This window comes from Canis lupus, chromosome 6 (genome assembly GCF_011100685.1).
Source record: "Canis lupus familiaris isolate Mischka breed German Shepherd chromosome 6, alternate assembly UU_Cfam_GSD_1.0, whole genome shotgun sequence".
In the NCBI taxonomy this organism is placed as follows: Eukaryota; Metazoa; Chordata; class Mammalia; order Carnivora; family Canidae; genus Canis; species Canis lupus.
This window is the reverse complement of record NC_049227.1, coordinates 26,237,948-26,382,126: the sequence shown is the minus strand read 5'-3', so window position 1 is coordinate 26,382,126 and position 144,179 is coordinate 26,237,948. Positions and strand designations below refer to the sequence as shown.

The 144,179-nt window shown below is 46.9% G+C and overlaps 2 protein-coding genes across 3 annotated transcripts; both read right to left on the bottom strand.

Moving 5' to 3' along the window:
- Positions 1-39,995: 39,995 nt before the first annotated feature.
- On the bottom strand, positions 39,996-60,377 carry CLEC19A (C-type lectin domain containing 19A). The gene is made up of 5 exons (XM_038540248.1): positions 60,228-60,377; positions 50,738-50,903; positions 44,421-44,514; positions 41,532-41,664; positions 39,996-40,308 (listed from the first exon to the last, which is right to left on the bottom strand). Exons 1-5 carry the CDS (start codon positions 60,313-60,315, stop codon positions 40,229-40,231), a joined length of 561 nt encoding a protein of 186 aa, XP_038396176.1. The 5' UTR covers positions 60,316-60,377; the 3' UTR covers positions 39,996-40,228.
- A 6,598-nt stretch (positions 60,378-66,975) lies between these two features.
- On the bottom strand, positions 66,976-142,468 carry SYT17 (synaptotagmin 17). Of its 2 annotated transcripts, none has more exons than XM_038540247.1 (8): positions 142,309-142,468; positions 138,635-138,652; positions 137,823-137,971; positions 131,300-131,448; positions 127,565-128,184; positions 97,602-97,722; positions 95,883-96,038; positions 66,976-68,338 (listed from the first exon to the last, which is right to left on the bottom strand). In XM_038540247.1, exons 1-8 carry the CDS (start codon positions 142,321-142,323, stop codon positions 68,142-68,144), a joined length of 1,425 nt encoding a protein of 474 aa, XP_038396175.1. In that variant the 5' UTR covers positions 142,324-142,468; the 3' UTR covers positions 66,976-68,141. The 2 variants fall into 2 exon arrangements, with proteins under 2 accessions (XP_038396175.1, XP_038396174.1); XM_038540246.1 differs by lacking the exon at positions 142,309-142,468 and adding an exon at positions 138,836-139,121 and having other exon boundaries at positions 138,635-138,657.
- Positions 142,469-144,179: the final 1,711 nt, after the last annotated feature.

Genomic DNA, 144,179 nt, shown 5'->3' with positions numbered 1-144,179 from the left:
CAAAGTGAGTGATTAACCTAGTTAATGTCACGCTGCCACTGATAATGGATTTGCTGTAAATTGCGGATTTATCGTCCTACAGTCTGCATGCTTAATCAATTGGCTGTGTGCCTATTTAATAAATGTAATAATGGCCCAGTGAGTAGAAGGATGTTCACGTACTGGAACTATCCTGACGTTTGCCCCTATTACACTCTGTTTTAATTTGGAGTGGGGAAGTAAGCTCTTGCTCGGTGCAACTATTTGTTTCAAATAAAAACATTTAGACAAAAATAAAAAAATAAAAAAAAATGTAATGTTGATGACAAAATATTAATTAGAAGACTACACTTGGCCATTTAAAAGGAATCTCTGTGAGGATTGAGTTCAAGAAGTGAGGAATTAAAAAAAAAAAAAGAAGTGAGGAATTAGGGGCATCTGGGTGGCTCAGTGGCTGAGCGTCTGACTTTGGCTCAGGTCGTGATCCTGGGGTCCTGGGATCGAGTCCCGCATCGGGCTCCCTGAGACTGCTTCTCCCTCTGCCTATTCTTTCCCTTCTCTGTCTCTCATGAATAAATGAATTTTTAAAAATCTTAAAAAAAAAGTGAGGAATTAGACATAGTATCACCTTTATCGTATAATCAAAGACATTGGAGTTCAGAGGGAAGGCAGGTACTTGTCCAAGGTCAAAGAGACAGATGAGGTTTTAGAATCTTAGCCTCTTTAGATTAGAAAGGTCTTCTTCAAATGATAATCTTTTTCATCTCTCTGCATTTGGGTAGGACCATAGGTAGCCTGACTTCTAGAGAAAATCTAGCTTTGGAGGTGTATGTGGTGGTCATGGGAACATGGTTATTAACTTGGGTTTTTTGTTTTGTTTTGTTTTGTTTTGTTGTTTTATTTACTTATTTTTTTTTAAATTTTATTTATTCATGATAAGCACACAGTGAGAGAGAGAGAGAGAGAGGCAGAGACATAGGCAGAGGGAGAAGCAGGCTCCATGCACCGGGAGCCCGATGTGGGATTCGATCCCGGGTCTCCAGGATCGCGCCCTGGGCCAAAGGCAGGTGCCAAACCGCTGCGCCACCCAGGGATCCCCTGTTTTAATGTAGGCTTAACTCAGGGCTTGAACTCAGGACCCTCAGATCAAGACCTGAGCTGAGACCAAGAGTCCAGGGCTTAGCTGATTAAGCCACCCAGGGACCCCTTCACTCGGTTTTCTAATTACACAAGGAAGCATCCTCTTCATTCTTGCTTGTATGCACAAGGCTATGCTGGAGAAGACCACGTTTGCTCTTCTGTCTAAGTCCTGAATTTCACCCACTGCCCAGCCTTCCTTATGTGCTTTCGGCCCAATGGCACATGAGGGGCGTCTGCTGGGGGCTTCTGGGAAAGGGTCTTTGCTTTCCAAAGATCTACACAAAGAAGAAAAAGTCTCCTGTTCCTCCCCACACTCCCCACCCCCCGAACATGCTCCTGCCTGCCCACGATGCTTGGAACTGAAGCACCCGTCTTGTGACAACACAGGTCAATCAGAGGAGGAGACGCAGGTGGCAGAGCAGGAAGACAGAAGGACTGGATGATTTTGTTGAGCCACGGAACTGACTGGCCCTGGATGCTCTCTGCTGCTCAAATTCTTATGTTTGTTTGTTTTTTAAGATTTTATTTATTTATTTGACAGAGAGAGTTCAAGCAGGGGGAGTGGCAGATGGAGAGGAGCCCCATATGGGACTTGATTCCAGGACCCTGGGATCATGACCTGAGCCAAAGGCAGATGCTTAACTGACTGGGATGCCCCTGGAATGCTTAGATTTAAGGCACAGGCAGTTGGGTTTCCTCTCACTTGCTGATGGACGGCCCCCCAACTGATTCACACATACTAGTTTTGGTCTTTTTTTTTTTTTTTTATTTTTTATTTTTTTATTTATGATAGTCACACAGAGAGAGAGAGGCAGAGACACAGGCAGAGGGAGAAGCAGGCTCCATACAGGGAGCCCGATGTGGGATTCGATCCCGGGTCTCCAGGATCGCGCCCTGGGCCAAAGGCAGGCGCTAAACCGCTGCGCCACCCAGGGATCCCTAGTTTTGGTCTTTATTTTTCCCCATCGGTTATAGTTTGTCTCAAGACCAGAGTGGAACTGATGGCTTAAACCACAGATACCCACCCTTGGGGTGCTCTAGGCTGCCCTACTCACGTATACTAGAATGGAGCACTTATGGAACGTCTACTTGGCTCCCAGCACTGTATAAGCATTTTTAGGCTCAGAGAAACAAAGTGCTCAGGGTCACACAGCTAGGAAATGTCTGATCTGTACGTCCCTGCCCCTCCAAGGAGGCTGCCTCCCCTGTTCTGAGTGCAGGAAGGGGTTCATTTAGTAAAAGATGATAATCAGAGTGGCTTACACGAGCCTGCTCCCCTTTTCATACTGTGCTCTCTGGGAGGAAGTCAGGATGTGCAATTCCCATTTGACGAGTACAGCATTTTGCTCTGCCTCCTTCCGGGCAAAGTATCTATCGAAATTATTTATTTATTTATTTATTTATTTATTTATTTATTTATTTATTTATCTATCTAAATTATTTAGAATTCTCTCACCTTGAGAATCTCTTGTCAAATCTCCCTATTTATTTATTTATTTACATCAGTATGTGCTCTTGAGTCTTTTTTCTTTTCTTCTTCTTTTTAAACTTTAGGCTATAATCCAATGTTATTTTATTTATTTTGAATCTCAAGTTATTTCAGCTTTGGCTACTGGGACTCTTTCAGTTGGTTCCATTTTCTTTTCTTTTCTTTTTTTTTTTTTAAAGATTTTATTTACTTATTCATGAGAGACACAGAGAGAGACAGAGACATAGGCAGAAGATGAAACAGGCTCCCTACGGGGGGGCCTGATGTGGGACCCCATCCCGGGACATCGGGGTCACAACCTGAGCTGAAGGCAGATGCTCAATCACTGAGCCACCCAGGTGCCTCCCACTGCTCTTCTTCATACAAAGCGTCTGCTTTCAGCTCAGGTCATGATCTCTGGATCCTGGGATCGAGCCCCATGTTGGGCTCCCCGCTCAGCAAAGGGCCTGCTGCTCCCTCTCCCTCTGCTTACGCTCTCTCTGTCTCTCAAATAAATAAATAAAATCTTTTAAAAAAGCAACCAAACCTGGATCTGAGAGTTAAATGTGCTTGTTGCTACTGAGGTGTCCCTGCCTCTTGGTCCTCTCAGAGAATAGTGTAAAGCAAAGTATCTGTACTCTAACCTGTCTATATACTATATAATAGTAAATATTTCTATATGGAACCATCTGAATTATATTAAACTCCACGTGAGTTCCACTGATCTTTCCAACTGTAGACCATTACTGCACAGGTCATTCTAGCCTTCTCTGGTTGTTTATTTTTTTTTACTTATTAGTATTTATTTTATTTATTTTAGAAAGAGAGAGAGAGAGAGAATGGACAGGGGAAAGGACAGAGAGAGAGAGGGGAAGAGAAACACAAGCAGACTCTGTGCTGACTGAGGAGCCTGATGTGGGGCTCGATCTCAAGACCCTGGGATCATGGCCTGAGCCAAAACCAAGAATCCATTGCTCAGCCGACTGTGCCACTCAGGCACCCCTCTGCTTGCTTATTTATAATCTCCCACTCCAACAATGAAAACCTTGGTTTCCACCTTTGCTATCTATTACTCAATGGTTCAAGTAAACACATATAGTGTGTGCCTTTGTTTTGACTAACAATTCAACGTGTAGGAATCTGTCTTACTGAAAAGCTACCCAGGAACATATAGATACATGTGGGAGGATGTCCACTGGTAGATTGACTTTTTACCCCAACTGGCTCCCTTCCCTGTAGGAGAATTATACTTCTTTGCCATTTGCAAAGAATGACCAATGGCTTGGTCATGTGACTTGTTTTGCACACCCCCTTCCCCCCCCAAAGTGAGCAAGTCACACGTGTCACTTCCTGTCAGAAGCTTTAAGCCAGTGTGTGTCTTGTCACCTTCTCTTTTCTCCATGCTACACTGTGGCTGCACATTTCAGATAATGGCTCCTCCATCAGGCTGGATCCTGGAGCAGGCACGACATAGGGCAGAGCTGTGGAAATATTGGGAATACATCACGAACGAGAAATAAACCTTCCTTGTCTTCAGTTACTACAGTTTGAGGTACTAATTACAGCAGCCTAACCCGGCCCATCCCGACCAACAGAGTTTGTAACAGTGAAAACTGGAAGAGATTCGAGTATCTGTCATTAGGGGACTGAGTCAATAAATGATGGTATATTTCCAGAACAGTCTTTTAGTGCAGCTCTTGCCAAAACAAACAAAAATCCATCTCTAAAACTGAGATGGAAAACTGTTCATATTGTTGTAGGTGCAAAAAATAAGCAAGTTGTGAAACAGTGCTCTCAGTGTGATCACATGATGTAGAACAAATAATTTCTGTACCGATGCTAGTATGTGCATAGGAAAAAAAAACACACAAACAAAATCTCTGGAGGAATATATACCAAACTGTCAGCAGTGGCTGTCTCTACATTTTAGATTTCTATATTTGAATTTTTACAAGTTCTGAGTCAAGATCTCCTCTGCTCTGGGCTGGATCTGTTTCATCTGTCAGTTGGCAGCTAGACTGGATTATGCGAATTGGCTTCCCCCCTTGGATGGATTTGACAATCTACGAGGTGGAGTCCGGAGGCAAGCATGTGTACTTGTCAAGTGGGACCAGGCTAATAAATAAGGCAATTTGAACAGCATTCCTGGATTTTTTTTTTCCAAGCCCATCAAACATGCAGAATGTCATCAGCACTTGTCCTAATTCCCAGCGTCTCCAATGATGATTACGACTTGATGGAAGCATCGATGGTTTCTCCACCTCCACGGGTCACACGGCTCTTGGATCATTGTTGTCCTAGAGTTGTTTTAGTAACAACCAGGAACCAGGTTGGGGGCAGGGGTTTTTGTCTTCTTTGTCTTTGAATCCTCAGTACCTGGCTCTGGCTTGGCCCAGGGTAAGTATCCAATTAATGTGATTCCGAACATGTTGTGTTCAATAATAAAAGTCATTTTTGAAAAATATCTATTTTAAAATCATCATACCGTATATATGGCCTTGATTGATGTGCAGATCAATGAAATTTAACATAAGTGTAGATCTCTATAGCTGCCACCACCATCAGAGTGCAAAACAGTCCCATCACAAACTCTGCTGTGTTTTCCCTTTATAATTACATTCTAACCCCACATCCCTAACTCCTGGCAGATGCTGATAAGCTATCAGCTTTATCTTCTCAAGAATGTCATATAGATGTGAGTACACAACATTAGATAATATTCTGAGACTGATTCTTGTCATTCAATTATGGGTTTTTGTTGTTTTTATTTTTTTTGTTTTGTTTTTGCTGAGTAGTATTCCTCAATGACATTGTTGTGTGTTTTTTTTTATTTAAAGATTTTATTTATTTATCCATGAGAGACACAAAGGGAGAGAGAGAGAGGCAAAGGGAGAAGCAGGCTCCACGCAGGGAGCCCGATACGGTACTCGATCCTGGGACCTCAGGAATATGCCCTGGGCCGAAGGCAGGTGCCAAACTGCTGAGCCACCCAAGGATCCCCAGATTTTTTTTGAGCACCTACTATGTGCCATGCTCCATGCTAGGTATTGGGATATAACAAAATACAAGACAGGTGTGGTTTTTTTTGGTTTGGAGCTTACGGACATTCTCAGTAGGTTCATAGAACATTAGGGGCCTCAGGGGGTCCGGAGAGAACCTCTTAGCTACTCCAAGTGTGCTCTTGGATCCAGGGACATCAGCATTCCCTGAGAACTTGTTAAAAATGCAGAACCTCTTGGGATGCCTGGGTGGTGTAGACAGTCAAGCATCCTACTCTTGGTTTTGGCTCAGGTCAGGATCTCAGGGTTGTAAGGTTTCTGTGCCGAGTGGAGTCGGCTTCAGATTCCCTCTCCCTCTCCCTCTTATGCTGCTCTTCTCTCAAACAAATAAATATTTTAAGAATGCAGAACCTCTTCCACCTGAAACTAACGTAATGTTGTGCGTCAACTATTCTTCAATTTAAAAAAATGCAAATCCTCCAGCTGCATTCCAAACCTATTAAACCACCGTCTACACATTAACAAGATTCCCGGGAGGTTTCTCAGCACATTCAACTTTGTGCAATCCTACTTTGTCCTCCACGGAGCTCAGAGATTCCTACATCCTTACCCAATACTGATTCAGTTTTTGCATGAATGCCTCCAGCCTCGGGTCTTATTCTGTACTTCAGGAGCCAGATGCTTCCATGATGAGCAGTTCAAATTATTTGCAGTTTTTCTTAGTCTAAATGGAAATTCGCTTTTGTATAAATTCCACACTATGATTCTAGCTCTGACTTTTGGGTCAATCCAAAACACACATATTCTTCTTTCACCTATTATCTCTTTGGTTATTTACAGACTTAGTGTCCTTTTCTTCAGGCTGGATACCTCCAGATGCTACAATCATTCTTTATATTCATTTATTCACCCACGTTTAGTGTATTTTTAGTGGTGCTTACTACATCCAGTCACTGAACTTGACCTATCTCTGGTAAATTTTGACATGGAGTTTAAATGGGTTAGCTGGGTGTTATAGTTTTGAGTATCTCTCTCCCTTTTAAAAAGGTTTTATTTATTTATTCATGAGAGACACAGAGAGAGGCAGAGACACAGGCAGAGGAAGAAGCAGGCTCCCTGCGGGGAGCCTGATGCAGGACTTGATCCCAGGACCCCAGGATCATGACCTGAGTCGAAGGCAGATGCTCAACCACTGAGCCACCCAGGCGTCGAAGTTTTGAGTATTTTTGATAAGATTTAAATGAAGGAAAGAAAACATTTAATATGGATAGCCATGACTGGAAGACACAAGCCCAAAAACCAAAATATATCATTTATTTATTTATTTATTTATTTATTTATTTACTTACTTACTTATTTATTTTTGGTTCAAAATATATCATTTAAAGGTGGGAAGCAGCTGCTATCAGCACCAGTCTATTGTTCCTGCATGGGAAGTAAGCCCCACTACTGAATAATCTTCTGACTTTTCAAAACAAGTCGGAAATGTGGGATTTGATGTGAATTTTCTGATTTTTAGATGTGTGTAATTATAGCAGTAGGGTTTATCAACTGTGAATAGAATTCTCTCTGGTTGGCTTAAGCTAAAGGAGACTTCATGGGAAAGGTATACCAGTTAGCTCAGAAAATTGACCTGAAGGTGGGGAGCAATGGAAAATGGAAATGGGCAAGAACCATGAGAGGCCCAGTAGCTGGGGACATAGCCAGTTTGTGCCAACAGAGGTGGCTGGTAAAAAGCTAACATTGGTACCACTGCTGTGAGACATTGGGCAATGCCCCCGCTGCCCCAGCCCATCAGTCCCACTGGCTTTTTTTTTTTTTTTTTAGATTTTATTTATTAATTTAGTTGAGATAGAGAGAAAGAGTACAAGCAGCAGAGAGGAACCGAGGGAGAGGGAGCAGGGAGCCTGACACAGAGCTTGATCCCAGGGTCCTGGGATCATGATCTGAGCCAAAGGCAGACACTTAACCAACTGACCCACCCAGGCGCCCCCCAACACACACATTACTTTTGACATCTTCCAACTGCTTCCCCCATTCATAATACTAAGTGTGCGCTTCAAGTGGTGCACCTGGGTCACATGTCCCAGGAACTGAAGGAGGAAGTATCTTTCACTCTGACTTCCTTGAAATGGAAGAAGGACCTATTGGAGAGTCCTATTTTTGAGAGTTTAAATGCTGGGAGGTTAAACAAAGATTGAGCACAGTAACTATATTAGGAATGCTTTGTGCTGCAAGTTTCTATGAATAACTTAAAACATAAAAACACAAGAAACCAATGACTGGCAGTCACGGAGCTGACCCAGTAATTCCAGTGTCCAGCAAGGACCAGGTTTTTTCTCTCTGTAGTCATCCTTCCCATACTGGCTTTTTTTTCCCCCCCTTTGTCTTGTCTCCTGACAATAAAATTGCCACGATAGCTCCAGCATCACATCTCCATTCCAGCTGGGAATAAGAGGATGGGATGGCATTCCTGAGTGCTCCTCACTCAGGCTGTGCCTTTTATCAGAGTTTGGTCACATGATCACCTTTGGCTTCAAGATAGGGTAACACAGTATCTGACTTTTTTCTTTTCTTTTTCTTTCTTTTTTAAGGTTTTATTTATTCATTCATGAGAGACACAGAGAGAGAAGCAGAGACACAGGCAGAGGGAGAAGCAGGCTCCATGCAGGGAGCCTGACGAGGGACTCGATCTCGGGTCTCCAGGATCACACCCTGGGCTGAAGCCGGTGCTAAACTGCTGAGCCACCTGGGCTGCCCTTTTCTTTTCTTTTAAAAAATTTTCCACTATTTTTATTAATTTTGGTAACCTTATTTTGAAATAATTTCAAATAGTAAATTTGCAAGAATAATATAAAGAGCTTCCAAATATCTTTCACCCACATCCCCCAACATTTAACTTTTTGCCACCTTTGCTTTATAATTCTGTATTTTTTCATATCGAATTTTTTTTCTGAATTATTTAAAAATAAGATGCAGGGGCACCTGGCTGGCTCAGTTGGTAGAGCATGTGACTCTTGATCTCAGGGTCATGAGCTCAAGCCCCACATTGAGCCTAGAGCTCACTTAAAAAATAAAAAAGTTAAAAAAAAAAGTTGCAAAAAGAATGCCCTTCATCTCTACACATTCCAGAGTGTATTTCCCAAGTACAAGTTTCTTCTTACACATAACCACAGTAGAATAATCAAATTCAGGAAATGACACATTAATACAAGTATCTGGCTTTTTTCAATCTCTAGAGTCAATGACTGGTGAGAAAGGAGTTGGAAATAGTTATTGGGGTAGAAAACTATAAAGCAATTATTTTTTTTTAAATCCCACCACACAGAGTGTCTATGGACCACATCCAGCCTGAGAGCCACCAATTTGCCTTTACTGCTTTAAACTTCTTGCTAGGGATCCCTGGGTGGCCCAGCGGTTTGGCGCCTGTCTTTGGCCCAGGGCACGATACTGGAGACCCAGGATCAAATCCCATGTCGGGCTCCCAGTGCATGGAGCCTGCTTCTCCCTCTGCCTCTCTCTCTCTCTGTGTGACTATCATAAATCAATAAGAATTTTAAAAAAAGTAAACTTCTTACTAAACTACATTTCTTTTGATTAAAATAGTGGGGATATTTATATTTATACATTCCCACTTTTGATATTGATGTCATTTACAATTAATTAATTAATTAATTAATTCATGAGAGATGCAGAGAAAGAGGCAGAGACACAGGCAGAGGGAGAAGCAGGCTCCATGCAAGGAGCCCAGCGTGGGACTCGATCTGGAGCCACCCAGGCGCCTCAGGTGTCATTTACTTTCTAAACACTGTTGGAAAGCATCAACTGGAGAGAACAGGCAGGTATAGGTACAGAGTAGTATTCTTTCCAAATTTTTACTGAATAGATAAAAAATGAACAGGTTTTTCTTTTTCTTCAATTTCCTCGTAATGTCAATTTCCTGAAAACCTTCCCTAAGTGATACAATTATGTTGCTTTAATTCTCACAATTTATAATGAAATCAGAGAATAAAAGAGGGATATTGAGAGTTCTTCCTCGTCTCCTAGAAAAATTAAATTCAAACTGTGCTTGGAGAGATAGGAGACAGTACACGTGGAATGATATTTTTATATTATCTTTTTAGAATGAAATTGAGGATAGGAAGTGTTCTGTATAAAGCGGGTGCTACAGGGGCCTGGCCTCTGGTCTGCCCAGGGGTGTGGGGATGGTTACGTGTGACTGGCTAAAGGGAGAGTCAGGGCTGGGAGAGGAGGGAAGAAAGGAGTGAAGAAAGGAGGAGGGTTCACGTGGGGAGAGGGAGGGATGTTTGGACTGCATGCAGTCTTTTGTTATCTGAAAACTGCACCCCCTTCTGTGTCTTTCATAGATGCACCAGAGGCTCTGAGCCCCAGGCTAACGCTTTAAGCAGGGAATGTTAAGGAATGGGATATAATAGGGGCGCCTGGGTGGCTCAGTCAGTTAAGCATCTGCCTTTGGCTCAGGTCATGATCCTGGGGTCCCAGGATTGAGCCCCGCATTGGGCTCCCTGCTCAGGAGGGAACCTGCTTCTCTCTCCCTCTGTCTGCTGTTTCCCATGCTTGTGCTCTGGCTTTCTCTCTTTCTCTGAAATAAGTACAATCTTAAAAAAAAAAAAAAAGAAGAATAGGATATAATACAGCTGGTTTCTCCACTCTGACAGGGAGAGAATTCTTATTGGAAGTGGGATCTTAGGGGTTTGGCTGACCTGGGCAGGATCTCTGCCCACAGAAAGAAAGGCAACACAGCCAGGTTCCCAGAGTGCTGGACCAGAAAAAGGGCATGAAGAATCGGGTGTTCAAGGAGTGACGTGTGGCTGGAAAAAATAAAATTTAGGGAGGCCTAGAATTTATCCTTTGGGATTGGTAGACAAGTTGGAACAATGAGTGTAGGATCAAAAGACTGTGTAGGATATGTGGATATGGGAGGGCTGTGAGTGAACTGCAGACTGTGGGGCTTGAGGCGGGGTGGAGGTGGGGGGTTGGGAGGAGGCTTGCTAGATTAAAGAAATGAAAGATAGCCTCCCTTTTTCCCATTCCATTGTTTTTGACTTTCAAGACTATTCTTTTTTTTTTTTTTTTAATTAATTGATTTATGATAGTCACACAGAGAGAGAGAGAGGCAGAGACACAGGCAGAGGGAGGAGCAGGCTCCATGCACTGGGAGCCCGATATGGGATTCGATCCCGGGTCTCCAGGATCGCGCCCTGGGCCAAAGGCAGACGCTAAACCGCTGCGCCACCCAGGGATCCCCTCAAGACTATTCTTATTTGTGCTGACATGGATAGACACTTCAAGGGAAATATTAAATGAGTTAATCTCTAAATAAGTCAAGCTGAATATAGGTATTTGGGGCAAGATGATTTAAAAATCTAATTTGGGGGTTAAAAAGCACAGCACTAGGGGTTCAGATAGACCTGAGGTCTCTCCTGGATCTTCTATTCACTAGCTGTGTGGCAAGTTACTCAACTTCTCTGGGCCTCAGTACTTCTTCACTAAAATGGGAATAGTAATAAAATCTACCTTATTGAGATGTAGTGAGAATTAGATGAGACGATGCATGTAAAACACCTAGTACAGATTCTGGGGCATAGGAGGTCATCAATACACCATGGTTTGTCTGTTCCTGGTGACTCTAGTGACATTATTTAATCTCTTGGGGCTTCTGGATTTGGTTGTGTGGAGAGATTGATACAAAGGATGGGAAATTGGGGATCCCTGGGTGGCGCAGCGGTTTGGCGCCTGCCTTTGGCCTGGGGCGCGATCCTGGAGACCCAGGATGGAATCCCACGTCAGCCTCCCGGTGCATGGAGCCTGCTTCTCCCTCTGCCTGTGTCTCTGCCTCTCTCTCTCTCTGTGTGACTATCATAAATTAAAAAAAAAAATTAAAAAAAAAAACAAAGGATGGGAAATTGCCTTGAACGTTAAAAAAGTACTGGTATCTCTGGGTGGCTCAGTGGTTTAGCATCACCTTCAGCCCAGGGCATGATCCTGGAGGCCCGGGATCGAGTCCTGCGTCCAGCTCCCTGCATGGAGCCTGCTTCTCCCTCTGTCTGTATCTCTGCCTCTCTCTCTCTTTCTCTCCCTCTCTCTGTGTATTTCATGAATAAATAAATCAATAAAATCTTAAAAAAAGATTAAAATGTGCTTAAAAAACAGATCTTTTTTTTAAAATTTTAAATCATTCAAGAATATATAAATAAAGAGCTGAATGGATTTTGCTGGTTACGTTGAAAGCCAGGGTCCTGGGGGCCACCCAGAGGCAGCAGACATCCATGTTGACAGGAGCTAAGATCTTATTCATGACCAGCTTGGAGTCTCCCAATGGCCTGATACTGGAAATTGTGTGTAGGATATCATGGTAGATACTCTTAGCTACTTACCTGGGAGACAATTTCCCTTCTTATAAACCATATTCTGGTTTTGTTCAGATATTCTGCAGTCATGAGCTTTAAGGAATGCTGGTCACCTCCCCAGTCCCATTGAATGGGGAGAGTAAATCCTGAATATTTCAAGGCAATCATAGTAATTCTCTCCCTTGGCCAGTGATGGTTCATAAATGCACATGTGACACCATTCTGGCCAATGAAGGAAAGACTTGGGGAGGGGGTGGGACTTTGTGAAAGTTTCCACATCTTATCAGTGGACACAAGGAGGAAGTATGTCCTCTTTTCTTTCTCTGTCCTTCGGATGTTGCCTTGTGGAGATGTGATTTCTGGACCTGTGTCAGTCATTGTGCATCCATAAGAGACAATGCTGTATTTGGCAATGTGGAAAGCTCTCAAGAACTTAGGTATTTGATGATATTGTTGAACAATTAGGGACATCTCCCCTCTTCAGGCATCTTGTTACAGGATTATTTTGTATATTGATCCTATTCTGCAACCTCGTTAAACTCATTTGTTCTAGTAGTTGTTGTGTGGATGCTTTAGGCTCTTCTGGGTAAATAATTATGTTATCTACAAAGAGAGATTGTTTTACTTCTCTTCTGGTCTCTCTCTCTCTCTTTTTAAGATTTTATTTATTTGAGGGAGAGAGAGAGACAGAGAGAGAGCATGAACAGGGGAAGGAGCAGAGGGAAAGGGAGATGCAGGCTCCCTGCTGAGCAGAGAGCCTGATTTGGGACTCTATCCCAGGACTCTAGGATCATGACCTGAGCCAAAACATATGCCTAACCGACTGAGCCAAGCAGGTGCCCCTCCCTTTTGATCTTTATTCTTTTATTTATTTTTCTTGTCTTACTGCAGTGTCAAGAACTGCTAGTACAATGTTGAAAAGAAGTGAGAACAAGCATTCTTGCCTTGTTTAGGATTTCATCCTGTTATATGAGATTACACCTTTATCATTGCTTAACCTAGTTAAATTGGGTTTTCTGCAAGCTTTGATGCTTCCAGCTGAAAGCACTGTAGCTAACACTATTATTAAAGGAAATATTGAGGGCCGCCTCAAGCCCCACGTTGGCCTCCCAACTTAGTAGGGAGTCTGCTTCTCCCTTTCCTTCTGCCTCTCTCCCCTTCTTGTGTTCTCTCTTTCTCTCTCTCAAATGAATAAATTTTAAAATCCTTTATTTTTTTTTAAAGATTTTATTTATTTATTCATGAGAGACACACAGAGAGAGGCAGAGACACAGGCAGGGGGAGAAGCAGGCCCCATGCAGGAAACCTGATGTGGGACTCGATCCCAGGACTCTGGGATCACACCCTGAGCCAAAGGCAGATGGTCAACCTCTGAGCCACCCAGGGATCCCTAAAAATCCTTTAAAAAAATAAAGGAAAGAATGAGCCCAGAAGACTTGGTTGTATTATAGATTGGAGGTACCAGTGATATGGTTAAAATAATAATAACTCAAGTTACTTCAAACTGCAGATCAGTTGGGTTCCATTTGAAAATATAGCTTCTTTGCTCCTGGGGAGCCCTGCTGTTCCCAGTGATGCTGAGAACTGGATTTGAAAGGGGGTGACCTGGTAAGGCCAAGATCTGTGTCTCAGGGAGAAGCCTGGCTGCATTCCCCACAGAATCAAGAAAGTACTATTACAGCTACATATTCCACTCTCCTAGGAGGAAGGCTGGAATTTGAGCTCACTGATGCCAATTATCCAAAGAGGATGTGATCCAAAAGCAAGATAGGGATCAACAGGGCTCAGCTGGGATTTGGCCTTCTCCACATGGAAGGAATAAAATCTTTGGTTGGTTCTGAAAATAAAAACTAAACAAAATCTCAGGCAATCACAGATGCAGTTCTTTGCTATCTGTAAGCTTTTTTTTTTTTTTTTTTTTAATTTAGATAAATGTTAAGATTTTCCTGCGTGGATCTTGACTCTAGCTTTTATACTGAAACCCAGCATCACATTCAAAGCACCTGCAAGCCATATGTGCTTCAGCAAGGGCTTTGGGAATGTCAGGTGGTGCCAGTGGGCACGTTTGGTCCCCACCTGCTACCACCTGAATGCCCAGACCCATGGACTGCCAGTGCCTTTCCGAGCAGTCACGCAGAAGCCTTGCCAAAATATAATGATGCCAAGTAAGATGAGCAGAGGGCACTTGGCTTTTAGTCGCAGCGGCCACCTTTCTAATACCAGAGGCCTTGAGGTTTTCAGTTCCAAAAGCCATACGGCAGCTCTTAACCTGGAGAGAAAGCACATGGGACAAGTGGCATTCTTCCAAAGCCTTTATTTTGGTCATTTTGGATAACTGGGTGTTAAAATGCTGGTGCCTGTCATATTCTTTCCAGCCTGACATTTTGGAGGAGGCGTGTCTAACTTTATAAATTTATGATGCATCATGAACCATGGAGAAATCATTTCAAAAATGTATTCAGGCGGCTTCTAAAGGGCCACTCCCACGGCTGCTGACACAGGTCGTTGATGGTGCTTGGGTGGGGGTTGTGAACAGTCGCACCGTTTTTGGTTTGCTCTGGTTCTGAGCAGAGCTGAGCTCTCCCTGGCTGTATTTCCTTACGGCTCCCATGTCAGGCTAATAGGGCAATTTCACCAGAGTGCGGCCTGAGACAACTGCTCTCTTCTTTGCTTGTTCAAAAACCTCTCTATGGACAGCAATAGCCTTTGAATAAAATAATAATACGGGACTCACAGATCACTTCTCATCTGTCCAAAATAGTTCAGACTTCGTGCCACTGTTAGGATGAACAAATGGATACTTTTTTTTTTTATTGTGGTAAATCATGCAACATAGAATTTGCCATTTTATACTCAATGCCACTGGATTATACTCAAAATATCCACTGTATTACCAATTGCTCTGTAGCATAGGATTTGGTTAAAAGTAATTCATTTAGCAGAATCTTAATTTCCAGCTACCCAAGCCAAGGTGAAGGTCGAAATGGACATGCAGCCTCTCTGTTATTACAATTTTAAATATTATGAGTATTTAGTGTGCATATATAAACCTTTATATATGTTAACAAATTAAAATGTGGGTATTATCAGTATCCCCCTTTACAGAGATGAGATCTCAGAGGTTAACTAACAAATCTGAAGGACTATACAGCCTTAAACCCAGACAGGCTCTAGAGTCTGGGTGCTTAACCCGTAGGCAAAATTGGCAGCAATTACTGCTGTGTCACTTCTGGCAGTGTCATTGATTGAGGATTGACTGTGTGCCTTTTAATTAATTAATTAATTAATTAGAGCAAGTGAGGAGGGACAGAGGGAGAGGGAATCTCCAGCAGACTCCCCACTGAGCAGCAGGGCTCGATCTCATGATCCTGAGATCATGATCTGAGTCAAAACCAAGAGGCAGATTTTTTTTTTTTAAGATTTTATTTATCTATTCATGAGAGACACACAGAGAGAGAGGCAGAGACAGAAGCAGGCTCCACGCAAGGAGCCTGATGTGGGACTTCATCCCGGGGCTCTAGGATCATGCCCTGAGCCAAAGGCAGACGCTTAACCACTGAGCCACCCAGGCATCCCATGAGGCAGATGCTTAGCTGATTGAGCCACCCAGGTGCCCCTGACTGTGTGCCTTAATATATATGGTGTGTGTGTGTGTGTGTGTGTGTGTGTGTGTAGAGAGGGGGGTTGGTCACCCACCTGGGTGGCTCAGTGGTTAAGCATCTGCCTTCGGCTCAGGGTGCGATCCTGGGGTCCTGGGATCGAGTCCCACATCAGGCTCCCCACAGGGACCCTGCTTCTCCCTCTGCCTGTGTCTCTGCCTCTCTCTGTGTGTCTCTCATGAATAAATAAACAAAATTTAAAAAAGAGAGAGAGAGAGAGAAGTGCCCAAGATCATAGGCATTGGCAAAGTCAGTATTTGAACTTGGCTCCTCTGCTCTGGCTTTTTCTGTTACTCTATGCTGCCTCTGTTGATGGAATTAGCAAGTGGAAAGAAGCACCTGGAGCCCTCTAAGGGAACCAGGAAGATGGGTGGACCTGGTTTGAAGCCCAGCATCACTACCTACTTGGGGACCAATTCAAATCTGATTCCAGAGAGGAAAAGATGTAAACTGACTTACTGTTTTTTTTTTTTTTTTTTTCCTTCTGTGGATGCTATCACCAGGGTTGGACTGACCAAGACGTGTGAGCACCTGAATGGGAAAATGATGTGGTGTCCTGTTGAGTCAGGTGGTCAGGCTTAAAAATCTGGCCCCATCACCTACCAGGTTTGTGACCTTGAGCAAGTTACTTTGGAGCTCTGTGCCTCAGTTTTCCCATCTGTATGACAGCAACAATAAATTGCACCTGCCTCGTAGGGTTGTAATGAAGTCATCTGTATACATGTAAGAGCCCTGTGAGTCATTCTAAAAGATAATGACAATTTTCTCTCTCTGGTTAAATTTCCAGGGATGTATTAGCACCATGATTTGGCACCTACTGTCCCATCCCTTAATTCAGTTTGGACCCTCTGGACCCTCTCCAAGCCCCAGCCACTTTGCTAATCAGGATCTTATCACATCTCAGTCTGGGCTCTCCCAGACCAGGAAGGGAGCCCCTGGGTCCTGCCGGCCTCCTGCCACTGTCTGCATGGCCCTTAGCTGGGGAGACAGAAACCAAATCCTTCCCAAAGATGCTGGGAAATTAGTTTAGTACTGTCTGCCGGTGTGCGGTGACTCAGAGGCTGCCAGCGTGGTGGGGCTCGTGGGCTCTAGGGTTTGAACAAGATTGATGTTGTCGTGAATGCAAAGCAGGGTGAGGTTGCTGGGAGGCAGGGAGAGCCAGGGCTTTCTGTTTGCTTCTTGATCCCCTTCTAGGTGAGCTGAGGTTTCCGGCAGCAGGGCTGTCTTGGCAGCTCACTACGATGGCAGAGAAACCACAGGGCCCTGCTCTCCCTGAGAAGAGGCATTGGGGTACAGAGGAAAGCTAGCAGTTGGTTGGACTAATGTGAGTGGGCCCCCATCCTGGTTCCTTACTGTGTGACCTTGGTAAGTGACTTAACCTTTCTGAGCCCCCAGCTCCTTGTCAGTCAGGCAGGTATAATAATAGCAACTGGGGTTGCTGGGAGGATGAGTGAGATCATGGATGTAAAGAGCATAGCTTTAGCACAGCACACGGTAAATGCTCAGTCATCACACCCATCACTAAGGTTGGGCTTTATATATTCCTTGTCTGTTTCTTTTTTTATTTTATTATTTTTTAAAAAGATTTTATTTATTCATGAGAGACGAGAGACACAGAGAGAGAGAGAGGCAGAGACACAGGCAGAGGCAGAAGCAGGCTCCATGCAGGGAGCCCGACGTGGGACTCGATCCCGGGCCTCCAGGATCACGCCCTGGGCTGAAGGCAGGTGCTAAACCTCTGAGCCACCCAGGGATCTCTTCCCTGTCTCTTTTTTTCTTCAAACATTCCCATCCCTTTGGACCCTTCAAAATGGACTCTCTGAAGGCAAACATTCACCAAAAGGATAGAGAAGGAAAGGGCTGGGGGAGGTGTTGTGAGTGAGTGTGCATATGTGTGTGAATATGTGTAAGAGAGAGAGGAAAGGAAAAAGAGAGAGCTAGACACACACACATGGACATACACACACACACACACACACACACACACGAAGAAAGAGAAATGGGGGAGGGGACCAAAGTCTGGCTCTGCCACTCACTAGCTGTGTGACCATATTCACTCAACACCTTGGTGCCTCACCCTGCTCATCAGTACAACAGGGACAGCCCTGGCGCCTCCTTTGTAGGAGTGTGTGGAAAATTTTTTTTTAAGATTTTATTTATTCATGAGAGACAGAGACAGAGAGAGAGAGAGAGAGAGAGAGGCACAGTCACAGGCAGAGGGAGAAGCAGGCTCCATGCGGGAGCCTGATGTGGGACTCGATCCCGGGGCCCTGGGCCGAAGGCAGCCTCTCAACCACTGAGCCACCCAGGTGTCCTGGGTGTGTGGAAATTAAATGCATCCATAGAAAGCAGTTAGGAGAGAGCCTGGTACATAGGAAGCACTCAGTGAGTTGTGGGCAGGACTCCAGGTGGCACCCCGGTGTGCACCCCCCCTCCCCTTCCCTGGAGTGTGGCCTGGACCTGGGCAGATGGTGAGGCATCACTCTGCTTGCTGATTAGGTTACATTATTCGGCAAAGTGAAAGGATGTTGCAGATGTAATTAAGGTCTCTAATAAGTTCAGTTTACCAAAAGAGATTATCCTGAGTGAGCCTGATTTAATCACAGGAACTCTTGGAATCTGGGTCTAGAGGTCAGAGACAGAAGAAATGAGGAAATGCAAAGCCTGGGCGATGCTCTCCAGGTGGCCTCGAAGAAGCAAACAGCCGTGTGTGTGTGTGTGTGTGTGTGTGTGTGTGTGTGTGTGTGTGTGTGTGGAGAGGACCACGGGGCTGGGCGCAAAGCTAGGAGGCTCTGACCTCTGTCAACAGCCAGTGAGGCCTGGAAGAGGACCCCAGCCTCAGGGGAGACCTCGGCCCCAGTTGGCACCTTGGCCTCGGCCAGGTGAGACCCTGAACCGTTATGGAATTAAGATATTTACCCATTCTACCGTTGATAGACATTTGCATCATTTTCAGTTCCAGCTGACACATCTACTTTGCAAACTTTAAAATATATATGCAGATATATATATATTTTAAAGAGATTCTTTTTTTAAAAAAGATTTTATTTATTTATCTATGAGAGACAGAGAGAGACGCAGAGACATGACAGAGGGAGAAGCAGGCTCCCTGTGGGGACCCTGATGTGGGACTCGATCCCAGGATCTTGGGATCACGACCTGAGCCAACGGCAGATGCTCAACCACTGAGCCACCCAGACGTCCCACATATATATTTTTAAATATATAAATGTTTTTTTATATTTATTGCTGACATAAAGGAGGCTGCCCTGAGATAGCCCGCCACACGGTGTTCATGTTATGGTTTGGTTCTACTTGGGTAGGAGCTTCAGCTGAACTTACACTGTGGCCCCTGCCGTGAACATGGAGCTGGAAGGAGAGATTAGCACCTAGACCGGCTCCACCCCTGTCGTGTTTGCACAGAGTGGGGAGGTGCCTTCCCTGAGATCACAGAGGAATACACGTACAGCGTAAGTTCATGGTTGAGCGGGCATGAGATCTAGGTGTCCTGGAAAGAGCATGAGCTTTGGAGTTTGGAGGACATAGGTTCCAACCATGCACTAGCTGCACATGATCTGGGGAAATTCCTATAAGCCCTCTGAGCCTCAGTTTCCTCATCTGTAAAATGGGGGATCTAGTAACACTTTGCAGGAAGGATTAATGAGCTAATACTTGTATGTGCGCAGCAGTGCCAGCCCCTCCGCCAGCAATCAGGGAAGGGGTTCCGATCCGCACCCACCCCACCCCCGCCCGCCGAGTCTGGTGTGCTTGTCATGCCCCCTTGCTGTCTCCACAATAACATGGAAGGGATCCCACGGTCTTAAAAGCTTTCGGCAGAACTTCATGAGAGCCAGACTCCTCTCAGCCACTTCCCAGATATAACTATCTATTCATCTGGAAAGATCTATCTAGACTTAGCTACAATGAAGAACAAATTATGCTCCTTTAACATCTGCCCTTGGCGGAGTGCAGGCAGGAGATGGTTTTTCGCAGGAGGGGGAAGGAATGCCCATCCCCGATCACTTTGTCTTCTTCTCTTTTCTCTCTGTCTGTACTCTCTTTCTTTCTTTAAGTCTTCTTAGGCCAAATAATAATACTCTTTTAGCATCTGGGAAAACACTCGAATTTTCAGATCTCTTCACATCCTACCCCATTTTAACTTCACAGCGATTTAGCACTTAGCGCAGAGCTATGACATGCTAATAGCTGGCTGGATAATATTTGTGATAAGTGATATAAGTGACAATATTAATAATGGCTAATATTTGTTGATCATTTACAAAATGCCTGGCACTGTTTTAAGTGCTTTTATGGGTATGAATATTGCTTTTTTTTTTTTTAAAGATTTATTTATTTGAAAGAGAAATGAGAGAGAGAGAGAGCAGATGCTTGGGTGCCAGTGGAGGGAGGGGAAGAGGGAGAGAATCCCCAAACAGACTCCTCACTGAGCGTGGAGCCCGACGCTGGGCTCAATCTCAGGACCCTGAGATCGTGACCTGAGCCGAAACCAAGAATAGGATGTAACCAACTGAGCCACCCAGGTGCCCCAAAGGGTGTTAATCTTCACAACAACCCTAGGAGGTAGATGCTAATACTGATATCAAATTATAGATGAGGAAACTGAAGCACAGACAGGCTAAGCAACGCACCCAAAGTTGCACAGCTAGTAAATAGAGGAGCTGGGTGTTGAATCCAGGAGGGCAGATTTTTCTCCATTTGTCTCCTTCCATCCAATGGCTGCCTTCCTTGCTTTACTCTGTGCTCCCGGACTCTGACCTCCATGACCGGTTTCCCTGTTCTCTGGTTTCCAGTTGGGCTGAGCCAGTGGGAAGTTTGGGGGACAGGAAGAGATCTGGCTGTTTCTCGCCTTCCTGCCCCCCCACCCCCCACCCTGGCTGCTGTTCTGTACAACCACGGCCATGGCTCTGTCAAGTGGCTCTTCTTCCCCGATCCTGGCTCTCCTCTGGCTCTGGTGACACATCCTCTCTTCTTGTACAGATGGAGGTGGGTACAGCTCCCTGTGTCTGCTAGTCCTGCCTGCTGTACCACTGAGTCTTTAAATTCTTTTTAAAGTAAACACTGTAGCATGTGCCATATGCTTTTCTGGCTGAGACACCAGGTAATCCAGCCTCAGAACTTGAACACTCAGCCACCACCTGACATTGCCTTAACCCAGAGAGGAAGCTTTAGGATTCCCCATGAAGAGGGAAATGAGAGAGACTCTATAGTCTAATTATCTCATTTCACAAATGAGAATACCTTAGGAGGTGCTGCATGAGGAAATACCCTGCCTCCGATTATAACAGATGCTGGTGTGGCCCTGGGCTCTCAGCACCCTGTACAGACTCACGGCTTCTTACTGCGAAGTGACTTTCTGTCTGGGCCACTCTGTGGCCTCAAGAATCTGTTCTCTAATCACTCCAGCCAAGCAGCTTCCGGCAGTGACAGAGGCTGGTGGATAAATGCCCCAACTCCCTCACACCTTCGGTGAGTTTTACACAGTCGCTCAGAAGTCCCCCGCTGGATTGGGTCCCAATTGTTCTAAGCAGTAACCCACTCATGAATGCACCCTGTACTGGCTTCTTCCCCTTCCCTGTCTCACTTCCCATGCCTTGCTGGTGCTTCCTGGGGTCACCTCTCACATAAACTACTTGCATCAAATTCTTGTTTCTGGGATATGCTTCTAGAGAACCCAAAATAAGGTAGGGACCACTTAGGGGGTTCTCTCATCCTATACCTTCTTTCTGTTCCAGGAAGCAGCCATCTGCTCCCACTCCATGGCTTGGATGGGATAGATCCCACTCCCCAGCTCTGAGGATTGGAAGCCTCATATATCACACAGTCAGAATACCCCGTCTGTCTGACTACAGTGATTGGTTCAAGGCTGGGCATATTTGATATTGTGATTTATAATAAGAAATAAATGTGTTCTTCATCCACAGGTTCCCAGCTCACAGCTGCTAAAACCCTTGGACTTTCCTGTGATGGGATCGATTGTTATGCTAATGAGGGACTTTGGCAAGCACCTAAGGATGGAGGCAGGCTGCCAGTGGAGCCACCTTGGGAATAGAGAGTTTAAATTTTCAGTGATTCCCCCATTGAAGTCTCACCCTGTCTCTGGGGAGGGGAGAGCGAGGCTGGAGACTGAGCTCAATGACCAAGGCCAATGATTTCATCAATCGTGCCTATGTAATGAAGCCTCCGAACAAACCCCAAAGGATGGGGTTCAGAGAGCTCCCAGGTTGGTGAACATGTGGCGATTTGGGGAGAGTGGGGTGCTCAGAGAGCATGGAAACTCCACTCCCCTTCCTACCTACCTTGCCCTAGGCATCTCTTCCATCTGGTTGCTCCTGGTGGAAGGAGGAGCTTTTATAATAAACCAGTGATCTAACACATGTTTTCCTGAATTCAGTGAGCCTCTCTAGCAAGTTCATCAAACCTGCAAAGGGAGTCACGGAAACCTGCAATTTAGAGCTGATTGGTTAGAAGTACAGGTGAGGGATCCCTGGGTGGCGCAACGGTTTAGCGCCTGCCTTTGGCCCAGGGCGCGATCCTGGAGACCCGGGATCGAATCCCATATCGGGCTCCCGGTGCATGGAGCCTGCTTCTCCCTCTGCCTATGTCTCCGCCTCTCTCTCTCTTTCTCTGTGACTATCATAAATAAATAAAAAATAAAAAAAAAATAGAAGTACAGGTGAGAACCTGGATTTGCAATTGGCATCTGCAGTCAGGTGAGGAGGTGGAGGGTCAGTCTTGAATGACTGAGCCCTTAACCGGTGAGAGGTGATGCTGTCTCCAGGTAGACGGTGTCAGAATTGACCAGAACTGTGGCTGGTGATAGAATCTTAGCGTGTCACTCAAAGCTAGGCTAATAGAAATCAGTAGAAGACTACTACTGGTGGCAAGAGAAGCCCTCCTTCCATGGGGGTCATTGAACTCTACGAAGAGAGCAGTGGGGCTGCCAGCAGACCTCTGTCACCTTTTCTTGTCTATGAATGAAGCCAGCACCAAGGAAAGAGAGAGAGGAGAGAGAGAGACTTTCTGATGACACTGACTGCATCCCTGTTCTTTTTTTTTAGATTTATTTATTTATTTATTTATTTATTTATTTATTCATTTATTTATTTAGACATAGAGAGAGAGAGAGAGAGGCAGAGACACAGGAGGAGGGAGAAGCAGGCTCCATGCTGGGAGCCCGACGCGTGACTCGATCCCAGGACCCCAGGACCGCACCCTGTCAAAGGCAGGCACCAAACCACTGAGCCACCCAGGTATTCCCTGCATCCCTGTTTTATAGACTTTAGTATTATTTGGATGTGGCAAGGTCCGCAGATGAGATGAGTGCCATTAAAAAGATAACTTGTTATGCTCACAGATCTTGAGAGTACATGTCACATGATGGGGGACACCCTGGATGGGGAAGCACCAGGGTCAGTCACCAGGCAGGGCTGGGAGAGGGTCTGTGGATAAAAGCCTTACTGTGGTTTCTGCAGGAAGGAACAGGTGAGGCAGGGTAAGCAGGTTCGAATAACTGCAATGGACACTGGGCCACTGGGCCTCTCTCTGTTACGTGGCCATGGAGTGATCAGAGTAGGTTTATGGTGGCCCCCGGGTGTGAGAGCCTGATAAGGGAGGTATTAGGGTGGTTTGTACCTGCAAGGCAATCTGGAGGAGTTCTCCTGAGGAGTGAGGGTGACCAAAGAGGCAGGAGGCCAAGGCAAGGTGACTCAGAGCTGAGGCCTATTATCCGATTGTCTAGAACAAGGTGTGTCCAGCAATGCAGTGCAGACAGACAGTAAAGCAACAAATTTACGAGATACAGAAACACAGTGAATCTAGTCCCTGGCTCCAGCCATGTCTTGATTTGGACTTTGTCACAAGAGCCAATACATTCCCTATTCTTTTGCCGAAGCCAGTTGAAGTGTTGTCACTTGCAAACAGAATCACACAGCTAGTTGAATGCAGGTTAGGGACTAAGAAACCAAGCATCTCAATATCCAGGCCAGGCTTTTTTTTCTCCACTGCACCTCTGAATGTGTTCAATGTGTCCCAGACACATGCCATGTGGCCCCTGGACTGCGAGACACAGTGTGGGTGACCTAACTCCGTGGAGATCATGAGGACATCTGGGTGATCGGCCACAGCCTTGCAACGCGGCTTGACGGGAGATGTGCTCAGCAAGGACAGCAAACCCAGCAGCAGAGGCTGGGCATCTACCCCTGCATTTCAGGGCCCCCCAGGATGACAGATCAAAATTCCAGAAATGTGCACCTGTTCTGTATTCCAGAGATTGTTTTTGTGCATAGAGAGACCACTTGAGGCCCTGTAAGCAAAGACTTAATGGAGCTGAGTCAAAGTCTGGGAATGTGATGAACTGACGTCCTCGGATAGAGAGGACTTGTGGGCATAAACTAACCGAGCAAATGCCATTGGGTGGTGATGACACTGCAGTTCAAAAGCGCTTTCCCGACCTTCGGAGTCTGCTACTAAAACAAAGCTGATACTCGACCAGAACCAGAAGTTCTCTGAATGCGGAAGAGAGAGGGAGGTATTACGTTGTGTTGGCTAGTACGAGGGTTTGACAGCTGTAACCCAAAGTCAAAATAATCATGGCTCTAACAAGATGAAGGTTTGTCTTTCCCTCTCAGGTGAAAGTCCCAGCTAGTGTGGTGGCTCAGTCTGTGACATCATAGGGGGTGCAGGGGCCTCCCATCCCATTGGCCTGCCTTCCTCCAGATGCTATCCCATCTCTCAGTTCCAAGATAGCCACCACCATGTCCAAATTCCAGACATCAGGGAGTGGGGGGAAGAGGAAGAGGAGGGCATACTTCTTCCTTTAAGGGCATGATGCAGAAGTCCCTCATAGTACATTGGCCAGAACTTGGTCACACGTGGTCATTATTCCAGGCAGCCCTATGTCCAGCTAAAAATTGGGACAGTGTACCTGTAGAGCTTGGTTTCCCCAGCCTTGGTGCCATTGATGCTTGGGCCATTGACACTTGGGCCAAGTGGGGCGGCTTGGGGCGGCTAGCCTCTATGTTATAGGGTGGTTAGCAATGTTCCTGGGCTCTACCCACTAGATGCCAGTAGTCCTCCTCCTCCACGTTGTGATGACCCAAATATTATATGTCCAGACATTACCCAAAGTCCCCTTGGAGACCAAACTGTCCCTGCTTGAGAATCCAACTAATAGTGCTTTATAAAGATAAAGCATGGTCTCTCCCATGAAAAAAATCTGGAGGCAGGTGTCCCGAGTTGGAAAGACAACTTGGCATTTTCAGCAGAGATCCAGGTTCCTCTGGCTTTGTGCCCCACCCTCATCAGCAGATGCCTTTCAATCTCAAGGTCATCTCATGGTTACGACTGGTCAACTGCTCTCCCACCCACATGCCAAGTGGTAGGAAGGAAGAGATTGGAGCAGAAGCAAGACTTTCACCTGAGCCAGCCTCTTTTCAGAGAGCTTTACCAGAAACCTTATCTGGCAACTTCTACTTCTACTTCCATCTCATTGGCCAGAATTCTCCCTGAAAGGGAATCTGGGAAATATAGTTTTGTAGCCAGGCATAGTGGCTCTCCTGGCATTATCAGAGTTCTTTTGGAAGGAAAAAGGGGTGAATTGATGTTGCGTAGGCAGCTAGAAGTTTCTGCCTCACTTTCCAAGATGGGAATCTGTGAGTGGCCAAAGGAGAGGGTGATAGGGAAGAGTGAGAGAAAAAGAGAAAAAGGAGAGAGAAATCATTGCTGAGTCAAATTCTGAGAGGAGGTACCATTCCCGGGGGCTCCTGGGTCTAGGTTGAGGAGACACAGGTCAGTGCAGAAGCTGACTTCTCACTCTGAGGCTCTGCCCTTTTGGCTCTTGGCTACTGGAGAGGCTAACTGCATGGGAGGACTCTTGGCCAGGTGTAGCTCTTCCTGGGTACACATGACCCATCAACTTGAGCTCAGCTGGGCAGTTCTCAGGGGTGTGGATGCCTGTGGCCTTGGGGATGGGTAGGGTATCTGGAGCTCTGGATCCTGTAGCCACTTTGTTGGGAGGGCGCAGAGGTCAAGGCAGTAGAATCAAATATCCATGATGACTAAACAGAACAGAGAGGGGATCCCTGTGTGGCTCAGTGGTTGTACGCCAGCCTTTGGCCCAGGGTGTAATCCTGGAGACCCGGGATCGAGTCCCACATCAGGCTCCCTGGATGGAGCCTGCTTCTCCCTCTCCCTGTGTCTCTGCCTCTCTCTCTCTCTGTGTCTCTCATGAATAAATAAATAAAATCTTAAAACAAAACAGAGGCTCCTTGGTGGATAAGACCCCTCGCTTTGAAAGGTACCTTAGTGGGGCATGTCTCATTATTTGATCATGACCTTTGAGGAAAGGGCGTGGTGTGGTCTCCTCCCAAAACATCACTGTGTTTTACCTAAATATAGTCAAATTTTATCAAAATGAATCTCTTTCCAATATAAATACAGGAAAATAAAGATGAAATTTCCCACCAGCTCCTGAGGCTTTAACAAAGAGCCCCATCCCCCGCCACCATGCCAGACACCATTCTAAGTGCTTCACAAACATTAACTCATTTAGTTCGCCAAAACTTGCTATTTCTTGGTAACTAAGGCACAGAGAGGTTAAGTAACATGCCCAAGGTCTCCCAGCTAGTAAATGGGAGCTGAGATTCAAACCCTGGCAGGCTGGCCCTGGAGCCTATATGCTTAACCACCACGTCATCTCCCTTTCCATCATTCTGAAGGAAGGAATAAATAAACAGGGATTCCTCGTGTGCTTGCTCTCCGTAGGATGCCTTTGCATTTTGAGTGATGTACAAACACATAAAATAGGGAGGGCTCTGCCTCCAGATGGTGGCTTCTCGGGGTTGCTCTCAGGAAGTTCTCAGAATTTGCGCACCTTGGTGAGAAAGCCCCTGAGAACAGCGATGTTATCATGGGAAGGGGGCTGGTTTGGGAGGCAGCCAACGTGTGGCCAGAATCTTGACTCGGCCAAACACGAGTCATGAGACTCTGACCGAGCTACTTAAGTTCTTCATAGCTCAGTTTTCATATCAGTAGGATGGGAATAATATCACTTAACCCCCTGAGTTATTCTTAGAAGGCTTAGCTGAGATCATGCAAACGGAATGCTGGGCACGCAGTGCGACCTCAATAAACACTGGCTCCTGGTGTCATCCCCCTATTACAGTATGTGTCCCACTCTGCTGCGAGTCCCTTATTTTTGGGTAAGCACTTGTCTTTCATACTGGTTGATAAGTCCCTCAAGGGTGGAGGCTGGGTAGATTCCAGTGTTTTCTGAGGCATACCTGGCAGGGACAAGAGGAGGGTGATAAAACTAGCAAACAACATTTCTCAAGATCTGTCCCATCTCGTGCTATAGAAGATCCAGATTATCAACTCCTTCATGACTTGTACTGGGAGGCCCAAGGCGCGTGTGCTCAGAACACAGACCTCTGGATTTTTATGCCCCTTCCTCCATTTGCCTCTTTCTTTAGTGATGGGCTCTTGGAAGGAAATGACTGGATCAAAAGCCATTGAACAACATCCCAACTCTCGACAGAAACTGCCAAATTGCCTGCACCAAAGCATTACAGTCTAAACTACCCAACAGTGTGTGAGGGTGTCCATTTCACCATAACATCCCCGACATTGAATCTTTCCTGTTTTTTAGCTTTTTGCCTATCTGAAGGATGAAACGTGGCATTTTGCTGCTGTTTTGGTTCTCTTTATGATGGAGTCTGAACATTATTTCATACGGTTACTGGACATGTGGTTTTCTATGAGACACCTTTCAGCAGTGGGGGGCATGTAGCTCGGATGACCACACTGGGACCCCTTTTCCATGTTTTCAAATCTCTGTGCTCCCAAAGCCTACCACAGGGTATGGGACAAGGCTGGCATTCATGTGTGACTGTTGAAGGGCACTGAATCTTTTTGCAGTCGGCAATGGTCTAACTAAGCTGTTCCCTGGGGTTAGAAACCCTCCAGCTCAAGAAATCATACAAGAACAAATTGTAGAGAGTGAGTGGAATAAATATTTGAGCATTTCAGAGCTATGGTGGCTTTGATTGTTAAGCTGAGAGTCTTGCTGAGGGGCAGGTATGGAGATTGACAGATCACAGGCTGTGGAGCCCTTTGTGGGCTAGACCCGCTGTGCTATTTGGCAAGTCTGTCCCCAAAGATTCATTTGGAAGCTACACAGTGAATAGTCCAAGGCTACTGCAGGAAGCGCTGCCTCCGGGGGGGAGTGTGTTGGATGTGACCTGCCCTGTGAGTCAGAGGCTTCTTGGCTGCAAGGAATCCAGAGGGACCAACATGAGCCTCCCCTGATCACCAGCCTCCACGTCATGCCCTTCGCGACAGCCAAACAGCCCATAAGATTGCCCACTTGTCCCTGAGCCTGGCCCTCTGGCCCTGGAAACGGGCCCTGGAGTCTGGTCCCTCCTTCCTTTCCACCCTCTCCTCCATCCAGTCCCATCTACTGTTGTTTCCATTCCCTGCATCTTGAGCACAAGTGTCTCCAATTCCTTGGCTCTGAGCACAAAGTTTGAAATCAGAGACCTCTGCATTCAAGCACTGGTTTCACCATCATATCCTGAGTGCTGAGCACGATGCCGGGGGTGTAAGAAGAACTCAATCATTAGCTTAAAAATAAATGATTCCTTACCCCTCAGAGTATGGTCCCTGGATCCGTGGCAAAGGCATTGCCTTGGAGCCTCTTAGAAATACAGCATCTCAAGGGCAGCCCTGTTGGCACAGCGGTTTGGCGCTGCCTGCAGCCTGGGGTGTGATCCTGGAGACCCGGGATCGAGTCCCACATCGGGCCCCCTGCATGGAGCCTGCTTCTCCCTCTGCCTGTGTCTCTGCCTCTCTCTCTGTCTATGAATAAATGGATAAAATCTTAAAAAAAAAAAAAAAAGAAAGAAAGAAATACAGCATCTCGGGGCCCTGCTCCAGATCTACTGAAACAGGATATGCATGGGAACAAGCCCCCCAGGTGATTCATATGCACCTTTGAATTTGAGAAGCACTGGCCTAGTTCATATACTTGGCCTGAAAATCAGTGATATCCGGTGTGTACGTGCCTGGCAAACAGCTTGATATATTACAGATGTTCAATAACATGAGTCATTTCTTTCTCTGTCCCTTCTGCCCTAGAATGCAAAATCTTTGAAGAGAGGGGCCATGTCTCATTTCTCTTGAGGTCTCTAGTCAAGTCTAGCACCTGGCTTGTAGTCATGCTCAGTAAGTTTTTAAGTGCCAAAGACTTAACACAGCTTAGTACGGTGAGTTTTCAAAGTGCAGTTTGCAATCCATTAGTAGGTGGGGAAATAAATTTAGTGGGTTTTAACTATTTAGAAAAATAATTAGGGGGTGCCTGGTTGGCTCAGTCAGTAGAGCATGGAAGTCTTGATCTCAGGTTTGTGAGTTCGAGCCCCATGGTGGGCATAGAGATTACTTAACAAATAAATTAAAAAAAAATTAAAATAGAAGAGAATAGAAAATATCAAAGTGCATCCCATATAATAAGGGTAAGTTTTATTTTGTGAGATCTTGTTTTTTCTCAGATGTGCATGTGTGGGCACATGGGTATGTATTGGGTCACTATGTCAAAGGTATTTCTTCCTGAGAGTCACAGTCTAACTTGGTCAAGCTGGCCACCCTCAGCAATTCTGTGTGCAGGTTCTGGAATCAGACAAAGATGGATCCTAATCCCAGTTTTCCTATTTACTGACTGTGTGACCTTGGGCAAGTTACTTAACCTCTCAGTTGCTTCCAACTATGAATAAAGTTGTTACAAACATCCATGTGAGGTTTTTGTGTGGACATAAGTTTTCAAACCTTTTGGGTAATGTATGGTAAGAGTATCCTTAGTTTTTGGGGTTTTTAAAAAAGTTTTTATTAAGATTTATTTATTTATTTATTTATTTATTTATTTATTATTTATTTATGATAGAGAGAGGCAGAGACACAGGAGGAGGGAGAAGCAGGCTCCATGCCGGGAGCCTGATGTGGGACTAGATCCCAGGACTCCAGGATTGCGCCCTAGGCCAAAGGCAGGTGCTAAACTTCTGAGCCACCCAGGATCCCCTTAATTTTTTTTTAATTTTTTATTTATTTATGATAGTCACACAGAGAGAGAGAGAGAGAGGCAGAGACACAGGCAGAGGGAGAAGCAGGCTCCATGCACCGGGAGCCCGACGTGGGACTCGATCCTGGGTCTCCAGGATCGCGCCCTGGGCCAAAGGCAGGCGCTAAACCCCTGCGCCACCCAGGGATCCCTGTCTGTGTATATTGATACGTTTAAGTCCCTGACTTACCCACAGTTAAAAAAAAAACAACAGTCCACTTGCCTAGGGATAGGGGCTTGGGGGTGATGGCTAAGGAGTATGTGTTTCCTTTTGGGAGTAATTAAAATATTCTTAAAGTGATTATGATGATGAGTGTACAAATCTGTGAATGTTCTAAAAGCCGCTACACACTTTAAATGAATGAATTTTATGGTGTGTGCTACAGACTGAATGTTTTGTCTCCACCCTCACCCCCAACTCATATGTTGAAATTTATCTCCAGTGTAATGGTATTTGGAGGTGGGGTCTTTGGGAGGTGATTAGGTCATGAGGTGGAACTCTCATGAATGGAATTAGTACACATAACAGAGACCCCTGAGAGTTTTCTCGCCCTTTCCATCATGTAAAGACATCATGGGAAGCTGGCCATCTGTGGACCGGGAAGCAGGTTCTCACCAGACACTAAGTCTGCTGGTGCCTTGATCTTAGATTTCACCTCCAGGGGTATGAGAAAGAAACTGCTTTTGTTTATACACTACCTGGCCTATGCTACTCTGTTACAGCAACAGAAACTAAGACAGAATGTGAATTGTATCTCAGAAAGCTTTTTGAAGAAGAAAGCCACCCAGGTTTATTTCTGGCACACTCCAGTGGTGGCAGCAGTGCTGGTGTGCAGTGTGGGTCCCATACCCTTGAGTGTGTGGGGTTCACAGCCAGGAGTAAATGATGAGGAGCACAATGTGTCCTCAATCTATTGGAGAATGGCTCCTAAGTCTAGGGAAGTCACTTTTACCAACAATAATCAAAATGCCACCGAATTTCCAACATAGTCCCAAGCCATCTTGGCTGCTACTTTGGGCTTTGCCCCTATCTACCCCCCCGGCCCCCTCCCACACCCTGTTCCATCTAGGCTGACATACAGCAACCTACAAGGTAGACCAGCAGGCCAGCTTTCTCCCAGTTCCTCCTATCTTCTGGTGGTTGTCTGCTCTCTGCTCAGAGGGACCTCCTCATTCCCTGGGCTTTGTGAAAGGGCTTTCGGATCTTCAATTCTGAGAACTCCTGAGAAGGAAGTGAGTTGTTGATCATTATAAATCACCGAGTCCCTATTATTAATGATCTTTTGGTTCCAAGTGTTAAGAACAATTATCCACACATTTGGAAGAAAAGTAAAAAGACCGCTGTATAACTTTTAAAAATTAAATTTGACACCATCTTCTTAAAGGTTATCTGATTTTTGAGGGGATGTAACTGACTCTGTTATTGATTGGGCTCCAATTCTATAAAGGTGTTAACTGGTAGAAAATTGACAAGTTGCAAATGATTTTTGTCCCGTGGAGATGCAACTGATTTTTGCCCAGTAGAGATGGTAATCTCAAAGATTATTGACAAGTTATTATCTTATAGCAGGGGTCAGCAAACTTCTTCCGTAAAGGGTCAGGAGAGAAATATTTCAGGCTTTGCAGGGCCATATATCCTCTGTTGCAACTATTCCAGTCTGCCATTGGGGCGTGAAAGCCTCCATGGACTGCTGTGAACAAGCACGGCTGCATTCCAATAAAACTTTATTTATGAACCTGGAAATTTGAATTGTATGTCATTTTCATGTTACGGAATATTGTTCTTTCTTTTTCCAGCTGTGTAAAAATGTAAAAAAACATACAAATAAAGGTGGTGGGTTTGCTCACCAGGTCATAGTTTGCTAACTCTTGGCCTAAAGGTTTTATTGTGCTGCTGGTCATTAACTAGTTTCCTATTTAACTTAGAAATATATTTCAACATTCTTTTTTTTTTTAAGATTTTATTTTTTTAAGTAATCCCTACACCCAGTGTGGGGCTCAAACTCACAACTCTGAGATCAAGAGTCACACGTTTCACCTGGCATTCCTTTTTCCTACAAACTGTATTGTGGGTGTATATGTGGTGGCAGTGCGTATATATTAGTTTCTTCTATCCTCTGAACCATTTTTGCCATCTAGCTGGTTCCTTCATTAATGAATTAAATACATCTTTGTTTTTTTGTTTTTTGTTTTTAAAGATGTATTTATTTATTTATTCATGAGAGGCACACAGAGAGAGGCAGAGACATAGGCAGAAGGAGAAGCAGGTTCCCTACAGGAAGCCTGATGAGAGACTCGATCCCAGAACCCCGGGATCATGACCCAAGCCAAAGGCAGACGCTCAACCACTGAGGCACCCAGGTGCCCTTAAATACATCTTTGACACATGTTCACCATGTATTTCCAATTCATTTCGAATGTGGAATAGTTGGGTTATCTCTTTTGTTAGCTGGGCTCCTCTCTTCTCCGAGTACTTTATCAAGATATTTTTCTAAAAAAAGTCAAGTCTGTCCCTACAAGAAATTCTGATGCCTACAATTTTCCCCCATCCCTCTATTATTACTATGAGGCCCTTTTTGCAACCACGCCCTCCTTCAAGGAGCCAATGGCTGGGGCTGGCAATGGGCTGGCCTGCATGGATGAGAGATAATGAGTTAATGATACTGATAGTGGCAAATGCACAGCGGGGCTTGGCAATGAGCGACCAGTGAACGTCAAGCTGCCAGGGCCCACGTGGAGGCCAGCAGGGCGTGTAGAGCCTCTGAGGGCTCCTTCAGGGCTTCGCCCGCATCTCCCCCATCTACCCCTTGCACCCATGCTTATGGCACAGCTGGGGACTCATTCCTGTGGTATCATTATAGTAGGAACCAGAGCTCCCTAGATGACTTGGCTCTGACAGCCCAGTGTTACCACTGGAGACTTTCTATTGTAAGACAAATAGCATTGACTTCAGTGGGCGTGGGGAGCAGCATGACTCCTGCTGAGGGCAAGTTCACTGGAAGCTTGGTTGTTATTTGGTTCCATAGGGGGGTAGGTGTTAATTAAATAGTCCCTGGGTGCTGGGAGGGGACATCTCCCAGCTGAGGAAGACTCTAGAAACTGGCAGTTCTCCTCCCAATTCAAGATGGCCAAGACCACTATAAATAAATGCTCATCCTCAGTGGTAACCAAAGAATTATTGTTTGGGGGCATCCGAGTGGCTCAGTTGGTTAAGTGTCTGCTTTCAGCTCAGGTCATGATCCCAGGGTCCTGGGATCGAGCCCCACATCAGGCTCCCTGCTCTGTGCAGAGCCTGTTTCTTCCTCTACCTCTGCCTACCGCTCCCCCTGCTTGTGCTCTCTCTCTCTGTCAGATAAATAAAATCTTTAAAAAGCCCAATTATTGTTTAAAATCAGTACCAGCAATGAATGTTATTTTTGTCATCTTTGCATAGATTAGGGTGGAAATTGGTATTCCCTTCTTGAAAGGATTTGGCAATAAATATATTAAACATATTAGCATTTTGTCCTGGTCACTGCGGTTGGTCCTGGGTGCTTGGCCAAGTCGAACCTAGCCTTAGGGGTTATGAGAGAGAATGGGCTGAATTCATCATATTTTAAAAGTAGCTATATAGGGATCCCTGGGTGGCTCAGCGGTTTAGCGCCACCTTCAGCCCAGGGTGTGATCCTGGAGTCCCTGGATCGAGTCCCACATCAGGCTCCCTGCATGGAGCCTGCTTCTCCCTCTGCCAATCTCTCTCTCTCTCTCTCTCTTTCTGCCTTTCATGAATAAATAAATAAAATCTTACAAAAATAAAAAAAATTAAAGTAGCTATATATATTTTTTAAAAGATTTACTTATTTGAGGGAGAGAGAATGAGTGTCAGGGATGGGCAGAGGAAGAGGGAGAAAGAGAATCTTAAGCAGGCTCCACACCCAGCGCAGAACCTGATGTGTGGCTGGAATCACGACCTGAGCAGAAACCAAGAGTCAGATGCTTAACCTATTGTGCCACCCAGGAACCCCTAAATTATATATTTCATCCATATTTCTACAACTTGCTTTTAGCACCCAACAATATGCCTTACACATATTTTGTGTCTGTACACAGAGGCTGCACAATGTTCCACTGACATGTGCCATAGTTTATTTAACTGATGATTTCTTTTAGGGCAATAATTCTCAACCCTGTTTATCCCCCATCTCCCATGCCATAGATAATGGAAAATGTTCACATTTATAACACATTGTTCCAGAAATGCACAGTAATATGTAATAGCCTGGGAACCTCTGCCCTCACTCTGTCTCTTCCTTTCCATTTTGAAGAATGCATATTGGAATGAAAGCCAAGGGTGAGTGTGGCTAGAACTGGGGTATAATCTTGAACTCAGTCTTAAAAAATGAGTAAATCCCTGTCACACCTTCCCTTTTAATTATTATGACTATCAAATACTTTGGGACACCTCACAACTGGTCTCCATATGCTTCCTTAGTCCCAGTTAGTTGGAAAGGGAGAAAAACCTCTCCTCCCACCATGAAACTGAATGCTTCCTTACATAACAGGCCACTTGGTTATTCGAATGTAAGACTGTAGGCTCTCTCAGTATAGAGGAAAAAACAGCTTTTCCAGTGGCCCATCCTAGCTCCTGGAAGCCATAGGAGGAGGGAATGAGGCATAATTCTGCTTTTGATGTCTGTACATCAAGGGAGAGGAGAAGGGGTGATCTGGGCACAGGAGGTGGCCAAGACTGATGAACCTGTTAGGATCCAACCACTTTGGCACGTGTCCCAAGTTGAAATGCAGAGCTGCAGTAACTCAGGCATGACTGAGTGGGCCCCACGTGGGCAAAGTGCTCCGTGTCATTCACTGCACCAAGTGCCTGCACAGGGGGCTCTGTCTCAGGTGAGCAGACTGCTATCCTGATGCCAGGTTTCAGCAGAGGTGTGCACCTGCGTCCCCACCGGTGGTCTGGCAGTGGGGAAGGAGGATGACTCAGGATTGCTTGTGTTGCGGCAGTACACGAGCCAAGAGGACCAGGACCTGGGTGCTGCCCACGTGGGTTGAAAGGTTTCTTCCTTTGAGGAGATAAACTGGAATGAACATCACCCAGGGATATTGAAGTGTCACAGAAAGAAGGATCTGTGGCAACGAGGACATTCTTAAGTACACGCAACAGGTGCCGAGTCATCCTGGTTCAATACTAAATGGGCGGTGTCCTGTCCTTGGCCTAGCTGATGAAGTGGGCATGGGAGTACCAATCAGCATAATGACAGCAGATGTTTACTGAGTGTCTACTATGTGCCAGCCACTGTGTAAGCACTTTTCATTGAGCATCTCACTCTGTCCTCACAGCCTCATTCCCATTTGCATTTCCAAGTGGAAGCCTGGCGAGGTGAAGCAGCTTGCCCTGGGTTAGACCTTGCAAGTGCAGCGGCTGGGATCTCAGCCACGACTCTGACTCCAAGCTCACGATCCTCACCTTGAGGCTCAGCAGAGCCCCTGTAGTGGGCTTGTTGAGAGGACTGCAGCAGCTTCCATGGCTAAGGTCCCTGACAGTCAGTAGATTTTGTTTTTTTGTTTTTTGTTTTTTCAGTCAGTAGATTTTGGGAAGAAGTGCTGTTGCAGCCTAACCTGGATAGAAAAGAAAGCCCTGGATTCTTCTAACATGGCATATTTGTGAGGACTGGCTTCCTCAAGAGAATTCCCCAGCTGGTCCGAGCCTCCTTAAAAGGATGGATGCCTGGCTGTTGGCTCTGAAATTCACTTCAAAATAACAGGTTTGATTTCTCTGTTGTTGTTGTTTTGTTTTTTTTTAATATATTATTGTTATCCTTTGAATTGGGTAAACCACTTAACTATGCCCCTTGTGTTTATTTTGACAGCTAATAACAGCTCCTGATTCTCTTTTGCAGCCCTACAGAGAATATGCTACTTGTTACGAGCTGAGAATAGGAAGAAAAAACACTCCCTCCAAAGACTTTTCACGGGTGTGAGATGTGGTCTAGTCCTTCTCTGGGAAGACTGCCCTGAGGCTGCAGTTAGCTTTCTGTGTTCTCATCTTCCTTCCCAATTTGAAATATTTTTTATTTTTTTATTTTTTTAAAAGATTTTATGTATTTATTCACGAGAGACACAGAGGGAGAGAGGCAGAGACACAGGCAGAGGGAGAAACAGGCTCCACACAGGAAGCCGGATGTGGGACTCCATCCCGGGTCTCCAGGATCAGGCCCTGGGCTGAAGGCAGTGCTAAACCACTGAGCCACCTGGGCTGCCCACCAGTTTGAAATTTAGAGTTGGTTCCTCACTGCCTTCTGGTACTAGAGATATTTTTGTTGTTGTTGTTTTCAATATGGCTTCCATCAGCTCTTTTTTGACAAAACATACCTCCAATTCCTTTTGGAAAGCCACATGTCTTCAACTCTCAGGCTTGATTGCATGGATCCTGCAAGACTGATTGACTTAAGCAATCAATCTTTTCTCCTCCTGGCCATGATGATGGGTTGAATTGGCCAAACAACCCAGGTACAGCCAATGATATGATAAGAGATGGTTGCCAGGGCTTCTGAGAGACACCCCTCCTTCTCTTGAAGGATATGAGCTGTAGAATTAAACTGGCCATTTTTGTTTTCCCAAGTGGAGAGACTGGAGCTTCAGGATCAAGCCAACACCATGGCGGCAGAACAGGGAGACAAATATCTTTGACAATATCATTTAAGCCCCTGGATCGAGCTGCGACTGAAGCTAGATACTCTGGGCTTTTCAGCTTAATGAGTAAATCAAAGTCTTCTTGTGTTTAATGCCGTTTGGGTTGGGTTTTCTGTCACCAACAATCAAAACAGTCTCAGTGATGCACTTGCCTCTGAGGACTGGCAAGGGAGCAAAAGGAGCATCCATCTGCTAACTGGGGGCTCAGTCTGAAGGTGGGCCAATGTGTTGGCAAAAGTGCAGGTAAAGAGGGACTCTATACACTGCAGGTATGAATATAAATTAGAACGGACTTTTGGCGGGGGGGTGTCTCATTGTATTTGAGGTGTATGTGTTAATCTGGGTCCTCTGAGAAGCAGGCACCAGGATGGATTAACTGTGCAAGGATTTTATTGGAGGAAATGACTTTGTGAAACAAAATACGAAGAGAGCCAGGGAAGGCTGGGAGAGGTGTCAGCCTGTGATGCAAGTCTGGCCCCCCAGGGAAGGACAGAGGGTAGAGGTGTCCTAGACTGGCCTGTGGTCTAAGGCAAGTTCAGCAAGGCCATCTGGCGTCCCTGAGCCAAAGTCCACCAACAAAGGAATGCTGCCCCCTCCCTCCCCAGGAACAGGGCTGCTCAGTCATTGCCTGGGAGCAGCCTATAGGAAGTAAAGCCTCGGGGAAAACAAAACATGGATTTCAGCCACAAAAGCCAGGGCCCTCAGTCAATTATTTCCCTGGGAGTAGGAGGCCCTCAAGGTGAATTCTCATGGTGCTCACAGTACATATGCCCAGAAAACACTATCAAAAGGTCAATAGTGGCTAACTCTGGCTGGTGGGATTATGGGAGATACACATGAGGCACGCTGCATATGTTTTTGCAGTCTGCATGCACATTTTTGTAATAAAAAGTAATCCTATTTCTTAAATGTGCATACACTTTGAACTGGTAATTCCACTTCTAGGAATATATCCCCAGGAAAATAATTGAGGATGTATATACAGAGATGCTTATCACTGTGTTATCTGTAATAGGGAAAAATTAGATGCAGCTAAAAGATTAACAATAGAAGGAATGTTAAATACATTTTGATATGTCCGCATGCTGGGACTGTATGCTTCACTTACGACGATCCTATGGGTGATATATATTTATTATCTTGAGCGCCAGCCTCCCTGTCTGTCTCCCCATCTATCCACGTCTAGGTCTCTCTAAAAATATCTCTTGATTATTTCCACCCTTTCTTCCATGCATGCATGCATCCATCCATCTATCTGCCCGTCTATCTACCCATCCATCTACCCATCCATCCATCCATCCATGCATTCATGCATGCATCCACCCATCTACCCATCCATCCATTCATCTATCTGCCCATCTATCCACCCATCCATCTACCCATCCATTCCATCCATGCATGCATTCATGCATGCATCCACCCATCCTTCCACCTATCCACCCGTCCATCCATTCATCCATCTGCCCATCTATCCATCCATCCATCCACCCACCCATCTGCCCATCCATCCATCCATGCATCCATCACTTATCTATCTCCCCTGCTTTCCCCCCCACCCTCTCTCTCTCACTTTCTCTCTCATGGGTTATTCTCAGGCTTGGTTGCCTGGCTTCCCTGCCCACAGCATCTCAGCAGCAACAGTCTAGAAAAGATGGGAGATTCTGTGGGCTGTCAGAGACTGGCACACTGACACCCAGATATGATGACAGGCGACAAAAATACCTGAAGTAGATGAAGCGCACATGACCCTGAATCATCAAGAAAAGACTAATCTTGTTGAATATCATCTGTTTAGGGAAGCAGGGAAATGTATAACACTGTTTAGAAGATTCCTATTCAAAGTAGGAAAAAAAAAGAGTTAGTTGTGATGCTTGGGGAATGAGTTTTAGTTTTCAGGAAAAGTCACCTATGGAGAGCTCCTCGTTACCCAGAGCTTCCTGATAAATCACAGTCAGAGCTGGAGGGGAATGCATCTCCATTTTTCCAAGGAGAAAACTGACACTCAGAGAGGTTAAGTCACTTAAATGGGGTCACATGGTAAGTGGAAATGGTGGGATTTGAATCTATGTCTTTTTTTTTAAAGATATATTTTATTTATTATTTGAAAGAAGGGAGGAGGGGCTAAGGGAGAAGAGAGAGAGAGAGAGAATCCTAAGTAGGCTCCACGCTCAGCACAGAGCCCAACTTAGGGCTCGATCCCATGACCCTGATATCATGACCTGAGCTGAAATCAAGAGTTGGATGCTTAACAGACTGAGCCACCCAGGTGCTTTGAACTTATGTCTTTGTGATTCCAGTTGTGGTAACATGGAGCTGCCCCACTCAGATCCCCCTCCGGGGGAAGAGGGCAAAGAGCTCTTAGCTGTTAGCTCCTTCAGGGTCAGCATCAGCCCCGGAGAAGTAACATCCTTTCTGGGGAAACCTGTGTCACTGACTGAATGGCCTGGCCATCTCAGCCCCATGTGGTCTGCTCCGATGTCAATATTTCTCCTGGATCTCCCTGCCAGGCTGGCTGATAATTCACCAGGTCACATCTCAGGTCCACTTGTTCCTCTGCTTTCCTCTCACAGGTATTGGTTCCTAATAAATGACCTCTATGCCAAACTCTGTTTCAGCAACTGCTACCAGAAAACCCAGTCTAGAACCACTGATACTGAGAGTGGTCTGAAGAAGCAGGCAACAAGGCAGAGCTTAGGGGCAGGATGGCTTCCCTCTATGCTGGCAATTGGTAGTGGTGGGTAGAACCCAGACAGGCCCTGGCACAAGGTGGTTGTAACTCGATGGACTGAACTGGGAGGATGTACTGGGGGGCAGGGAATGCTGTAGGAGAGGCCATGTATCAGGCAGTCGATGAACAGAGAATACAGTACCCCTGAGCATAACTAGGTTGGATGGCTGTTGCTACAAGGCTTTGATGCTCTACAGAAGGATACTCATCAGCCAAGGACAAGTAACAGACCCTTGCTCTAGAAGTGAAAGCCAAGAAACCTCTTTGGTTGCAGACAAAGAAGCTGGCAGGAGGGCAGACCAAGCCCAGGACTGAGAGGGATCGAACTTCAAAGGCAGTTAAGCTCCTAAGCAAGGCTATGGTCAAGGCTTGACTATGGTCAAGGGCCCTAGTTGGGACCCTGACCCATGGGATGAGGTCATCTGGGTGGTACCCCCAAAGATGTTTCCACTTTGGGGGCCATTGTGAATAATGCTACTATGACCCTTCACCTTCGAATACCTGTCTTCAATACCATTGGGTATATACCCAGCATTGGAATTGCTGGGTCATATGGTAATTCTATGTTCAACTTTTTGAGGAACCACCATGTTGTTTTCCAGAATGGCTTCACCGTTTTATTCTCCCACTGGCAATGTATAGATTTGTTAATATTTTTGTTTTTCTTTGGGGAACCACCAACCTCTTTAGGCCCACGTGGTTCAGATGGTATTGACTCCCATCCCTTCCTGCCCAGAGATGTGCATCTAGGCAGGGCCTAGCCAACCAACATACACCAAAGTGGAATGCGCTGAGCCAGGCCAATGAAATTCAAGTCTGAATCTAGAACAACCTCGGACTTCTGTTTAGTTGGGGCAACAAACCTGCCGCCCCTTTTTATTTATCAAGCCAGTTTATCTTGTGTATCCTGTCACTTATGACCAAGTAACCACTCTGTATCATTAAAGCTTGCTTGCTTCAAATCTCTGCCTGGGAACTCTATCTCATCTGTGTTTCACATTATTGTTTCATCTACGTTACGTACAGCTACAAGATGGTGTTGGAGCTGGGCTCACTGTGAGGGGCCAAGACTGGATCAGTGAATGGTCAGAGAGGCGATCTTGCAGACAAAGGGGAACTTGTGGTTGCAGGTGTTATCATTCCAGGACCTCAGAGCTGTGATGGAAAGAAGCAGAGAATCTGGGTGAGGGTCCACCTACCACAGTAAAAGTCACCTCACCACCCCACTGGAGTAAAAGCCCTCTCCAGTGGCCTCACATCTGCTTTGGCACCCCTTTCTTGCTGATGCTTGATGAGGCTGCTGTCCAGCCTTTCTCTCTCATAAGGCTAGTCCTGACTTGCCACTGTGGATAGGGCAAGACAAACTTCACCCTGATACTTGGCCCAGCTCTGGCTCCCAGGCTCCAGCCTGGCCTCTAGGGTAGCAAGTCCCTGTTCCATACCTGCCTCTCCTGACCAGGAAAAGAAAAAGAGCACCCAGGGAGTAGCAGTTGAGTGCTTGAATCTGGACTTCAGTAGATCTTTGTTTGAAACCGCTTCACTACTTGCTGTGTGACCATGAGCAAATCACTGAACTTCTCTGAGCTTCCGTTTCTTCATCTGCCAAATGAGAATATTGATAGTTTTTACTTCTCAGGGTTGGTGTGAGGAGTAATGATACCCTTAATCCTGATGGCGGCGATTGCTAATACCGCATGCAAGCCATAGTGGCCACCTTATGTGCATTAGCTTCTTTCTTCTTCACAGCAACCCTGCAAGTTAAGTAGCATTAGCTCATTTTGCAGATGAAGACATCCAGGCACCAAGAGGTGAAGGCGTTCACTTTGGGCCCCCGAGATTAATAAGGGGTGGAGCCGGGGTTCCAGGCCAGCCCAGCTGTATCTCCTATAACCCCCAGATCTGCCCTGTGGGTAGGAACGCTTACTAAACCCATTTTACAGAAGGGCACACGGGATGTCCGAGAGCACACGTAATTCCCTGCAAGGACACAGAGCTGGAGAGCAGCAGGGCTGGGGCTCGAACCCTGGTGTGTATTCTTTTCACCACTTATACCTGCGTGCTTCTGCAGCCAGGCCTCGGTTCCAGTCCTCGGGAGCCTGGGCTAGGGTTGCACGTGGGTGCCCTGGCCAGCTGACACAGAAGCACCATCCTGTCCTTTGCTCCTTGTACAAGTGCTCCCCACCCTGGCCCCGCCCCTACCACTAATACCTTTTCATTCGGATCGCAGATTGCAGCCTGCATGTCAACCACGCACCGCCACGTACCGTTTAAACTGCATCCACCGTGGAGAAGGCCCCTGGTGCCCCCAGCAACCTAATTGGCTGCCCATGGCACCTCCCCAGCACCCCTGCAGGAGCCCTGCTCCCTGGGGCACCCACCGCTGCTGGGCCGGTACCATATCTGCACACAATCCTCCTCTTCGGGGTCCGCGTGGACGCCGTCATCTGGCTGGCTCCCGTCCCAGTAGCTGTAGTCATAGGAGGAGCCGTCTGTCCACTCAAACTGGCCTTCCTGGGCGGTCCCATCCCGAGTGGAGGAAGCAAGCCCACGAGAGAAAGATCTGGCATGAGAGCCAGCCCCAGCTGGGGAATGACACCCAACACCTCCCTATGGAGCAGGACAGAGGTCCTTGGTGGCTGTGAGATAGTGTTGTGCCACCACTGCCAGCTGCTGCTCAGTGAAGCCTTATCAGAGGCCACGCCAGGTGCTTTCACCTCGCTGTCCTCAAGGTGGGCACCCTCATCCCCATTTCACAGGTGAGGAAACCGAGATCGGAGTGGTCTAGCCAGCCAAAGTCGTACAGCTTCATAAAGCATTAGTGCTGGGATTTGAACCCAAGACCTTACCTACTACACTTTTTTTTTTTTTTTAATTTACCAGCAGACAGGGGTCACCCTTCATTTCTTTCCTTTTGTCCACAGAGGGTGTATTTTTCTTGCCCGACGTGGGACCGCTCTGTCCAATTACAAGAGAACGCCTGTCGGGAATTTGATTGGTGTTAAAATAAATGTGCAAATTAACTGTGGAGAGGACTACATCTTTGCAATGTTCTGGAACACAAGCCGTTTCTGCATTTATTCAAGTTCTTAGAAAAGTCTCCCCCGGAGCACTGATGATTGTGGAGGGGGCGATCACGGGCATGGCATGCGCCTCCCAGAGAGGTCAGAGCTTGTCCCTGCAGCTCTACCCACCTCTTCACTGCAATCTGGACAAGGGACCTTACCTCTCCGTGTCAGTTTCCGCACCGTTACCATGGGGCTGATGTCTGCCCCCAGAAAGGTCCTGGGGGACTGATGGGGTAAAGCCCATGGAGGACTTAGCTGGTACCCGGTTCCTGGTGCCCCAGCCCCGAAAAGAAAATTTAAAAAAACAAGCCCCTTTACTGTCCTATCATTCTTAAATGTTGTAATACAAGTTCCTTAAGCCCAGTTGAGTGTCTTCATCATCCCATTTCATTTCATATATATATTTTTAAAGGTTTATTTATTTACTTAAGCACTCTCTATGCCCAATGTGGGGCTTGAACTCATGACCTCAAGATCAAGAGTTGCACGCTCTTCTGACCGAGCCAGCCAGGCACCCTTATAATCCCACTTTATTTTAACATTTATTTATTTGAGAGACAGAGAGAGAGAGAGAGAGAGAGAGAGAGAGAGCACGCATGTGAGCATACACACACAAGTGGGGAGAGGGGCAGAGGGAGAAAGAGAATCTTCAAGTAGACCCCTCGATGAGCAGGGAGCCCAACCTGGGTCTCGATCTCACGACCCTGAGATCAGGACCTGATTCGAAACCAAGAGTCAGATGCTTAACCGACTGAGCTGCCCAACACCCCCCCAACCCACATAGTCCTATTTTAAAGTTACTATTACAAATAGAAATGTGGGTTGTTTTTTTTTTTAAATTACAACTTCTATATAGGTTCTTGCCAGATGAACTCTATGGATTTAAAAGATAGATCTCTATTGAGTTTGGCCACTATGGTTACTTTTGCTCCTTTGACAGCAGCTCTCACCAGCCTAATGAGCTGTGATAGTGTGCCAAGCATCAGGCTAAGCTCTATTACGTTTTTACATCAAGGCATTATTATCATTGTCCCAGTTTTGTATCTGAGGAAACTGAAGCCCAGAGAGGTAAAAAAAAAAAAAAAAAAAAAATTTGCCCCAAGTCATCTTACTGGCCACCAGTAAGTGACAGGACAGGAGCTGGAACTGGAGACCTGTGCCCCACAGTACTCTGGGGTGAGGCTGGCAGCACAGGTGCAGAAGAGAGACAGTATTCAGCTCACCCAGGGCAAGTATGGGGACACAGTGTCCCCGTGGAGTCTGCAGGGATATCACCAGCTATAAGGTCTGGCGCTGGCTATCCTTTTTGGCCCAACGCCTCACCATTAACCCATCGACCCCTGCCCCACTCTGCATCCCAGACTCGCTTGTCTTTAAGGTCCTTGAATGGGTCACGAGCGCTCACACTTCAGGCCTTTGGCCCATGCTATTCCCTCTACCTGCTTCTTCCTCTAGCTGACTCCTATGTATCCATTAGACACCAGCTTAAACGTCTCTCAACTAGGGGGCCGGGGTGGCCATGGAAGGACACTGCTGAGAGCTCCTTTAGGAGGACCGGCTACAGGGAACATAGCTGACTGACGGCCTGAACTCGCCTGCCCCCTTGGGTCCATCCCTGCCTTCACAGAGAGACCTGGCTTCCTCCAGGCTGTGCCCAGGCCCTGTCTCAGCAAATACTCGAGGGTGCGATGGCTCATTCCTGCCGGGTGCAGCACTCCTCTAATGGCCTTCTTGCCCGAGAGACAACTCAGGCAACTCCCCACTGGCCTAACCAAATCTTTCTCAGATCATATGCTGTGATCAGAGGCTCTTCCTCTCCGGCCTTCCTTCCCCTGCTCCCCTCACAGGTCTCAGACCCACATTTCTGTCTGCCTGGACACCTTCCCTGCCTCCTTTTTTTTTTTTTTTTATCCTCCAAGATCTTTCCCCACAGAAATCTCTTGCACATGTAATTACACGTTTGTGTATGACTTCTTGGGAACTCAAACCCAAACGGAGGCTTCTCTGACCATACTGTGTTCCCATCATATGCTCTTTTGCACCACTATATTCTAACTGGGACGTCTTGGTGTCTGATTTCTCTCTGTGTGTGGGGCACGTAGCAGTCACCTGGCATTTAGATGCCATGCGAAAGATTGGCTAAATCGAAGTGGCGTCTTGGCTGGAGCTTCCAAGAGGGCCTGATGGCTATTGCTTTCTTACCTGTCTATGATCATGAAGCCCTGTCCAGATGTCAGCTGGGATCCCAGGCACACAGCTGTTCACCAGGTCATATACAAAGACATTCTCTTCCCAGCTGCAAATGTGAGCAACGCCATTGCATGTTACTCCTTGCCTCTTTTCATAGGACAGAGTTGAAAATTGAAAGCAATCCTTGTTAACCTTCCTGGACCAACATCAATTGACGGTATGATGCAATCCTGCTCTTTCTTTAATTACATCACCCAGATGTGACTGTCTTTTCTTCTTCTTCTTTTTTTTTTTAAGATTTTATTTATTTATTCATGAGAGAGAGAGAGAGAGGCAGAGACACAGGCAGAGGGAGAAGCAGGCTCCACGCAGGGAGCCCTGACGCGGGACTCGATCCCGGGTCTCCAGGATCACACCCTGGGCTGAAGGTGGCGCTAAACTGCTGAGCCACCCAGGCTGCGTGACTGTCTTTCATAGGCACCCCTGGATTGGATTCATCCTGGTTCAAAGCAGATCTTAGCACTGCGATTCATCTTAAAAATTTAAATCTGCCTCCAAAACACAAGTGAACAAGCTGGAACATATTGACAATATCGTGAAGAGACAAAGAAAATATACTACATTATGCACATGAAATAATTTAAGACAAATCTCCACTAGACATTTTTGTTTTCTCTCAAAAGCCCTCCTTATGCAGCAAGTCTTTACTTATCATACTAATTTTTTTTTTCTCACATTCCATCTCCAAAATCTTTTGCTTTCCTGGAAAATTCAGCCCTGGGCTTGAACTTAGCAGAGCCCACTCAGCAAAACCAAAGTTCTTCAGTTAACAGTCCACTCTCCTTACAAAGTGTCTTTTCAGGCTGCTATATCTAAATGCCATCGACTAGATGGCTTTCCAACAACAGAACTCTATTTCTCCAGAACAGTTCTGGGGGCAAAAATCCAAGGTCAGGGTGTCAGCATGGTCAGGTGAGGGCCGTCTTCTGGGTCACAGACTTCTCACTGTATCCTCACATGGAGGAAGGGGTTAGGGGAGCTCTGTGGGGTCTCTTGCATGAGGTCACTAATCCCATTCATGAGGGCTTCACTCTCATGGCATAAGCACCTCCCAAAGGCCCCACCTCCTAATATGATCACACTGGGTGTTAGGATTTCAACATGCGAACCTGGCGGGGGGGGGGGGGGCACAAATATTCAAACCATAGCAGAAGGCATTGGGATCTTTTGGGAGATTCTTACCTCCTATTGCAAAGAGCTTATAAAATAATTCACCTAACAAAAGAAATCAGTGGAGGACACTGAAGGCAGTCTGCTGCCAAAAATAACAAAGAAATAGAGATGGATGGATGGAGAGATAGACATAGAGATTTTCATTTGATCATTAAAATGTTTTCTGTGCACTGTGCTTGTTTTGCACCCATGAACTCAGTGAATCCTCGCATCAAACTGGCACTCGGGCACAGAAATTATACTACTGGTTGCTTACTCCACAGCCATGTCTAATCCCTTTGCCTGTTGCCTGCAGAAGTTAGGCAAGCTAGATTTCACTTTCCAGCCTCCTTTAGAGCTAACGCTGGCCATAAAACCCAGTTTGGCCGATTGGATGTGAGGGGAAGTTTGTAAGGGACACTTTGGACATACTCTCCTTCCTGATAAACAGACACAGGCATCTGGAAAGGGCCCAGCTTCCACCACTGCCTTTCCTTCTTGGGTTGTAGTCATGTGGGCACATGGTACATGGGGTTGCTGCAGGAAGACCGTGGGGGGCGATGAAGGCTTACCCAGTGCTCTGACGTCAGCGAGCCTGGGAGATGCCATTGGCCAAGGTCAGGAGGTTGGACAAAGCAAGTGAAAGCACATGGCTGAACAAAAGCCACACCGCACTCACAGGGTTCCCAGACCCAGAGGCACAGATCCCACTGGACAGGGGATTCCTAGTTTTGGCTTCCACCTGGCATTAAAAGGTAAAGTTTGGTGTGATGAGGAAGTTATTATAAGGTAGTAATTATCAGCCTCGGACCTAACACCTAGCGAACAACTCACTTCAAAACAGGACTATGTGGATGGACCCTCTATGTTGCCACAAAGTATATCTGCTCTCATTGGCTTCATTGGAATGGCCACCCTCCAAAGGCTGCCATCTTGTCGAAAATGCCCACTATTGGATCGCCTTTGTCTTGAGCCATTGGTAGCAAATCAAAGCACCCATGTTTATTCTCCTTAATTTTGTGTTTGTGGAAGAAATTACTACTCCATTCCAGAAGCACTTAGACCCCTGGCCCTCAGCATCTTTCCTGACATGGTTCTCCAGGCAGTCACGTTCAGGGAGTTGCTTAGCAAATACTGTTATAAACTAAATCTTAGGGTCCCTCTCAAATTCATATGTTGAAACCTAACCCCCGATGTGATGGTATTAGGACGTGGGGACTTTGAGAGGTGATTGGATCGTGAGGGTGGAGCCCTCAGGAGTGAGATGAGGGGCCTGAAGAAAGAGATGCCAGAGAGCGCTGTCACCCCTTCCACCCTGTGAGGATGCAGCATGAAGATGGCCCATTTGTGAACCTCAGAGCGAGCTCTCACCAAGAACTCAGCTGTGCTGGCACCCTGATTTTAAACTTCCAGCCCCTGGAACTGGGAGAAATAAATTTCTGTTGTTTATCAGCCCCCCTGTCTGTAGTATTGTTGTAACAGCAGCCCGAATTGGAGGAAAGGGAGGGAAAAGAGGGTGAGCGAGGCAGGGCTTGCATGCCCTCGCAAAGATGAGCTGACATGGGACCGCTAAGTAAGAACTGACGCCCTGAGATGTCTAGGATTCTAACAAATGAAATCATTAACAGCTCCTACTATTGAGCACTCAGTCGAGCTAACTGTGGGAGAGCTTCACATGCTTGGTCTCCTTGGTCAGATGGTGTGAGGAGGACGAGGCGGAGCTAGGACTAGTCCAGGACTGTCTGACTCTAGTGCCCTTAGTGCATATAACATCTCCTCCCATGGGCTTCTCCAACTGGAACATCTGATGTTCCCATTCCTTAAGCTTCCTAAATTCTTCAAGGTCCTGGATCCAGGACCAGCTCTTCCAGGAAGTCTCCAGTGAGCCCCCGTAACCGCTCCTGGACCACCCGGAGCACACGTTTCTGACCTTCCAGGGGCAGGCTGGTTGGTTTAGTTCTCTATTTCTCATGGTCTGGTCTCTCCAAATGGGCCACAAGGACCACACAGACCAATAGCAAGTCTTACATCTATTTGACATTTCCTCTCATGCCATCAGCAGGCTCCATTCAATATCAATGTTCCAAGAGTGTGTGTTCTGACATGTGAATGATCCAATTTCTGGGGACAAAGTGATTTTCAGCTCAATGGGTCTTTGACCTTGGTCCTACCCAGCTGGGCAAGTGCTGGAATCCCCAAATGCCTCCCTCATTCACCGTGTGGCTACACTGACGGCCAAACATACGTTTTGAGGAGTCATCTGGTGGAGTGGCTGTCCAGTCACTTTTAGTGATTTTTGCCCTCTTTGTTCAACAACACCTGCTTGGGAAACTATTTCGATATTTTATTGCATTTCCCCCATATCTGGTCAAAATAACTGGAACAGAGAGAAGCCCAAGTTGCTACCATAAGTATCCAGGAGCACGGATTAGATGAACTTAATTCAATCGAACAAAGATGGAAATTATTAGGTAAGCAGAAAGTATGAGGGTCTGAAGCTTCAATCAGATGCTCCACGGACATAAGCTGATTGTGTGTTTAATTATGAAAGAAAAAAATTTAAAAACCATGGAGAAAACACCAGAAATACAGAATCGGGTTGTGTCTCAGAGACAAGATATAATTAGGGATTTTACAATGGTGTCTGGCTTTCTGCAAACTGAATTCCATGTATAATAGCTGAATGAATTGTTCAGGTTTAACTTTCCTACGTGTTTGCAAGAAAGTTTTATATGGCCAAATGGAAAACAACCTGTAAAGGAGAAGGAAGGGAGAGAATGTTAGTATGAGAAAGGCAAGGAGGGGCACTGGCAGTTGAGAAGACAGGAAGAAGGTAAGTAGAGGCAGAAAAGAGCAGGAATTGGGTCGGGGGTTGCCAGAAGCATCCAGATTTGCCTGGAACCCTTTCTGGTGCCTGGCTAACCAAGGTTAAGGTTATAAGCACCATGAGCAAGGTGAGCTGCCCTTCCTGTGGGCTGGCTAGAGGGAAACCTTCATTTGGGTTTTTGGTTTGTTTGTTTTTTTAAGAAAGAGAGTGCTCTGGGGTGGAGGGGCGGAGGAAGAGGGAGACACAGAATCTCAAGCAGGCTCCATGCTGACATGGGACTTGAATCCATGACCCTGAGATCAAGACCTGAGCTGAAATCAAGAGTTGGACACTTAACCGACTGAGCCACCCAGGTGCCCCTGAAATCGTTTTAGAATTTACTTTTTATCACATGTATTTCATTTTCCTCCATAGTCTCGTAATTTTTTTAAAAAAGATTTTATTTATTTATCTGAGAGAAAGAGATAGAGCATGGGGGGAGGAGTGGGAGAAGCAGACACCCCATTGAGTAGGGAGCCCAATGCGGGGCTGGATCCCAGGACCCCGGGATCCTGACCTGAGCTGAAGGCAGGTGCTCAACTGACTGAGTCCCTGAGGCACCCCCAGGCTCGAAATTTTTGAGAGTTTCTTTGACTCATCCTTGTAAGTGCCAGTCCTGTGCTCTGTTCTATATCACAGAGGATTTGCCCTGAAGACCACTTTTCCCAGGTTTTCTTGTCAGCTGCCCGGCAAGTAGTTGGAGGCATGGATAAGGATGGGAGGGAGAGAGAAACCAGGGTATGTGTCTCCCTCTCTGCCTTGGGAGTCGCTGGCAGGGGCTGCCTCACCTGGGTGGCTCCAGCTCCCCTAAGACTAGTTTGCCCTGGGGCACCTGGGTGGCTCAATCAGTTAAGCATGTGTGCCTTCAGCTCAGGTCATGATCTTGGGGTCTTGGGATTGAGTCCCACCTTGGTCTCCCAGCTCAGCAGGGAGCCTGCTTCTCCCTCTCCCCCCTGCTCCTGCTCTCTCTCTCTCTCTCTCTCTCTGACTCTCTCAAATAAATAAATACAATCTAAAAAAAAAAAAAAGAAGAAGAAAAAAGACTAGTTTGCCTTCCCCTTAGAGGTGGGATTGGCTTCCCTCCTTCCTGCCGTTGTGAATCTCTGGTCTGCCTCACTGCTGCCTCTTTCAGTTCTTAGATTCCATCACTTATGCGTGTTAAATTCTCTGTTTTTCATATTTGTAGTGGTTCCTCTTCTCCTGAAGATCTGACTGCCTCCCTATATTCTTGAGCACCCCTGAGATTACAGGGGGAGCTCTCCATATCTGTTGGATGAAACCATGGAGGATTTGCTTAAAAATTAAGATACCTGACCCCTTCTCTGTTTTTAACAAAATTCGGTGACTCTAAAGCATAAAGCACCAACTGTCTTTCTGAGATTCTTGAGAAACAGAAGCAGGGTTGTGAAGCTGTGGTTGGGGTACCATTGGAACGTAGCACTCTTGGCTTCAAGGAACCCACAGGTCGGCGAGGACGTCTGATGTGAAAACAGGTCATAATGGGGTGATGAAAGAAAATGCTCTGGGAGAGGCAGGCAATGAGTGCAATTAGGATGCCAGAGTTGGGGTGACTTCGGTGAAGAGATGAGCCTTGAAGGCTGAGGAGGTATTTACTGGGGAATGGCAATTCCCAGCAGAGGGAACAGAATATGCAAAAGTATGGAAGAGTAAAAGGGCTGGACCAGACTGGAGAACTTGGAGATGGTCAGTGTGGCTGGGACTTATAAGGGAGACACAGACGAATGTGGAAGGAGGCCTCGGTGGGTGGGCTACGGAATTTGGCTATTTGGGTTCAAATCCCAGCTCCACCACTTTATAGGTAGGTAACTTTGAGCAAGTCACCGTCTTGGAGGATCACATTCCGTGTCTGTACAATGAAGATCCCTACCTAATATGGTTTGAGAGAGAGCTTCAACATGATGATGTCTATAAACACCCAACAAATAAGTGTCAGTTATCATTCCTTATATCATATTCTTTGCATGTATTTATGTGAGTTTTTCACAGGGTCAAGCCCCCTTGTGCCGTAGTGTGGGCCACAGCACAAAATCAGCACTTATGAAGATGGATCCTACAGCATGCCATTTGCTACCCAAGCTAAATGCTTTGCCTTCTACTGTTCCAATGAGAATTCAGGCTAGATCAAATTAGCTAGAATTACCAAAGAGAAACACCAGTGAGAAATGCATTTCTCACTCCCCTTTCCAAAGGGGGTGCTCAGTCGGGCTGTGGGGGACAGATGTCCACTCACCTGTGGATGGAGGCCAGTTTGGCGGACTTCCTGCCGATGGAGAACTCAGAACAGTAGAAGTCAGCCTCAGCCCAAGTCTTATTGAGAGGGAAAAATCTGTAGCAGTGGCCTTTGAACTCCATCCAGAACAGGGGGCAGAGGGAAGCCCGGGGCAGCTCCGGCATGGCTGTGGGCAGAAAGAACACAGACTGGCGGGAGGGTTGGCAGTGTGCAAACAAGGTTTGCAAACAGCTTCTGACACCTTTTCAAGAATGAAAATAAAACATGGCCCATTATGATAAGTCAAATTCCATGCCTGAGGTCCAAAGAACACAAGCATACCCAAAATTTACCAAATGACAAAAGTAATATATGCTCATGATAGAACACCTGGAAAATGTTACTGCTCTAGTGTATTTTTCTTCATGTCCTGCTTGAATGCAGTGATTTGTAAAAATTCAATTATTATATTGTACTCTACATACCTGTCAATATTCTGAATCCCAAAAGTGAGAATATATTTCCCCCATGTCATTATATAAATTTTTTTTGTAAACATTGTTTTTAAATAGCTCTTGAATACTCCACTGAATGCCCCCCCCCCTAGAGTTTATTTAATCATCCCCTTAATTTGTGGATAATCAGACTGGTTCCCCTCTTTAAAAACAATTACACCGAATGCTGAGACGAACAGCCCTTGTGCATCAAGCTTTTTCAGCATTTCTGGTGATTTTCTGAGGAGGGATTTTTAAGGCTTTGATACAATTTGCTAAATTGCCTCCTGAAAGCAATTTATACTCCCCAGTAATGCCTGAGAGTGCCCACCTCACAGGGCCCTTGCCAGCACTCCATGTTATCACTTTCATGGCAATCTTTGCAAATTTTATAAGCAAAAAATACTATCTTGTTTCAATTTGCAATTCCGGGCTCTCTGGTGACGGCGGAGATTTTTCCAGGTGTTTACTGACAAACGACAGCTCATCAAACTATTTCTATCTGGAGCCCATCAAACCACTGGAGTTCAAGATGTGTTCCTAATTCTGAAAAAAGCACACAAGGGAAAACCCATGATTGGGGCAATAAAGTTTTCCCAAGTGTTGGCCTCCCTTGAAGGCCTCTTAGGAGATACTCTTTTTGGAAACCACAACTCAAGATGACTCGTTAGGGGTTGGAGGGCATGCCTAGAACCTTCCTTGAACAAAGTGAGGTGGCTCACCCATGGCAGTGGGCAATGGTGAAATCTGTTGGACTGGGATCTGGGGGCCCGAGTCCCAGCCACCAGCTCTGCCTGACGTGTCTTGTGACAATGGCACATTTCCTCCCTTCTCAGCTGTCAAACTGGCTGGTCTTTGGGGTCCCTTTTTGCGGTCACCTAAGGATGTGGGGTCTTCGCCTTTCAAGCCACTGTAACAGCTGGCTGAGCTCCTGAATAATTAAGTAGTGGACAACAATTATGGAGCATTTGTGATGTGCCAAACACATACAGGGAAACTGAGGCTTAGGTTAAGTGACTTGCCCAAGGTCATCCTGCAGATAGGGATTTGAACTCAGCCTCCTGACACCAAAGTCTTGATCTGAAAGTCCGCAGGATGCTTCACCATGGGCAATTAACAGGGCTGAGAATGGTTGACAGTCTTTTAGCATCTACTTCATGAGGTAGCCAGATAAATTCGCAGAATGCATGGCATATATGGATTGCCCTGTGATAGTATGATTATTAATGATAAGCTCAGGTTTCACAACCAGGGTTAATGGGGCTTCCTGAATCCCCTGAAATTAAATGCAAAATCAAAAGTGCGTGTGTGCGCATGTGCTCATGCTTCTACCTCTGTGCATTTATTTGGGGGAAAGAAAGAGTCAGTGGTTTTAATCAAGGGGGCTATGCTAAGTGCTTCCCATCACCACCAGAGCCACTGGCCTTTCTCATTTGACCAGAACCGGCCTGTCCCCCATCCCAGGCAGCTGTGTCAGTCCTGGCTACGTCCCCTTACAGTGCTGGGTGTTGCTGAGCTCTTTGTGGGGACTTTGTGGCACTAACCTTTTATCTAGTAGAGAGACAGCAATAATCAAATGAAAGGGGCTGGAAGGGGAAAGGAGGAGACAAAGGCCCGAGCTCCCCTCTCCCTGAGGCCCAAGGGCTTCTCCTGGGCCCTAAAATCTGGTGGATATTTTTAATCAAGTCTCTCCAGGGGAAAACAAGCTCCCTCCTCCACACTGCTAGTTCCTTTGACTTTTTCCACTGAACAAACGGTGGTTATGGATGCCTGGAGTGAAGCACACCAGAAAATGGGGCTGTGACAGGTCACTACTCAATTACTCCCTTTCCACTGGGCAGGCAAAGGCCTTTAATTAGCAGAGTCTGGTAGGCAAACAGGCATGAGTTTGCCCTGGGACGATAAGGAACTCCACCCTGCCTGGTATCCCTGCACCCCCTTTGCCTCTGGGATTTGTGAAACGGAGAACAGAAGGATCCCAGAGGTCTCTCATCAGCCTGAACCCCAAAGTAGCCTGTACTAATCCGGGTCTCCCTCCTGAAGGGATCTCTCTACGTTTATGGCTTTTACAGATAAGGATGGCAATGTGATAAACAGGACCAACACTGCCCAGCTTTCTTCTGACTCACACATTGTGTCAAGCTCTTTGTACCCATTGATTCATGTAGTGCCCACACATCCTACAAGGTAGGTACCACAATCACTCCCACTTTACAGAGGAAGAAACCAAACGACAGAGAGATTGAATAACTTGCCCAAGATCACACAGCTCCTTTTTTTTTTTTTTTTTTTTTTTTGATCACACAGCTCCTAAGGGGCAGAGGTGGTTTTTAAAGCCAGGCTGTGTGGCTCCAGATCTAATTTAGGGATTCCTGCTCCATTTTTTCTTCTTTTAAAAAAGATTTTATTTATTTATTTATTTGAAAGAGAGAGAGAGCATGAGCAGGAGGAGGGGAGAAGGGTAGAGGGATGATAACCTGAGCAGAAGGCAGAAGGCAGATGCCTAACCGACTGAGTCACCCAGGTGCCCGGGTTTCCTGCTGCATTTAAGCCCATTTCCTTTTGTCTCAATCTTGATGGTCTGGTCCTTCATTCATTCATTCTCTTTTTCATTCAACAATTCCTGTTGAGCACCTACCTGGGCTCAGGCAGCTAGTTGGCTACATGCTGGAGATATGGTGGCTTCTGAACTCTTGGGTCTTACAGTCTAATGGAGATTGACTTTAAGAAAAATTAGCACAGGGCTGTCTGGGTAGCTCGTTGGTTAAGTGTCTGCCTTCGGCTCAGGTCATGATCTTGGGGTCCTGGGATCGAGCCCCATGTCATGTTGGGCTCCCTGCTCAGCAGGGAGTCTGCTTCTTCCTTTCCTTCTGCCTGCTGCTCCCCCTGCTTGTCCTCTCTCTGTCTCTGTCTCCGTCAAATAAATAAATAAAATCTTAAAAAAAAAAAACAAAAAGAAAAAGAAGTACAGATATAAAATGTCATTAATATGTTATTTGTGGATGTGTGTCCTGCGAGCAAAAACTTGAGGGAGCAGCCCCCTAATTATTGTGGAAGCTGGTTGTTTGTTTGCCCCCTTTTCCTCCCTAGTTGAACTGGGGGCCGCCACATCCCTCTCTTCAAGGAGCCTGTGGGTGATTACGACAGAGTCCCCTTTCCAGATGGGGGAATTTCAGGGTGTTGTCACAGGAGCACCTAAAAGGGGCATAGACGGATTTGGAGATCTGGGAGTCCTCCTGGAGGGGATGATGTGTCATCTGAGACCTGAAAGATAGGAGTCAGAGAAAATGTTTCAGGTGCTCGGACACAGGAGGTGCAAAGGCTCGGAGGTATGAGAGAATGGAACCTTTGGAGAACATTTGCAAATGGCTCAGCCTTGCTGGGAATCTGAGGAGGGTGGGAAGGCAAGAGATGAGGCCAGAGGTGACAGAGGGAGGGTGGAGGGATAGAGAGGGGAAGAGATGCACAAAGGAGCTTGTTGCTCTGGAAACCAGGAGGCCAAACTGCAAGGTCTTTTACTTCAATTAGCAGCACTAAAGGCCACCAAGGTCTCTCAGCTGGGGTGGGAGTCAAAGTCTTTAGGAGCTCTGAGCTTATGAAGAAAAAAGCACACACCAGTGGAGTTCAGGGCTCATTTTTCCCCCCTCTCTCTCTTTTTAAAAGAATAAATTGTCACCTTCCCACTCAATCTGGCTGCTCGCTCCCCTGGCCCCAATCCAGCCGCCTACAAATGCACTACCCTGCCGCCTCCTGCCCAGATCAGCCTTGAGAGCCGGCCAGGAGAGGAGGTGAGGAAGGCTCTGGGGTCCACATCCCAGCCCCCACCCCACTCCCACGACAGGGGCCCAGATTCCAGGAGGCAGGAGGAAGTGCTTAACCTTCCTAGAAGGTGGCCCCTGGGAGGGCTCTGTTGCCCTCACCGCCTTTGCTTCCTGCTGCCTCCCTGACTACATGTCCCACTATCAGGCCGTCCTCCTCACCCGTGAGGCTTGGCTCTGGTTGTCAGAACCGGGGGTCCTGGGCCTCTCATGCCTAAGCTTTGCTTTCCCTTCTCTGGGTCACCCTTGTGGCCACATGATACAGAGGGAAAAAGCACTGGGTGACTTCTTGTATTGTCCAAAGAGTGGCCAATCATTCGGTGGTGAGTTTGTAACTGCTGAGACCAGCCTAGGAGGGCACCAGTATCCCCATTTCACAGCTGAGGAAACTGAGTCTCAGAGAGGTTAAGTTACTTACTCCCACAGCTGGCAAGTGGTGCTATCAGGGTGAGCTCAGAAATCCTTAAACAAAGGGCGCCTGGGTGGCTCAGTCAGTTAAGAGTCTGCCTTTGGCTCAGGTCAGGATCCCAGGGTTCTGGGATCGAGGCTCTGCATCCAGCTCCCTGCTCAGCAGGAAGTCTGCTCCTCCTCCTCCTCTCCCCTCCCGTCTCCCCCTCCTCTTGCTCTCTCTCTAATAAATAAATAAATCTTAAAAAAAAAAGAGAAAGAAATCCCTAAGCACTTCCAGAAAACATCTTTTTTTCTGCCCTTGGTTTTCTCATTTGCAAGACAGATATATTAAACACCAAATTTAACAGTGTCATGGACTGAATGCTTGTGTCTCTCCCTCTTCAAATTCATATGTTGAAGCTCTAATCCCATGTCTTTGGAAGTGGGGCGTTTGGGAGGCCAGTCGAGTTAGATGGGGTCATGGGGGGGCACTCATGATAGGACAGGTGCTCCTATAAGAAGAGAAAGAGGGGCCCCTGGGTGGCTCAGTTGGTTGAGCGTCGGCCTTCGGCTCAGGTCATGATCCCAGAGTCCCAGGGTTGAGTCCCAGGTTCAAGTCCCAGGGTCGAGTGCCTGAGTTCCAGGTCTGGCTCCCTGCTCCGTGGGGAGCCAGCTTCTCCCTCTGCCCCTCCCCCTGCTCTCTCTCTCTCAAATAAATACAATTTTTTTAAAAAAGAAGAGAAAGGAGAGAGACCAGAGTACCCCCCGCACCTCCATGCACCCCCTCCCTGCCACCACCACCTCTCTCTCTGCCAGGTGAGGACACAGCACAGTGGCCATCCGAGGGCCGAGTACTCACCAGGAGCCAAGTTGCTCAGGATCTTCATTTTGGACCTCCCAGGCTCCAGAACTGTGAGAGATAAATTCCTACTGTTCAGGCCTCCCAGTCTATGGTATTTTCACTATACATTATAGCAGCCTGAGCTGACTAAGACCAAAAAAGTTAATCAAGCAAATAATTCAATGTCTCCTGGGTTCCTATTCAGCTTTGGGGTCTGTGCCCTCACAGTCTCACCGTCTGGGGAGAGGAACCAGGGGCAAGGCCACGAGTCATGCTACCCTAAGGCGCGTTCCAGCGATATGCAGACTCCTTGTGCCCATAGAGGAGGCCTGGGGAGTGGGTCAGTGTCCGCGGGGCACTCTGGGTTCTGGATCTATGATCCAGGCCCCAGGGTGTATTCTAGAAAGTGGGGACATCAGGTTGCTCAGACCTCTATGCTCCAGCTTGGACTCTCGAGTCCAGCAGGCCCCCGTTGGACACTCAGCTCTCCGTGCCTCTGTTTTCTCATCTCTAAAATGGACACGATGATGACGCCTACTTCACAGGGCAGCCACGGCCCGGCTCGTAGTGGGCATTCCAGAAAGCACTGGATATTACTAGAGCAGAGACAGCCTGGGCCCCGGAACCTGCCCACAGCAGGGAGTGCAATGCCAGGTTCCTGGAGGGAAGGACAGGCCTGATGCCTCGCCTACCCCCGAAGCCCTGCAGAAGCAGCACCCCCACATACCCCCCCACCCTGGCTTCAAACGCGCCTTGCCGAGCCAGGCACGGAAACTTGACGGTAATGGTTGAAGAGCCCTAATAGCAAATATTTATGCCGCTTTTACAACGTGCCAGGCTCTCTTCTAAAGAGCTCTACACTCATTAATCCACTTGAACAATGTGATCGAAGCCAGGTTTGGAGGAAAGGGTTTGGGAAAAGGCTGTAGTCCGGCTAAACCCTCCCAAGTCTCTCAGAAGCATCTAAAGGGATTTCTTTCCAAAGCAAATCCAGAAGTATGGCTGAGTCGCACTAGGTGCATGTATTTGCATGTTCATGGAAAGTCGGGAGCCGTGGGATGAGTGATGAAATGACTGATGCTCTGTCCTGCTTTGCACAGAAAGGCTGAGATCCGGGGAGGAAGACGACTGGGCCCATTCTCTATAAGGAGGGCTCCTGGCTGTGCACTCACCTTTGTGGTTGGCAAGGCCCACCATGACCCTAGGGAAGCCCTCCCTGGTCCACATCAACGTGCACACTCTTGCTCACTCTCTCTCTCTCTCTCACACACACACACACACACACATGCTTACACTCACACACTCCCTTCTGGGTTGAAGTCATTTTCATCTAGAAGATCTGTTGCTCCGGCTCCAACTAGGCTTTCTGCTGGGCTGGGAACCTGGAGAGCAAGAGAACCACCACTTGGACGGAGGATGACCTTGGCAGGGTCACTGGCCTCCACAGGCCTCAGTTTCTACAACTGTAACATGGGAGGGGTGGGCTGACCGGAATTCCAAGCTGTGTCTCCTGACCATTTCTATCACATCACCAACAGCTGGAGCAGCAGAAGAGCTGGCAGTAATAACTCATGTGCTAAGCACTTCCTCTGCAGGATCTCACTGAAGATCCCCAAAACATTTAGTAGGCGCCATTATGATCCCCAGTTTCCAGGCGAGGAAACCTGATGCTCAGAAAGAGGTGTCACAGGAACAGGCTAGTGAGAGAGACTTCCCACCTGTTCCACTTGCAGACTCAGCCTCTGGCCCTTCCCACACACCCCGGACGGAAAGGCAAGGCTGTGGGATGTATGAGGCAGACCTCAAGGATATTTTGTCCACCTTCTCCCCTGCTTGCCCATTGCATGGATGAGGAGACTGAGGCCCAACAGCAAGGATGCAGAGTTACTGTGAGGGACTGAATTTCTGTGTCTCCTCCTACCTACTTCATATGCTAGAGTGTTAACCCCCCATGTGATGGTGTTTGGAAGGGGGGGTCTTTGGCGGGTAATTAGGGTTAGATGAGGTCATGGGGAGGCCACCATGATGGGATTAGTGTCCTTATAGGAAGAGGAAGAGAGGCCTGAGTGTGCACGTGCCCTTTCTCTCTCTGCCATGTGAGGACACAAGGAAGGTGGCCATCAGCAAACGAGCAAGAGAGCCCTCACCAGGGCACAGAATCAAGCAGCACCTCGACTCCCCAGCCTCTGAACTGTGAGAAATGATTTCCTGTTGTCAAAGCCACCCAGTCTGTGGACTTAGTGATGGCAGCCCGAGCGAAGACAGACACTCAGAGAGTTTATGACAGAAGCTGAGTCCCTAACGCTTGCCCAAATGAACAAAGACTGCCACTCATCTGCCACCATCAGGGAAGGAGCCCAGGTACATCTGAATTTCAGACAACAGATCATTTTAAGCTTATGTCCCCGGCAATATTTGAGACATGCTTATACTAAAAGATGATTGTTTATCTGAAATTCAGATGTACCCGGGCATCAGGTATTTTATCTGACACCTCTATCACCCCACTGTTTAAATTCACCCCAGCTCAGTAACAGCCCAGGAGTGGGGTCTTATGGGAATCTTATGAATATTTCATTATTAGATGCGCTTTAATAGGGATCCAAATAGTATCCCTGTCATAGACTTATTGTGGAGGTTAAATAAATCAAATCCATATACAAGGAGATCCCTGGGTGGCTTAGCAGTTTAGCACCACCTTCAGCCCAGGGTATGATCCTGGGGTCCCAAGATCGAGTCCCGCATCCGGCTCCCTGCATGGAGCCTGCTTCTCCCTCTGCCTGTGTCTCTGCCTCTCTCTCTCTGTCTGTGTGTCTCTCATGAGTAAATAAATAAAATCTTTAAAAACAAAAACCAAAAAACAAATCCATATACCAAAAGTGCTTAAAACAATGCCTGGCACCTAGTGAGGGCTATGTAAATCCCAATTGGTTATAGGTATTCTTATTATTTTAGATATTTTAAACAATGTTTGGGAAGAACCCACAGGGTGGAGGTGACAGGCAAGATCCTCAGTCCAGAGCAGACTGAAGGATTCACGAATCTTCCCACCCAGACAGGTCCCTCAGAGTGAGCACCCGGGTCTCCACATGGCAAAGAGGAAGAAAGTGAACTCATTTGAAGCCCTGAGTCTTTCAAGTGGGACCATGGGGGGCAGAGGGGGGGGCACATGCCAGAGGCTGACAAGTCCTATTTGCAGGGGACACAGAAAACCCACAGAAGTGGGCCACGGAGCAGTGACCTCCAGGGAGGCCATGAGAGGGACAGCTGTGTCCCCTTGCATGCCCAGCCTGTGGTGGCACAGCAGCAGGTTTGAAAGGTCCCTGGGAACAGCTGTCACAGTCAGGGTGGGGGTGGGGGGTACCCAGATCCAAATCCCTATCCAAAATACCCTTTTCAGACCTTCCTGTGGTGCCAAGCTCCAAGCCTGAAGCACTTCCCCACTTTATCTCCCTCCCTGTGCAGAGTAGCCCCAAAGGGTGCCACTCTGACCTCCATTTTCCCAAGGAAGCTGAGCTCAGAGAGGTTAAGACATTTGGGTGAAGTCACACAGTTTTTAAGATGCAAAACTAGGATTTAAAATCAGGACTCTCGGGGCGCCTGGGTGGCTCAATCGGTTAAGCGTCTGCCTTCACCTCGGTCATGATCCCGGGGTCCTGGGATGGAGCTCCATGTGGGGCTCCCTACTCCGCAGGGAATATGCTTCTCCCTCTCCCTCTGCCCTTCCCCCTGCTGTGCACTCTCTTTCTCTCAAATAAATACATAAAATATTTTTTAAAAAATAAATTAAATCAAGACTCCATGTCTGAGCCTGGGACAAAGCCCCCCGAGTGGGGGACGGGGAGCCGGGGGTGCTCCCACCACTCCCCTCTGCCCAGCGGGCCTGCAGAGCCAGCCAGGCCTCACCGACAGAATCAGGTGTCCGTGAGGTGCCCTCTCCACCTGCTCAGGCCTGGCCCCGTGCTCACCTGGGCTGATACTGATGTCCGTCTGTGGAAAGGCCTGTGCACACAGGAGGGCCAGGGAGGCCGCGGCCCATGACCCCCACCTTTGCATCCTGAGCCCCGAGGAAGCCACCTTCAGGCCTGAGTGGAGGAGACGGGCCCTGTCACAGGAGCTCTCTTGGGAGCAGGCGAGAATTGCTGAGCTCAGGCCACTGGGCTAGACCCCAGTCTCCTCCTCCTCCCCTCCCATCTCTCCTCCCTCCTCTCTGCACCGCTGGAGACGCTCAGGCTCAGAGGGACAGCCTGAGAGCTGCCCTGCTCCGCCAAGAGAAACTACCGCCCTGCCTCGGAGCCGCTGCGTGGCTTTGGGCGTGGGTTCGCTTCTCTGAGACTCAGTTTTCTCCTCTGTGAGATGGGAGAGTAACAGAGCTTGCATCCTGTCTGTCACAGGAGATAAAGCATCTGGGGCTCCCTCGGAGGAAATACATAGCAGAAGGTAAAAAGAGAGGTCGGAGGGGCCTGCGTGCTTGGGCTCAGCTCGTCCCCACCTCACACTGGCCCTGAAGGCAAATGTTTGAACACTGCTTGCCTAGGTTGTGGCAAGGAAGGCCTAGGTGGTTTACCCTCCTCTCTTCCCCTTCCCTTTTCAGGGTTTCTTAAGAAGGGGTTAAAGGAGGGGCCAGCAGAAGGTTCCTGATCCAGAATAAGCGTCCTACCAAGAGAAGCACATATTATCATTTGTGCAGAAGTCTCATGTGTGGTTTGCTCAGACTTCGAATAACTGTTTTCTTTTGTTAAAAAAAGATCTTATTTATTTATTCATGAGAGACACAGGGAGAGAGGCAGAGACACAGGCAGAGGGAGAAGCAGAGTCCCTGTGGGGAGCCTGATGCAGGACTCAATCCCGGGACCCCGGGATCACGACCTGACCCAAAGGCAGATGCTCAACCACTGAGCCACCCAGGAGTCCCAAAATAAATGTTTTCAAATCCACTGGTGTTTCATGGGGAGTGTCACTGCATTTATGAATTAATATCTCTAAACATCGGAGCTTTACTCTCTCCCACTTCATGTGTTGTCAGGGAGTCACTTTGCCTTCCTGAGGCTGCAGTTGCCTCCTTAAGACAATAGCGGGTAACAGCAGTCCCTACCTAGCAAAGATGAAATGAAATCACCTGTTTGTAAAACTTAGCACAGATGCTGGCAAGTAGTAGGTGTTCAATAAGTGATAGCAAATTTCGCTATCGTACCACTGATCCAGAGTAAGCCTTTCCTAGCAGAAGACCCTGCATACTCTCCACCCTACACCCCCCCTCCCCTTCCTCTCCTGAAATGCTCCATCAGGTGCTCTGACACTGTGTGTGGCTGGCACCCGCAGGGAGGACTTGAACCTGTCCCAGCCACTCGTTTTATCTCTGGAACACCCGCTGCTGTGCCTGTGAGGCATAACTTAACTCGTGCCCACGCAGCATGCGTTGCCCTGCTGGCACTGGCTGGAAAGCCTGCCAAGGCCTGACTCAGGCTACAAGCACAGCTCAGGCTCAGTTTCCTCCTCCTGCCTCATGTCTACCAGTTGCCTCAAAACTTTGTGCTGGTGCACACCCCCAGAGCACGCACGTGTATTTATTTAGGAATGACATACATTTATTATATAAGCGATGTGCATGGATTACCTACGGTACTAGCAGGTCTGTTATAATAAAGTTCCCCTCCCCCCAAACTGACAATTTTTTTAAAGGTTGGTACAAAACATAAATAAGTTTGGAGCTTTTCTCCCCACGCTCCATCATCTGGGGCACTGCATTTCAGGGGGCTCCTGCTGTCACAGAAATCAAGCACCCTCTGAGTGTGAACTCACCAGGTAGGGGAGGAGGGTGGTCGGACAGAGGCCTTCGGAAATCCTTTGGGAAAGTGGAGGATCCTGTGATTTGGCAAATAAACTAAATGATGTGTGTCGATAATGTGTTGGCAGGTGATGGGTGAAGGTTTTGGTATATGGGTTCATGCCCCCTCTCTGGATGGAAACAAGCAAAGTGTTTGTTATATGCTCAATCCCATGCATGGTCTGTCGACCAGCAGCACTGGTGTCTCCTGGGAGTTTGTTCAGAATGCAGAATTTCAGGTCCCAGGTCAGACCCACCGAATCAGAATCAAGGGGCTCTGTGTATGTTAAAGTTTGTGCAGCATTGCTCTAGACAGGGGTAGGCAAGCTTTTTCTTTTTGATTCTGTTTCTTAGGGGCACCTGGGTGACTCAGTGGTTGAGTATCTGCCTCTGGCTCAGGTCATGATTCTGGGGTCCTGGGATCGAGTCCCTCATCAGGCTCCCCAGAAGGAGCCTGCTTCTCCCTCTGCCTGTATCTCTGCCTCTCTCCCTGTGCCTCTCATGAATAAATAAGATCTTCAAAAATAAATAAATAAATTCTATTTTTAAATAAAAATTGTATATATCTAAGGTGTGCAACATGATGATTTGATAGACACACGCACAGTGAAATGATCCTGTAGTCAAACTAATTAATATATCATCTCACATGGTTACCGTCTTTTTGGTGAGGAGAGTACCAGAAATCTACTCTCTCAGCAAATTTATTTGTATATTTTATATATTGATGTATATTTTGTACTCATACTCATCATATTCATGATACTCATGAGTATGCCATATTCCTCATGCCGTACATTAGCTCTCTAGACTCATCCATCTCACATTACTGTAATTTAAACTTCCATAAAGAGCCAGATAGCAAGTATTTTAGGCTTTGCAGGCCACATGGACTCGGTCACAACTACTCAACTCTGCCAAAGACTATAGGAATGGGCCTGGCTGAGTTCCAATACAACTTCATTTACAAAAACAAGCAGCGAGCTGGATTTGGTCTATGGGCCATAGTTTGCCAACCTTTGCTTTAGACCCCAAGTTTACTGACCAGAAAGCACTTAACAAATACAATCTCTGCTGTCATTTGGAGGTTGTGGAAGTCTCTTTGTAACATAGTGTATAGATTTTTCTGTCTTCCTAAAGCCTTTATTCATTGTGTGATGGCATGACCCACCCTCCTGCCCCCATACACACATCCACACACACTGTGCTCATGGTGGTCTGGGGATTCAGTGATGATTGTCCCCCCACCTTCTCTGCTCTCTATCATCTTATCATCTATCATCTATCTAGCATTTATCATCTATTTATTATCTATCATCTATCTATCTATCTATCTATCTATCTATCTATCTATCTATATCTATCTATCTATCATCACCTCTTTTAGTTTCTTAGCTTTTAAAAAATTCTGTTTATCAACAAAACCAAGTCTCCTGTCCCCTTACCACCATTATAAAAGGGACAGTAAGAGGCTGGTTCATTTCATGGCTTTCCCTTCCGGCACCCACTGCAGTACCCATTATGTAAGTACATACTGATTATGTAAACCCATAAGCCTCAGTTTCCTTATCTGCAAAATGGGAACAAATCAATGCTGGCCTCATAAAAGTGCTTAGAGCAGTGCTTGACATGATAAGCACTTAATACACGTTAGCTACCATTAGATCACTATGCAACTTTCGAAAATACTAGAGGGGAAGGTATGTGGTTGAGTGGTAAAACCACCTCCCAATGGATAACTCCTGCCAGCCTTGATGGAAATGCCGTCGTTTTTTTCCCTAGGCATTTAATCTTTAGTTTTTACATAGCAGTGATCATTCCTGAGTTTTTTTTTTTTTTAGATTTTACTTTTTATGTTTTTAAGAATTTATTTATTAGAGAAAATGAGCACGAGCAGTGGGGAAAGGCAGAGGGAGAGGGAGAAGCTGACTACCCACAGAGCTGGGAGCCTGATGTGGGGCTCGATCCCAGGGCCCTGAGATCATGACCTGACCTGAAGGCAGAGCTTAACCATCTGAGCCATCCAGGCACCCCTTTATTTTTTAAAAAAATTATTTATTTGAGAGATCTCGTGTGCGTGCCCTGGCATGGGGGAGAGGTAGGGGGAGAGAATCTTCGAGCTGACTTCCCCCCTGAGCATGGAGCCTGATGCAGGGTTAGATCTCACCACCTCAGGAGCATGACCTGAGCTGAAATCAAGAGTTGGACACCTAACCGAATGAGCCACCCAGGCCCCCCTAAGATTTTATTTTTTTAAGTAACTTCTACATCCAACACAGGGCTCAAACTCACAACCCTGAGATCAAGAGTCCCATGCTCCACACCTGAGCCAGCCGGGCGCTCCAATCCCTGAGTTATTTTCACTGGTCTTTTTGAATATAAGAAAGAGCACGTAGCTCACTGGCGGTGGAAGATTGGCCATCCAGAAGGGAAAGGAGTCCTTTCTTCCCCTGCTGTGATTCCCAGCATTCCAGAAGGGAAATATCAGTGCACCAAACAGCTGTTCCCGGTGCCCTGAGACTCAGCATGTCTGAGCTGGGCTGGCAAAGGTCACAGTTTCTGTCAACTCTCAAGAGTGGAGAGACAAGAGACAAGAGCCTCAAGGATTGGCTGTGGGAAAACAGACTTGGCTTTCAAAGGTCATCCCGTCGCTCCCATCCTACCTCCTCCCTTTGAACTTGGGTCCTCACGTCCCAAGAGGGTGTGTGCAGATGGCCCATGAATCTCCTTTCCCATCTTCTAGCTGAGGAAGAGGAGGAGGATGCTAACGAAAACATTAGCCCATAACAGGGCACCTTGGACCCAAGTTTCTATAGAAACCAAGTCGTTCCTTCACCTTCAACACGTTTCCCTCGTCTCCTGGCAGACTCTCTCCTTGGAGACATGGACGGCTCTGACATCCATCCTACAACTGTCCCCTCTGGTCAACCAGCAAACATCGCCTGACATGTGCTTCATAGGAATAGCCAGCAAATACCGCATGGGTGCGGGCATCATCCAGGATAATCCTCATATTAACCATATGGAGTAAGAAGAGTCCCCCTATTTTCAGACAGGATAGTCCAGCAAGCGTAGTTGGTCACACCAGCTCTGCATTCGTCTCCAGGCCTGCTGAAGCAAAGTGCCACAGACAGGGTGGCTTAAACACCAGGGATTCATGGTCTCACAGTTCTGGAGGCCCAGAAGTCCAAAAGCAAGGTGTGTCTGCAAGGTTGGTTCCTTCTGAGGGCTGTGAGGGCCGGATCTGCCCAGGCCTCTCCCACTGTCTAGTAGGTGGTCATCTTCTCCTGTGTCTCTGCCCATCATCTTCCTTCTGTGCGTATCTGTCTCTGGGTCCTAATCTCTGCCCCTGCCTCTTTTTTTAAAAAAAGATTTTATTTATTCGTGAGAGAGAGAGAGGCAGAGGGAGAAGCAGTCTTCCTGTGAAGCAGGAGCCCTATGTGGCACTCGATCCCAGGACCCTGGGACCATGACCTGAGCCAAAGGCAGACATGCAGCCACTTAGCCACCCAGACGCACCCCCAACTTTTTTTTTTTAATAAGGACACCAGTTATACTGGATTAGGGCCCAGTCAATGGCTTCACTTCAACTTGACTACCTCTGTGAAGACTGTCTCCAAAAAGGTCACACACTGAGGGCCTGGGGGTCAGGACACCATGTTTTTGAGGAGGCCACAATTCAGCCCATAACAGCCTCTAGAGTCAGACAGGCCCGAACTGGTATTCTACTATCATTTACTGGCCACTTCATCTCATTAAACCCTGGCTTCCTCTTTTGTAAAAGGGGAGTCATGACATCTCCAGTGTGGGTTTCCGCGTGAGGACAACATGTTTGGCACTTCACATTGGGCTCAGCCCTCTTGTTATTACTGATGAGGGAGGCCGATGCCGGGGATGCTCCACCTCAAGAGTGAGCTCTCAGGCCATCTGATCTTCCTTGTGGCTGCTGCAGGCTGGCTGGGCATGCAGCCCAATAGGACAGTCCTCGTGTGCCAAACATTTCACATCTCCAGGGGTGGACCTCAGATCCTGAGGAATAGGCGTTGGGAGCTATATACCTCAGGTTCCCCATTACGATCACTTTTTTTAAAAAGAATTTATTTATTTATTTATTTGAGACACAGAGAGAAGCAGAGACATAGGCAGAGGGAGAAGTAGGCTCCCTGCGGGGAGCCCGATGCGGGACTTGATCTCAGGACCCCCGGATCATGATCTGAGCCGAAGGCAGACGCTCAATCACTGAGCCACCCAGGTGCCCCTATCTTGATCATTTTCAAGTGTACCCTACGGGGTCCCCAGTGTGCCTAAGCCCCAGTGACCCACAGTTCGAGTCAATGCAGCTTTCATCTGCTTTTCTCCTTCCTCTTTTTCTTCCATTTATGCTTCCTAGAGTCACCTCCCCAGTAAGCAAGCTGCACCCAAGTCCTAGCCTCAGGGTCTGCTAGGTAGGGACCCTAACCAAGGTACTGAGAAGACTGTAGCTCAGAGAAGTTATAAGGCTTGTGCAAGGATACACGGTTAGGGAGAGGTGAGCCCACGATTTGAACCACGGCTTCTTTGGCTCGAAAGCCCATGGGCCCAATCGCTGCTATTCCCTCATCTCTAGTGCCAAACGCCTGCTATGCTCCCATCTTCCTCATTCTGTTTGTTCTCTCATGCTTTTATCCTCTTCTGTACAACCATGATAAGTCATTTTAAGAAAAGGGAAATGTCTTCTCTTTTTTTTTCTCCTGAGAAACTTCACTGAACCTAGCCCTCCCGCCTTCCACCTTGACCTCTATGCCCTATTAGTGCTCTGAGTCATTGGGATGGTTTGTTACACAGCAGTAGTGACTGAAACACCTCGCACTCTTTGTGCCCCGTGTTCATGAAGAAAAAGAGAACTCAAATGCATGGCACAAATAAATAATCTTTAATTTCAATAAATAGCTCCCCATTATGCCAGACAATAGGCTGTGGGAATGATACAGAAGCATCCAACAGGGAGAGATCTATTCTAACTACACTAATTCCTTAGCATGAGAAAAATGACTTTGGGTCACACACAAACACAGAGATGCTCAGAGTATGACAAAGGAAGGAGTCTTGGATGGGAGTGTGGTGGCCATTTTCATCCATGTAGCTGTCCTTTGCAGGTCTTCTGGGTGCCACAATCACCACGAATCGGTCAAATAATGTTACTTTTGCTCTATCATATTCTATTTACTTGACATACACACATGCTGTTACTGAAGGTGGGGTCTTGACAAACAGGAGGACACTGGGTGAGATTTTGCTGGGAGAGGCAGAGAGAAGGGAGGGCTGAGGACTGAAGTCCCGCCGAGCGCCTTGCTCACCAGGAGGACACACAGGGACACACACGTGTTCACCTGGGAGGGCACACACATGAGAACGTTCACATACATACCCACAGGGGGTCCTTAGGAGTAGGCTAACATGAGGACAAGTTCAGTTAAGCCAGGGAAGTTTCTTACACCGGCATATTTCTGGATGCCACTTGGTTTCTTCAGAGTCTAATCTATCACGTCCACTAAAGAGAAGACAAAGTACTTACATTTTTGGGGAAAGGTATCAGGTTTGAAGAACCCCAGGGAACAGCAGCCTGTTCAGAAGCCACCCAGGCAGCAGCTGTGCATTCTGGGTGTGGGGTCGGGCCTCCCACATACTGGCCAAGCTCTTGGAGAATTTCATCTCAATGGAGGCTGGCACCCTTGGGGAGACCTTTCTCTGGCCTGAGGGTTAAAAGTGCATTTGGGGGTAGGAGTATCAACAGGAGCAAGTACTGCCAGTAAGTCTCACAGCAGAGTCCACTCTGCTTGTGACATATAGATGGGGTTTCCAGAGAGTTCTCAGGCTTTGCTCATTGAGAGCAACCATTTTGTGTTCAATAGTCAGCTTCCTCTCAGTTCTGAGAGGATTTAGGGTGTGTGTGTGTGTGTGTGTTTGCGTTGTGGATATAATAGGCATGTGACACATTTTCTGTCTTAAATTTTCTTCCTTTTTTTTTTTTTTTTTTTTTTTCCCCAACAAATGAAAGCTGCTTTCCCTGCAGCCCTCAGGTCACCTCCAGCGAGGCGGGAGACACGCGGTCACACTCAGCCCGGGACCTCAGGCTGTGCCACTGCTCCACGGCGGTGCGGTGAGTGTTGAGCATCCGCCGCCAGTGGTTGGATTCAGAGGGGCCCGAGGAGTACTGGCCGATGACAATTCTTCCGATGAAGTCATTGCTGCTTTTCATGTTGTGGCCAAACACTAGGGAGCCAGAGGGGCGAGGGCAGCAGGGAGGAGGTAAGAAGAAGGAGAGAAACAGAACAGGGAGGCAGGAACAAGACAGAGGTCGTTAGTTTACAAAGTCCTCAACTGCAGGCGTGGGCTCTTTGCTTTTAGGACATAATCTGTTTCTTTTATTTCTTTTATTTTTTTATTTTTTAAATTTTTATTTATTAAAAAATTTTTTTTTTCATCTGTTTCTTTTAATGGTAAGAACTCCCACTTCCCCTCATCTCATCCTCCCGCGAGTCCCCTCACTCCAGGTGCACTGGGTGGCCTCCTGTTCCTCACCACGCCAGGCCTGTTCCTGCCGCCCGGCCTTTGCACTGGCTGTTCCTTCTGCCGGAGAGCTGCGTCCTCTACAACATGCAACATTAAGCTCACAGCCATCGCCCTCCCACGCTGTCTACAGGGCCCTGTAGTTGGGTAGTTCTAGGGGGACAGTCAACCATCACTGGAGTCTGGTTGAGTAGTTAACCCGGGGGTAACTTGGGGGTTCCCAATTGAGGCACTGCTGACATTCTTTGTTGTGGGCGCCATCCCGTGCACTGCACGATGTTGAGCAGCACCTCACGCCTCCATGCAGTGCATGCCAACAGCACCACCCCCATCAGCTGTCACAATTCAAAATGTCTCCAGACAGAACCCAATGTCCCCTGCAGGGCCAGTTCACACTGGATAAGGGCCGTGGGCCATGGGGCCAGATGTCCTCGGTGACCATTAGGCTAGCTCTGGGAGCCTGAGACAAGGGAAGGCATCTCTCTGAGACTCAGTTTCCTTCCAGGTTAAATAGGACTCTTGACAGCACTTTACCTCATATGTCACTGTGAGGTTTTGGTGAGATACTGTATGTAATGTCTCAACACACTGTACCTAGAGAAGCCCTCGTTGAAGGTTATATTGCTATTTTGACCCCAAATTTCTGTCTGTGGACCTTTTATAAAAGAGGCTTTATGTCTCCTCCGTTCTGGGCAACGGAGGCAAGCTTCCTGCGAGAAGCGGCCACGGCAATTTCTTCTACCCCTTGGTGTACTGCGTGTCTCTTTGGAAGGCTTCTCTGTTAATTCCAATGCAAAGCTTAATTTGTGTCTTTCAAGCCTAATGAGATGGTTAGCTTGATTTATCTTCCCAGCCAAGTTCTGCCTAATTCTTTATCTGCGTGTGGGTAGTCCGGGCATGCCATCTCGCTAACGGGAAGGCAGGCTGTGTCTGTGTTATAAATGAAGGACTGCAGAATGGGAAATATCACAGATTCACCCAGCAGGAGCAGAGCAAAAGCGGGCTGGATCCCAGGAGGGATGCCGATTATCAAGTAAACCAGCTAAAATATGCAGCCAAAAACAGAGCTCGAATGCTAATGAGCCTCTGTTCTCCCCTGTGGGGTTCACATCAAGAATTCTAAATGATAAAAATTGGGGGAGGGGCAGGGAATGAGAAGAAAGAAAGAAAAGTAGAAAAACAAAAACAAAACTCCATCCATTGCCTTAATACCAAAAAAACTCAGGGTGAACAAGGCTAGCCCGTTCCAATTGAGTCCAGTACCACTCAAGGGTCCAGCACCTGTCAGCAATGTGGACAAAAATTGGACCATGTATATTTTTTGTAACTTGCTAAAGGGCTCAGTATGCACAGGGAGACCTTGTGAAGATCCCTTGCTGAAGGGAAAAATTAATTTTTTTAAAGATTTTATCTATTTATTTATGAGAGACACAGAGAGAGAGGCAGAGACACAGGCAGAGGGAGAAGCAGGTTCCATGCAGGGAGCCCGATGTGGGACTTGATCAGGGACTCCAGGATCATGCCCTGGGCCGAAGGGAGGTGCTCCACTGCTAAGCCACCCAGGCGTCCCTGAAGGGAAAAATTAGGACAGGAATCTTTGCTTAATAAAGGACATTACTAAGGAGTATTTGAAGTTTTTTTTTGAAATGGTAACACTTAGGAACCACACCCGAACCACCACTAACCACGCCTAGTAGGCAGTGTAAGGTTTTATCTCACCAAACAAAAGCAAATTACCAGAGTCTCCTTCTATGTGGGCCTTGATAAAGCAAGACACTATCAGGAGGCCATTTCAGGCTTTATTTGGGTTTCTTCCTTGAGGGCAAAATACTCTATCTTCCGCTGCCTCTCCAAAGCTCAAGAATTAAAAAAAAAACATCCAAGTAAATGACTGTAGGTTTTCCCTGGGAAAAGGTTTTTAAGAAAGGAAATCTCAAACATTCTCAGGTATTGTTGGTGAAAGAGGAAGCTGGTTCAATTTTGGGGAAAGTTTCACAGTATCTACTTGAAATAACTTGTGATCTAGCAATTCTATTTCTAAGAATTTATCCCACAGAATTATCTGCACAAATGGACAAAGATATACTTCAAGAATGCTCTCTGGATATTAGATATTGGATAATATCTGGGTATTAGAGCCTGCCAAATCTTGCCTGCTGTTTTTTTTGTAAATAAAGTTTTATTGGAACCTTCTCAAACCCATTTGTTTACACAATGTCTACAGCTGCTATTACACTACAGCAGCAGAGTTGAGTAGCTTTAAGAGAGACTGCGCAGCCCATAAAGCTGAAAGTATTTCCTATCTGGCCCCTTATGGAAAAGCTTGCTGACTTCTGCTCTAGAACATTGGGAGAATAAAAAATGTAAATAACAAAAAATGTCCATGAAGAAGTATATCTGAGGCTGGAGTGCCCTGTTTACTCCCTTAGCCCATCCTAGAGGCTGCCCACAGCTCCTGAGCACCCAGAGCCCTTGGCTGGGGCCACACCAGTCTATGCTAACTATGACTTATGGTGGAATCCTTGGGCCACTCAATAGCAGCTTGACCTCTGCAGGGGCTGGAGACTAGCGTCAGCCACTTGGATGCCTATGGGACTGATCCCCTGATCAATATCCCAGACACCAAGGCTTGTGTGAACTTCCCTGACTGGTTACCCTTCAAGTGTGTCTCCATACATCCTTCCTGGGACATACAACTCTACTGGGGAGAGGGCAACCAGAAATTCGTGTCTGGTCTCTCCTGGACTTTGCCCTCTGTGCTTCTTTCCTTTGCTGATTGTGGTCCGTTTCCTTTTTCTGTAATAAACTATAACCATGAGTATAATGGCTTTGGTAAGTCTGTGAGTCCTTCCAGGGAATCACTGACACTGATGGTCTTGGGGACCTTCCAAGCTGCAGTTACTGGATTCATCAAATGTCCCCGACTGGCTTGCTTCCCTTTCTTAGTAAGGGTCATCTCCTTAGTAGCCTACTTGAACCCAAGTCATTGTCTTAGGATCAGCTTTGGGAAGGATCCAGACAGACTGGCAGAGACTAATTAAATCATTTCTGATGTAATAATGCCATGGAAACCAATGTCGCTGTAAAATGGGATAGACCTATATATATGAAATAGAAAAATCTCCAAGACATATTGCTAGGAGACAAAAGCAAGTTGCAAAATAGTATATGTAAACATAATCTCTTTTTGTTTAAAAAAAAATGTTAATATATAGAATAGAAAACAATCTGGAGGAATTTCACCAAACTGTTAAGAGTGGCTCTCTCCAGGGAGCGGAAACAGGGAACTTTCTGCTTTCTGTATTATATAAGTATAGTTTGCACTTCTTGTAAGTACATATTGTTTTGGAAAGAAAACAAAAGAAAAAAAAACAAGTTGCCATTAGAGAATCCACATCTAAATCGCCAGAAGGGAAAGAAGACTAAAAGGAAGTCTAATATCCTACGCTCCTTATCCCAATTTGCAAAGTTACTTGGCTTGGTGAATCACTTGGCCCTCGAAAGGTAGGAGCTCCTAAATGATTCAGCCTTTCTGATGGGAAGCAGTTGCTGCTGTGACCATCTGAGTTAATTGGCAGGCTTTGGCACTTGCAAATCACTTGGTAAAGTTATGGCAATCTTGACAGTCTTTTAAAAATCGAACATTTAAAATGCAAATTATAATAAGCCAAAGCTGAATAAAACTAATGACTTCTATTATAAAAGTTGCCTCAGAGAATATCAAGATTTGCTATCACTGTAAATTCTAGGGAGTGTGTTGTTAGAGAAACAGGGAATTAGGACTGAATACCTACAGAATCCAGATAGGGGCCAGATACCCCGACCCCTCCATTTTACAGCTAAGGAAATCAAGTCACTGAGCTAGTTGATGATAAAACTTGAAGTATTTGCAGCAAATATCCTGTGAAGGAAGTCAATTCTTCATAACTAGATCTCTACTTTCTCTCTCTTTAGAAACAATCCCAATCAGAAATTTTGTTGTAAGGCATCCCCAAATATCACTGCTGGTTGTTATGGGGGACTCATTCTACTGCAGTCCCCAGTATATTACTGGACTATGTGCCCTAGTTATCTGGAAGCAATTTCCCAATGACCTATACAATCTAGAATAGCACAAAGGCATCACAACAGTCAGAATAGATTCAGAGTCCGTGCACAAAACCCATGGAGAGAACTCCTCACATTTTCTCTAAGAACCTATTCACTCTTCATGGATTTAGACATACTCAATAAACTTGGCCATCTGAGTTCCCCATCTGTAGTAATTCATTTTAAAATTTTTTTCAAGATTTTATTTACTTATTTGAGAGAGAGAGAGAGAGATCATGAGCAGGGGGAGGGGCAGTGGGAGAGGGAGGAGCAGACTCCCCACTGAGCAAGGGAGCCCAATGTGGGGCTCGATTCCAGGAGCCTGAGATCATGACCTGAGCCTAAGTCAGATGTTTAACTGATGGAGCCATCCAGGCCCCCCCATCTGCAGTAATTTAATTTAGCGGATTTTAACTACCAGCAGATACAAGAACTTTATGTTTTTTTTTTTTTTTAAGATTTTACTTATTTATTTATTTAGGGAGCAAGAGATAGTATGCAAGTGGGTGGATGGGCAGAGGAAAGTGAGAGACCATTTTAAGCAGATCTACGCTGAGAGCGGAACCTGTCCCAGCTCGATCTCTTGATCCTGAGATCATGACCTGAGCCAAAATCAAGTCAGACACTTAGCCGACTGAGCCACCCAGGCACCCCAAGAACTTTAAGAAGTCCAGTAGAATGGGGCCATTTGGCGAAGGGGCAAACAAGAGCTAAGGTATAGTCACCGTGTGATCATTTATTTTTTATAGTTGTAACTGAATCAGTCAGAAAGCTCAGTGCTTTGGTTAATGGGTCAAAGTAAGTGTGAATAGCTCACCGAACAGTTAAAAATTTAAAGTGATTTTTAACATTGAAGGGAAGGGGATTCATTCAGTGGAAGATACACTTACACAAAACCCCTTTGGTGCCCCCTACCCCCACATGGAGCAGAGCCACCACCTTGCCCTGTGTTCTCTCACCTGTCACACTGTGTTATCTCCCTAGCCTCGACAAATCTCAAGCGCCCATGCTATGGACTCAGAGGATGGCCCTCTGTGCAGACAGGCAAGCCACCAAAGTCCAGTTCCACTGCCAGATGGGAGGCACGGGTACACCTAGCATATGCCACTTTCTGGAATTTTAAGCTCACCTTATCTCTAAAGAATTACCAACATATTTGTCTGCTTCTGTGGCACCAATCACCATGGCAATTTAGGTGAGGGAAATCCCTTTGGCAAAACAAAGCATGATGAGGGGTACCCATTGGGCTCAGGGACAGGCTTTGGAGGAGCATGGAGAGTTAACACTGCTTTATTAAGTGCCTACTAGATGATGTATGGCCCAGGGCTAAGCATATCACGTGGATTAACTTGCTAAATCTATGTATCAACCCTCTAGAATAAGCTTTCTCCCCTTTAGCACTACTGACATGTGGGGCCTGTTCATTCTGTGTTGTAGGGCTGTTCGGAGCCCTACAGGATATTTAGATACACCAGACGCCACTAGCAGTCCTCTCTCCAGTTGTGACAACCCAAAGTTACTGCCAGGCATCGCCATACATCCCCTAGCAGCATCACCTAACTCTTTTCCATGGAGAACCACGCTCTCAGGCACTTGCTATCACTGGCCCACTTTATAGCCGGGGGTGGGGGACCGAGGCCCAGGGAGGTTCGGAGGCCGGCGGGGGGGGGAATTGCTCACTGCTCCAGTCAAAATCTAGGTGCCCTGAGTGAGTCAGGGGCAGTCTGAGGCTTTCACATGTTGATATTTGCTGTGAAAATGAATCTGTTCTTCCCCGCAAGAGCTAAACTCTTTTGGTTGCTAATTTAGTTCGCAGAGGCAGCCGGTCTGGAAGGGAAGCTGGATGACTTAGCATGTGGGTGTCATAAACACTGCAAATTAAAAGGAAAAAAAAATCTCGACAGCAACCCATTTCTGCAAGTTTGGTTCACAAGGTGATACCCTCATATGCAACTTTGAGGGTGACAACACAGTGCAGGGGTGCCCCAGGTCATGGTCAGAACCCCACCTCATCAGAGGCCCCACAGTCTACCTTCTTGGGTGCTGAGTTAAGCTGTTCCCCCATTTCTGAAAAAACAAACAAATCTCCCCTAAACAAACAAACAAACAAACAAACAAAAAACAACAATGCATGAAGCCAGCAAAACCCACCCTGGGCTGTTTGCCAGTCCTCCCTAATTCCTCAGTGTGGAGGGATCCCCACACTTTGGATGTTCAGGAGTCATCTCTCAACCTTCAGAGGAGCCCCCAAAGCAAGCTCCTTGTCCTCTTTCCCTCCTGTCCCCTCCTCTCCATACATGAGCTTTTTTTAAAAAAGATTTTATTTATTTATGAAAGAGAGAGAGAGAGAGGCAGAGACACAGGCAAGGGAGAAGCAGGCTCCATGTAGAGTCCGATGTAGGACTCGATCCCGGGACTCTGGTATCATGCCCTGAGCCAAAGGCAGGAGCTCCACTGCTGAGCCACCCAGGCGTCCCCATACATCAGCTCTGACACACCCCAACAATGGTACCCACTCTCTCATCAGCTTTTGCAAAACTTCCTCAACCTATAGCTCTCGCTCTTTTTTTTTTCCTCTCTGAAAGCTAGAAGCTGTTTCAGGTGCTTCTTCCAAACAAAGTAAATTATATCCTTTACCTGGGCCTCAGTTTTTCCATTTATACAATGGATGGGTAAATGTAGGTTTTAAGACTCTTTTCAACTATGATATTTCTTTGGTTCTAAGAAGTTTCATCCATGACAGAAGAGTGAGGTTTCACTTTGTGATTCACAGCAGCTGCTCGGACAGAATGTTTTTTTCCATGTTCCTTCTTCCAATGGTCAAAATGGCAGTTTAGATAACAGTATTATAATTAAAAATCAGCAAAACCAGGGCGCACCTGGGTGGCTCAGTTGGTTAAGGGTCCGACTCTTGATTTAAGCTCAGGTCATGAGTTCAGGGTTATGGGATCAGGCTCCGTGGTGGGCATAGAATCGGCTTACGATTCTCTTTCCCTTTCCCTCTGCCCCTCCCCCACCATCCCCCCTTGCTCATGTGCACATGCACATGCTCTCACTCTTTAAAAAAATAAAATGAAAACTCAGCAATACCAAATCCTGTGTCCCCTACACTAGGCACTGAGAAAAGTAGTTCATATATATTTTTTGACTCAATCCACACCACAGCCCTATTAGGGAAAGTACTACTTATATCCTTTTGCAGATGGAGAATTAGAGGCTCACTCACAGGGGTTAGGAGGCTGAGCGCCCAAGGTCATAGAGCTGGCATGTGGCACAGTTGGGATGGACACTCAGTCCAGCAACATTTTTCCTTCTCTTGCCTCAGAAAGTCTCACCCATTCCCCATTCCACTGACTCTGCTATATGACAAAAACAAGACTCGGAGTAGAAATACAGTGCACGTACGCATTTGAGTTAGGTCCTCAAGCTGGCCTGTAAGGCAAGAAGCATCAAGAGTCACAACGTGCCTCAAAAACCCCTCACAAAAGTGCCATGTGGGAGACCTTCCCATCATCCCCCTAGAGTCCAGCAGGGTCAGGTTTGCTTCCAACATGAGAATGGACGCTCCTTCAGGTGGACAGTGGACAAGGAAGCTGTCTTACGTGTACAGGGGACTGATCTGAAAAATATAATACTAGCATCTAAAACTTATATAGTACTTATTAATGTGTCAGCCCTCATTATATGGATTCTTGATTGCACTAAATGATTTTATCCACGTGTTGATTTACAAGATCAGCCTATTATTACCTCTTGGGGCTAGAGGTCACATACTACCATCATGGCTCGCTTTCCTGAAGATGCCTAGAGAGAGCCCTGGGCATGTGGTGGGCATGTGACCTCAACTCCTTGCACTTGCCTCCACACCTCTCGCCCCACTGAAAGCATAAGGCCCCAGGCAGAGGCCCCTTTTGGCCAGGTCTACAGGAAATACTGGTTTAATGGGAGTTGTTCAATTTCTTTAATGCAGGGGTTCTCAGCTGGGCCCATTTTGCTCCCCAAATATGCCAATGTCAGGAGATGTCTGAATTGTCACCACTAGGGAGTGGATGTGGCTAAACTTCCTACCATACTTGGGATAGCCTCACAACCAAGAATCTCCTGGCTCAAACTGTCCACGTGGACTGAGGCTCAGGAACCCTGACTTAAAGGGAAAGCATGTGACCTGGGGTTTTCCCTCATTAATCCACTGCACAAATTGGAGAGTAGAGAAAGAGGCCTCTGAGACATGTCACTGTGGCTTTAGATTAGGTCTCTTCCTGCTTCCTCAAGACACAGGAGTCAAGATTGAAATTCCTTTTGGGGTGCCTGGGTGGTATAGCTGGTCAAAGACCGGCTTGGTATAGCCAAGAGTCTTTGGCTCAGGTTGTGATCTCAGAGTCATGGGATCAAGCTCCAAGTCGGGCTCCATGCTCAGTGTGGAGTCTGCTAGAGACTCTCTCCCTCTCCCTCTGCCCCTCTCATCCTCTCTCTCTCTCTCTCTAAGAAAAAAAAAATAAATCTTAAAAAAAAATCAAAGTTCCTTTTGAAATTCATTTGGACCACTGCTGGACCATTTCTTTACTCTTCTGTGTGGAAACTGAGCCATGTGGAGCCTGCGTTTATAAAGATGACATATGGATTGAAGAATCACTTTCAGAGCTGAATCACACCGTCTAGGAGGAAGCATTTAAAAGTGTGACGGTAACGTAATGTGCTTGTTTTTACATGAACAACCAAAATTTATATATCTGAAAGAGGATCATCCTTGTACACTTGTCTCTGAGATGCTGGCATTGCTCTGGGGGAAATGTTCGCTACAAACTGGCTTCAGAGCTACTTGCAAGACACCTGTTGAAGCTTCAGGGGGACAATTAATCAAATCTTCCCTTCTCCATCTTCTAAAACAATCGAGAAATAATTGAGAAAATAAAGGAGAAATACCACAAACATGTGAATCACTCGCAAGGCTTTTAAAAAATACCAGTGCCCAGACCTCAGCCCAAGAGATTCTGTTGACTGGTTTGGGGTAGGGGACTGGATGCCAGTGTTTTTCAAATGCTTCCCAGGTGCTTCTCATGGGGTCAGGTTAGATATACTGTGTTAGATGTAGAACAAAGTATCAGTTGGATTGGTATCTTGGCTGGATTGTAGAAAGTGGCCTGACCCCACTATTTGTTCTTCTGGAATTAAACTTATCTGACTACTGGAAAACAGTATGGAAGTTCCTCAGAAAGTTGAAAATAGAGCTACCATATGACCCAGCAATTGCACTACTAGGGATTCACCCCCAAAATACAAATGTAGTGATCCAAAGGGGCCTATGTACCCCAATGTTTATAGCAGCAATGTCCACAAGAACCAAACTACAGAAAGAGCCCAGATATTCATCAACAGATGAATGGATAAAGAAGATGTGGTACACACACACACACACACACACACACACACAATGGAATACTACCCAGCCATCAACAAATTGAAATCTTGCCATTTGCAATGACATGGATGGAACTACAGGGTGTTACGCTAAGTGAAATAAGTCAATCAGAGAAAGACCATTATCATATGATCTCACTCATACGTGGATTTAAGAAACAAAACAGAGGATCATAGAAAAAGAGAAGAAAAAATAAAACAAGATGAAATCAGAGAGGGAGACCAACCATAAGAGACTCTTAATTACAGGAAGCAAGCTGAGGGTTGCTGGAGGGGTAGGGGTAGGGAGACCCGGTAACTGGGTGATGGGCATTAAGGAGGGCATTTGATGGAATGGGCACTGGGTGTTATATAAGACTGATGAATTACTGACCTCTACCTCTGAAACTAATGATACACTATATGTTAATAAATGAATTTAAATAACATTTACAAATAAATAAATAAATAAACTTCTCTGACCCAAACACAGAGCAGGCCTTGTCGCGGCAGGGTCAAGCATGATCAGCAGGCTCACTGAAGGAGCTACAGAGAATGCTACCCGTTGTGGGCAGGAAGGTCCCACACAGGAGAGGAGGGCTGGGAGATCTCTACTACCTTAATCCTATCCAGCAGAGGACCGTGGACCTCCACATGAAAACTCACCAGGTTCCCAGACAGGTAAGTCAATTCTTCCCTGGGAGGAGTAAATACAAGACAACAGAGAATAAATCAAATAATAAAATGAATATAAGAGAGCCCAGAGGTGTTACTTTAGTGCAAAGGTAGGTGGACTTTAACCATAAAGAGCCAGACAGTAAATATTTTAGGCTTCAAGGGCCATCTCTAGTCTCTGTCCCAACTCCTCTGCCATTGTAGCAGAAAGCAGCCACAGACAACATGTAAATGGATGGCCATGAAAGTGACATAATAAAAATATATATATTGGGTCTCTGCCCCTACTTCCTGACACAAAGCTCCTAAAACCCTTGTAATTTCCTATGTGATAGGGGTGATGGGAGCAACTTTTGTTATAATATTTGGTCCTAGTCCCTGGTTCATGACACAAGAACTTCTAAGACCCATGGAATCTTCAATCGATGAGTGTCTTCTTGTATACTCATGAGGTAGTTTCCAGATAGTTTCAGGGTGGGGGTGGGTTGCCAGAAAGACCAGGGCAGGATTTAAGGGCTGGACCTTTCAGCCCATCCCAACCCCCCAACCTATGTATCAAGCCCATGTAATGCTTTTCTGTATGTTAAACTTCAACAAAAAGTCAACTTTAAAAAACAAACGAATGGGGTTGCTGTTTGCAACTGATCTCGAAATACATGAAAAAAATATAAACTGAAATATGGAGAGATGGGTAGATGTGTGATAAAGCAAACAGCAAAATATTCATTGTAAAATCTAGATGGTTGGGAATAGGGGTGTTGACTGGATAATTCTTCCAATATTTTTTTTAAAGGTTTTCAATGAAATGTCGAGATAATAAAAAATAAACACACAAATTCAACTGTTTTACTTTCATAGCTGTTAACTTGCTTCTTCCTCTTTTTTAAAAAGCAGGCTCCATGCCCAACGTGGGGCTTGAACTCACCACCCTGAGATCAAGAGTCACTTGCTCTTCTGACTGGGCCAGCCAGGTGCCCTCATTAATCTGTTTTTTTTTTTTATGCCACAGAAATATCAGCTTCTAGGTCTGTGTGGCTACCCTGTTCACAGGCTGGCCACAGGGTTGTTGGATCCCAGAGCAGAAGGGAGCCTGGTAAATCGTGGGGGACACAGGAGTGAACCAGGCTGCCCTATCTGGAGAGATATCGAGGACCTCCTGGTGGGTCCTCCGGCCAGGTTATCCCAATGACCACAATAACCAGATGACACGTGGCCAGAAACACTGGCCTGGGCCTGAACAGAAGGGTCTGGCACCCTGATGCTCTCTAATCACAACAGCAAACAAAATATTCAAATCAAGGGGCACCTGAGTGGCTCAGCTGGTCAAGCATCTGCCTTTGGCTAACGTCGTGATCCTGGGGTCCTGGGATCAAGTCCTGCATGGGGCTCCCTGCAGGGAGCCTGCTTCTCCCTCTGCCTGTGTCTCTTCCTCTCAATCTGTGCGTCTCATGAATAAATAAATAAAATCTTTAGAATAAATAAATAAACTTAGTTATACCAGTGGGCGTGCAGTGGATCTTACTGTGGTTTTACTTTGCATTTCTGATGACTAATGAAGCACAGAATCTTTTCAGGCGCTTCTTTGTCATTGCTGTGTCTTTTCATGAAGTGCGTCTGTTCAAATCTTTGCCCACTTTTTATTGGATTGTGGAGTGTTTGTCTTATTACTAAGTTTCTGGAGTTCTTTTTTTTAAGATTTTATTTTTTTATTTGAGATTGAGAGAGAGAGAGAAATAGAGTGTGAGCATGAGCAGGCGGAGGGGCAAAGGGAGAAGCAGACTCTCTGTTGAGCAGGGGGCCCAATGTGGGGCTCGATCCCAGGACCCCAGGAATCGTGGCCTGAGCCAAAATCAAGAGTTGGATGCTTAACTGACTGAGCCACCCTGGCATCCCTGGACTGTAAATTTTGACAATAGCTATCCAAATGGACAAACACATATGCTTTGACTGAGCAAACCCACTGCTGGGTTTTCAGCTCATAGTACATCTGGACACATCCAGGGAGACATGTTGAGGGTGACCACTCCAATAATGTTCCTAACTGCAAAAAACCCTGGAATGAATCCCAATGTTACCAACAGGGGACTAATTAAGTAAATTCTTCAACTCCTGGAGTTAATGAAACATCATGTGGTCATTAAAAATAATTAGAGGGATGGGACGCCTGGGTGGCTCAGTGGTTTAGCATCCGCCTTTGGCCCAGGACGTGATCCTGGAGTCCTGAGATCGAGTCCCGCGTCAGGCTCCCTGCATGGAGCCTACTTCTCCCTCTGCCTATGTTTCTACCTCTCTCTCTGTGTCTCTCATGAATAAGTAAATAAAATCTTAAAAAAAAAAACAATTAGGGGGAATCTGCACTCCACATTAGCCACACTGATCTCCTTGCTATTTCTCCGTGTAAGGGCTTTTGCACTTGGTATTCTTTTTGGCTACAATGCTCTTCCTACATCCACGTCCACATGGCACACCTCCAATCTCCTTCACAACTCGGCTCAAATGTCACCTTCTCCGTGAGGCCCTTCCTGGCCACCTTGGAAAAAACTGCAATCCTCACCCTACTCCTCCCTGTTCTCCTTCCTTCATTCTGTTTACTCCTTAGCACTGAACATCATCTCTACATGGCATCATACAATTACTCGCTTTGTTTACTACCTGTCTTCCCACGTTCAAGTCGTCATCTGATGAAACCAGAATTGTGGTCTAATTTGTTCATTATTGTATCCACAGTGCCTGGCTCTCATATACACATATAAAATATGCCAGTATGAAAAGATGTCCAAGATGTATTATGTGAAAAGAGCAAGTTACAGGAAAGTATATATATTCTGGATACTAGAGGTAGCGGATGGAGATACACACACACATTCGTGTACACCTACCATGTATACACATACGTACATGCACACACTTACATACACATCCGTGCATATATTCCTAGAAAGAAGCCTTGTTAAAAGTAAATTACCTTTAAGTAGGGAGAATTAGGGACTTTTACTTTTTCATTCTACTCTCTCCTATATGGTTGTACTATATATACACATATATATGTATATATGTGTATGTGTGTATATATATCCTTTCTAATAACAACACTGAAAAGCCATGAGAATTCCTTTACCCTTATAAACCCTTTGTGTCACCACATGCAGGTGACATGCACCCATAAACCACAAGGTAGGGAGGAATAGAGCCCAGATTTTAAAATATTCTGCTTCTCTCCTGTGGAGCCAGGCTGCGCCCCATCTGTGCAGGTCACATCACCTGGGAAAGGGGCTTGTTTGCTGAGCAGGATGCTTCTGTCTGCCCAAATTTTTATGGGTGGAAGCAGGGAAGCCATTTGAAAAATCTGTACAGATGAGCACAAATTGACTCAAGTTTCTGCTCCTGAATTCTTCACACTCAGGCAGCCAAAGAAAAACCACTAGAAATGAAGAGAGGTTAAAATGCCATAAGGAGAATAAACATGCCTCAAATAGGCGCATAACTGGAGCAGACTGGCTCTGAGCTGGCGCCAACCTGCCCTTCACAGAGTTCACTACCCCCACCCCGCAAACTCCAAGACCAGCAGACCTCCTTGCTCTAGCTCAGGGTGTCACCATCCCAGGGGGGCGCTGTCCATGCACTGTGGGGTGTGAGCAGCATCCCTGACCTCCACCCACTGGATGCCGACAGCACCCCTGGAGTTATGTCAACCAAAAACGCTTCCAGACACTGCCAACCATCTGCTGGGGGACAAAATCAGCCCAGCTGAAAACCGCCGGTCTAACTATTCTTCTACATCAGCAGGTACACTGTGCTTGCCAGCCAAAAGGAGTGTGGCGAAATCACTACGAGGACCACTCTCGTTAGCTTGAATTCCTCGAGCCTGGCGTTCAGTGAGGTGGGATTCCCCAGTGCGGACGCTCACGGTGAACTCAGAGGCAACAGGTGCTTAGGAAGGCAGCACAGCAAGCTTGTCCATGGCCCAGGCTGGCTTTCATTTGCACCCTTGGGTGTCTGTGGCCGAGATGGCTGTGAGGTCACCAAAGCCTCTTCTTCCTGGACAAGCAGCTGGACTACAATCCTGGCCTCCCCTGTAGAGGGAGCTGTAGCCAATACGGTTTGAGTCGAAGTGGAAGGGACAGGTAGAACTTCCAGACCTGGTCTATTAAAGCTTCCCACACAATCCTCATCTCTCTCTCTCTTCCCCTCCCCTAACCACCAGCTGGAGGTGAAACCCTCCAAGGCCTGAGAAGGTAGCAGAGCCACAAAACGGAAGGGGCCTGGATCGCTGAATCCTTGCATGGAAGGCAGCTCATGAAAGGACCCACAAACACCAGTGTGCAAGCAAGAGATAAGCTTCTACTGTGGCAAACCACAAACCAGTGTGGCTGACCTACTACCACAGCCTTACCTGACCTTAGCTAATACAGTAACTTTTAGCAAGTCACCTGAGCTCCCTGAGCTTCGGTTTCCTCCTCTGTAAAATGGGCATAACCCTACTACCTCCCTTGTTTAGTTGTTGAGGATCAACTGAGAGAGTCCTGGGAATGTGCCTGGGACTTACTAATAAGCCTTAATGAAGCCTGCCTCTTACTAAAGTGGAAAGAGTGACCATTGAATTTCTGCCCTTCTCTTTTTGCCTCTTGTGCCTTCTTTTCTGAGTCATGCTCAATAACCTGGGAAAGAATGATTTGCCGTAGTCCTCAAACGCCTTAGTGCCACACTGGGCTTTAGGGAAACTTCCTGTAGTAAGGATGGGGACCCTCACGTTATCACATGGTTGTCCATGCATCTTCTAAGTGTCCTGGCCCCTCCTTACCAAAGACATTACTGAGAGGCCTGAACAGGAATGGAAGAGGATCCCACCCATGAATCACCCATAGGCTGCCTCTCCTCTGCTTCTCCAGCCCTGATCAAATTAAACAGAGTAAGACCTAAAAGCAATCACATCATGAGAACTTTGACACTGAGCCAGTGGACACTCTTCCCAGGCCCACTCCGGGACTGAGGATCACAAAGAGAGTGGCTGTGAGTCAAGCCCCAAAGACCCTACCTTGCCTGGCATTAGCTCCCGGACAGAGAGGGAAGGCCGACCCCTTCAGCTCACTCTGCTCATCCTTCACCCACCTGTTCGTGGGCGAATAATGCCCTTGCCCAGCCCGTCTCTAGAAATGATTGCCATTATAAGCCAACTACATCCTACTTTAATGTGGGGGGTTGGGAGTTAGGCAGAAACCCAGGGGAGCATTTTCACATCAACTTACACACAGGGAAAGAGAAAATCACACCCACTGAGCATCTGCTATGTGCTAAGTATCCCTGCACGCATGTCATCTCACTCCTTCGTGAAGGCAGAAGCCACATCTGTTGTGTTCACTGGTTTCCCCGCTGCCTAACAGTCTCAGGCACACAGTAGGTGTTCAATAAAGACTTGTCATCTGAGCTTACCGTGACCCCTACTTGTTGCTCTGACCTCATGTGTGTTTCATTTACAGCATTAACTAGGCTCTGGCCACTTGTGCCTCCTTGCTCATTCTGGCCCCAGGGCCTTTGCACTTGCCCATTCCTCTGCCTAGATGCTCCTCTCCTCCATCTTTGCACAGCCGGCCCTTTCTCAGCTTGTATTACCCAGTTTAAAGTGATGCTCCAGCCCCTGTCCCCATATTCTATTATTTTTTAGGTGTTGATTTGTCTTGCCCCAACTAGCATACTAGCGTCAGGGAAGGATTAATTATTTCTGCCTTTCTGCTATTTCTCCAGCAACCAGGCACAACACCTCAACATAGTAGGGGCTTGATAAATATTTGAACCTGTGTAACTCCATGACCGAGAGCCCAGATTCTAGACCCAGATGACCTGACTTTGAATCCTGACCCCAGGACCTTGGGCACACTACTTCTGCTAGCATGGCCTCAGTTTCCCTGTTCACAAAATGATGGTAATTCCTACATCACAGTGCTGCTATGAAAGCTAAATGAGTTAATTCACACAATACACACGGAGCAGCCCCTGGCTTAGAGGGAGTGCTGTGTATTTGTCTACTGTCTCTGTCCAAAACAGAATGGGTCCCCTCAAGGTAGACCTTAAATGCATCCGACAGAAAATGGAGGCTCAACGAGACGCAAAGGTCCTGCTTGAGATGCTTCAGCAACCAAGCTCTTCGGACCTGGCTCTCTGACGTCTAAGCCAAAGCTATTTTCACAATGTTTCCCTGAGATGCAGGGAGAGGAGTGACACTCAGCCTGTGCTCCGCAGTCCCTGGGCTTTTAAAGGTTAAGCCTTCTCCTGCTGACTGGCAGCTCGGGGTTGGGGCAAGGGACAGAAGGGCTGTCCGGAAAGGATATTCTCGGTTTCTGATTTATCCTCCTTGCCAGGCCTCATCTCGCAGCTACCAGGTGGTGGCCTGGGCTGCTTCTCGCCAGTAGGAAAGCACAGGCAAACTGAACCTAGCCTTCACCAGCTCCCCTTTCCCACTCCTAGCCAGGGGCTCTGCAGGGACACTTTGGTTGGATAAATTCCCGGCACCCTGATGGTTTCCCCCGTGGGGATTTGCCTGGAATGAGGCTCCATCCAAAGGCACCAAATCATGAGACAGCCATGCAAATGGAGTAAAACTCCCCAGGAGTCCTGGCAGCTGGCTTGGTCTTTAAAGGCTGCCACCGGAACCCAAAATGAATGTTTAAGATCCAGCCAAGTTTTCCCGCCTGGGTGGATGGACTTTGGCAGCTTCAAGGAGCTCTCTGGAGGAAAGGAGAGGTTGGGGGTGCCATTGCGGCCTCTGTGCTCTGCCAGGAGAGCCCCAGGGTGGCAGGTGTCTGCTTCCATCTCCTGACTGCTTGGCTGGAGCACCACCTCTGCCCACACTGGGGCTCAATGCCTCAATCCACTGAGCCCTCACTAAGGGCTGAGCGCTGGGCTAAGCACATTACATACACCATTTCCTTTTATCCCCACAACATCCTAAGAGTTGGGGGCCTGAAACCTACAGGCAAGGAAAACTTCATTCAGGAGAGTTAGGCTGCTTGCCAAGATAGACAATTGTCCTTTACATCTAATCCATGAGCACTTTCTGTTGACTCTGCCTCTTACATTACATCCCACTGAGTTTACTTCTTTGAAACCCTTCCACCACCTCCCTGGTCCAAGTCACCATCTCCTTTCCTGCAGACCAGCACTGTAGCCTCCCACATGGTCTCCTGGCTCGCCCTCTTGTCTTCTGACGATCCTATTCTCCATTCAACAGATGGAGTGAAACTTCTTTTTTTTTTTAAGATTTTTTATTTATTTATTTTTTATTCACAAGAGACACAGAGAGAGAGGCAGAGACATAGGCAGAGGGAGGCGAAGCAGGCTCCATGCAGGAGCCCTATGTGGGACTAGATCCCAGGACTCTGGGCTCATGCCCTGAGCCGAAGGCAGACGCTCAACCACTGAGCCACCCAGGTGCCCCTAGAATAATACTTTAAAACATCACCATAGCACTTCCCTGGTCAAAACCCTCCAAAGGCTTCTCAATGCACTCAAACAAACAAACAAACATGAGCTTCTAATCCTGCAGGTTTTACTGGGCCTGCCCTGCTGCTGTTCCAAACTCACTCTGCCTTCTGTGCTCTGGACATACAGGGGTAACATGGGAGAACAGATGAAGTGATGAAGTGTCTTCTTGTTATTCAAAGTATGGTCTTCAGACCAGCATCAGTGTTACCAGAACTTACTGGAAATACAGATGCCTGGGTCTCTCTCAGACTTACTGACTCAGAATAATCCACACTTTAACAAGATCCCCAGGAGATTCATATGCTCATTGAAGTGTAGTGGCTAAGAGTGAGGGAGACTCCGGAACCAAACAACTTGGGTTGGAAGCCTGGCCTGGCTGCTCACCAGCTGGAGGACTTGGCACAAGTGACGAGTTACTTCCTGTGTAGTGAAGAATTCCTCTTCTCCAAAGAGAGATCTTGGTCTACGCTCTTGGCTCCTGGGAGGTCATCTCTACGGCTTCTGGACTATCCTGCAGGTGTCTTTGCTTGCCTAAGAGCTCTGGCCACAGATGGTGTGACTTACGGTGAGAGCTTTGGGGTTCCTTAGAGGTATTAGCTGGACCTCCAGGAGACACTGGAGACTGGAGTTACCTACCAGAGAGTACAGGATCGAGCCCCAGTAAAAGCTCTGGACGCCAAACATCAGTAAGCTCCCCTCATTGGCAATACTCTGTGCATACTGCACACTTAGTGACTGGGAAGAGGCAACACCGTCCATGACTCCATGGGTACAAAATGACTGGAAGCCCTGCATCTGGACCTCTTCTGGACTCTGCCCCGTGTGTCTCATCCCTGGGCTGATTTTATTTTGTAAAATAAAATGTGTTTTGCCATCACAAAACTGTGCTTATATAAGTAGCACCTTCCTGAATCCTATGAGTGATTCTCATTAATTACTGAACCTGCAAGGTCACAGGGACTGTGAATTTCTCGCCAGCTGGTCCGAAGTGAGGGCAGCCCTGTGGGGACCAGTCCCTCAGATTTTGCAACTGGCTTCACTCACTGCCATTCCCTTCTTTGAACTTCGGTCTCCCTAGCATTTCTCCCCATGAAAAATGGCCATAGAGCAGATCACACCTTATATGTTAAGTGAAAGATGAAATGCAATTAACGAACACACAGGGGGTTCAGATAAATGTAAGTGCAATGTCCCCACAGTTCAGTCAAGGAAACTGGGGCTCATGGAGGCAAAGCCACGAGCCCACAGTCAGAGTCTGAAGCTAGGTCTGGCTGACTTGACCCACAGTGCGATACCGCCTCCTCGAGACGGGTTAACGCTTTCCACAAAGGGGAGGACAGTCATGGTTCAGCTGAGCCGGTGTTCGGGGAACCTGGTAAGGAACTCATGGGACCCCTGGAGGGAAGTCACCACTGCCATCCTTTTTTTTTTTTTTTTTTTTTTTTAAGATTTTTATTTATTTATGCTAGACATAGAGAGAGAGAGAGGCAGAGACACAGGAGGAGGGAGAAGCAGGCTCCATGCTGGGAGCCCGACATGGGACTTGATCCAGGGACTCCAGGATCACGCCCTGGGCCAAAGGCAGACGCTAAACCACTGAGCCACCCAGGGATTCCCCCCCCCCCCCCCCCGCCCCGCCACTGCCATCCTAATGCTATCTACTGCTTCTCTTCTCTCCTCTCTTTGGGATTCATGTGGCATCAATATTAGGCTCCATTGTTCTCTTTTTCCCCCTTCTGTTCTCCTTTCCCCCAATCTTTTTATTCTGTCGTTTGCAGTACATAAATGCTCTTCATCTATGGGTTCGTTCACTCTTTCCTCGATCATCTACATTCTGCTAGAGAGTCCATCCAGTCCATCTGATTTGTTACTGTACTTTTCTGTTCGAAGTTTTTCACCTGGTTCTATCTTCTATCTTCTGTTTCTCTACTAATCTGCAATATTCTCTGTCTTACCATTCTTTTCAAGAGGATTCACCCTTCCTTCTTGGAGCATGGTTCATAGCAACTGCTTTAAAGTCTTTGTGTGATCACCCCAACATCTGGGTCATCCTGTGGTTGGTGTCTGCTGATTATATTTCCTCTGAGAATTTGCCAGGCTTTGCTGGTTCTTTGTGAATCAGGTTATTCTGGGTTGTATCCAGGACGTTTTGAATATTATGTCATGAGACTCTAGGTCTCGTTTGAATCCTACTAATTATATTGATTTTTTTTTAGCTGTGCTGAGCAACTGACCAGGTTCGGTTCAGCCCACATGTTCTGAGCTGCCTTCCGTGTGCTGTTATGCCAAAGTCAGTTCATCTCTAAAGTCTCTGCAGTGCTCTTCATATCTGTTCCTCATTTGTGTCTTCAGGAGCCCACTACAGACCTGGGCCGTAGTCTACACCACAGTTCAGTTCTCAAAGTCTCTTGTATACTGGTTAGGGTCATACCCACTTGTGTGTAGCTCAGGGGTGAGCCCAGTTCACATATAAGTTGACGGGCTTCCTTCTGGGCGCTGTTCTCTCTCTGCAATATTCCCTATGCTCTGGCTCCCAGGGGCCCACTTTCTGATTACTTTCTGTCTAGAAAGTGGAGGCGTTCATCTCCTCCCTCTGCCACTTACTTCCTGTGACCGAGTCTGGATCTGGAGCCAAGCACCTATTGCCAGCTCCTCCCATGCACCACCAACCCCAGGGCACTGTGGGGAACGCAAATCGGTCTGGTTCTGTGGCTGAGCTGGCACAGCTTTAGTGTCAATCCCTGCCTCCTGGACACTGCACCAGCTGGCAGCTTTGGGGTGATGACGATTAGGTGAGGGCCCTGGTCGGGAGGCGACCAGAGGCAGCTGGGCCGAGTTCGTCACCTCAAAAGTGCCAGCATAACTCTTAAAAACAACAGGCATGATTTTCCGAGTGGCTAGCTCTAGGATGGACAGGTCCATGTGTTGATTTGCCTTTAATGCTCATAATAGGAATGATTTGCTGCATTTCACACTAGACAAAGTCCAGGACCCAGAGAGGTAGAGCCATCTGCTTGGAGTCACACAGCTGGGCTAACAGCAGGGCCAAGATTCAAACTCAAGTGTGAATAATTCCAGGGTCTGCTCTTCTGTGGCAAGGTCCATCAACAACAACATCATCACCATCATCATCACATTTGGTATTTACTGAGCACTAACTATGTACAAGGCGCTGTCTAAAGCTCTTTATATTATGTCCTGAGGTTGGAAGGTTGGAAGAGGAGGAAATTGAGCTACAGGAAAGAGAAGTTGTTTGCTCACGATCACACATGCTTGCTGAGCAGTAAAGGTGACATGTGAACCAAAAACTGTATCTCGCTCCAACCCATGCTCTGAGTAGCCATGCAACCATTTCTCTAGCAGGCAGAGCTGGGCCTGGGGCCCCCATAAGTCGGGCAGGAGAGAAGACAGAGGCTGTGGGCAGGCTACAGGGAGGATGTAAGGCCAGATGCTGGGGAACAGTGCAAACCCACAGCATCTCTCCATCCATCTCAAGGGACTTTCTGGCTCTTGCAGAATGGCTATGCCCCTCTCAGACTGGCTTCCTCATCTCTCCTCTGCTGGAAACCCTCAGCGTCTCCACTGTCCTGCTTCCTGAACCCCAACGCTTTCACAGCGTGTCCTCTGGTGCCCATTCGGCCCTGAGGCCTCCCCAGGCAAGTGGGTGGCAGTGCTGCTCCATCCTCCCCTCTCCTCCTGTGCCACGCCTCCCCACCCGCCTCATCTCACCAGCAGATTCAATTAACCAATTTGATGCTGTAGCTGCAGAAAGCCAAGCAATTATGGAAGCAGACCAGGTGCCTTGGAACTCACTCTCAACAGAGAGGCCTGGGAGGCCTCCAAGCAGACATCGGAGTGGGGAGGGAGGCAGAAGAGTGTGGGCAAATGCTGCCAACCCAGGCTGTGCGAGAGAGCCAACTGGAGAGCTGTGAAAAACACACCCCTGTCCCCAAATGCAGATGCCCTGGCTGATTCAGCTGCTCTGGCCTGGGGCCTGGGAATCGGGATTTTTTTTTTTTAAAGTCCCAACATCACACCAATGACTGATGGGGTTAGAAGTCTAATTGATATGCAGGGGGAAGGATCACTGCTCGAGTCTGATTCCTTCTGATGTGCATGCACTATCACTCCCCCAGACGCATGTCCAGGGGCTTCTGTGTATCTGCTCCCCAAAGCGTGGTCTGTAGACCCACAGCACTGGCCTCACTGGGGTGCCATCAGAAAGACAATCCTAAGCCACAGCCCAGACCAACTGAATCAGAATCTGCATTTTAACAAATCCCTGGGAGATGTTAAGGATGAAGGTGCCACGCTCTCTAGCCCTAGCTAGACGCATTAAGGGTTGGCAAAAAGCTAGGAATGTCAGTCACTGGTCATTGCCCTGGTTTCTCTTCTTGGGTGCTGGGAGGCTGCCAGAGGCTGGTTATCACTGAGCCCGTGCCCAGGGCAATTCCTGCAGCAGCTGCCTTGAGAAATTCTAACAGGACAGCGGGATGGCCGAGCATGGGTCCTCCATGCTGACCCCTGTTAGCTCGTTAGCTCCCAGGGTGAAGTAGGGGGTTGGCCTCAATTTCTCTCCCCAACCTTAGCTTCCCTTCTGGGCTGGAGGCCTGCCCGGTCTCTCCTCACTCCCTCCAGGCCTCTGCGCCCAGCTCACGTATCACCTTCTCGCTTTCCAGACAGGGTCGGGCACTTGCAACATACCTCGCTTTGCTCCTTCATAATCCTCAGACCAATTCACAGTTGCATCATGATTGGTGTGGCATTTAGTCTAATGTCCAACTGTCCTCCTGCTAGATGTAAATGCCATGAGAACACGGGTCATGAATGTCTGGATCTCTATTGAATACACAGCACATAGTGGGTGCTTGAAAAAAAAAATTCAATCCATGGAGACTGATGTTTGGTCAGCTCCCGCCTCAGGGAGCTGACCCTTACCTGCTCCCGCCCCTGCCATCAGAGGCTGCCTCTGTTCTGTCTCCATCAATTTGTCTACGCGAGATACCCCATATACCTGGGGGGCACAGTCAGTTGAGCGGCCGACTCTTAGTTTCAGCCCTGGCGTGATCTCAGGGTCATGGGATCGAGCCCCGCATCAGGCTCCCCGCCCAATGCAGAATGCACTTCTGATTCTTTCTCCCTGTCCTCCCTGCTGCTCTTCCCCACTCGCTCGTACTCACTCTCTCTCAAATGAATAAATAAAATCTTAAAATTTTTTTTAAATAAATAAATGGAATTCCACAGTATTTGACCTTTTATATCTGGTTTATGTCACCTCACAGAATATATTCAAGGTTCATCCATGTGGTAGCATGTGACCATTTCCCTCTCCTGAAGGCTGTGTAACAGTGCACTGAATGAATAGATCACATTTTCTTTATCCATTTATTCTTCTATCAATGGACGCTGGGCTACTTCCACCTTTTTTGCTACTGGGAATAGTGCCACTTACGAGCACGGGTGCACGGATGTCTGTTTGAGTCCCGCTTTCCATTCCACTGGGGATATACCCAGAAGGGGAATTGCTGGATCACATGGTGATTCTTTTTTTAATTTTTTTGAAAAGCCATCATCAAGCTGTATTTCTTTCTTTTTTTTCTTCCCCCACTTCTAATAATAGCCCACTAACCTCAGTGGCCAATTCCACATTACTTTTCTGGAAGGCCTCTGGGCCGCATGTCACTCTCACAAGTTGAGAAGCAATTTTCCCTCTTTTTTTCAACTTCAGCTGCAGAAAACCACCTGATCGAAAATTGCAGAAGAACCCTCATCCCACACAGGAACGGAACTGCTCAGAAAGCCCGGCCCGCCAGCTAATTACAGGCTTTTACCAGGATTCTCGGCAAACGCTCCAAGTGCAGCTCAACCTTACTTCTGTTATGAAGTGTTTGGAAACAAGCTAATAGGCTAGGTTTCAGATCCTTAGCTTGGAGGCGACAGCTCTTTCCCCTAGCTGATAAATAAAGCAAGTTAGAACATCATGGATTCTAATTCGGCACCATTGCAGCTTCGCCTAGAGAGACACCAGCTCAAACCGCACTTCTTTTGTAACTGCAGGCAGGACCCTTCATGTAAAATGTCATCCCAGCTGGGATTTCCACTCATAGCTATGGTTCTGAACCCTGACTGAGCACTAGAAATATCTAGGATGCAAAAATACATATACACGGGGGCGCCTGGGTGGCTCAATTAGTTCAGCGTCTGCCTTGGGCTCAGGTCCTGATCCTGGTGTCCCTGGATCAAGCCCCATATGGAGCTCCCTGCTCAGCAGGGAACCTGCTTCTCCCTCTCCTTCCACCGCTTCCCACTTATCTTCTTTCTCCCAAATAAATAAACAAAATGTATATTTTCAATGGGCTTTAACCTGACAAGAGGCACCCCTGAGCTAGGGGCACAAAACCCCAACAGTTAAACAAGAGAAACTTGCGTTCCACAAATGGAGAGCAGGGGCCTTGCCTGGTGAAGACTGCTACCTGAAACGTAGTGGGTTGAATGAGAGATGTATGGGGGGCAGGGATACTGCCCCAGTTTGAGGCTTTGGCCTGATGGGGTTCACATATGGGATTCAAGGGGTTCTAAACAACCTCTCAATGGAAGGCAAAACTTCTTATTGTTTAGGGTATTTCTCTCGGAAGGTGCTCCAGAGTTCTTATCACATTATCTTAAGCTCCATCACATACCCCTTACCTCCCCGCACCCTCCCCTACCCCCACCATGTGTAACCTCTGCCTTTATCACGGTATCACATCACCAGGGGATGGTATATAGAGCAACTATTAAAGAGCTAGGTCCATTCACATCTGCATCACCCTGGAGGGACTGGACACATTCATTTGTTAATGAAACAAAAGTAAGTTTGAGAGTGGGGTCCACAGAATGGTCTGAAAAGCTCCCCAAACTGGAGGTCTGATTTGTTCACTGCTATATTCCGAGCACCTGGAAACAGAAAGTGCTTCATACGCACTTCCTGAATTAATGAATAACTTCTTAAAAGAGCTGAATCTTCTGTATGTGGATGATGTTTGTGGGAATGAGGAAGTGTGAAATTAGCAGTGTGTGTGAAATGAGGAAAGAAGTGTGAAATCAGATGCTCAACGGTTGAGCGTCTACCTTTGGCTCAGGTCGTGATCCTGGGGTCCTGGGATCGAGTCCTGCATCAGGCTCCTCATGGGGAGCCTGCTTTTACCTCTGCCTGTGTCTCTGCCTCTTTCTGTGTGTCTCTCATGAATAAATAAATAAAATCTTGAAAAAAAAGTGTGAAATGATGCATACCAAGACATTGAGGTGGTGAGTTCAGGGAGAAGGGAATGGAGGGGGGATGAAGAAGAGACTAACACTGCCTTTTAATAATAGTTCACAGTTACTAAGTGCTTGCTGTATACTAGGCACAGTGCCCAACACAGATTGTCTTCTTTTCATCTTATCCAAATAACAATTCTTCAAGACGTCCTTGTGTGGTTATACCCATTTTACAGATGAGAAAATGTAAGCATACAGATCTTGCTCAAGGCTACAGAGCCCAGACCAAGGCCCTGGCCCTACAGCCCCCACATTTAACCCCTCTACTCTTCTGATTCTCCGTCCAAACAAACCTTTTGGTTGTGTCATTCACTGTGACAAGCATGTAATACTTTTGTCATAAAATCTTCAGTAAAATATAAAAGTGTCAGGGCTTCCCTTCTGGGCACTCAATGCCCCCTGGGGTCCCCTCCCAATCTAAATGTGCAACACTCAGTCATTTATTCTCAGTAGGGACTTGGAAATCAATATTCCATGCCTGGGTCTTACCTTGGTTCAATTTAGTTCCCACTGCCTGCTCCCTACCATTTAAAGATTCAGTGCAATCATTGTCTTCTGCTTGACCCGAAACCTTGGGGACAGTGGGACCTGTGGATAGCAGCCATCACCGGCTGCAGATAGGACTGTCATACCTGCTTAGGGCAGGCAGCTCCTGATTGGATGCAGACTCTCTGGGTGACAGGCCCTAAGAAAACCCAGAACCAACCTGCTTCAGAGGAGTCTTGGAGCACAGAGCATTTGCAATCTTAGTGATGAGAAGCAGTTAAGCCTGTGCAGAGGAAGCCTTGCATACAAGGGTTTTTTAAGCCATAGCCTTCTTTCTTGGGGGACCTGCGGATAAGGGTTTTAGACTAGATCTAAACAGATTAGGCTTTACTAATTACTCTGGAGCACGACTCCTCACTGTGATGTCAGGTCCCCAATGCCAGCACTACCTGGATGTTTGGGGAAATGTAGACCGCTTGGTCTTCAGAGCTAGTAAGACCAGAGCTGGAATCTTGACTGTACCAGTCTGAGACCACGTGGATTACTTGGGTTTGAGGCCTCAGTCTCCAGCCCTGTAAGCTGATGAGGATTATGCTGATTGGACAGCGTGAATTATGATGAATATTAGCAATAAAGTATGTGAAGCCCCTGCTGTGATCAGGACACAGGAAATAATAACCATTACTTCCATTAACTCGATGTTGTGGGAGCCAGCTTCTAAAATGGCTCCCAATGATCACTAACTCTCAGGATTTATGCCACTCTATAACCCCCTCCCCTGGATTGTGATGAACCTAGTGGGTTGTTTCTAATGAATAGAATATGGCAAAAGTGAGAGGATGTCATTCCTAAGATTAGGTTATGATAAGACTCCGGCTTCCATCTTGCTCACTCTCTCTTGCTCCCTCACTTGCCCACTTTGACGGAAACCATCCGCCACATTGGGAGTTGCCCTACGGAGAAGTCCACATAGTGAGAAATGGAGGAAGGTCACTGGCCAACATCCAGGAAGGAAAGGAAGCCTCCGATCCAATGCATCTCCACTGTGAGGAACTGAATCCTGCCAACCACTATCAATGTGAGTAAGCTTGAGAACAGATCCTCCCCCACAGATGAGCCTTGAGATGAGACTGCAGCCCCAGCCAATACCCTGACTGCAGCGTTGTCAGAGAACCTCAGTCAGAAGCATGCAGCAAACCTACGTCTGGGTTCTTGACCCACAGGAACTATGAGCTTAATAAATGTTTCTAAGTCACTCAGTTTATTATGCAGTAATAGACAACTAATACGCATTGAAAACAGCAGATTACATTCAACCAGAGTGGCACATGAAGCCTCTACTTAAAAATTATGTTCTCTAGGAAGCTTTCAAAATCCTCCTCTCCAAGTTAGGTGACATATTTCTCATTATTTCCCTGTTGGACTATAAGCTCCTTGAATCACCACATCATCAAAAGTAACAGAGTGAGCACTTATTATTATTTCAAAGTTGTAAGTCACTTAATCTCACAAACCTCTGAAGCAGGTACTAGGATTGCCCACATTTTACAGATGAAGAAACTGAGGCTCAGAGGGGTCAAGTAACATGTCCAAGGCTTCAGCAATTATGTGGAAGTGTCAAGGAATCTGGCTCCAAAGTTTACATTTGTAGTAAATATGCTTTATGGTTCTATGAATCTCACCCAAGGTCACAAGTGGTAAATGGATTCAAACCCAGGTAGCTGAATACCAGACATTACCCTGTCTAAACCCCTTCTATCTCTAGGACAAGAAGTGGAAGATGTCTCACCTGGAGTTCATCAGGGTCTGAACCACTGCCTACCTGTAAACACTAAGCTGGCATTTTCAAGTTCTTCTTGGGGAACTTTGAAGCTGAAGGATTCATTGTAAAAAGGATCGATTGTGCCTCTTAAGAAGGATGTCTTCTTTGTTTTCACAAGCTTGAGTCCATGTACCAGCTGGATTTTCACAAAGGGGTCTGAGAACCGGACACAGCATAATAGAATGTTGGAGCTCATGAAACTCAATCCATCCATCCATCCATCCATCCATCCATCCATCCATCCATCCATCTTCCCTTCCATCTGAAAATCCAACTACCGACCCATCCTTTCATCTCTTTTATCGCATCAGTCCGTCTGTCTTTCCATCCCCCAGTCCAGGTATCCAACCCTCCTTTCATTCATCCATTCTCCCATCCATCCATTATCCACCCTTTCTTTTTTCCCATCCAGCTGCTTGTCTGGTTCATCCCTTTCTCTCCTCTTTCAGCCATCCAAAATGTATTGAGCTCTTCCCACATGTCAGGCATTGTATTCATTGTACAGATGAAGAAATTAAAGACTCAAGATAGGAAATGGTCTGCTTAAGATCAGACTAGTGGAAGAAGAGCCAGACCCAGAGCCTGCCCTGGTTTTTTGTCCCTAGAAACCCATTATCATGTCAGTGAGCCCACGGCTCCACACACAGGAGTACGGAGATGGCTGACTAATGACTATCATTCTTAGATCCCTTTACAGTTTACAAAGAGATTCATGTACATTATCCAACTTAATATTTATTTAAACAACCCAGTGCTATCTATTTTTCAGATGGAGAAATTGAGGCTTATGGAGGTTAAGTATCTTCCCCAAGGCCATGTCATTTGTAAGCAGTAGAATGAGAACTAGTTTCCAGGCAGTTTGACTCCAGAACCCTCAATCATTTTATCAAACTGTCTCTCCTGTTGTGCTAAGTCTGAAACTCTCCAGCCTCAACATCATTCCCTCCACTGGCCCCTTCAAAACCTCTATTTTTATAATGTGGTTTTTGAGAATGTAAGTTGTCTTCTAAATGCAGCTGTCACTTGATAGCAAAAGTAATTTATTTTAGCTACTGTACTTAGAGGAGACAGCAGGTTTCTCCACTGAGCTGAAGAGGTCTCAGAGATCCTGGCTACTTTCACGATAATATCTTTTGCTGTCATGGGAGAAGCTACATAGAGATGGAATGTAATCTGTTCCATTTCATGAAAAGTCATGTTTGAATTGGTTTGCTATAAAGTAGACACTTTAAATATAACAGTCTTTCCAGAGCTGATTTATAAAGATTCAAGGTGCATTTGAAATGAGCTGGCAAAAAAACCCTCAGGGCGTGCCCAAAACTCCGTCAGATCAGAATGCGTGGTCGGTGCCTGCCGCTCCTGCCACCAGGAGCATGGCATCTCCATCCTGCGATGGAGCATCTGGAAAGGCAGGTGACTTCCTCGGGGCTGTGTGTGCATAGAGGATCCAGGTCAGTAGTTATCCCACGAAGTCTCGGTCAAATCCCCAGTTCGAATGGGGATTATGGAGAGAGCATCATTTACCTGCCTCATCTTAAGAGACATCTGAGTGTTTATTTTCCCTCTTGATCTAACATCCTAGTTCTAAATGCTCTTTGTTTACCCTCACAGGGTTTTATGAATAGTATCTGGAATTCAGGGGAAAAAAATCGAGGCTCTGTATCAAACAAACATAGATGCCTCGTTAAGGAAATGGGGAGAGAAGGGGTTACACTGTACCTGAACCTTGGCTCACATCGGTCTGAAGAAGTTGCTTGGCTCGAATGACATCCACATTCAGTCTCCCAGCACTTGGGAGATAATTCAGTGACAGAAGCAGCTCCCCCAGCTCCACTTCATTCTGCAAAGAAATGATCAGAAAGTTGCTTTTTTCTTGTATTCCTTTTTGTACCTATCATGCAGTAAAGTGATTCTTGCAGCTCACAAATGGGCTTCTGTGGGTGGATCAGTTGACAGTGAGTGACTCTTCCTTTGACTTCTTTTAGCCTCTGTCCCCAATTATTCCATCTATCCCAGAAAGTTCTTGTAGCACCTGAGTGGCTCAATCAGTTAAGCGTCCAACTCTGGATTTTACCTCAGGTCATCATGACCTCAGGGTCGTGAGATCGAGCCCCACGTCAGGCTCTGCATTCAACGGGGAGTCTGCTCCAGGTTCTCCCTCTCCTCTGCCCCTCCCCCTGCTTGTGCTCTCTCTCTCTCTCTAATGAATAAATAAAATCTTAAAAAAAAAAGAAAATTCTTTCTGTTCTTAGGATGCTAAACAGCAGCAACATACTAACAACAAGGTATCAATAATAATAAATGCTAAATGTCAAGTTCCAAGCTAAGCACTTTATACGTGATAACCAGTTCAATCTTCATAATGAATCTGTAAGATGTTAGTATTACTTTTATTTAATAGGAGAAAGTGAGGATCAGAACAATGAAATGACATATCCAAGACCACACAGAAAGTGGTAGCACCGGCATTTAGACCCAGGGAGGCTGATTCCAGATAATCTGACTGCGATGCTATTTTGCCTCCCACCAGGATCACTGGGAGCAGGATACCCTACAGAGCAAGTATGTGGGTGAGAAATCTGTTCTCAACCTGCAGTCCACAGTAGACCCCATGCTTCTAGTCTCACTGCTGCAACACTCAGCCTATGACATTGCTTGTTAAAAAAACATGCAATCCCTTGATGTCGACACTACCACACTGGTGGGAAATTCATCCAGAGCATGGTGCCTTCCACACTTCCAAAAGTACCTAGAAAAGAGGAGGCCTCCACTTCTCTGTCCCACTTTTTCAAAAATGTTTATTGTAAAAACTTGCAACCATATACAAGTTACACGGGCCAGCATAAGGAATCTCCATAGACCCACCACCTAGTAGTAACATGATCAGAATACTTCCTTTGCTAAAGGATGTTTCATTGCGTCTTACTCTGTACTTATCTTGGTCCATATAATAAAATACCATAGACTAGTAGCTTATAAACAGAAATTTCTTTCTCACACTTCTCGAGGCTGAGAGTCCAAGATCAGGGCACTAGCATGGTTAGGTGTGGTCACACACTTCTCGTGTGTCCTTGCTTAGTGGAAGGGACTAGAGAGTGCTGTAGGGCCTTGTATGTAAGGCACTAACCCCATTCATGGGGATTCCAGCTTCATGACCCAATCACCTCCCAAAGGCCCTATCTTGCAACACCATCACATTGGAAGTTAGGACTCCAACGTGTAAACTTTGGAGGAGACACAAACATTCAGATCACAGCACATCTATACATTGACTTGCAAAAAATTTTGGCTGAATATTTAAACCACATCCCAGACATGATGTCACTTTACCTGTATATCCTTCAGAGAGTATCTCTAAAAGATAAGGACATTAAAACAAATATTTTTAGTATGGGAAATTTCTGATCATTCAAAAGAAGGCAGAAAAGTACAAGGAAACTCCTCATATCCACCACTACTCAGATTCAACAATTATCGTCTCATAGCCAATCTTGATTTACCTATACCCTCATTCAATGCCTCATATCATTCTGAAGTAATTCCCAGATATCATATTATTTCTCAATATTTTAGTATATATCTCTAAAAATATGATTGATCTCTTTATCCATCTAACCATCCACCAGCTATTCATTCTCCAACCACCCATCCACCATCCATTCATTGATCCTTCCTTCCACCATCCATCCATTATCCATCTACCCATTCATCTATCCATTCATCCATCCATCCATCCATCCATCCATCCATCCATCCATCCATCTATCTATTCACCCATAATCTCTGTCCATCCCTTTTCGTTATCAGTGATTCTAGCAAATTTATGCCAAGTGGCAGCTCTAGAACATAGCTTGGCACATGGGAGATACTCAATAAACACGTGTTGATTGGACTCCTAGTCAAACCAAAAGATTTCTGTACTAAGTGACAAGTCCTTAGACAAGAAACAATCTTACACATTAACTCAGAGGTTGCAACTTGTCAGCCTGTAGATGTGTTTTATTTGGCCTACATCAAGCTTAAACATAACTAATTGATAATTATGATAAAATTCAAGAATCAAGATACCTCACACTTTCAAAAAAAAATCTGGATTTCCTGCCTTTCTTAAAAAATTAGAAGGTCTAGCAAGGCTGGACCCACATTCCCACCTGGCAACATGTGGCCACAGTGTGGTGTCCCCCTAGATGGGACCTGCCTCCATTTCATGAGGTCCCCATCCTTCACTGCTTTACATATGAGTTTGTAGGTTTGTCAAGACAGAATGGTCAACTCAGTATCCTGAGTAATCAAGGAATTTCAGAGCCCCTGTACACAGTGGCTAGGAGTCCCCTCTCCTTATTTTTTAAGATTTTATTTATATTTGAGAGAGAGACAGAGAGCGCAATCATGTGTGCATGAGTGGGAAGAGGGAGAAGCAGGCTCCCCACTGAGCAAGAAGCCCAATGCAGGGCTCAATCCCAGGACCTGAGACAGAGGCAGATGCTTAACTGACTGAGCCACCCAAGCACCCCTCCCTCTTGTTCTTAAAGGCCTGGAAGATGTAGTCCTCAGGACCTGATCCTGTAGACATATTTATCCTGAGACAACAAATGCTGAGAATTCTGCTGGCTCCCAGGCCAAGGAGAAGCCATTCATATCCCTATGGACTTAGAGCGAAGCCTTCCCTGCTTTTACAAGTAACCAGCTGCTCAACTCATGACATAGCTTTATAGGTAAGGATCATAACTTGTAATTTAGTCTGCTGAGTTGGTGAAATATGGATTCAAATCTAGTGTCATCATGGGTGGTTCATTTAGAGAGGGAGAGAGGGTTGCAACTGAGGAACAAAACAGTATGGTAGGAAATTAGCCTATAGACCAGTGGTTCTCAAATGGGGACAGTTTTGCCACCACCACCAGCACCGATGTCTAAAGACATTCTGGATTGTCACTCCTGAGGTGAGGGATGCTCCTGGGATCTACTGTGTAGAGGCCAGGGATGCTGTTCAACACCCTGCAATGCACAAGACAGCTCCTCAGCCCCCCAAACAAAGGATGATCCAGCCCAAAATGGCAACAGCGCTCAGATTGAGAGACATGGGACAGAAGAGAGGAAGGAGGACAGATGTTTCTTTTACAATAGCAAAAAAAGTACATATCCGTTGACTCAATATTTCCATTTCTAGGAACTTACTCCACTGACGTACCTCACTATGCGTCACCATGCATGCACAAGGACAAATGCACTATCGTGACCTTGACAGATTGACTGTGGGCCATGATATGTAAGGAGTGGGGAGAAAGATAGTTCCTGCCTTCATGGAACATATACTTTGGGTGAGGGGGTCGGAGACAGAGAGTAAACAGACTAAAGGAGACACAAGTGAGGTGATTTCAGATCATGCTGAGTACTAGGGAGAAAAATCCAGCAGGATACGGAGATGAAGGGCCCTTCTGGGGTGAGGGAAATACTCTGTATCTTGATTATGGTGGTGATGACATGGGTGCATTTGCCAAAAATCAACTATTTAAAATGTACATATTTATTGTATGCAAATTACACCTTGATAAAGTTGATTAAATTGGGGAGGATCCAAAGTAAACCAAATAGGACAGAATATTTATCAGCACTTGTCAGATCTGGGAGATGTGTACCTGGGTGTTTACTATTTTATGTTGGAAATGCTTCATTTAAAAACATAAAATAAATATTTAAAAAGCAAGCATGACAACCCAGGCAGGATAACAGAATGGGGACTGATGAGGCGCACGTGGGGGCCACCAGGTCAGCCACGGTGGTCAGGCAAGGACTCAGAGGTGAGGTTGGAAGAAGGGCTGAAGGAAGTGAGATGGGCAGGGGGACACACGAACATGGGGGTGGGAAGAGGGAGAAATCCAGGAACACAGTGAGGCAGTATGGCTGGAATGTGCTAAGAGGTGGGTTCTGGAAAGGTCCATGAGAGCTAGAGAAAGCTACCGAGAGGGACAGACCTGTGGGAGCATGCCCACTCCCAGCTTTATAGGAAATGGTAAAAGGAGTAAGGCTGGCTACCAGGCTCTCATTGCCTAAGGGAGCCCTCAAGCTCCTGTTCAGAGTGGAGAGAGCAGCTCTATTCCTCCCACCCAGGGGAGGGGGGCATTGACCAAGCTTCACCAAGGCCGCTGCCTGGTGTCATCTTCTATCTTCCCCTTTCTAAGAAGATTGTTTTTCATCTCAAAAAAGGGAAAGCTCTTTTATTCTTTCTTCCTTTTGAAGGATACAAGCTGCTGCTCTCTCCAGCCCTGCCTCACCCCCAAGACAAGCCTAACAAGGTTTTCAGGAAGTATTTTTCCAAGAGAGGTCATCCCACCGACCCAGCCATTCTTTCTCTCTGCCTGGCCTTGGGGGTGATCAGTTTGTAAGACAGCTGTCTGGAATTCAGGGGACAGTTGGTAGAAACAAAAAAGACGGCTAACCGAGCAACATGCAAGGGTTTGCTGATTTATTCAACAAACATTTATTCTACTGTTACTCAGTCCTAGGCACCAGGACATCATGATCATAATAATTATGGAAGACTTTTATCTCAAAATCACCCTAGGCTGGGTATTGACTCGGGCATATAAGGCTGAATCTCATTTCTTCCCCTCAAGAGCTCTAGAGGTTCCCCATTTTACAGATGAAAGAATTCAGGCTCAGAGAAGCCAAGTGACAGCTGGAGATCACATTCTTTTTTCTTTTTTTAAAAGATATTATTTATCCACGAGAGACACAAAGAAAGAGACATAGGCAGAGGGAGAAGCAGGCTCCCTGGGGAAAGCCCGATGCAGACCTTGATCCCAGGACCCCAGGATCACGACCTGGGCTGAAGGCAGATGCTCAACCACTGAGCCACCCAGATGCCCCTGAAGATCACATTCTAAGAAAGGACAGGTGGCAAGTGCAGCCCATGCTTTAACTCTTATACCATGTCGCCAGTAACAAAAGCACCATGACACCAACAATTCAGTCGTTTGGTGGGGAGCAGGGAAGATATATATATATATGTAAATCAAATCCCCAGTGGTCTCATACTCATAAGTTCAACTATAAAAACACAACAACAAACAAAATAACAGGTGCCTTGTGGAGAAGGCTGAAGACTGTGCCCTGATGGTGGGGATGTAAGATGGCCCCACCACTGTGCTATGCGGTCTGATGGCTGTTCCTCAAAAGGTTCACCCTAGAGTTACCATGTGGACCCAGTGATTCCTCTCCTTGATATGTCTGTTCTCCCAAGAGAAGAGAAAAACGTGTAGGTGAATGTTCACAGTTGTAACTGTTCACAACAGCCGGAAGGTGGAAATGGGCCGACAGCCACCGATGGATGAACGGATGAACGAGATGGAGCCTATCCATACAATGGAATGTTATGGAAAGGAATGATGTACTGGTACACGCTACAGTATGTGTAGCTGAACCTCGTTAACGTTATAGTAGGAGAAAGAAGCCAGACGCAAAATCATATACACTATGATTCTACTTCTGAGCTATCCAGAACAGGCTAATCCATAAAGATAGAAAACAGATCAGTGGTTGTCAGGATCTGGTAGGAGCTTGGCTGGGGGGTGGGGGGCAGATATGGGGGGTGACTGTTTAGTGGCCACGGGGTCTCTTTTGGAGTGATAAAAATATTCTAGAACTAGAGAGAGAGGAGGATATTTACACAACATCGAGGATGTACTAAATGCCACTGAACTAACTGTATGCTCTAAAATGGTTACATTGACATGATGTGAATTTTGTCTCCAATAAAGCAAATTATGGGCCCTGGGTATTAATGAGCCACACAAACCTGACCTAGTGCAAGACAGAGTGAAGCACAACCCGTTCTCAGGAGGGGCATGGTCAGGGAAGGCTTCACGGAGGAGGCATTTAAGTCTTTAAAGAGAAGTAGGATGTGTTAACTAATCATATCGTGGTAATCACTTCAAAATATATATGTGTATGCAATTATGACATTGTATACTTGCAACCTACATCATATTATAAGTCAACTATATCTCAATAAAACTAGGGGAAAAAAAGATATGTAGGATTTTGTCCAGCACATATTTTAGGGAAGGACACTCTATGTAGATGGAACAGAATGAGAGAACCTTTACCACAGTCCCATTACCCTTTGCTGTTCTGGTCCTGAGGTTCTTGATTTCATAACATAAAGTCCCAAGTAAGCAAGCAAAGGCAGTTAATAATTTGGATTTCTAAAATAAGACAGTGAGCTCCTCCTTACAAATAGCATTACCCTCACTCATTTGCAGTCTTGGTTTTTGTAAGTTCCTTTGTTTTTTAAATGGGAAAAAGAATGCTAGTTCACCCTTAGGCAGAACAGGTGTGCGTTCTGGATGCCCTCAACCTGTTTCAAATTAAAAAAGAGAAATAGGGGCCTCCTGGGTGGCTCAGTTGATTAAGCGTCTGCCTTTGGCTCAGGTCATGGTCTCAGGGTCCTGGGATCCAGCCCTGAGATGGGCTTGCTGCCAGCAAGAGTCTGCTTCTCCCTCTGTTCCTCCCCACCTCGTGCTCATGCATGCATTCTCTCTTTCTGTCAAATAAATAAATAAAATATTTAAAAGAGAGAGAGAGAGAGAGAGACATGCCTGAGTGGCTCAATGGCTGAGCATTTGAATTCGGCTTAGGGCATGATCCCAGAGTCCTGGGATCCGAGTTCCACATCAGGCTCTCTGCAGGGACCGTGCTTCTCCCTCTGCCTATGTCTCTGCCTCTTTTTCTGTCTCTCTCATGAATAAATAAATAAAATCATAAAAAGAGAGAGAGGGATACATTTTTGGGCAAGAATTTAGTATTTGATATTTAGAAGTAGCAGTGAAGTCATCACTGTGGAGAAGTTAAGCCACTATAGTCATCCTGAATGACATATGACGAGAGTTTCCCTAATTTTCAGGCTTAGGATCTCAAGATCATATCTTAACCCAGCCTAGGAGAAAGTGGAAGGTTGTCACTAAACTCAGGGCCTTTGTCCCAGAAGGTGTGACACATCTAAACAACAACATCCACTCAGACATCGAAACTGCTCTAATCTGAGGGCAAACATGTCCCTGGAGGATTCCTGAATATGGCATCTTCTTTGTCCTTCGTCCCTAGAAACAGCTGATGCTAAATTTAAGAGCTGACCAGAGGCCAGATGGTTAAGGAGCTTAGATTATGGAAACAGAAAAAGTAAGACCATCTAGTTCAGTAGCTCTCCAATCTGTACTTCCTCCCTCAAAAGAATCATGGAATTTATGGTGATCTTTGTGGACACTCATTAAGTATTGGCCCCTTATCACCCTGGGGCAATTTTTCCCTTGCCCACACCTCCAGGGACATTTGGGAATGGCTGGAGACATTTTTTTGTTGTCACAAGCGGGGAGGGGGTTGCTGCTGACATGACACCTAGTGGGTGGAGGCCAGGGATGCTGTTAAAAATCCTACAAAGTGCACAATGCTCCCACCCGCTCAACAGAATGATCTGGCCCAAAATATCAGTTGCACTGAGGCTGAGAAATCTCAACTGAGATTCTTTTCTTATCCATGATTTTAGCCTGAACAAATGTTGATAGCAACCAAAGACTTCGAATTTTGCTCCAACAGATATGAGGGAAAGTCCATTCACTAGCTCAGCTGAGCTTGTCTTGGATCTTCCACTGACCAAAAGAGGCCAAAGAGCAAGCTACAACTCCATCCTCTCGCTTCCTCCCAGGTCTTTCTTGTTGGCTGCAGGCAGAAACCCCGGAGCACCCGATACAAAACCCCTCCCAGGAAGAGGACTCAGCCTCCCTAGAAAGAATGGATTGCTTATTCTGGGAGAGTCTCCAACTCTATGAAGTCTCCCTTCTCCCGCCCAAATTTAGTCAGATAAGGTTGGCATGTCAGAGCAAGAATAATTTGGTCCCACACTCTAGGTTTATAAAAGAAAACTGAACCAGGACATTCTCTCACTTCCCTATGTAACACTCTCCATCCACCATTCTTAGAACGAAATCCAACATCCTCATCTAGAGGTGTCTGGCTGGCTCAGTCAGAAGAGCATGTGTGGCTCTTGATCTTGCGGTTGAGAGTTGAAGCCCCAAATTAAATGTAGAGATTACTTAAATAAATAAACTAAAAAAAAAAAAAAAAGTCCTTAGTCTCATCTACAAGATTTATCAGCCTTGGCACTATTTGGAGCTAGATCATACTGTGTTATGGGTGCAGTCCTGCACGCCCTAGGATGGTTAATGGCATCCCTGGTCTCTACCCTCTCGATGCCAGTAGCATACCATCCCCCACTGTGACAGCCAAGAATGTCTCTATACTTTGCCAAATGTCCTCTGAGGGCAACACCCCCCTACTGACAACCACTGGTTTACCAGGATCTAAATAATTTGACCTCAGCCTCCATCTCCGACCTCGTCCACCAGCCCCATCTGCCTTCTTTCTATTCCTTGGAAACACAAGACCATCCCTGCTGCGGGGGCTTGCATCTGCTATTCCCTCAGCCTGGGAATGTCAACTCAAACGTCACCTCCTCAGCTATGCTTTCCAAGACTACCCAACTGAAAATAGACCCTTGCCTACCTCACTTTTGATTGCTTGTCTTTATCACCTATTTTATTTCTTTCAAGGCACTTTGTCCTTATGTGATGTTTGCTAGCTCTCCACGAAGGCAAGGACAGTATCCATCTTTCCACCACTATGTTCACAGCATGTGAAGCAACTGCAATCCTAATGACCACGAGAACAGGCTATGCAGCCCCTACATGGAGGCTTGCCGCCACTACAGAATGGTCCGGAGAGGGGTCACCCCTGTGTCTGTGGCCTGCCTCATCCAACCTCGAGAGAACTGAAGCCGTGTTGGGAGAAAAAAAACTAGGTAACAGGTGCCATTTCTACCTTTTCCCTTTTTAACGCAATGTCACAAACAAACAGGCCCGGTTTCCTTTTTTAAGAGCCTGATGAGCTTAATTTGGTTGAACCACGTGGGGTGGGCTTGGGAGAACCGAAATAGACCATCTGTAAATTACTCAAATGCATCCAGAAACAACCCTGCAAGCCCCCAGCAGCCGGCTTGTACAAATGCTGCTCTGCTCTCTACCCAGACAAAAATTCTCTCTCCCTGCAGCCTTTGAAAACAGCTAAGTTCTAATCAATAAAAAGGAAGTCAGAGAAAACCATTTGGGACAAAAGACACTTTCTGAGGAAAACAACAGCCTGGCTCTCCTCCCGATACACGTCCTTTGATAAAGGTGCTTCGAAACGGCACTCCGGCTCTCACTCACCTGGTAGAGGGTTTCAGATGTGTGCAACTTTTAACGAGGCCCAAAGAAGGCTGCTCTGTGCTTGCCTGTCTTTGTTCTCATGGGCTGGGAGAAGCCTTTTGTCTCTTAATTTACTGCACAAACAACATTGAAATAGGAAGGGATTTTTTTAAAAAGCAAAATCCAACGATAATCCCAGTATTTTTTACACATTGCATCAAAGGCTTTCTATTCTCCACTGCCCTCACCCTGTCATCCTTTGGGATTCTTCTCCAGTCCCTGTCAATACACAAAAACAGTATTTGTATAACTGCATCGACAACACAGGCAAATTCTGAACCACTTCCCAAACTTAAATAAATAGACATGTGCATTTCTCACATTATCACCTAGACATCACGAGTGACTTATTCATTCATTCATTCATTCATTCATTCATTCTTGCCTAGGTTCTATGTCCAACATGGAGTTTGAACTCACGACCCTGAGATCAAGAGTGGCATGCTTTACAGACTGAGCCTGCCTGGTGCCCCATAAGTTTCATTTTTAATGTCCACACAGAATATTCCATTAGGCTGAAACACTGTAATTTATTTTAAGCATTTTTCTATTGCTAGGTACTTAGGTTATTTTTAATGACCTAAAGTTGGGCATTTTGACATTTTTCTTCTTTTAGATTACTTTAGATTCCTTTTAATAAAACCCACTGGTGGGATTACTGGGTCAAAGACTAGATCAAAATATATCAAAAACATCGGATATTTTTCTGCTGCTGAACGTGAACTGCCAGACCAGCCAAAAGAGCTGCACTAGCTTGATGGCAAGCAGCAGAAGGATAGGAAGGACACAAGTCTCCCTGCAAAGTCACTAGGACTGAATATTAACATTTTGACACATAGGCATGGGATCAGTGGGGCTGCTAAAATATTTTTCGCTTGTATTTCTTTGAATGAATATCTAGTCATGTATCAATTTAACTGCATTTCCTTGCTTGCACGGAAATGTTGACATTCTGTTTTTCTGGGTGAGTTTAATGCCCTTCTATATGTCTGTGGCACGACTGACAATATACATTTTAGGCTGGACTGTATCTGCCAGTTACTGTCAGGTTTTCTAATTATTCCTGTCCACTGGATATCTTATTTTGGATTTAGTTTGTTATTTCCCTGGCTGTTTTCATGTTCATTGGCTCTTTATACTTTCTCTGTTATGAAAACCCTGTTCAATTCTTTGTACTCATTTTTCCCTCCCTCCATCCCTCCCTTCCTTCCTTTCAGATTTGTTATTTATTTATTTATTTATTCATTCATTCATTCATTCATTCATTCATTCATGAGAGACAGAGAGAGAGAGAGGCAGAGACACAGGCAGAGGGAGAAGCAGGCTCCATGCAGGGAGCCTGATGAGGGATTCGATCCAGAACTCGAGGATCACACCCTGGGTCAAAGGAGGCGCTAAACCGCTGAGCCACCCAGGTGTCCCTGTACCCATTTTTTCTACTGAGTACTTGTCTTCTCTTATTCATTTACAAAAAGGCCTTTAAATATTATGGATAGTCAATTACCCATCTGTTATGTGTTGTTATGGGTTGAATTGTGTTCCCCTCCCTCCACCCCCAGATTCATGTTTTAAGTCCCAACCCCCCAGGATCCCAGAACATGATTTTATTTGGAAATCGCATCCTTACATATAGGATTACTTAAGATGAAGTCATGGGAATAGGATGTGCCTCTAATTCAATATGACCAGTGTCTTTATAAAAGAGAAATTTGGACACAGACATGCATATTAGAGAGAGAGCAATGTGAAGACTGAAGTTATGCTTCCATAAGCAGTGGAACCATCAGAAACCAGGAGAAAGGACAGCAACAGATCCTTCTTAGAACTTTCGGAGTGAGCATGGCCCTGCTGACAACTGGATCTTGAAATACTCGCCTCTAAAACTATGAGATCATAAATTTCTGTTGTTTAAGACAGTTTTTAGTACTTTGTTACAACAGCCCCAGCAAACAAGTACATGTGTATAACAAATATATTTTCCCAGTTTATGGCTTGTCTTTTTTTTTTGTACCGTATTTTCTGATGAACAGAGTGCATAATTTTAATGTGGTAGACTGTACCCGGCTTCTTCTTCCACAGTTTGCACTTTATGACCTTTTCAGAAATGCTTTGCTACACTCAGGTTATAAAGACATTCTTTTTTTTTTCCTTCTAAAAGGATAGGCTTTTCAAATAAATCTAAGTCCTTGGGCCATCTGGACTTGGTCTGGTGTACGGTGTGAGGTAAGGCTCCGTTCTCATTTTTGAGGTAGTAACCATCTTTCCTGCTGTCTTTCTGCTGCATGAGACAATGACCTCATTAAGGCTAGTGATTTTATATGTCTCCTACAGGACAGACTCTTGATGAATGCTGATGCAGAGAAACATTTGTTTATATCCTGCAAATGAAGCTAAACCTTCCAGAGAAGATAGGAAAGAAGCTCAATCTTTTCATATGGAAGAGTTTCTGTCTAGCGCTCAGTGGCCATCTAAATTCAGTCAACGTACTTCAGATCCACTCAAGCATCTCAAGAGTGAGATACTGACTCTATTGTAAATTGAGCTCCCAGTGAACATCTTATAGCAAAGCTGTTTGTTCTAACAGAGATTGCCTCAGAACATGCAACACTATCAACCCGAACCTGAAATGACAGCAGGAAGCCCTCCCTGTCTCCCCAGCTACCAAGTGTCTGTAACAAAGGACTAACAGTGGACACAAATTATGTTAGAGAGAGTCCCGCTCAAGTAGAAGCAGCAGCAGCCAGGATGAGCCACAGCACCTATGGAGACATGGCTGGGAGACGTTCTGTAAGCAAAGGGACAGCTTTTGAGCCAGCAGGGCCCAGCCCCCAGATTCTTCTCCCATCTGCTCATTCCATTTCTGTGTCAAATGTCCTCCCTCTGCTTCTCTGTGTCTCACCAACACCTACCCAACCTCAGATCCAGCCCAAGCATTCTGTCACTAGTTATTTATAGACTATCTACTACATGTAGGGCATAGGGCTGGCATATAGTAGGTGCTCAATGAGTATCCTGACTGTGCTAGACACAAAGGACACAGCAGTGAGCAAGACAGTTATGATCTCTGTAATGCAGTTCCTGATAGTAAGCATTAATTAATATGCATAACTAATTAATACTAGATTATTTGATTAGTACAGTGGTATGTGCTATGAAGAGTAATGGAGTGTTATGGGAACTGACCTTCCTAAGACTCCCCTGCAGAAGTAGGAACAGGGGTTGGAGGGCCAAGGAATAGGTTACACACGATAACCACAATGACCAATACGGACAAGTAAAGGGGGTCAGGGGGCTGGAGCAGGGTCGGGTGCAGACCTGAGGCTGCCAGGTAAGGAGTATGGACTTATTTGAGGAACAGGGAGCCACAGAAGGCTTTAGGCAGAAAGTTACCTAATTAGACATAATGTTTTAAAAGGATGTCTCTGGGAATGCATGGGTAGCTCAGATCATGATCCTGGGGTCCTGGGATCAAGCCCAACTTTAGGCTCCCTGCTCAGCAGGAAGTCTGCTTCTCTCTCTCTTTCTCCCTCTGCCCCTCCCCACCACTCATTCTCTCTCTCTCAAATAAATAAATAAAATCTTAACAAAATAATAAAAAATAAAAGATACAATAAAAGGACTTCTCTGGCTATACCTCATTCCTCTTCTGATGGTTCAAGCCATCTCTCGGGATGCCTGGATGGCTCAGTGGTTGAGCATCTGCCTTTGGCACAGGTTGTGATCCCAGGATCCTGGGATCGAGTCCCACACTGGGATCCCCGCAGGGAAAATGCTTCTCCCTCTGTCTATGTCTCTGCCTCTCTCTCTGTATCTCTCATGAATAAATAAAATCTTAAAAAACAACAACAACAAAAAAAAAACCAAACCATCTCTCCTTCTGACTCCCTCTTCCACTCACATTGTACTTATCTGCTTCTCCGGTACCTGTCAGAGCAAACTCTTTTATGGGGCTATTGGACTTTTCATATACTGTAATTTCTGTGGGGAGGGACTCCATAGTCTGTGTTTTCATGCACCCCTCTTTTCTGCCCTACCATTTGGAGTTGGGGTAGTTGTCATGCATTGGATTGTTTCCCTCAAAAGATATGTTGAAACCCTAACCCCTGACAAGGATGAATATGACCTTATTGGGACATGGGGATCTGGTCATCTGTAATCAAGTTAAGACAAGACCATATTGGATTAGGGTGACCCCTAGGTCTAACTGGTGTCCTTAGAAGCAGACAGACACAGATAGAAAAGAACACCACGGGATGATGGAAGCAGAGATCCAGGTGATACGTCTAAAGCCAAGGAACATGAAGGACTGTGACACCGCAAGAAGCTAGAAGGGCATGGAACAGGATCTCCCTCAGTGCCTCCAGGAAGGAACCAACCGCTGCCAACACCCTGATTTTGAACTTCTAGACTCCAGAATCGTGAAAGAATGAATTCCCGCAGTGGCACGCCATCCAATTTATGGGAACTTGTGATGGGAGCCCCAGGAAGCTAACACGGTGAGTGATTAGGCAAAGGACTGAGGTCACACACCTATAATCCAATGCCATCTCTAGCATGTACTCACTGTATGGGCCTTGGACTTGTTGCTGAACCTCTCTGGGCCTCATTTCCTATCCTCCTGGGGAAAATGAGGGATATAATATACACTCCGTGAAATTCTAGTGGGGAAGAGCTCTTCTGGAAATCCTTCTGTTCGTTGGCATGACTATGCTCCCTTCCAGCTTCCCTCTAACCTCCTAGCTTTCAAGTCTTGGTCTTCATTGTTCTCATTCCCTTACTTTTGCTCTTAAATGCAGTTTTCCCCAGAATGCAACTCCTGGTTGCCTCTTCTTCTTACATTATCCAGTGTTTCTGGGCAATTTTGTGCCAGGCATGGGATTCTGAGTGCTACCCTTTATTTTCTCATTTAATCTGCACCACAAGCCCCTGGAGAGGAGCTATCATTATCCTCATTGTACATATGAGTAACCTGAGACGATGGATGGCCAAAGGTGGGTGCCTGACACCACACAGTGAGCAGATGGCAGGGTTGCAGGTGACACAATAATACATACTTGGTTTTTGGACCTAGCTTCTGGCGCACAGCTCCTAAAACCCTTGGAATCTCTGGGAGAGATAAGAGTGTCTTTTGTATGCTAATGAGATGACTAAGAGCTGGGGGTTCTCAGATAGCTTTGGGAAGAAGGCTGGTTGCCAGAAAGACAAAGGCACAACTAGAGGGTTGGAATTCTTGGCCTCAAACTCCAGCCTCTGGGGAGGAGAGAGTAGAGGCTGAGTTCAATCACCAATGGTCAATGATTTAATCAATCATGCCTACATAATGAAACTTCCATTAAAACAAACAAACAAACAAACAAACAAACAAAAAAACCCCTCTTAACTAACAGGGTTTAAAGAGCTTCTGAGTTAGTAAACACATCAAGGTGCTAGGAGGGTGCTGGACCCCGAGAGGGAATGGAAGCTCTGTGCCCCTCCCCCCAATACCTTGCTTTACGCATCACTTCCATTTGGCTGCTCCTGAATTCTATCCTCTAAAATAAATGAAGTGTTTCCCTGAGTTTTGTGAGCAATTCTAGCAAATTATGGAAGCCGAGGCAGAGGTCAAAAAGAACCCCTGATTTACAGCTGGGTCAGTCAGAAGTATGGGGATGCCCTGGGACTTGTGATTGGATCTGAAATGGGAGCGGTCCATGAGACTGAACCCTTCACCTGGGTCAGGGGTCTGAGCTGATTGCAGGCAGTGTCAGTACTGAGCTAAGTTGTAGGACACTCGGTTGGTGCTTGCACATATGGAGAATTTACTGTGTGGAGAAATCCCCCCCTCCCATACCTTTAATGTCAGAAGTGTTATGGACTAAAAGCAGCTTACAGGGTATGAGCCTAAGGAGGCTGACTCCAGATTGTGCATTCTTGACAACTGTGCTCTTGGGCTTTTTATCCCCATTTTCTCCCACTGAAAACTGAGGCTCAGAGGAGTCAAGTAACTTTCCCAAGGTCACACAGTGAATGTCCCCTGTGACGAGTGCCCTGCCCCAGGACTCAGTAAAAACTTACTGAATGGATAGAGGGGTATGTGGTCAAGTCAGGATTTGAACTCAGGTCTGTCAAACTTCAAAGCCCATCCTCTTACCTAGTCCAAGACCTGGCACATGGCAAGAGTCTAAAATACCTACTGATTGATTTTAGAAAAAGTAGAAAAACACAGACATCTCTTGTAGCTACTTTCCTTTTTCCAGGGAAGGGGGGGAGGGAGAGGGAGAAGCAAGCTCCCTGTGGAGTGGGGAGACTGATGTGGAGCTCCATCCCAGGACCCTAGGATCATGACCTGAGCCAAAGGCAGATGCTTAACTGACTGAGTCGCCCAGGAACCCTGCTACTTTCCTTTCTTATGTCAGCTGCCCGCAGAAGCCCTATTACCAAAAAAATGCACTTTTGGGGCTTCTGGGTAGCTCCGTCCTGGGATTCCTGGGAGGTAGCCCCCCATCCGGCTCCCTGCTCCATGGGATGTCTGCTTCTCCTTCTCCCCTCCTCCCAGCTCATGCTCTCTCTCTCAAATAAATATAATCTTAAAAAAAAAAAAAAACTCACAGTTTCTCTCAGTCTCAGGTTTTGGGGGTCCTATAGGCAGTATATGTTGTTGCTGTCTATTCAGCATCTGTCCCCACTTATTCTGGTATTAGAACCTCTTTGGCTGTGGTCTGGGTGGGGCTAAGCCTGGGCATCTGACCCCCGCCCCCTAGAAGTCCATGGAGCTCTGCTCAAGAAAGTCCCAGAGCTGCCCAGATGCCTCGTGGTTCAACTCTTCCTTTGCTTGTATTCTTTCCTTTCCTTGCTTCCTTTACTCCACTACCCTTTCTGGACTGCCCTCTTTCGCTCCCAGAAAGCCTGGTTTGAATCCCGGGTCCACCATTTACTGTGTGACCAGCTTCCCCAACTCCCCAACCTTCGTGTTCTCACCTGCGGAATGGGATACTAAGAACACCCATGAGGCAGAGTTGATGAAAGAATTAAATGGGTTAATATATGGGCAGAGCTTAGAGCCCAGCACTTAGTAAGTGAATCTGTTATCATTTTATTTATCATTTCCCTTAGCTGGCCAGATTCATTTCTGCTGCTGCTTGAACTGAAGACCCTTCTTTCAGGGCCCCACTAATTTCTCCTAATTTTTGATGGCCATGACTGCTTCTCAGAGGCCATGCCAGGAAAGGAGGAAATACTGAGGGCCAGAGTCACCTAAGTTCAAACCCTGGCTCTGCCACTGATTCCTTGAACATGCAAAGCAAGTCATTCACTGACTGGCACCTCTGTTTTCTCATGTGTAAAATGGGGATGATCACTGTACCTCAAAGGCTTGTAGGATTCAACGGGTTTATGCACAGAAAATGCTTTCCATGGCATCAAGAAACACAGAACATTGACAAATACTCAGTATTTGTTATACTGAGAGTCTTGAAGGAGGGGCCTGGGTCTCTGGTTTGTAGCCCCTGCCATCGGTACAGGCTCAGTCAATGGCAACAGCCCACTGAAGTCTTCAAACTTTCCTCTGAGCAGAGCCCCCACAAATCCTTTATTTTCTCATTTAATCTGCACCACAAGCCCCTGGAGAGGAGCTATGTATGCCTGAAGCTTACTGTATGCCTCCAGAGCCCCCCAACCCACCAGCCACTCAAGAGCTAAAGCCTCATCTTCTCAACTCCAGTTGAGGTAGATGAATTACTTGCTGGCAAATGTTTTAATCTCCTTGGTCAAACTGAGTCACAGTCCCTTGGCTAAGAAGCTTTTAGGGCAATTATCGTGGTAATGACTGACAGCAACGTTTACTTAGGGCTTGCCAGCAGGAAGCACCCATTAACAGAGGCCTTGCGATGGGCTGAGCCCATGAGCACCATAGGCATTATCAGATGCCACCCTCATTGCCACGTTTGAGGTTGAATTTGCTTTTCTTATTTTCCACAGAAGGAAGCCAAGCCTCAACAAGATGCGGGGAGGGGGTAGGCCAGGAGCAGTTGCCAGACTCTGAATGCAGACTCCCCCATTCATTAACTACATAGCCTTGGGCAAGTTCCTCAGACTTTCCATGCCTCCGTTTTTTAATTTCATTTCATTTCATTTCATTTCATTTCATTTCATTTCATTTCATTTCATTTTTTAAAGTAATCTCTACCCCCATAGTGGGGCTCAAACTCACAACCCCAAGATCAAGAGTTGCACCTTCTACCGACTAAGCCAGCCAGATGCCCCTGAGCTTCAGCTTTTTAAAATGAAAACTGAAGATAATGATAGTCCCTGCTTGATTTTCTTTTTTTTTTTTTTTTTTTTTAAATTTTTATTTATTTATGATAGTCACAGAGAGAGAGAGAGAGAGGCAGAGACATAGGCAGAGGGAGAAGCAGGCTCCATGCACCGGGAGCCCGATGTGGGATTCGATCCCGGGTCTCCAGGATCGCGCCCTGGACCAAAGGCAGGCGCCAAACCACTGCGCCACCCAGGGATCCCCCTGCTTGATTTTCAAATTGATATAGAAAGCCCTGAAACAACAGCTGGTCTATGGGACACACTCAGGAAGAGCCAGCAATTATCATCAGCAACAGCGAGTAACTGCCCAAGGTCGCACCGCTGGAAGGAGCGGGGCTAATGCCAGCCTGAGGATCGTGGGACTATAGGCCTGTCCTCTTGATATGGCACCACTGTATACATACATCAAGGTTCTGTGCTGTGCTTTCAGAACCAAGCCAACTGGTGGCCCACAAAAACACCCTGAAGTAAATACCACTATGATCAGTGATATGCGGATATTTAACTCTGCAGGAGAGGAAAGGGCTCTGATTTGTAGTATTTGTCTATTTCATTCACAATGGCTGGCTCCAACGTGAAGTCAATCAGCTGGTGAAATGCTTGAAAATTTAAAATGAGCTCTGCGAGCCAATGCAAGCTAGCTCCGGCATGCTATATAATCCTCATTTTATACACAAAGAAACCGAGGCTTAGAGATGATAAGGTAACTCTCCGGGGCCCACACCTCTAGAGGGTATAAAAGCCAGAACTTGAACCCAGGTCTGTATATTCTCAGCCACCACAGACCCCTTCCTGTGTGAGGTAAAACAGTGTGGCACAGTGGCAAGACCTCCTGCCTGGAAGTCAGGCAACCTAACCAGTCTCTGAAAGCTATCACTGAAAGCTGTGTGACCTTGGACAAGTCACTCAACTGCTCTGTGCTGTAGTCTTCTCATCTAGAAAACAGGCTTGGTCCAAATCATCTCTGGTTTCCCTTCTAGTTCATACTATAACCAGGAACCAAAAGCTTGGGTTGAGGTCTGAAATGTAAACTCCATTTCTACATCAGAAGGAGGAAAACAAGAAGGACCACATGAAAAGAGACTTCTAGTTAATGTTGCCTTCTAAGGCTCTGGCCTGGGCTGGGCCCTGGCTGCACAGTGTTGCCAAAACACTCTGCTCACCAAAACCTGGGCAGGAAACCCTTTTAACACACACAGAGGCCAGCATCCTACTGAAAGGGGCAAGGCTGACAGCAGCTCAGGATGAGTTAAAGAGGAATGCTCATTAAAAAACTGACACTTGCCTTGTCGAGGGCCTTGCCTGTTATGGGATCACATGGGGAGCGATCTCAAAAACACAATATGCGGGCAGGAGAGGCTGGGGGCGTGTATCACTTCTGGCAGTTTCCAGGTGCTTGGCCCAATCAACACAGAACTCTGGGTGCCTCAAATCATTACCTATTTTTCCTTCCAAAAAATGAAAATTTTTTATCTAAAAGATGAAATTCTTTCTATCTTTCTATCTCTGTCTGCCCGGGACATGGTAAGGTCAAAGTAGCATGTACTGAAACCCAAATCAGATCCCCTGGCCAGTTCCTCATGGCTTTGATCTCACTTGCTTCCCAATGTCTCCTTCCTCTTTCTGGTTCTGGTTCCCTCTGTCCTTCTTCCCAGTGCATGAGCCCCGAGTCAGTACTTGCTCAGCATATACTATATGTCAGGTGCTTTGCCTCCCTGATCTTGGTTTATCAAGATGGAATGAAGTGAAGCAGAATGGCTATCAGCACAGCCTCTGGAGCTGGACAGCCTGGGTGCAAATCCCAGGTGTGTGGCCGTGGGCATGTTACTTAAGGTATGCCTCAGTTTCCCTATCTATAAAGTGGGATGATAATAAATACAATAGATATGCCTAGCACCACGCCTCACACACAGTAAGTACTATGTCAGAGTCAGTCCTCTTTGTCATTATATTATCCTCACAACACTTGCCAACTCCCCATGATGAGTTGGACTCAAATTCACACAGCTGGTACAAGGTGAAGCTGGGACCTTTACCAGGTCAGTTTAACTCTAAAGCTAATATTCTTTACACAACAATATTTTTCAATTCAAAAAACATCTAATGAGTTCCTTCTTTGTGCCAAAAATACCAAGAATAAATAGAAGCAGAAGCTGATGTTATGGAGAGTCTGGCCAAGCCTTTAGTTGTACCTCAATAGGATGCAGAGGGGCGCCTTCCCTGCTGGCCCCAGAACTGGCAGCCTGGGCCCAAAGCTGGGGACAGGGGACAGGTACCAAGGTGCTAGGAACAACAGGTGCTCAGCACCTCCCGCTGGGATTTGTAAGAGGCAGAGATGGGATCCCGCATTATTCAAAACCATTGACGTTCCCTGCCTCGATGGGCAGAGAGGAGATGCTGGCTGAGTGGGGAAAGCTGAGGACTGTCCCAGTCCATCCACCCCAAAGCTGAGAGAGATGGCTGCCAAGAGAAACACTCTCAGAGATCGCATGCCCCTCTAGGAAGGGGAGGCACCTTCTTCTCTACGGGCATCTGTTCCACCAGTGGTCTTGCTCGCCTGCTTTTCACCCTTCTGACCAGAGGAGAGGAGGGATCGAGAGAAGTGGCAAGCAGAGGGAAGGGAGAGCCCAGAAGACCTTGCACTCGGGGTGGCAAGAGTAAGTGTGGGGATGCAGAAGGGGCCGCTCCAGCCCCCAGGCCTGACCAGCATCACTGCCAGAGGCCACCAAGCTTCCTATAGCCAGCCCCACATCTCTCCATCTGAGGAGTCTCTCTGGCCACCATGTCCAAGAAACAGGATAGAGGAGCCTCAAAAATTAAGGGTTTCTGGAAGCAGCCCTCAACCTCTATCTGGAGGGAGATGGTGAATAAATGCTCTGTTGCTGCCACTGCCCCTACACTGAGTGCCCAGGAGGATCGTGACCCAGTTGCCCGTGGTGGGAACCTGCCCAATAACAGGTCTTTTAGTGGAGGTCTCATTCCCCTGCTTCCCTTCTGGTTTTTCTTGGCATCACCCCAAAATAAAATACTTGCACTCAAATCTTGGTCTCAGGGTCTGCTTCTAGGAGAGTGCAGCCTAGGACATAGATGAGTTTCTCATGGCCACTGAGCCCCAGAGAAGGTAGGATCAGGCCATCTGACTAGGACCCATCCTTGAGAGCTCCTCCTCCAGGGAGAAGCTGCCCAGCTTTGCTGCCCAACAGTAAAAAGCCATGAGGTATAGTCCCAGGGCCCGGGCAGCCCCCTCTACTTCCAGAAACTTCCAAATAGTTGGCATCCACCTGCTACCAGGGCCAGCTCTTGAACCCCTGCCTGCCAAGGTTCTTCAGCAGGGACATTAGCCAGGGAAGTGCTAGTCAGGGAAGCAGCAACAAAGAATCCCAACCACAACTGTGGCAACTGAGTAAGGAGATATTCACTCTTCCTTCCCCTAAACCACGCTCCCTCCCATTGCAAGGCTCCTGAGTGGTGACCACCAGCTGGGGATGTGGTGACAAACAATCTCCCACCACATGGACAAGGTTAGGACCCAAGGAGGATGGGCCCCTGAGAATCCTCCCTGGGACTTCTGGAACTTTTATTTGATTTTTTAAAAAGATTTTATTTATTTATTTTGAGAGAGAAAGGTAGGGGCAGAGGGAGAAGGAGAAGCAGACTCCCCACTGAGCAGGGAGCCCAACGCTGGGGCTCGATCCCAAGACCCCAGGATCATGACCTGAGCCGAAGGCAGATGCTTAATCAACTGAGCCACCCAGGTGCCCCAGACTTCTAGAACTTTTAGAAGAGAGGACCTGTCTCCCCAAGTGCATGTCTTGGCTGGTGGGAGGTAGGCCTGGGGTAACTTGTAGCTGCTTTTGCTCCTGCACATGGGAAACGTCTTCTGAAAAGAAAACCCATGGAGAAAGGCAGAGCTGAAGAACATTCCAGCTGAGAAACTCTAGAGCCAGGGATGCCGGGAGCCCACACTACCACAGGGATGCCAGGAGCCCACACTACCACAGGGATGCCGGGAGCCCACACTACCACAAACCTTCCTCTTTGGCCAAAGCTAGTTTAAGATGGGTTCTGTCAGTTTTAACCAAGATTCCTGATAAAAATAGACATTTTGGGGCACCTGGGTGGCTCACTGGTTGAGCATCTGCCTTCAGGTCAGGTCTTGGGATCGTGTCCCTTATCGAGCTCCCTGTAGGGAGCCTGCCTCTCCCTCTCCCTCTGCCTATGTCTCTGCCTCTCTGTCTCTCATGAATAAATAAAATCTAAGAAAAAAAAAAAAGACATTTGGGGGGCCACCCAAGAAAGTAAATCTCTTTACCTCAGAGTCATACATTTTTTTTCTATTCCTAAAAAAAACCTCACAAAAACAAAAAACCCACAAATGACAATCGCTACACAGACACCTATCTTCGTTATCAAATAAGACTATCCCACAGACATTTTCAAAAATCCAGTCAGTTTGGTGCTCCTGAGGAAAGCCATGAGCATACCCCTCAGACTCTGAAAGCTTGCTGAAACAACACAGAACAAACACAGAACTCCTTCTAGGAGGATAAATCCAAGGGGGAAGGAAGCAAGGTACATAGTCATATTAAAATGTGGCTATACTTATGGGAAATACTGTCTTATCACACTTGAGTTACATGGTGTAGATCAACTTTCAAAGCCACTGGCCAGGGCAGTCCCTAAATTGATTATTTCATAGAGGTTATGGGTGTGGGCTCAGAGTTAGTCTCAGGTTCAATTCTCCATTCCAGCTGTGCAACCATGGGCAAGGTCCTCAACCTCTCTGAGCCTCAGGGTCCCCATCTATGAAATGCAAGTGTCATTACTATCCATCTGATAGGGTAATGTAAGTATTGCATGCAGCCCAGGGTCTAGTTAGTATGTGTGAGTCCCAGAACATATTTATTGCTAAATGTGAATCCCCGAATCTTACTTGGCAAAGGCAATATGCACAGACTTTGCTTCCTAAGCCACAGGGCCCAGAATGCTAGGCATCGAAGATTTAAAAGGCGTTCCTTTGGTCAGAGCAAATCTCAGGTTAAAGCAATTTTCAGAAACATAAATATCCAGCATTGCAGTGTGCAAATATCACTTTTGACGAAACACATTTTCTTCTTCTGAGTGCAAATCAAACATTTCTCCTTGGTGGAAAATCTGGCTTTGTAATAAGAGATGCTACACCCCATGTGACTCAGAATTATCCCCCAAGACCTTTTAAGAGCATGGTAACCTGAGTCTACTCCTTCCCAAATGGCTCCATAACACATAATCTTAATGGCAGCCTATGTTGGGCACTCAGCTCATTCAACCAACACAACAGCCAATCAGTGAGTGGCAGAGCCATGCTCCAGCCCCATACGTCCAGCCTAGACAGCTAACCCTTTCTTTCTATGGTCACCCAGTGCTGCTCAGCTGGAGGACCACAGCTCACCTGCATTAGAATCTCCCAGCACATTTGCTAAAGTGTGATTGATTCATCTAAGACTCGGGACCTTGGAATCAGAGAGGCTGATTGTGAAAATAAGAGAATAGCCAGCATGATGCAAAACCCCTACTCTGTCAGGAAGCCTTGTTTATAGCACCCCTGAAGCTGGAGTTGAATGTCTAAGGGTTGGTCCCAGACATGAAACACTGCACCTTCAAATGGTCTCTCCGGCTGGCCCCACATGTTCCTGCACCTTACATCCAGGTCCAGGAGATCATATCCTGCCTACACAACCATGGCAAATTGCTCCTTACTAGGGTCTCTGTCTTCTTCTCTCTTTGCATTCCAACATTTTATCATAAAAACTGTCGCATACATACAGAAAAGCTGGAAGAACTGTACAGTCACCTCCTTTATACACACCACCTAGCTTCTGCAATGCAGCTAATATTAATAATTCTACATTAATATTTTTAAATTATGCTATACTTGCCTTATTGCATGTCTACTGATCTTTCCTTTTGAGATTTATTTATTTATTTGGGGGGGAGGGGCAGAGGGAGAGGGAGAGAGGATCTCAAGCAGACTCCCACTGAGCGCAGAGCCCGACATGGGGCTTGATCTCATGACGCTGAGATCGTGACCTGAGCGGAAACCAAGAGTCGAATGCTTAATGACTAAGCCACCCAGCACCCCCCCACCATGATCTTTTTTTGAAAGCATCTTAAAATAAGTTACAGGCATTAGTACACTTCCCCCTGAAACACTTCAGCAGGCATGTCAGTAGCCAGAGTTCAGTGTGTGTTTATGGCTCTTCCCCCCCCCCCCCCCCCCCCCCCCCCTCGCAAATAACATTTACATCCAACAAGATGCATAATCCTTAAGCGTACCTGATGAGTTTGACAACACACACACCTGTCCCATCAAGATGTAGAACATCACTGTTAGTTCAGAAATGTCCTTCTTGCTCCCTTCCACTCAATCCCCTTCCCTCCTGTTCACGTCCCACAACTATTATTCTGGTTTTTCACCATAGACTAGTTTTGGTGGTTCTCAAATGATATAAATATATAAATGCAGTCATATATATATATATATATATATATATATATATATATATATATATATATATATATAATTATATGTATATGCATTATATATATAAATGCAGTCATATATATATACAAATGTCAAATTATAAATTATATATATATATAATGTTAAAGCATAATGTTCTGCTTGTTTGTGACATTCATCCATGCTGTTGTGTGCATCAGTACTTTGTTCCCTCTTACTTCTGAATAATGCTCCATTATATGAATATACGACAGCTTGTTATCCTTATTCTGCTGATGGGACAACTGGCTGCTTCTAGTCTGGAGCCTGTGACATGTAAAGCTGCTGTGAATATCTGAGTCCAATTTTTTGTGCAGACATAACATTGTCATCTCTCTTAGGCAAATACCTAGGAATGGCTATTTATGGTTCATGGGAGTAGATAAATGTTCAGTTTCACAAAATACTACTAGAGCTTCTTCCTAAGTGGTTATACCACATTATACCCCTCCACTGCCCGAGAGTTCTGGTTGCTCCACATCCTCACCAACACTGGTGTTGTCAGTCTTTGTAACGTTTAGACATACCGGTACCTGGGTGTATAGTGCTATTTCGCTGTGGTTCCAATCTGCCCTTCTCTGATGGCTAATGACGTCAAGCACCTTTTCAATGTTGAGGGCATGAGGCTGAGTGAAACATGCTGGTCACAAAAAGACAAATACTGTATGACTCCACTTATGTGAGGTACCCAGAGTAGTCAGATTCATAGAGACCCAAGGAATGGTGATTGCCAGGCACTGGGGGCAACAAAAGATGGAAGCTATTGTTTAATGGGTATAACGTTTCAGTTCTGCAAGATGAAAAGAGTCCTGGAGACAGATGGTGGTAACGGTTGTAATGCTATGAATGTACTTAATACCACTGAAATGTGCACTTAAAAAGGGATAAGCTGTTGCACTGTATGTTAACTAACTATAATTTAAATAAATATTTTTTAAAAATGGATAACCTGGTACATTTTGTTAGGTGTGTTTTGTCATAATTACTAATAGTTTTTTTTTAAGATTTTATTTATTTATTCATGAGAGACACAGAGAGAGAGAGGGCAACTAATAATTTTTTTTAAGAAAGTGGAGCCTAGGGATCCCTGGGTGGCGCAGCGGTTTGGCGCCTGCCTTTGGCCCAGGGCGTGATCCTGGAGACCCGGGATCGAATCCCACGTCGGGCTCCCGGTGCATGGAGCCTGCTTCTCCCTCTGCCTATGTCTCTGCCTCTCTCTCTCTCTCTGTGTGACTATCATAAATAAATTAAAAAAAAAAAAAAGAAAGAAAGTAGAGCCTATGGGCACCCGGGTGGCTCAGTTGGTTAAGCATCTGCCTTTGGCTCAGGTCATGTTCCCAGGGTCCCAGGATTGTGCCCTGCATGGGGCTCCCTGTTCAGCTTCTCCCTCTCCTCCCTGCTCGTGTTCTCTCTTGTTCTCTCTCACATAAATAAATACAATCTTCAAAAAAAAAAAAAAAAAAAGAGTAGCGCCTACATAGATTTCACATTCAATGACTACAGTGCCAATTCACTGCAGTCCACTTGGATGAGCAGAATTTCTCTTAGTGGCAAGAGTAACTTTGCACCTGTTTAATCACTCCAGAGGCTTCATATTTCTCTGTCTTCATTTTCATGATCTCCTAGCCAAACCTTATCAACGAGACCAAAAAATTTACAGTAGCCCCATTAGCTGTTGTGTTCTGAAGGCCAAGGTCAAAGACACAATGCTCAAAGCCACAAAATAGCTGGGACATCCCACCGTGAGCCAGGAGAGGAGGAGGCGTGGCCCTGCCAGCCACATTCCCGTGGGTTCTCCAACACACAGAAACCGAGAGCTAACCTCTAAGAGTCATGTGGATCCCACACTAGCAAAGGTGGGCTGCAAACAAGAACCTGTCGAGCTCTGCCTCCACCCCCGGACACCGCTGCATCTTCCCCTCCTGTTCAACTGACCTCCACGTGATTTGGTGAAGGTAGACCTTGGCTGCTCTGAAAATCAGCATCGACATCCCATGGCCTCAGTGCATCACAGGAGGATTTTGTTTTCTGTCTCTAACACAGGCCTACTTTGCACAATGTGGATTTTTGTTCAGAACCAGTGTCTCCTTTTCCACAGATGGCATGAAAAACAACACCGTTACCTGGATATCTGCTCCTAACACCCTCCATCCCTGGCTTTCCCTGCTTCCCAGCAACTGTTTCTGCTGTAAGAAAACTCCCCAGCCTTCAGGGACCAGCTTGGCCCTCATCCTGCCTGCGTGGCAGACCGTGCTGCCATTCTTGAATCTGTTATCCCCTTCTCTCATCGTGGGCTCGCCCCCTCTGGCACAGACACTTCTGGCTAGAGCACCCTTTGTGGTGGGGGCTGTTCCGTGCATCCGCAGGTACTTAGCAGCATCCTTGAACTCAATTCGCTGAACCCACATTTCCCAGCCCTGCCAAGTGTCCCAAGAGCAAATCTGTCCTTGGCTCAGAACCCCTATCTTTAGGACAGAAGCTATATGTAGGCCCATGGCCACCCAGCCAATGGCTGACAGATGTGGCAGGTCAAAGGCTGGCTCTGGGTCTGAAGGAGGAAGGACACTGCAGCTCCATCCACCATCCACCATCTGGGTGGGGATCCATCGTCCCCTCTCCAACCACCCATCAGGCTGAGGCTATGACCATGCTCTCAATGGGCTATCACTCTTCCCCTAGATTGCTTCTCTCTCTCCCCTGCAGGGCATTCTCCTACAACCCCCCACCAAAAGATATGTTATCATCCTCACTCCCACTACCTTAGAACGTGACCCTATGGGGAAATACGGTTATTGCAGATGTAATTATTTAAAATGGGGACATAATGAAATAGGGTGGCCCCTTTCATTCAACAGGACTGGTTCCTTAGAACTGGTTCCTTAGAACCTTAGGACTGGTTCTCTTCTTCCTTAGAAGAAGAGAAAAGACACAGACATGGACAGACAGGTCCTGTGATGGATGGAGGCAGAGGTGGGAGTGGTACAGCTGTCAGCCGAGCAATGCCAAGGATTGCCAACAACCACCAGAAGCCAGAAGGCGGCAAGGAAGAGTTCTCTCTGACAGGTTTCAGAGGGAGCGTGGCCTTGATCTTGGACTCCTAATGTCCAGACTGTGAGACAATGAATTTCTGTGGTGTTAAGCCTCTAATGTTTGTTTTGTCACAGCAGCCCTACAAGCAAATAGATTTACACCCAAATCCTTATCTCAAGCTCTGCTGCCAGGGAACCCAACCTCAGACAACTGGCCTTTCCACTAGCCTTTCTTCCAGTGAAAAGGAAGGAGGAGAGCAGGGGGCAAGGTGGCAGGTGGGAGAAAGAAATTCATTCCGGGGAATCCTTCATTCATTCCACAAATAGTGCTCGATTGAGCACTACTACACACCAGGCACTGTTATCGGTGCAGGACACACAGAAGTGAACAAAACAGAAATCTGTTCTCGTGGGGTTTCCATGCTAGCAGGGGAGACAGACCACAGAATGTATGGTCTGCAGGATGATGGTTAAAGTCTCTGGAGAAAAGCAAAAGCAGGAGAAGGGGACAGGGAGTGCCTGGGTGCTGGCTACCGTGTCAGCAGAGACATGCAGTGGACACCACCTCCGGCCCAGCTACAGACGGTCCCGAAGTTCTGCTCGGGCTTGGTCCTGGCCTTTCTTTCTCCTTCCCAGTCTTTCCGTGAGGGTGTGGGGGCCCACCTGACGAGCATGCTAGGGCCAGAATGGCAACCTGAAAAACCACTACTGATGTTCCCTCCTTCCCTGTGTCCTCCTTACCCCTCATTCCTGTTCCCCGGGATAGCCTCCTAAAGAATCTACCTGCACCCAGGTCCTGGCCTTTGGCCTCAGATTTCAGGAGAATCAAACTACAGCAGATGTGCCAGAAAAATCTTCGCTGAAGTTGTGACATTTCAGCCAATACCTAAAGGAGGCAAGGTGTGTTGATGTCCAAATTCTCTGATGTGCGCAGTCAAGCTGGCGATACAGAGTCGATCTTGTCCGGTGGGTCTCCCTCTTTCAACCCTCTTGATGGTCGAAAACCCAGTGATATCAAATATTGAAGAGGCTACATGGAAAGCGCCCAATCTATTCTGATCATGTGATGGGAAGGAGGATACGGGATTATAGCAAACACAGCTAACACTTTGACCATCACCTCCTGGTCCTGATCACTTCAGTGTACACAGGTCTGCATGTAGCTGCCAGCTCTTGCACTTTTTTTTGCATCTGTGGATGTCAAAGGTCTCTTTATCAACCAGTATTAACAGGCCAGAAATGCCAGGGAAGGAACGTCTCCATACCCCTGCCAACAGCCTTCATTCAGTGGCTGATAGGAGTTGGTATATGCACACCCCAACTCCCCCATCACTCAGGTGAAAAGACTCTAGACATGTGTCTAATCCTGGCTTCCCATTTCCCCAGCAGGTTTAGGGCCTGATCTCCCCAAAGTGGTGGCCAGCTGGATAATGCATACTTTATGTCAATTTCCCACCCTCATCCTGGTGTTTCCTCTGCTGTCACCTCCCTAATAAATGACTTCCCTTGGCTCAGGATTCTCTTCTTCCTAGGGGGATCCAAATGAAGAGAAGGATAAATCTATCTTTGAATGGAAACACACACACACACACACACACAACACAAGCAACCCCTCCAGTCCCCATGTTTAAAACCTAATACTCCAGGTGTGATGCTGGATCATCAAATCCCTGACCAGTAGAGTTCAGCTTTGAAAAGCACCTTGGCATGTTTGACATAAAATAATCCCGCCTGCATTACACAGGATTGTCACCGTCAGCCTGAATGGACTAGACTGGCCTCCAGCTGGCTGGGTCTTTTCCTTCCCTTGGGCTCCTACCTCGTCCTTCTCTGCACAGTTCGTGCATTGTCATCCACAGAATGCCCAAGGGAGGGACTCTATCAGCCCACTGGGGACAGAGCCTGGTCCGTGGGTGGCTTCCCAAGCAGCCAATTGCAAGTCTGTGGGCTGGTAGGGGGAAAGAAGCCAATCTCACAATTTGCCTGAAAAACATCCATATATCATCCTGTTCTGCAGCCCTCATTTTATTTTTCCCAAATCAATTTCTGAAAGTCAAAATAACTGATAGCTTCATACCCTGGACAATCATTCTCCTTATTAAATAACCCGGCATCAATGACAAAAAAGCTCCCAGGGTGGTGGTGGTTACACGAATCTATACATGTGACAAAATGTCCTAGAACTACAAACACACACACACACACACACACACACGCACGCACACACACAATGGTGCATGTAAAAATCTGTGAAAATTCTATAAGGTCCGAAGCTCCATTGCCAACGCCAATTTGCTGGTATTGCTAAGGCACTCTGCTTGTGTAAGATTTCTCACTGGGGTTGCTAGATGAAGAGAACACAACCACTCTATATTACATCAGCAACTTCTTGGAAGTAGAAAATTATTTCAAAATGAAAAGTTGTTAAAATACAAAGACGATTTCAATAATAAAATAAAAATAATCATCTTTTTTTTTTGCAAAGATCCCAGCAGGAGACACCACCAAACCACCCCTTACCTGAGAGCTGGGGACCAGCGCCTTCCACCAATGCCCGCCTTTCACCAGGTCAACCTCGCACAAAGGCACGGACACCTTCCCAATGACACAATGGCGGGAAAACTTATCAAAATCCACCACAGTTAGCAGCAGGGTCCTCCTCTGAGCTTCGAGGAAGGGGATCTCGAAGGTGTAACGCTCCTCAAACACAGGCTTCTGGGTCTTGCGTTTGACCCCCGTCTGCTTAGAGTTCTTCTGGTCTGGCAGGAGACAGATCTTGACATAGGGGTTCGAGTGAGCCATGTCCTGGCGCGATCCGTCATGGGAGATGGGCGGTGGCAGGTCCCTGGCCTCGATCACCCGTACCGTCAGGTGGTTGTGCAGCAGGTCATATTGGGTGCTGAAGTGCAGCATGCCCAGCTGGTACTTGGACAAGATCTCCTCGTCTGTTAGGAAGTCCACATCGTCGCTGTTGGAGTCAAGGGAGTACAGCTGGGGCTCGAACTTTCTGAAGTAGTCGTCTGGGGTATAGGTCCGTCTGAGCACCGAGGGCTGGATGGGCTCCTTTTTGGCACTGAGAACGCCAAACTCGATGGGTTTAATATCAATAAGTGGGGAGCTGGGTCGTCTGGATTCGAGACCTAAACAGTCACCAGAAATAATAATTAAGACCGCCATGTATGGGACCGAACCTGGGCCACTTTGTGAAATTAGCACCATTTCTCAGATTCTCACATTGTTCACTCTGTTTCATGATGCTCTGTGCCATCTGCTCTCCACACCCTGAGAGCCTCTTATTTATTCTATGAGAGGTAGCTTGGTGGCATTATCACCTCTGTCACAGCCAGGCACTGTTCTAAATGCATTGACATATCAAGTCATCTTCACAAGGTTTTAGATAACGACTATCCCTATTTGACAGATGAGGAAACAGAAACCTTAAATAATTCTCCAAAAGTGACCCAAGTAGTGAGAGGAAGAACCAGGAGTCAAGCCCAGCCTGTCTGGCTCCAAAGTCTTGATGCTAACCATTACCCTATACTGCCTCCATTTTCAGAGAGTGGACCCTGAGGCCAGAATTTCTGGGACTCAGTTTCCCTATCTGTAAAATGGAGTCAGTAATAGCCCCTACTTCAAAGACTGTGGTGATTCACAGAGCCAATGCATGGAAAGGGCTCGGCATAGAACGTGCACATGGTAAGAGGTCACTAAATGGTAACTATTATACTTTGTCAACGATCATATTTGAACTTCACCACTTGTGGGGCACCTCACCCTTCTCCATCAACCAGCAGAGTTCATGGCTCCCAAGTCCACCATTTGAATCTTTGCTCATTCCTCTATTCTAGCAGTGAGCTCATGGAATTTTTTTTTTTAAACTATTTAACTGAAGAAAAAAAACTATTTAACTGAGGCACAAATGGCATACAAAAGGCTGTGCATGAGTTTGGAGGTAAGTATGTATCCATGAAACCACCACCACACTCTGTGCTATCAACATATCCATTATCTCCAAAAGTTTTCTACTGCCTTATTTATTTAATTTTTCTGGTGATAAAAATCTTTATATAAGGTCAAGTCTCTGTAAAATTTTAAGTAGTAAAATATTGTTAACCATATGCACTGTGCTGTACAGTAGATCTCTACACCTTATTTATCTTGCATAGTGGAAACCAACACCTCCCCAGTTCTCCCACCCTGGCAACCACACTTTACTCTCTGCTCCTAGGAGTTTGACTATTAGATTCCTCATTTAAAGCAGGGTTATATACTATTTGTTCTCTCATGACATTGCCCGAACACCTGTCGTGTCTGCTAAAATCATGACACTTTGGTCTGGTGCATGGTTGGTACTCTGATAACTATGGACTAAATGAAAATCATCTGTGTCTAGAGCTGGGCGACCTGGGACTCATCTAGACTGGTGCCATTCAAGAGAAACATCATGGGTTTCAGAAATACAAACCACGTAGGGAACATAAAATCTTCCAGGATCCCCTTTTTTAAAGGTGCAAAGTAACAGGTGAAATTAATTTTAACATTTTCAACATATAATCAAAATTAAAACATTTTAGTGATAGACGGTTTAAATTTTCTTTCAGTTCCTGGCTTCAAAATCATGAGTATAGAGCACATGAGGCGTGTCTCGATTGGGCTCAGCCCCATTTAAATGCTCGCCAGCAACATGTGGCTAGTGGCCACTGTACTGGACAGAGCAGGTCAAGAACAGGCCTCTCATTTTACAGACAGAAAGACTGAGGTCTAGAGAAGCCTCACATGTCTGCTGCTTCACTCTATCAAGCCCTTGAACTTTCTCTATTTCCCCTTCCCCCCACATTTGCCCCCAGGAAAGATCAGACACCAATATTTCCACCTGAGTGGATCTATATCATGAATTTTAAGCTTTTCTCCTCTGTTAAGTGAATAGCAGACAGCTGAAATGACTGCAGAGATACTTTCGGGATGTAAGAGGAGGCTGGGACTCTTTGGTTTCATCCTCCTTTTTCCTCCCCAGCCAAATCATGCCATTGGGTCAAACACAGACGCTGTACATCAGAGTGGACAAACTGGGTGGCCTGTGGACCCAGTTTGACCCAGAAATCTGCTTTGTTTGGGTTTAAAGCTAAGAAAGTTTTATATAAAAACCAGATTGCCAGTTTCTCTTTAGAAAGGACAGGCAGGGAACACCTGGGTGGCTCAGTGGTTGAGTGTCTGCCTTTGGCTCAGGTCGTGATCCCAGGGACCTGGGATCAAGTCCTGCGTCAGACTCCCCAAAGGGAGCCTGCTTCTCCCTCTGCCTATGTTTCTGCCTCTCTCTCTCTCTGTGTCTCTCATGAATAAATAAATAAACTCTTTTTAAAAAGAAAGGGCAGGCAGTACTGAGCCCACAGTCTCTTTCTCTCTCTCCTGCAGCGAGAGTTGAGTAGCCGCTGCCCCCTGTGACTGGGGCATCAGCTCCCCAAGTCCCCACCCTGCCCTAGTAACTGAGGCCAAGTCAGCTGCCATTTGTCACTGCATCAGAACGACATTCAGCTCTGTCCAACCCTCTGCAACTCATCCCCCAACATAACGCACCCAGCCCCTGAAGTGACCTGAATTTGCAAGTTCTCCTGTATGACACAATAACACACACCTTTTGGGGTCTGATATGATATATATGCTGGCCATGTCAATCAGTTGAGCCAATTCCATGAAACTCGTGATTAGTAAAGAGAAAAATCAATCAAAATAATCACTTCTGGGGATCCCTGGGTGGCGCAGTGGTTTAGTGCCTGCCTTTGGCCCAGGGCGCGATCCTGGAGACCCGGGATGGAATCCCACGTCAGGCTCCCGGTGCATGGAGCCTGCTTCTCCCTCTGCCTGTGTCTCTGCCTCTCTCTCTCTCTCTCTCTGTGACTATCATAAATAAATAAAAAAAAATTAAAAAAAAATTAAAAAAAAAAATAAAATAAAAAAAAATAATCACTTCTGATTGAACTCAGCAGAAATCAGGCGTAATGCACTTCCTATCACATTGTCATTATTTCTCCATCCTCTTGTCTTCTGGACTGTCACCTCACCCTGCCCCCTCCCCAGACAACCCCTGCCCTCACATCTTTCCTTGGGGATGCTGCTGAGTATCTGGGAAAGCCAGCTCTCTTCTTTTGTCCTGGGACCCCGGCTAATGGGATTTTAATTCATGGGCCTGAATGGAGGTGCAACAACACAGGATTGCATGAGCCATGACCCCTAGACAGTCACAGCAAAAACGCTTACTTGAAATCCTCCGGGTCAGGCTGTACGTAGACTTAGATGTGTCTGAGGATGAGCATCTTCGATCTGGGGAGTTGGTCCGTGGGGTCAGAGGGACTTCACTGGCTGTGTGGACAGAGTCCCCGTCCTTGTCACTGCTCCGGCTGGCCATCCTATAGGAAGGGAAGAGGTATCAATGGTTGTCAAAAAATCTGCAGGGACTGGCATCTCCATCCCTTGGAGGGCAGACCCACAATGAAATAGCTCTCAGATCCAGTTTAGACAACTTGGGGTAATACAAACCTGAATCAGCATGGCAGCCCTAAACTCTTAATAATGAGTGACTTTTTGCACAAAATGTGAAATGATATGAATAAATACTTTCCAATTTAGAACAATCTGTCAAGAATGTGCATAATTCCAAGCTAAGACTGTGGGAAGGCTTATGCAGGCTATAGCCACATGGGGGCGCCACTTTGGCTACGCCAAGCCCAGACCCAGATCTTCAGTCTGGGAAGGAACCAAGGAGGTGTTCATACCCATCTGAAATTGGGCAAGTGGCTTTTGGTGAGAAGTGCTCTGCTGTTTCAACCCTCACTGTGTCTACACTTTAACATGTTTTAAACGTATCGTATAGCAGTGTCACTCAAGAGTTCTTTGTGTGGCAGGGCTATAGCCACAAAATGGCCCTGAGAATCAATGAAGAGACCAATAGTTCAATGTGAAGAAACAGCTAAAAATGAGCAGCAGCCATGATTCAATGTGCTCCCCATGAGGATGAAAGATACTAAAAGAAGAAAAAGCACTGGGTAAGGGATGGGGAGATACAGGGTAGTAATTAAGAGCACAATCTCTTGGCCTGAACCCTGGCTGGGTGACCTTGGGCAAGGCCCTTCTCTCTGTGCCTCCATCTACCCATCTGTAAAATGGGAATAATACTAGTGCCCACCTTATATGGTTGCTCTCAACACTGAATGAGTTAACACATATGAAATGCTTATTAGAATAGTTCTTGATATGTAGTAGGTATGTGCTCAACACATTTTAGCTGGCATTTATTACAATCTTTAAGATTCCCCAATCCCCATAAAGCTAGGTAAGGATGCTGGCGGGTGGAGAGAGGAGGGCAAAAAAGCTGGCAGAGTAGTGCCAGGAGATGGATGCTGCTATTGACATGCCCCTAAGCTGTCGTGGCTATAGACTGATACCTTCTGAGATTGCATCCCCCTCTCCCCCCAACTTGACATTTAAGCCTGTGCAGAAGCTAGTCTTGAAAAATGCAAGTTTCCAATTCTAGGAGGTCTTTAGATGCAGCCTATGCATGAAATGAGACCGATCTAATATTCTTCCAAAGCAATATAGGGGTCACAGCTAGGACAAGACAGGGCATGTTATGGGGGGGCAGGGGGCAGGGGAATACCCAGTCCTCGCTTGCCTCCTGCTCTTGGTCTGTAGTAGATGAAATGGGGGGAGGGGGAGGGCAGGGGAAGGCACAGAAATGCAATCATACTGTATTATTCATCCTTGGCTCTCCCTTAAACAAAAGCTGTAGCATCTTCCCAAGGTAGTAGAACCACCTCAGGCACCTCCGCCTGCATGCCTGTTACCCACCTGCCATACGTCAGTGCAGCAGCCACCTCCACCTGTAAAGTCCCATCCGGTCTTCAAGGCTCAGCTTAAGCGCTGTCGCCCCCCTGAAGCTTCAGTTGAATCTTCTCAGTCGTCTGAACCATTCCTGCCTCCTCTGCACCCACCAGGCTTCCCAGCCCTTCCTCCAACACACCGAGCCAAGCCATGCTGTTCCCTCTGCCTGGAACGCTCTTCCAGTCTCCATCTCCTGTTTGGTTCCTCCTCATCAGTCAGGTTTCAACTTCAACAGCACCTCTTCAGAAGCTCTGTCCTGTCCCCATCACCTCTTCCCCCCATCAGCCCTTCTTTACCTCTTCAACAATGCACATAACTACTACCTTTAGTGGTGGCTTATCTTCTGCATCTGACACTAAATCCTTGCTCCATGGGGGCAGGCCAACGTCTCCTACCCACCACCAAGGCTGACCTCACCCTAGCACAGCATCTTCCACGTTTATTTTCTCAGTAAATCAATGAATGGATACACCCTTCTTGTGATTCTTATCTGATTTATCTTATCTCAAGATGATCTGAGTACATATCTTACCACCCTCCACAGCAGCCCCTTCTTAATGGGGCGATCTGTTCTTATCTTGATCAAAGGTACCAGCTGCTTAGCACCACGTATGTGCCAGACACTATCCTTTTTTTCTTTGAAAGATTTTATTTATTTATTTATTTATTTAAAAGAGAGAGAGCACATGAGCAAGAGAGAAAGAGAGAGAGAGAGCAGGAAATTGGGACAGAGGGGAAGAAAGAAGTAGACTTCCCACTCCTCAGGGAGCCCGATGCAGTGCTTGATCCCAGGATCCTGAGATCACGACCTGAGCTGAAGGCATACACTTAACTAACTGAGCCACCCAGGCACCCCTGAGTTTACTTGTTATTAATAACCTCACCCCCCTTCCAGACTGGGGAATGGAAGGCTGGTGGGGTGGGGAATGGGATGGGTCATTATTTTGCACCACTGTTAAACTCCCAATGAAGTCCAGCAATACCAAATTTGAACTACATGCTCTAAACTACTGAGCTGGGCATCCCTGGTGAGACCCGTCAGAGCTATGCATCTAGTAGGTCAACACATGCCTGATAAACAAAGAAGTGACTTGACTTTAGTTCAACCTTCAATGAGGGTCTTTCTGGCATCGCTCCAAAAGGAGCCAGTCGGATTGTATATAGTTTTCCTGACCTTCACCGGCCCAGCCCAGCCAAAAAAAGCTGCGGTACCCAGATGACAGGATAATATGTGACAATTAATGGTGGTGTCCCCCAAAATACCCCACACATAAAGGACTAGCTCATTTGCCACATGCTGCCCCACAGAGAGGCATGTCCTATGGTTCTCAGCTCAAATGTCACAGTAGGAACAGCACTGCAGAGCCTGCACACTTGACATTTCTACTCCCTGACTGTTTGATAACATGCAATGCCCACTTGGTAAATAAATCTGGGGAAAGCACAAGCTGTAAATTCACTTTTTGAATGATTTAACCCGCCTCCCCTTTACAGATTTCTCTTAACGTTTTGCATTATGTTGAGTGCCAAAAATATACTAAGTTGCTACCTGGGATTCAAGAAATTCATCTCAAGAAGCATGGAGAGTCGTGTACCGTTGTTCAGGCTCTAGACTGCAAAGCTCTAGGTGGTATCATTCATAATGACCATGAGGTCAATGGAGTCTTCCAGAATTGTGTGGTGTGTTAGCCCTACTGGGAAGGTTCCAGCCCTCTTTTCTGCTTGTGGCAAGACCAAAGTGTCTTGCCAGAGGTTCCCAACCCCTTGCCCCCAGAAAGAGTCCTCCGCTTGCACAATGGGTCCACAGCCAGAGTACAACCATCCTCCGGCTCAGTGCCAGGACCTAGGGCATGCATCTGTAACACTCAACATTTGGGTATTGAGGGCAAACAGTACCTGACTGTGATTTTCAGTGTCCATCAGGATTCTCCACTGGTTCAGAAGCTAATTCAAAGTCCTTAAAATTTGGCATTCGAGACCCTACATGACCTGAGCTTGCAGGCTCATTTCCCATGATTCCCCCAACTCTTCCTAAATGTTGTGGAGTTTGCCCATTCTGGGTCCAGTCCCTCCTCTCTGGTTACAGCACCCAAATTGTCTATTACAAAGATTGGCATGGGGCACCTGGGTGGCTCAGTCAGTTAAGCATCTGCCTTTGGCTCAGCCCCACATCGGGGGAGGGGGGTGGTCCCCACTCAGCAGGGAGTCTGCTTCTCCCTCTGACCCCCTCCCCTCTCATATTCTCTCTCTCTCTCAAATATATAGAGTCTTAAAAAAAAAAAAAAAAAAGAATGAGGCCAATATAGGGGTGCCTGGATGGCTCAGTCACTTAAGCATCCAATGCTTGATTTTGGCTCAGGTCATGATCTCAGGGTTGTGAGATTGAGCCCCACATTGCTGCTTAAGATTCTTCTCCCTCTCTCCCTGCCCCTCCCTACCTCAAAAGAAGAATGAGGCCAATACTGAAGAAACAGAGAGAGAGAGAGAGAGTATAGATGCATGCCCATGACAACATTTGAACCCCTGGATCCAGCTATGCCTGAAGCCACTATCCTTGGATTTTTTCCAAAATGAGACTCTATGCAGAACTATCGTATTGGAGTACAGGATGTGAATGCACAACTCTAGCTAGACCTATGTACCTGCCTTATCTGCTATATGATATTTAAAATCTCCTGAGCACAGTAATAGGACTCTAATTAACCTCTGCATCCTGCAGTGCTTAGCACAAAGAGCAGTCAAGAAATAATTGCCAAAGAAACTGAGATTAAGTTTCCAACCAGATGACTGGCACTTTCAAGATTCAATTTCTGCTTGCAGGTCAGTCAGTTGGTCAATAAATAATTTTTTGGAGTGAACGACACAGATAAAAACCCTGCCCTCACAGAGCTGGCATTCTTCTGAGCATGGCTTTCAAGATACCAGGTGGCCTGAGCCAATCTCTGCCACACAGGGCACTAGAAAATGGGAACGATCTCTCTCTCTCTTTTTAAAGATTTTATTTATTTGAAAGAGAGCAAGAGAGAGACATAGCAAGAGAGCACAAGCAGGAAGGAGAGGGAGAAGCAGGCTTCCACACAGAGCAGGGAGCCTGATCCCAGGACCCCAGGATCTCAACCTGAGCTGAGGGCAGATACTGAAGGGACTGAGCTATCCAGGCAGTGAGGGAATGATTTCCTGATCAACGAATTGGTTTCACCACACATCTCACTCTACACATACCTGCAGGATTCAGGCTACAACCCATGAGTAACGAAAGCATTTCTTAACACTGTCTTTACACCGTTTAAAGCATCTCTATCAATACGTACAAATTCAGAAATGAATAAATACTACTCTATAAAGTATGTTATGTGCACATCTCATTGCTCTTAATCACAACCCTATAAAATAGGTTCTATTATTGTTCTCACTTCACAGATGTGGAAACTGAGACCAGGGCAGCCCGGGTGGCTCAGGGGTTTAGCGCCACCTTCAGCCCAGGGCGTGATCCTAGAGACCCGGGATCGAGTCCCACATCAGGCTCCCTGCATGGAACCTGCTTCTCCCTCTGCCTGTGTCTCTGCCTCTCTCTCTCTCTCTCTCTCTCTCGCTCTGTGTCTCTCATGAATAAATAAATAAAATCTTAAATTAAAAAAAAAAAAAACTGAAACCAAACAGGGTGAGATGAGCCACTTACATTTATGACTGCCAACCAGGTGTCAACCATTCTTAAGTGTTTTTCTGTGTACTAATTTGTGCGGTCACCACAACAACCATATGAGATAAATACTATTATTTTGATCCTCCCCATTTTATAGATGTGAAGTCAAGGCACAGAGATCTAACGACTTGCCCAAGGTCACGGAACTAGAAAAAAAGGTAGGAGAAACAGGATCTGAATGCACGGAGATTGACATAGAGGCATTTTGCTATGGAAATATCTGATGCTTGTCTCTAAGAAGGGCAAATGAGAAGATTGAGGCATGACCTCCAACTTGGAGGGAAAGAGGGGACATCGTGGACTTCCAGAACCTCAGAGCAAAGATTTAGCTGGACCGGCATTGAGGCTCTGGCTATGGGCCTTTGCACTGCCTCTTGCCCTCTCTGGGCCTCCCACTCTGTGTCAGGAGAAGCTGTACTTGATGATGGTCAGGACCTTCTCAGCGCTGGCCTTTCTAGACTCAACCCAGACTCTCTAGCCATGTGCCTCTCTCAGCCACGGAGAGGTGGACTGGACACGTGGCTGAGAGGCTTCAAAATTGCATTCCCAAAATATCTGAGCGACTGGCAGATGGAGATGTTGTATGCAGGCGCGGGAGGAGCACGAATTGGAAATAAAATGAAAGATGCCAGAGAGAACATAAACAGCGTTGGAGGACAGGATGGAGCTTGGAGGTGCTCTTCTGCTTCCCTGTTTCCGAAGCTCTTGTTCAGACCAGCAAAAAGGCACTTGTTTGTCCGTTTGGTCTACCACTCCTGCAGCAGTTTCTACTGAGCATCAACTGTGTGCCATGCACTGGGTCAGATGCTAGGACAATTCGTCATACTGACTTGGACAGAAAGCTTTAGAATTTCGACATCCCTTGAAGAATACAGATGCTCACAGATCTCTTCTCTGACTTGGAATGACACTCAACGTGATTAATAGTGCCCACATGCTTAGCAGTGTACAGTTCACATCTCAGAAGAGCCGATGTAAAACTAGCTAAACTTGAGGCCCGCCACCAGCTGGTTTCAGCAGCTTGCCAAACAAAATGAGAGAGGCACAGAGCAGGTCCCCATGGGCAGCAAAGAGGTCCACAGCCACTCAGCCTTTCCCTCGATCATACCCCAAACCCTCCTGCCCGCACCCCCTCTCACAAACTGAGAAAAGAAACCTCCTGAGATTGCCTTCGAGGAAGTTCAGAGCAGTTTTACTTACAGCCAGGGAGGAGTCTGGGCAGGGAAAGGTCCCAGAATTTCAACTTCATCCTCACTCGACTGGCAACAGCTGGACTCATAGCACTTCTGACAGCAGTGCCTGCAAGTCCATCTGCACAGTAGCAGATCGGAGATTCTAGAAAGAAAACCCTGAGGCCATCGGGGGGAGGTGGGCAGTGGAGAGGGGGAGTGGGTGGGGGATGGGAGGGGTGGAGAGGAGGAGAAGGAAAAACACTCGAAATTACAAGCAGCCGATCCCTGCTGAGAAATAAGGACATTCGGGAGGTCTGTCTCTGCTGCTGAACACTTAGAACAAAATGTTTTCCATTTCTATTTACCAACTGCAGGCATAAAGATGGCAAACACCAACTCGCTGGAGCCATTAATAGTGAGCAAAACATTTGCAGGTATTTTCTTGGGTGGCTTATGTGAACGTCTTTCTCGACAGGTGGGTGGTTTATACAACATCATGAGGGCTATACTGTATGTTCTCGAAACACAATGAATATTACTGTCTTCTTGAAAGCAAAGCAAAAAGGTTTAAAAAAAAAATCACCTCAGTTACATGAAAGTAAACAGAGGTAACCAAACGGAGTAAGGAGGGGGCCGGGGAGGGAAATCTATCCTGTCTGCAAGCATCTCTCCATCGGGCTCTCCCTCCCTGCCATAGAAAGGCATCAAAACTGTGCCATTCTCAACATCCAGTTATCGTTTAACATTGAACATCCCCACAGCCCCACATCAAACTCCAAAATGAAAGGCAAGCACCTCTTGATCAGAAACAAGACTAAACGAATCATCAAATTAACCCACCTCGTTTAAAGGTTCCAACTGCCCTTTTAGAGATCCACGAAGAAGCCAAGGGGCGTCGGGGGTGAGAGGATTACAAAAAGAGAGACAAGACCAGTTTAGCAATATTCCAGCAACTCAGAAAAGAAAAAACAAAGAAAGAAAGAAAGAAAGAAAGAAAGGGAAAAAAAAAAAAAAAAAAAAGCCCTGCATCTTTCCACTTACCATCCTGGGAAGGGAGCTGACTCCCTAACAACGTACTGCTATCTGCGGGGCTGCTGGTAGCCTCCTGGCTAACCAACACCGAATAAATGGGAAACTTTAGCATTTCGATTTGATTTGCACCGTATGCTGTTATGAATCAGAGCGGGTGGATAGATAGTCATGCTATCCAATGCAGCCACACTTCAGAAGAGCAAACCTTCCTATACAGAAATAGCCATGAAGCCAACCCAAAAGGACATGATTAGCTAAACATGCAGACTGGCACAGAGTGGATGTGACTTGGCTTCCCCCACCCTCCCAGAGGCCCTACCTTATAATTCTGCTCCAATGATGATGGTGGGGAGTTTCATATGACCACCCACAAACACAGGGAGCAGAAGAGGAAGCCATAATCTGGTCCTGGGAGGGAGGGGCTGAAAAGGGAGGTAGCCCCACCCCCCACCAGGACTTCTCACAGGTTCCCAAGGCACACAGACTCCCTCCCCCTCTTCCAGGGAAGAGTCACAGTGGTTTAGGAATGGATGGGCCATGTAAACCCCGGAGATCAGGAGTCCACCTGCATCTCAGCCTGGGATATATTCCGGAGATGAACTCAAACTCAGAACACTCAATCAAGATGAAAAGTTATCCTCCTTTTCAGTTCTCTCTCAAAATGAAGGTCTCAGTTTGGTACCACTGTATGTTAACGTGTTTCTAACACTTGCACATCTCACCCCACCACCATCCCTTCTTCCTTTTTAAACAGAGAACAGACCCTAGCTCAGAGCCTTGGACATAAGTAATTATGTGACATTATTATCATTGTGTTTTATCTTTCCAGCTGCCTTCTGCTTATATCAAGTGACCATGGTTTTCTACTATCGTAGTGACATAAAGTTTCCTTTTCATATGATTTTAAGTAAAGAAAAAAAATGGTCCATTTATAGGAAAAAGTATTAAGTAAATACAGTACAAGTGGTACACGGCTCATGAAAAATTCAAAATCCTTGAAGTGATGATAAGGGAATGGTTGCAGCTTAGGAAAGAAAGTGTCAGGCATTAATCACAAACTCTTCCAAATGCAAAAGTCGAACCACACGCAGAGCAAGACCCGAAGATGCTTAGGGGTCACGCAGAGCTGAGTGGGTAAATGTTGATGCTGGCTTCACCACCAGCCAGTCCTGTGACTTGGGTAGGTCAGGGGGCTACTCTGAACCTCAGTTACCTCTTTTCTTTAGTGGAAGGGCTAAGCTAGGACTCTATGAAAATTCTTGCCTGTGCTGCCCAGCTGCAGAATATCTGCACTCTTTCCGTGGTTTTATGAGAACGAGGTGGTTTGTCAAGACCAGCTGGAACCTATTAGGCACCAGAGACTGTCCTGGCCAATACAGCAGTGAAAAAGGAGCAAAAAGCTATGCCTGCCTGCACTTACATGTGAGAAAGTGCTTGAGGACTTTTTTGTAAACACAATAAAGTGCAAGGATAAAGTGTGGCTTTTTCCTTAGACTACAGTCCATGCCCATTCTTTTCGGAGAGGAAAGCATTTCCTGGGTGTGTGGTGATCAAAAGACACTGTTCATAAAACCATGAGAACAGAGACAAGGCTACCACAGGGCCCAATCATCCAGCTGTCTCAAACCCCAGGTATAAGACGAATGTCAGGGAGCAAAGAGAAACCAAGAGAAAAAGGGGAGAGAAGATGTTTTTATGTTTCCAGCATGCTAAGTCTTTCCTTACATTGGGTCCACTGGGTTCAGGTATTTGGATGGAGGATCACTGATTTAAGCCAAAAACACCAAGGAGAATTCAGATCTTCTAGAACAGGGGTTGTCAAGCTATGACTTGCAAGGCTAAATCCAACCCACAACCTGTTTTTGTATGGTCCTCCAGTTAAGGATGGTTTGTACCTTTTTAAATGGTTGGAAAAAAAAAGAAAATGAATACTTCCCGACTAGTACAAAGTTGATGATATTCAAATTTCAGTATCCACAAATAGTTTTCTTGGAACACAGCCACGCCCATGCATTTACTATTGTCTATGGCTGTTTGACATCACAGTCAGAGTTGACTATTTGTGACACGGACCACGTAGCCCTCCAAGAAAATAAATTTACTATCTGGACCTTTATAGAAAAAGTTTCATACCTTGTGCTAGAAGGAAAGTCAGTATCACAGAGCCAGTCTCATTTTAGCTAAACAAATCCCCCACTGATCCCCACCATCCTCTCTCTTTTAGATCCCACCACACCCCCTAAGCAGCTGTGTGACCTTGGGCAAGTCACTCATCTCTGTCCTAAAGGTGGTTATTAAAAAACCACAGAGGCGGGTTCTAATGTTGTGCATTTCTCACTGGGTTGTGCATCCTGAGGGGCAGAGACTGCTGTTTTCACAACTGTATCCCCAGCGCCCACACAGAGTAGGTAGTCACTCAAGTGTTTGTTGAGTGACTACCCAATAGCCCCACGACAACATTCAGCATGCAGTAAGGTACAGCTCAGTGACGTGACCTTCACTGAACTTGAGGACCTAGACATTCCATAGAGGCCAAGGGAGCCAGTCTAAGCCAGGTGAGGGATGGAGAGACCACCACCGGTGACAGGGCACAGAGTTCCTGCCAGGCTGAAAAGTCCGAGGACAGGATATGAGTCAGTGGGGAGCTAAGAGACCAGCACCCCCGCCTGGCGGGCTGTAGCCGAGGGTAAGAGAAGGGAGTCCAGATGCACCCTAAAGGGGGGAACCTGTAGGCTTCTCTGCTAGGCAGAGAGAGGAGCCAGCCCCGGAAAGCAGGCAGCTCAACGGGTCTGACTGCATGACCTTGGCGCTGACCTGTCGCCACTTCCCCGCCTTGTATTGAAGGGAAAGGTCTCAAGCAGCCCCCCACCCCCCAAAAAAGGATGCTCGGAAATTATTTCCTTCCTTCGCAAGGATTCTTGCGAAGTTTCCTCCAGGTGTTGGGGTTCACAACTCGCAGACCCCAAGGCAAAGGCCGGAAACGATCGAAGGCCCCCGCCCCCCGCCCCCCAGGCCTCGGCACCCCGTGCCCGGGAGAGGCGACGTCCTTGTCCCTCCCGCCCGGAGCAGCTGCCTCGGGCCCGCTCCGCCGGCCAATTAGCCCGACCGTCACCACGGCAACGGCAGCTGGCGGGCCCCGCGGCCGGCGCGTCCCGGGGCGCCCCGGCGCGGCCCCTCCCCGGGGGTGGGGTGCGGGGGGCCGGGCTGCGGGGAAGTCGGCCGCACCCCCTGCGCTGCGGGGAGGCCGGGCGCGCGCGTGGCCGGGGGGGCCTCCATCCGGGGGGCGGGGGGCGGGGTCCGCAGCGGGGTCCCCAGCCCCAGCCCCAGCCCCAGCCCCTGCCCCGGGGCGCGCCCCGCCGCCGCCGCCGCACAGGTGGCGCGCCCTGGGGCACCGCTGCGGTCGAGCCAAGTTGGCGGGAGCCCGGCCGCGCGCCGTCAGCCGAGGGGGCGCCGCGGCCCCGGCCCCCCGGCCTCAGCCCTACCTGGATGTACGCCATCTTCGCCCTCGCGCGCTCACTCCGGCCCGGGCATGGCGCCGCCACGGCCGCTCTGCCCTCGCCCGCAGGGGCCGCGGGGCACAGCCAAGGGGGGAAGGAAGCAGGAGGCAGCCGGGCGGCCCCAGACGTGACCGGCGTGGCTGATGAGCGGCGCCCGCCCCTCCGCCGGCCGCCCCGTCCTTGCCCTTCCCCGCGTTCCTGCTCCCGGGGCCGGGGCCGGGGCCGGGCCGGGCCGGGGCCGCCTCCCAGGTTGCGGGCGCTCGGGGCGCCCGGGGCCCCCGCCGCGGCCACGCTCGCCGGCCGCCGCTCCCCCCAGGCGCGGGCCGGGCTGCGCGGAGCCCCGGGCGGCCGCGGGCGGGGCTGGAGGCGCCGGGGCCGGAGCGCGCGGGCGCGGGGGGGCGGGCGCGGGGGCGGGCGGCGCGCGGCTCGGGCCGGCCCCTCCCGAGAGCGCAGCCCCCGGCACAGCCCTGCAGCCGGCGGCGCCCAGGCCTGCCCGCCGAGGAGGCCGGGGCCGGGAGGGGCCTCCCCATCCAGCCCTCTCCCGGCCCCGGTCCCGGTCGCGGTCCCAGTCGGAAAAACTTTATTCCCGCCCCACCCGAACGGTGCACGACGCGCCCGGAGCTGCTGCGGCGAGGATCGCAGGGGCCGGGGGCTTGGGAGCCCCAAGCTCAGGCGGGGCGGGGGGCTCGGGGGGCCGCGGGGGCGCGCGCCGAGACCGAGCGCCCCCGGGTCCCGAACCTGCCCGAGTTGCGCCCCGGGCGCAACAGGTCGGCGGCGGGGCGGCCCGGCAGCGCCACCCAGCGTCGCGCCCGCGATGTGCGCGCGTCCGCCGCCTCGGGCGGGCTCCGGGGCCAGAGCGAGTGCGCCCCGGGACGGGTCCCGCGGGTCCCCTCGGCGCGCGTGGCCGGGGCGCCCCGGGCCTCGGGAGCGGGGGAGTTAGAAGCGGAACATTGCCCTCCGCCGGTCCTCTCGTGAGCACGTTATGCAGCCTCTGCCGCCCAGCGCCTCCCGTCTGTCTTTTCTGCACTAAAAAAAAAAAAAAAAAAAAAAGGCATAGAATCTCCGTCCTTGCGTCCTGCCTTCTCTCCAAGGCTGATTTGTGGGGATACGTGAGCAAATGAGCGTGGATGTCATAAATAAAAGGCGTAACGTGCCTCTGGGTAGGTATTTGGCGTGAAAATCCAGCCGGCACACATTCGTTAGCACGGAAGATTTCATTCGTAGCGCGCGGCGTGCAACACAGGCCGAGCACGCATAATCCGCCGGGCAACGTGCTCCACTGTCCACCAGCACGGAGTCATGCCCTCGTCCCCCTGCCCTGCTCACGATATGGCCAGCACGGTGCCTGACCCGAGGAGGCACTCAAGAAATGTTTTTGTGCTTGCAGGGGGGGCTCCTCCTGTTTGAGGGAGGCGCTGCAGGCGCCCCCCCCCCCCCAGTTCACAGATGAGACTGGGGTGCAGGAGGTAGAGACCCCTCAGAGAAGCATGACAGCTGGCGTTGCAACCCGCACAGTGCACCCTCCTAACCACTTAATGGTATTTATCCCCGATGTTTCTTCAACACTGATGGAAAAGGTGCTGGGTGGGGAGAGGGCCTCCCTGGGATTGGGCGCTTTTGGGGGGAACTTGAGAGAGGTGGAAGAGTTAGCCAGGTGTTCCCAGGTGTTAAGAACAGCTAACCTGGGCAGCCCAGGTGGCTCAGTGGCTTAGTGCCCCCTTCAGCCCAGGGCCTGATCCTGGGGACCCAGGATTGAGTCCCACATCTGGCTCCTGCATGGAGCCTGCTTCTCCCTCTGCCTGTGTCTCTGCCTCTCTCTCCCTCTCTGTGTCTCGAATGAATAAATAAGTAAATAA

Bases quoted from the DNA above. Each gene is read 5' to 3' on its own strand.
- CLEC19A (XM_038540248.1), bottom strand. From the start codon at position 60,315: ATGCAAAGGTGGGGGTCATGGGCCGCGGCCTCCCTGGCCCTCCTGTGT. The intron at 41,665-44,420 runs GTAAGAAAGCAA...GGGACCGCCCAG, and splicing joins GGCTTCATGATCATAGACAG to GAAGGCCAGTTTGAGTGGAC. The intron at 40,309-41,531 runs GTGGGTGCCCCA...TTTCCATCACAG, and splicing joins ATGGTACCGGCCCAGCAGCG to CTCTGAGGTCCTGGAATGAT.
- SYT17 (XM_038540246.1), bottom strand. From the start codon at position 138,938: ATGCTAAAGTTTCCCATTTATTCGGTGTTGGTTAGCCAGGAGGCTACC. The intron at 138,658-138,835 runs GTAAGTGGAAAG...GATCTCTAAAAG, and splicing joins TCAGCTCCCTTCCCAGGATG to GGCAGTTGGAACCTTTAAAC. The intron at 97,723-127,564 runs GTAAGGGGTGGT...ATTTCTTTGCAG, and splicing joins CGCTGGTCCCCAGCTCTCAG to AATGAAGTGGAGCTGGGGGA.